This window comes from Symsagittifera roscoffensis, chromosome 1 (assembly GCF_963678635.1).
Source record: "Symsagittifera roscoffensis chromosome 1, txSymRosc1.1, whole genome shotgun sequence".
In the NCBI taxonomy this organism is placed as follows: domain Eukaryota; kingdom Metazoa; phylum Xenacoelomorpha; order Acoela; family Convolutidae; genus Symsagittifera; species Symsagittifera roscoffensis.
The window spans coordinates 29,472,793-29,616,971 of record NC_087062.1 but is presented as its reverse complement, the minus strand read 5'-3'; the positions used below and the strand labels follow the sequence as shown (position 1 = coordinate 29,616,971).

Genomic DNA, 144,179 nt, shown 5'->3' with positions numbered 1-144,179 from the left:
TTGAGAAATTTAAAAGCTAGTTTCTCACCTGTTAAGACTGTTATTCGCCTTGCAAGTTCTTTCAAGAAAACTGCAGTAGATCTACCAGCGCCACCCAGTGTTTCCATGGCAACGGTTTCGAAAATTACAGTGGAAGGCAGGTCTGAATAGTGGTTTCTTTTGCGGACTTCGGCCTCGGAAGCCGCATTGGCACCCGGAAGAACTCCCATTCGCAGAATAGAGTTTGTCAAACGACTTATACATGTGAAATCCCATGCCAAGGTCCGTCCTCGCTGCCATGGCATTAATGTAAGTCCATCTGGTCTGCGTCCATCTTTGCGTAGCAGCCCGATAGGTTCTAGTGTGGAACTGATGTAGGGTGATTTTATAGAATCTTTAATGATCATGTTGCCATTCGAGTGTCTGATGAACCTGTGCTTGATCTTCGGGCAGACAAGTGCGTGTCTTCCATCTGTTGCTGCGACATAGCCACATTTGCACGTGTGTTGTGCGGTTACTGGGGCTCCTAGACGCAGACCAGCTGAAATACGGAACTCATCATCGGACAAAGTCAGACCCAGCGGACGAGAAGGAAGGACGTCCAGCCAAACGCCTGAACCTACCGCGCGACAGCCGTGATAACGAGCAAGTGAGTTTTCGTCGGTACAATTGCTCAAAATGTTTACGGATTGTTGTTCGTAGATCGGTTTTGTCCAAAATTTTTGAGCGCACTGGGGGGTTAATTCTTCAAATCGGTGGTTGCTGAGAGACTCCCAATGGTCGACGGCTTCGTTAAAAAGACCAGGACTGCTTATCTCAGAAGCAAGGCAATGCCGTAAATTTTCAGTGGAAACAAAAGAAGCAAAAAATGCTGATGAGCTGAGAGTGCTGGTGTTTGAAAGACCAAACCTTCCTTGTTTCGTGGGCAAGCAAATTTGACTGAAAGAGACATCGGAAATGATACAGTTGAAGATTCTCTCAAGTTCAAGGCGTACAAGTGTGTCGATTTCGTCGAATAAATCTGTGTGTTTAAAGGCAGGACTAGCGCGGAGGACATCCATAAGTTTAGGGACAAAGAGACAATTTTTAATGAGAAAGAAAGCGGTTTGACATGGTAAAGAAGCTGTTCGCTGCAGGAGTGTCTTGAGTTTGGCAGGTTTGTCCACTAACTCTGCTCGAATCGACCGAGTGCCTAGACCAGCCCCAAGAAGTGTACTGTCTTCGGCATCAACGCATTGAACAGTGCGAAATGTCTCACGAAAAGCTCTTTCTATCTCCTTTTTACTGCTCCCAAAAGCTGTCACCTCGCATTTCTTCTCATTCAAAAGAAGACCAAGTTTCTCACATGCTTGTTTGATCAGAAGATCATGGAGAGTGGTGCGCCATTCATCAGCAAAAGCAACGTCATCCAGGTATCCAGTTTTCAGCTTGCTCAAGAGGTTCTGCAAAGCAGGATGTAGGACAAGACAAAAGCCAAACGTAGCCAAGGGATCGCCTTGCTGAAACCCTTCTGTTGATTTGATGGTGAAGGCGTCATATATCAAGAAACTGCTGTCATCGTAGCAGAGTTTCACAAAGCTAAGGATATCAGGGGCGTGTTCATTGATGGCTTTCAAAATGACATCACGTCTTACACTGTTGAAGGCGTTGGCAAAGTCAATTTTGACAAAGGCTTGATCACGTTCTGCGCATTCAATGAAATCGCGCGCTACATGGGCCGCCGCCTCATTTCCGTGTTTAACACCAGCTCCTAGCTGAAAAGGCCAAAAATAATCTTTGAGTTTTTCCAGCATGCGTCGTGAAATGCATTTGGAAATGGGTCTTCGCAAAGTGTCTTCAATCGCGATCGGGCGTATTCCTCCACATTTCTTGGCCAAAGAGATGAGTGTAGTACTGGAGACGACAGGCTTGAAGAACGCAGGGATATTGCCTGTCAACAATCACATTTACCATCAGCATCAGTTTTCTAATAGTCTGTCAGATGCGAGAGCTGGTTGTTGCCAGCTTCGTTAGCAGATGGTGAAAGTGCGTCTTTCACGTGTTGTGGGGTCTGAGGCCCGTCGGTCCACCAGCACTACCTGCGTTAAAAGACATGACCGCTCTCCTGACTTCAGACTGACTAACTTGAAGTTGAACACAGTCGTCAGATGGGGGTGTAGCTTTGTCTGCGGGTGCAGGAGGGTGTTTCGAGTCGAGCAGTGTTTTGTTCTCAAGAGTCGGTGGCAAGAAAGTAGATTTTAAAATGTGAAATTGTCGCAGCTTTTTGGAGTGATACGAAGTTACTACCAGCGGATGCGTTTGTGGCTTCTCGTCCTAATATTTTCACCCAATTTTTTTTGTTCAAGTCACAATTATATTTTTTTCACTGTCAACAATTTTCTCCTAATTAAGAAAAAATAGTCTGATTTTTTGAAAGTAATTACGCTGTTTTTTGAATCCCATTTATGAATTTGATGATTTTGGAATTGAAACGGTTTCATTTTTTTTAATATAGAAAGTTCAGTTGTATGCTGTCGGCCATTTAAGGTTTTTTTTAAAGTTTATCCGAAACCCAGTTATTTTGGAGATTTGGCCATTTTAGATCAAAAAACCTTCAAGTCAAAATTGTTTTCATGTTCAAATTTTGAAATCAAAAGATATGTTGGATTTCCCCCTCTTTTTACGGCTGTATTAAATTCTCTTTTTGTTGCATATTTTTTATATTGAAGCAACTTTTATGCTCTTTTATGTGATGATGCACGAGAGAGGGATTCGATTATCCAATCTTTCCTGGCGGTTTTTCCTCATATTACCATCACTGAACCCACAGATTTAGTCCTCTTAGGTGCTCCTATCGGCGAAAACGCACAAAAAGCCGTTGTTAATGAGAAACTTGATGAACTCAGTCGAACGTGCAGTCGATTGCGATCCCTACCTTCCCATGTTGCTTTCTTTCTTTTAAAAAACTGCTTTTATATCCCGAAACTGATGTACATACTGCGAACCTCAACTCTTTTCCTTAAAACTACCTCCTTACACCGATTTGACGAGTGCATTCGAAATACATTGCAGGCTATTTTCAATGTGATGATTGACGATCCCCGATGGGAGCTCATGACACTGCCTTGCAAGCTGGGCGGAATGGGAATTATGCAGGTACCCAAACTCGCCATTGCAGCATATGCGTCATCTGTATTCAGCACTCTCGACATTTGTAATACCATATATGCTAGCGAACCCACTACAGAATCACTAATTCAAGATGCTATCCAACGTTGGCGAAACAACGTGAGCACCGACGTGCCTTTGCCAGAACGCAAATATAAGCAAAAAAAGTGGTCACTACCAATGATGCTTCAACAGGCCGAACTGCCCAAGGATTCAGGAGACAGTGCCCGCTTGAATGGATTAATGTGTCCCGGAGCTGCTGACTGGCTCAACGCACTATCTTCACGATCACTCGCACTCCAACTTAGTGATGATGAATTTCGCATTGCCATTGGATTTCGACTTGGCGCACCAGTCTGTACACCACACAAGTGCTCTTGTGGCGATAAAGTCGATTCCTACGGCAAACATGCGTTAGTTTGCAAAAAGAGTAGATCAGTTCATGCCAGACACTCTATGGGCAATCACATCATTCATAGAGCGTTCATCCAAGCCAATATTCCATCGACACTCGAGCCGCAAGGACTATTCCGGTCTGACCGCAAGAGACCCGACGGACTGACACTGGTGCCATGGTCACATGGGCGAGCGTTGGCATGGGACTTTACATGTGTCCATAGGCTAGCCTCCTCTTACACGCAACTCGCTGGTAAAGAGGGACCAACTGTGGCAGATGCGGCCGAGACCCGTAAACGGTCAAAATACGAATCAATATCTGAGTCTCACATCTTCCAACCAGTTGCAATTGAAACCCTTGGAGGACTGGGAACCGATACGCTGCGTTTCGTCACTAGCCTGGGCAAGAGAATAACACAGGCTAACGGGGACGACAGAGCGACTCTTTTTCTGCGGCAGAGACTTGGGATTGCTGTTCAGCGAGACTCTGGTGGTGGAAGTCGATGACCCGATTGGCGCCGACTTCCGGCGATAAACAAGTTCAAACTGTTTTAATCTCCATTTAAAATGTTGCTTTTCATATGACTCTGGTGCTTATTTTTACCATTTCAAACTTTTTTTTTAATGTGTCTGAATTCACATTCTTTTCTCTTTTATCTGTTTGAAGCACCGAAGGTGCGTTACTCGCTATCGTTTTAAAGCACATCAAATTTAGATTTTTCTCCTGGCTATTTAGTTCGAACGTTCCTTCAAGAATGATTTCTTTGTTCCAGTCTACCTTAGTTTTATCCGCTGAATTAAGCTCTATCCAATTCAAAAAATGCTGTTTTCTCAGCCAATTCATAACTATTAAATAGTCATGTAAGTCTTTCCAGATGCGTGTGGCTTGTAACAGTAGAAGATTGGTTGTTTGTTTTTCGCTGCTGTTTTCCTTGCTTTCGAAAGCTCAGTGTTCGAAAGATATTGTGATTCTTGGAAGCACTGGTGATCTGGCGCGAAAATACCTTTGGCAAAGTGTTTTCGAGTCTGTTTCATATTTAAACAATGATTATGAAGGTATTGTTTATGCGTCATTTTATACAACAGACACAAGAGAGTCGGTGGTACAGATTGTTGATCAAAGTATAGAAGGGAACAAAAGCCAATTCCTTGAGAAAATTAGGGTTATACCTCTGACGAAAAATGCCGACTACTACAATTTTTGTTGGGAAAATAGACATTCGTCGCGTGTTTTTTATGCAGCCATTCCCACAAATGCATTTAAAGACGTTCTGCAATGGATAACTACAAGCTGTATTGGAGTTGGAACTGTTGACGTAGCCTTAGAAAAACCTATCGGAGAAGATTTAATGAAATTCAAGGACTTGAATTTATACATAAAGCGTTTATCTTTTTCTGGTTTCAGTGTTCATTTCATTGACCATTATGCCTCAAAGCCTTTATTAATTGGTGCTACTGATTGGGTTTTTCCTAGAATGCCTTTGAGACCGACTGAGTTTCAGTTATTTCTTCTGGATGATAAAGATGTATTTAGGAATCTCAATAATTACGTAGCCGTTAACGGCGTTGTCGCTGATGTTATTCAGAATCACGCGAGTGTGTTACTAGCAGGCATGCTTTATTCCTTATTGAATAGTACTGAATCCGCAGATGAAATTGCTGACATACTTCAAAGTATGACTGAGCCATTACCGCTGTGGATTGGGCAGTATAAGAAAATCGAAGAGGAAATGGTCTCAGTTTTTGGGTTTGAGCACCAAGAACATATTCCAGCGACTGCCGTTGTAGCTCATTTGCAATATTTAAGAAGTAGTAGTGCATCACCGATCGATGTTTTTGTAGCTGCAGGAAAAGCGAGCAAGCGAAAAATGTCATATGCGAAGGTCTCGTTCGGCAACTTGGAGGTAAGTTTTTAAATAACAGTCAAGGCTACTGTCAGAGTTTATGTAACTACTCATTCATTGCCATTCATTTTTTGTAATTTATAAACTCGATTCAGTTCTCTATATCTTGGACTTCCCTCCATGTTTCTCATGCGCCTTTTGGTGTTCTGAACTTAACGGGGGATATACTATTGTGGTTGTGTAAAACACCTTGACAGTTTTGTCTAAGGCACCAAAGCAGCGAATAAAACGAGGTGAAACTTCTGGAAAGCGTTTTCTTTTTTAAATTTGATCTTATATATATATATTCAGTAGAACTATGGGCCATTTTTACTAAAGTTTTTCATGTATTCAATAAAAAACAAATTGAAATTATGATCAGAAGCTTGTAGAAGCTGAGTTCAAATGTCGACACGTCTGATTTTGGAGTTGAAACTGAAAAGAAAATGTTTTAAATTAAAGAGTAATTAGTTAGACAAGGAACTTAATGTGACAGGAATTTGAATATTCTCACTGTTATGAACTCGAAATGGAAATGTTTGCGGTCCAAAGTCAACTGGAGGCGCCGAATAGCTCGGATCTTCCTCACATTTGCAATTGGCTTCTTGAAACTGAAATAAAAAGAGTTTTTCCTGAGAATCGCTTGGACATCGCTTTGGAAATTTTGTTATCTTTGCTGCTAAATTTTTTTTGATCGCAAGAGTTATAAGATTTTTTTTTACAGTGTTTTTACTTCGTAAACTCCCCAGCTTGAGAAAATATGTTTGGTTAGTCGTCGTCTGACTGAATTTTTTAACGTATCATTTCTGCGTATAAAAGATGATCTTACTGCGATGAAGCTGGGACAGCCTTGACTCATCGAGAATCCGGATATCCAAAGACCGGATCCATCTGGAGTTTTTTCCTTTAAACAAGTTCGGAATGCGTCCTCGCACTTTAAAAAATCACTACCGCACACGCTCTCGCATATTCCACGCTCATCACAACACTTGGTTTCCTCCGCTGAGAAAACAAACGGTGGCGCACTGGTCCCAAACATATCAGCTAAGTTGCACCCCTTAATTGGGGATATAGGCTTCCCATTTGAAGTCATTGTCTCCCCTATATCACATGGCAGGCAAATAATGTTTCCACTGAACGGTATGTCTGAAAAAAAAAACAAGTTGCGGCCTTCAACACAACAGTTAATGCAAATTAATGTACGATGGAGTAGTCTTTTTTGACCATGAGTAAAAACATTATAACTAGTCGATGAACGTAATTTAGACTCTTATATAGGTCGTTATGTTTTTTCGACGAGTCTTAAAATACGCTCAAACTTGATTTTTCGCGGTTTGACTTTAAACTTCATTTTCAGTTTAGTGCTTTTTCTTTGTTAAAAGGAAAACAGAATCTATTATCGAACAGCAAAAAGGTTGAGGTCTCACAAAACTTATCGACTTCGAAAGTGGAATTTGTTTTCAGATTTCATAGTTAAATAAAAACTAACTAATAATCCAGTTTTCTCAACTTGGTTTGATTTCGTCAAAAAGTGCTTACCATAAACTCTTCTTGAAATTGAAAAAGTTTCCTTTTTGTTCATTTTTTCCAACTGTGTGTTGGCTATGTTTTTTACTACCGAAACTAGTGTTATAGTGCGAGAGCTAGTAATTTGTTATCAAAGTATACTTATTTTCGGGCAAACAACTTCTCTTACAAATTTCTGCTTTTGCTTCATATCTACTGAATGCTCATTCTCTTGAAAATTCAAATAAAACTTCTTAGTTCATTAAGTTTTCGTTTTTAAAAAAGTTATATGTATTGAGAATGTTTTTTTTTCTTCGGATTTATGGGTTTCGTCCTAATTTCCGTTGCCTGAGTTTACATTTTTGTTCAAATGAAGTTTAAATTATCTAGTACGCTTTTGAGGCAGTTTCTTTCCATTTTTTTTTCATTTGATTTGGACTGTTCCTGGATGATAAAACAATGATTATGAAAATGTATGGGATTTGCTGTTTACATTTACTTGAAACGGTTTGGAAAATGTTTTCTTAAAATAATTTGTATCTCACAAAACTACTTTAACGAATTTAAAAAAAGTGTATCATTAAAAAGACCGCCTACTCCCCTGTCGGCCTACATAAATCCTTAGTTTTTTTCCACCATATCCCTCTTTCTACAACATTCGAAAAACTTTGTCAGAGGATTTTTCGACGCAAATTTTTGGAATTTTTTATTTTGTTGATAACTACTCGCCCAAATCTGAGGTTTTGGATTCAATCGAAAGTATGGTTTGTGGAAGATCCCCTAATAAGCGGCTACGCCCAAAATTGTTTCTAAAAGTTATCGCGCTCAGAAAAGTCACTTTTTAATTTTTTTAACCGTTTTGTACACTTGCGACCTTGCGAGCGTTTGTGTAATAGTACAAACCTATTTTTCTAGTCTAACATGCAATTAAAAGTTTTTTTGATTAAAATTGTTCACTCATTTGAAAGTTTCACTGTAGCATTGGAAATTGTAAAGCATATGTTTTGCTTTATATTTACCTAGACACTAATTCGAGGCCAATTTCTTGCTTTCTTATTGCACTTTTTGAGCTGCTTTTGGCAGTGTTCTCGATAGTGTTTGCGAAGCACAGCTTCGCTTTTGTTGAAACTTTGACTGGTCTTGAAAACTACTTTTCGAAGTCAGAGGTTTTGTGTTCATTTTCTTATTTCATAAAAATGTAAAGTGGGAAGCTCAACTGCACAAATGGATACCCCAAAGTGTCAGATTAATGGTTTGTTCGAAAAACAGATAGTAGGCTTCTTCGCTTCACAACTATAACTAACTATTTTTAACTGCATAATCTATAATACTCGGAACAGTCAAATTAGATTATTCGTTTTATTTTACTCTTCAAACAAATATGAGATTAAGCATTCGTTGTCTCTGTTTTAGAGTAAGAGATGTTGTGCTCTCATTCTGAATTTTTTGCCGTTTTCCAATTTTTCGCCAAGTTTTTAACTTCTCCAAAAATACCCTGACAAATCAAAGATTTAGAGTTCAATCGAAAAGACAGATTTTGGTAATCGTTTCGGTATAAGTGATTTGGCAGTCACGACGTCGATAACATGAATAGTTTTCGGTAAAAGTCCTCTACCCTACCTTTTCTCAATGTTTTTCAAATATCAGTTTACTAAATTGTAATGCAATGTTTTTATTGTGTCGCAAAAGTTGCGAAGCTCCGCTTCGCCTCTGTATTAAAAGTTTTGCAATATAGTTTTAAAAATTGTGCTGTATAGCATGAGTTTAATAGTATGTGTTCGATATTGGCTTTGTTGAGTCTAGTGTTATTAATGGTCAAGAGCAGACCGCAAAGTTGGGAGGAACGGAGACTCCTAGTTTCTAGGTCGTTGGTTGATTCCTGTTAATAAATAGTTTTTTTCAAGACTTTTTGTACTTTTCTTGCCCTTTTTTTGATTGCTAAGTGCAGCTTCACCTCTGTTTATGCATGATTTTAGATTTTTGAAGGAAAGAGTGGGTCAATTTTTTCGTAACTAGCTTCTGAATGGTCGAGCTGCTATTTGGTTTAAAACTTTTCTTCAACCCTCGGTGCTCCGACCACTTCACAAAGTAGGAAGGAACGATGATTCTTTCGGTCGTCTGTTTGGTTCATTCTCTCGTGGTCATCATCGAAAATAGCTAGGATTGCTAAAAAATTCATGTCATTAAGAAATTCAAGTGTGTCCACAGTTTCTGACTTAAACTTTTTCGGAGATGGTGCTGCGATAAAACTTATTCGATAAAAGAGGAATAGAGAAAATTTGCGGTCGTAATCAAATTGTTCGCATAATCTTTCTCCAAGATAAAGCAGTCATGAGGTTTCAAAGTTATTGCAAGAAAGAATGTTCTCAAATTTGACTGTATTTGAAATTGTTATTCGGAAATTGCTGCGAAGTTTGAAATTTATAATGGTAGAATGACTTTTATGTATAAAATCAGTTTAGGAAAACTCATAAAGCAAAAAGAACATCATTCTAGCAAGATTAACCTTACCGCAGAAGAGTACTGGATTCCAGTTTTTTTCTTAATTTTAAAGCGTAGTAGTTTCAACTGTTTTACCAAAAATATTACATGATGGAAAATTTGCTGACACATGTACCATCTCTGTCGTCTTATGCTGAATTTTATATAGTTAATGCATTTTTTATCAGTCAGAAATAAATGCAGTTACTGAGGTCCAATTACAGATAGTGAACTGTTTTTTTTCTGCTTTTCAATAAGGAAAATGTTCCTGACAGGTAGTTTTCGGCATATAGTTGGATTTTTTCTTAGTCCGATACATGTTCAATTAATGAGTTCTAATTACTTTTCTGATAAGCAAGGGTATTGCAATAGGGTACTAAACTTATTTTTCCTGCAAACAACTTTATTCGCAGGACTCTTCTTATCTGGACTCATTATTTTCTTGAGTCCTTTTTTCAACCAATTTACCGCTACAGATAACCATTTGCCGCAACAAGTATATTTTGTGCTTGTTGGGATATGAAATATTTGCCTTATTAAAATTTTTCAAAACTCGATTTGTCGAAATTTCATTATTTTTGCTTATTGTTTCCTTTTTTCGGCTTAATAGGTTTCGGCCTTTTTTTATATTGGCTTAGTGGCCTCATTTTGTTTCATTTGGCGGGCGAACAAAGTGTGTGCTGAGGGGTAGGGGACTTGATAATTTTTCAGAAGTCTAAATGATTTTTTTTTTCAGCTTAAAAGGTTTCTGCTAAAATTTTTCGGCTTTTTTTACCAGTTGGTAAATTTTCTTTCGGTGCGAATTTTACATTCAGTTGTTTTGGCTTGTTTTCATTTCAAAATTAGCTCAATTCGTTTTGATAGATTTATTTTTTCGAACTTTTCTTGTTTCAAGCGGCCTTCTCGTTTTGTATCGCAAGTGGTGCGAAGCTCAGCTTGGCCAGTGTTGCAGATACAGATTTGGGTCTTCTTTTGCTCATTAAACAGAAACGTGTCTTTCCTGGCAGATAGTTTTCAATAAACATGAAAAACTTTACAAAAAAAAACAGTCCATTTTGAAAATTTGGACGAATCTGAGGCCTTTATTTTTTGCTGCAGTGCTGGGGCTTAGCATAAATTGTTTGTGGATTGAATCCTTAATCTCAGATTTGGCTGGGTGGATTTTTCTTATTAAAAACAGAATGACAAATCCATAAAATGGTTTAAAAATTGCACTCTTTGAAATGTTTGAATGCCATAGGACGCGCGGTAAGGTAAAATGAGACAAGAAGATTATGCAGGCGCATAATCAAAAAGCCGGTCTTTCCATTGCTATCATTCTTTGGAAATTGGTTAAGTAGTTTTGAGAAAAACGACAACTTTTGAATTAAAAATAATAAAACCAAACCCCATAAATGTCCGTGTCTGCTTTTATTCACAAGAAATGTATTGGAAAACCAGGAAGTCCATTTCATTTACAGTGCAGTATAGAAGTCCCATTTTGATGAAATTTCCCAAATAAAAAACCAAATACGGAGCTTCATTATGCTATAGAGGATCAAAATTTTTCAATTTTTAAGGCCACAACTGTTTGCTTCCAATTTATCAGATTTAAGCAGATTATCAAACTATGACCTCAATCTACAATCTTCGAGATTTATGTATTTTAAGTGATGGCTACATCGTTGATTTCATTTTTGCTGTTAAATAATTTTTTTTTCTGTTTTTGTTTCTGGTAACTTGTTGGAGGTCGATAAGGGCGTGATATTTCCAGCTTTTTAAACCCTAAAAATTTTCATTTTCAAATCGTTCTCACAATTTGAAGACCTTGTTTGGACTTGTTTACTGGTTACTGCAGCTTGAGCTCTGCTGGGTGTCAGAGAGGCTTTAAGGACGAGATACAGTTGGTAGATGCGACTACCGCTAAGTGAACAAGTTCAAGTTTTGTCATTGAACTGAATAAGGAGGGCTACGACATGCGAGTTTCAGAAGTTTTCTTCACTTCAATTTAAGTTTTCCGTTTATTTAAATAATTTTAGTTGTTTCAGTTTTAGCATTACTGAAATTTAGGCATTATACCAACCTACGCTTAGGAAGTCAATCGCCTCTAATTTGCAGTTCTGCATTAGAGGTGGGATGTTTTTGTATCTTTTTTCGCTCTGTTTGTTTCTCGTTTTTTATCAATATGTTTATTATTCTTTATGTGATTATTTATGATTTTCTCTGGTGTATTTTGCAACATTAAGAATGAATTTTGATTGTCATCTTAGTCTTTAAATTCGAGGCAGTTCTTAGCAACCAACGTGGGTTCGTCAGCTGTCTGTTGGCTATTGGCTATATTTGGTTGTGTTATGCTCAATGCTTTATAATTGCTACCAAGAGATTTTATTTCTTCTACTTTTTCAAGAAATTTTTGCTGAGGTTTGCAAATGGTGGCTTGGCTCTTTTTCCTTTTCCCCCACCTCACACAAGCATCAATTTTATGGTCTAAGGAGTGGTTTTTCAAGGTTTATTATGAAGATCAAATATGTTTGTCATGGCTTTTTCATGACAATCGGACAATGTGAACAGAGTTATACAAATTTGCAGGTGGGAGTGGGGGGAAAGGAAAAAGAGCCGGTGGTTTTTCTCAGACTAATTAAACGAATTAAAAATCTGACCTGTTGTTTGATTGGTGTCAGTCGTATTAGAATTGTTTGATCGATCTTCAATGTCGAAGCCTAAAACAGGAGTAAGTTGAGCTGTATGGAGAAAGAGTTACCACTTATCGAAATTTAGTTTTTCTAGAGAACGTTTGTGCCATGATAATGTGCTCGATACCCTGTGTCCAATTTGGAAACAATTTTAAAGGCTCATGTAAAACCCAGTTTTAATTCTGGGCAAGCGAGTTTCTCAAGTTGTTATGCATGCGCATAAGCAGCGCTGCTCACTGATCACAATAATTTGAAGTCTGCAAACCAGTGTTGATACTTTGGCTCTTCCTAGGTAGAAGACTGGAAAAGAGCCAAATTAATTTACTATTCTGGATACATAGTCTTCCATTCAATAACGAAAAATCAAATCAGGAGGGGGAGTAGAGAACAACAAACAAGATTTAGGTTTTTTCAATTTTATCCCCCCCCCCCCCACAAGTAAATAAATCAGATAATGCCAAGTCTCGACCTTTCTATTAACTTGTCGAGCTTTCTTTTAAGTTGACCTTATAGGTTTTCTGAGCTTTCCTAAATCACTATGAAGATACTATTTATATTAAATGTTTGAAAAAAGGCGTTTTTATGCACTTTTTTGTAAGTTTTGACCAAGTTTTTTTTGAAGCGTGTTCCTCTCAAAGTTAGGGCTCTTTTCCAGTCCCCCCATCGTAAATTTGCAAAAAAAGCTGCTCGAAAATTGTTCACTTGTCATTTTGCATGTAAGAATTGTTGTAAAAATTTGTTCACCTGTTCACGCTGACGTTTCTATGCAATTTCTAACAGGAAAAGTCATTTTAAATAGACTTTCATATATTGATTTTTAGAAACAATCAAAGGGGGGACTGATAAAGAGCCAAAATTAATATATATTGGCGCCAAAGGCGCTTTTAAAAAGATTTTGGCCGGTCAGCCTAAAATGGATATCATAAAATCGTACCAAAGTGGGCACCTTTGGATCGTGAGTGGGTTAAATCACTTAAAGGACGTCCCTCTCCCCTCCCCCACACCCTAATCCGCTACTGAGTGTGAGCAAGTGAACATATTAGAACCATTTATCCGATCCGCAATTGTAAGTTTATAGAATTTCTATTCAGTATCTCTCACATTGTATTTTTACGAGGGGGCGAAAACCTGGAAAAGAAGGAAGCCAAATATAAAGTTCGTTGAAAAAAACTCAGGTGCGATGTTGGACTTAACTTTGTTCTGAATTGGCAATGGGACTACTTTCATAGGTTCATGTTTTTTTTACTCACCCTTTAAAAATTGTGAAGCATCGCTTGAAAACAGTGTGACATAAAAAAGGTTGAGCACGGGAACAGGAGACAGAGAAGTGAAATTCTGAATTGAGAAAAGGCTTAGTTGCACCAATAAGCATAAGAACAGAGTTTTCTCGGAACCCATCTATTAAATAAACAATGAAAAACGTGCAAGTTTTTGATTTCACTTCAAATCAGTTTTCTGCTCCATGTGGATTCCTAAAGCTCACGTGCCAAAAAATTCTGCTCAACTGATTCACAGACTTCTAGCAACGCCGCACACAAAAAAAGTGAGCCAAAAATGATATTTTTGGGTATTTTGTGGACGGTAATGAATCCCAGCTCTACTGCTTCTCTCCACATTCGTCATTTTTTCCTGTGGTCCATTTGTTCAGAAAATTGGCATGTGAATGAATTGCCCAACTACAAAAACTTTTTTGTTTTGATATACAACATCGTAAAATACAAGGAAGAAAAAAATTTAAAAATTGTATGTTCATAAATTAAGTACTAAATCGGAAGGGACAGATATACGACTGTAAATTTTTGGATACAACTAGTGGGGGAATACAGAGACCTACTCGAAAAATCAATGATAATAACAATCTGATTGACGCTTATATCTTGGAAGGAGGGACTAGCAGAACCCGGCTTTTTTCCACCCCTCCTTCCACCCATAATTGAAACTAAAAAAATAAATTCATCAATTAATTACTCATCGGGAGGGACAGCTAACGAGAAAATGCGGCCCTTGAATAGCTCATCAATGGTAGACAACGTCATGAAACAAAAGGAAGAAAGAAATTTTCCAAGTGGCTCTTTTTTCCCCAACCTGCGAAATGTAATAAACAACTTTTCTGTTCACATTAATAAGAGTCGATGAACTTAGTTCAGACTCTTATATAGGTCGTGATGATTGTTTCCAGGAAGTTTTAAATTTTTTTCCGGCTAATTTTTACTTTTTCGCGGTTTGACTTAGTTTCTATTTAAATTTAGTTCATTTTCTTTGTTTACACTAGTATTCAGCTTCGTGTAGCATTACGAATCTTCTTTTTCTCTTATCTAACTCGCAAAAAAGTGTTCATTTATCTGGAAGTTTTCTTATTATTGGAAACTGCATAGCATCTGTTCCCTGCTTTTTTGTGGCTAGTTTCTGGTGCCTATTAGGCTTCCGTTTCTGTGGCTGAGTGGTTAGTGTGTGAGACTCTTAACATCTATGGTCGCAGGTTCGAATCTCAGACGTAGCCGATTTTTTTAAAACTAATTCGAGGCTTATTCATAATTATTCTTTGTCTCCTCTTTTCTTTGTCTCTAATTATTTACAACTGGTGGGGGAAAAACAGAGACCCCGTAAAATCAATGATAACAATGTGATTGGCGCTTATATCTTGGAAGGAGGGCGTAGAAGAAACCGGCTTTTTCCACCCCTCCTTCGACCCATAGTTGAATTTAAGTTTCAAAAAATTGTTCAACTGAATCATAAAGCAGTGAAGCTTTGCATGTTGAACAAATCAACTGATGTGAACATATTTATTTTTCATACTTTTGTCATTATATCACGTAAAAGAGCCACATTTTTCAGTAATTTAATCGTGATTTCTAAATGTTTGGTTGATTATAAGTGTTGGCATTTGTTTCAGCCGGAAATGTATCTGAACTTTGACACACCCTCAGCAAACTTCCCTGAATTGGTCATTGGAAGACCAAAAATAGACTCCTCTTCTCCTCATGAAGGCAGTGTTCTCAATGACCATACATTCATGCCTCACTGCCAAATGAAGCCACTGGGCCAGAATTTCATCTCTTATAACCACTATGTAAGATTCTTTTTGAATATAAACTTGCGCCTGTCCAAATTTTTAGCATAAATTGAAAATCGCTTTGGGTTGTTCGGATTTCCATTGCAAAAATACAAGATTCACGATCCACATTTTTTTTTCAGTCTGCAAATATGATAAGACTGTTTATTCTATTGTTATTGTCTGCTATTTCCAAAAAAAAATGTTTAATTATCCCAGTATTTTCGGTCCAATCAAATTTTCTGTAATCTGCTAGTGTGAATTGTTTTCTCGGGCGCATCATGTTATATTCTCTTTTTAAAAATTTCTGCAAGTATGAATTGCAATTCTGATATAAATCTACCGACTTTATTTATTAGCTCCACACTTTGGAGCGAATCAAACGGAAAAGGTTTTTTAAAGGGTTTTTACCTTGTATACAGACTTGTCACAATTAAAAAAAAACACTAGAAAAGGAACTCAAAAGGAAGATTAATTAAGTATAGATATTTCCTTTCACCCAGCTGCAATTTATTACCGGGTAAAATTTGGCTCATAATGTTCGATTTCCCTATAAGTTGGGAAACGGAACAATTGGGTTTTTCAAACATATTTGATTACCGTACTGATCCCTGCAAAACCACTCGTTACATCATAAAATTGGTGCTTATGTGTGGTTGGAGATGGGGAGGGGGGCTGCAAGAGGAAACATACATTTAGAAGAGATGAATAAATGCCGGTTTGAAAAGCTAACTGATGCAAAGACGGTTTTTCTCTCTTTGTTTTTATACCCTTGCGATAAACAAGGGTGTTGCAACTGTGTACTAGACTTTTTCTCTGTAAATAACTTTGTTCATAGGGTGAATGAAATTGGTGGTTATCTCCAAATGGTTGCTTTGGTCACATAACAGATTCACATGAGACTGTCGCGTTTTAAATTTCTGTTCTACTCGAAATGTATTTTTATATTGGTTGTTAATTTACCGATTTCTGAATATCAATTTTTTTCTCGTCGTTCGGCTCTCCATTCTTTCAATATTTTTTAAAAAATATCAATTGCAGATTTTTTCAGCATGTCTAATTTGGTGTGATTTCATTCAAGGAATCAGTCTCTGGGTGCAATTTCACAACCTCACTCTACGGTCACGATCTACCCAAACCATACACGCATATCATCACTAGGCTGCTGACTGGCGAGACATCTGCTCTCCTCAATTTTAAAGACGAACTTGGGAACAAACACAAATCCAAGTCTCATCTGTTGAAACCAACGCCAAAAATGGTTGAAAATCAGTGGAAATTGTGGAATAATTTAACGGAAACAATCAAATTTATGGATCCAAATGCTAGAACTTCTTATCACAAATTTTCCAACCAACTCTACAATTTTATTGTCATGAGTATGGAGAAATATAAAGGAAAGGAAGTTTCTCGAGACGAATTGAAAAAGCTACATAAAGAAGCTAAAGGCAGTACTAGTCCTAAAAACATGGATCGGAATGAGCTGTAACTGTGCAGTAAAATAAGCAGGCAATGAAAATTCTTATCTGTTGACATTTGTAGATAACATTGATTGGATCAACCGTACAATTACATCGCCACCTTCAATCTTTTTAGGGAGAGAAAATACACATTTTTCACACGATAACTTAGTAGAAAATGTTGGAGTGAGTATTTAGACAGCCGCGTATTCATACTCGTCAGTATTTAGACAAATACTGTATGAACCAATCAGAATCGAGAAAAGACATAAATAATCCAAAATAAATAATAATTATTTATTAATTTCTTCTTTGTCTCGATTCTGATTGGTTGAAACACTATGTCTAAATACTGACCAGTCTGAATATGCGGTTGTCTAAATACTGATATGTAACCAAAATGTTATATCATAACTACGTTATCGAAACATAATTAAAACGTCGATTTAAGTGTTTTGTATCACATCAAAAGCGATTTAGTTAAATATTGTAAAACACAACTGCTTTTTGAGCGATTGATTGTTTGAAATGCATATTTTGTTCAGGTAATTTTCAGAATTACTACGTGCTTCTACGGTAGTTCATTTAGGGGAAGATTGTACGGTTGATTCCATTAATTGTTCAAGATTTTTAATTCAATAGAACTATTAGGTGTACTATTTCAAATTCGTTAGCTAATAAATATTTTGTCAAAATGTGTTTTAATTCCAGTTTTCGAACAGTTAGTTCTTCTAAGTTTTCTGGAGATAGCTCAAAATTATCAAAAACAGTGTCAATGAGAAAAGTTTTTTGAGATCCGAAGAGCTTTTAACTAATTTTGGATCTCTTTTTTGTCTCCCCCTTCTGCATTTCTCAGAATTGCAATACAAGAAAAATAATCTCTTAAATTGAAAACTCGCATTTCTGAGAACTGCGAAATTGAGCAATCAACCAGCAAATGAAGTTCCTAAATATTGAAAAAGTGTTCACATCCCGACCTGTATTAGCTTGAATTGAACTCTGATTTCCGCGCAAAGTGCAATTTGTCGCGCAATTTGTTATTACCCTTGCTATACGCAAGGGTATTGCAATCGGGTACTAGACTTTTTTTCCGTAAACAACTTTGTCCACAGGATCTTCACTTTAAGAGGATCTTTCATCTGACTTGCTCAATTTCTTGAAAATTCCAATAAAAGAAAATATTATCACATAGCTAGTAATTAGTTCAAGCCCGTTTCAGGTTGTACATTTTTTTCGTGTTCCTGGTTTTCGTCCTAGTTTCTGTTGGTTCAATTTCCGTTTTTCCCCCCATTTTTTTTATCTGGTAGGGTTTTTATTGGCTTACTCTTTGAATCATGGGTTTTGTTCCAATTTAAACAGTTTTTACTATAACTGAAACTTCTCAATTTGTAAATTTGCCATGTCTGATTTTGAGGTTTCAAACAGTTTCAGTTTATGTTATATTGACTCAGTCAACTTAATTTCCGTAATTTTGAAAGCAAAATGTATGCTTTTGGGATTATGTTTTTCAGTTCGGATTGGTCGTAGAACGTTATAAATTTAATGACGTTTTTTTACCACTGTTTTGTTTTCGGCTCAACAGGTTTCGACCCAAAGTTTTTCGCCTTTGTTGACGCTCGGCAGATGATTTCCGTTTTTTGTAGCTGTCCATGAACTTCATTGGAAACAAATATGAAGTTTTGTAACTGTAATTTTCTGTTTTTTTGTCAAATTATTTTGTCAAGTAATTTTTTCCAACATAGTTTTTCAGAAATTTTTTTCGGCTTTTTTTTTACATCGCAAGCGTTGCGAAGCTCCTTTTCTCCTCTGTATGTACAAATTTGTAATTTATATATATTTTTTTTAGGTATGATAGTTTTGTTTTTGACGTGAAGCTTTTTTATATAGTACCAGCTATATGAAACTTTCAGAATTGATTGCGTAGAGATCAGTTAGTTGCTTCAAATCTTAGAATTTTTTGCTCCGTATAAAATTTACATCAGTTTAATTTGTCTCAAATAATGAATCAGCGATTTTTTCAACCCTGGAAAAGATTTCGGATCCTAATACTCGATCTTTATTCGAATACATTTCTTGGCAAAATTCAGAAAAAGTTGATATTATTACAAGACTTAGAGTTGTAGACCTAGAGAAGAGGGCGAGTGGTCAGGAGCGCTAAGACACCAAACATTAATAGAGCTTGTCGTTTTTGGGTTTGTGGCGGGACCTGAAAGACACCCTAGCTAAGAGCATCAAATTCATCTATTTCGATGAAAAAAATGGAGTATACTCGGAGTTGATTGGCCAGTTCAAAAATCCGATTGATCGATATCCGATTTTTCTCAATGAAAGACTTCCAACTAATGATCGAAATATAGAAAATTAGGCTGACCCTTGGGTTTGACAACAACAACACGGAATTATCAGGCGCAAAAAACCGATAAAGGTAATATCTCAAAGTGAGTGTCAAGTTGAGAAAATCTGTGGATGATAATTGCGAGAAAGCTGTCAAACGACAAACCAAAAAAACGGCTGTAATTTCGAGTTAAAATGATATACATAAACAAGATATTGGTCCCAAGGAGACAGAATGAAATAAAGACTTTGTTGAATCAGCGGAAGTTGAGCTTGTAACGGAATTTATCCAATTGCGGAAAGAGCCACTAAAAGATCATGTTTATGGAAATGTCGGTCGGAGCTGATACAGCTTCTCTTCAGTCTGACAAATCACAGAACGCGGTCTGTGCGGATGAAAGTGACGTCTGAATCAAAATCAGAAAATTAATTGTCTATTTTTGTTAAAGTTTTTTGAGAAAACCTAATACAGATCAAAAATTACAATCCTCAAGAAAACGTCATGAGCCTTTATGTGTACTTGTTGCTTCAATTTTATAGAAACCAACAGTAGTTCTTGTATGTGAGCCTTGGCTTAATGTTAAGGATGTGGCTGCCATGTACGATATTCAAGGTTATCACAAAGGAGTTTTAATTAATCGTAGAAGTAGAATTGGGAGCCAAGTGGCTTTTTTTGCTCGAAATGTTATTGAGTTTTCCACCGTTCTGAAAATTGAAATTGAACATGTAATAATGAATTTTTCAAATGTTATGGATGAAAACTTTTGCTTAACTATTTATAGACAACCATCGTTTAAATTGGGAGTTTCTCATCTATTTTGACCATTTATTGAATATCAAAAAGGTCTCTTCAGAAATGTATTCGGTGGGTGATTTGAATGTTGAGTTGCTCAAAACAAAATCTTTTGGAGTTATTGATGAGTATAAAATAGTTAAGTGTTTTGGTCTAACTTTCATTGAAAGAGAAGCAACACGTCATATCCGCTAACATTACAATGTTTGTGTTGTGAGGACTACTCTTAGTGATCATTACGCGGTATCTTTCTCCCTCCTTTTTGGTATATCGAGATCTCCACTTAAAAGCATCGGTCAGTTCTTAAAATTACTATTAGTTTTGGATCAAAATGTAAAACTGTCTTTCTGATACTAAAGTTAAACATTCTTTAGCTATATTTACGCAAACTTTTTTTCAAGCTTTTAATAGATTTGCAACAATAGAAAATTTTCGAAGAAGCCTAAAAAAGTTAAAGCGAGTTAAAGCTCACAAAATTAAGATTGCTTATACGGCAGAGGAGACCAGAGCAAATTTTGCCAATTAAAAATCATGGTGAAATCAGCTAACTGTAGTGTTCTATAATTTTTCTAATAAATCCAAAGAACATTAGAATACAGAGAAAGTCGACCAAATCAAAGATTTTTTTTGCCAGCATAGAAAAACAATTTTCTGATAATATTGCTGAAGCAGAATTTTTATACACGAAAATACACATTGATGATATAGAAATGAACAAACCAATTGTTAGCATCAAAAACGCATTCTGTTGGTCATGATGATTTGAGTTTTTTGGTTGAAAATTTTGCAATAGTCATTGCTCCTGCTTGGCTTCATTTTTAAACCAAGTTATGCAATTGAAAACCTTCCCCGATTCTTTCAAACTAGCAAAAATCATTGGCTTATATAAAGACGGTAAAGTGAATGATCCCAACAAATATCGACGGAAAAATGAATGATCCCAACAAATATCGACCCATCAGTTTATTAACAAGTTTCAGGAAAACTTTTGGTATGTTGGTCTATAAATTGATAGTTTTATTTCGACTAAAATCGAAATGATATCTCAAATCAATATGGTTTTCAGAAAAAAAACTCTTGTATCCATACTATCAAAGATAACAGATTTCATTCGAAAATCAATCGAGAAAAAACATAACCGCTATGTCGTTTTTATAGATCTTATGAAGGCATTCGATACGGTTATTGATGACATTCTTTCCGAGAACCTGCAAATTTTGGGCTTCGCTGAAAATATGGGAATTTGTTTAAGAACTACTTCTTTATTGAAAACATTAATTTTCAAAATGGCTCAATTTTTTCATCATTAAAAAATGGAACGTATACTGTTTCGTAAGGCTCAAATTTAGGGCCTGTATTGTTTCTGCTTGATATAAATGATCTACTGTATCATTTATATCGCAGTGAAGTGCCATTCGTAAAAGCTCACTTTCAAAGCGAACTATTGAAAGCAGATGACTGTTGTAGAGCTGACAAGCTGACTATTAGCTTAGGAAAATTTAAATAAATGGAACGTTTGTAGTAGTGAACAACATTTGAAATTAGGGGTTAATATACTTTCCCATTTGATCAATATCAAATATTTCGGTTTTTTTGATAGTTAAAAAATTGAATTTTCATGATCATATTCAAAATTTATGTCTCAGAATAGCTAAGTTTAGTGGAGTCTCATGTCGCGTTCGGAATTTTTTGTTCTTATTTTTCCCTAATCCACTTATCTAAAAGATATTTAGCGCCAGTGATTTCACATGGTCTCTAGTCTCTGGATGCATGTCGAAGGTAAGTCTAAAATTAATTATAGCTCCAAAAATTGTACGTTGGTTTTCATGATACTTTTTGAAGCAAGTTGCATCCGAATTTTTATATTGGGTGTTGGATACATCACCTACCAATTTTCTGAAAAAAATCTTACCGGAATTAAAAATTTACTAGGTTTTCGAGTAAGAGACTGAATTCTTTTTTTTTTGCAAAATCAAAAATCACAGAAATGCTTGTTTAAAGTAAAATAATCAAATGCTATGACTTTTTCATAAAAATGATCTTGTTTCGATTGACTTCAATTATTTTTCAAATTATCAGGTTCTCAAATTTAAGAAACAGCTTAACTCGTAAGTTGAAGAGACCAAAATGTTGTTAGACATTTTTTTGCTAAATAGTATGCTTCTTTTAACTTATTTGTTTTTCGCTCATTTTTAAGGTTGCTTGGGTTCCTGCCTGTTGGGCTGCACAGCCCGTATAATTATTCCTAATACATGTTACGTTCTGATTGTAATATTTCCGTTGTAATATTTCAATATCAAGCTTGTAAGATTGTACTATTTCAAATTCAGGATTATCGTCAGAATAATATGTGCTTCTTGCATTGCATCTGTTTGTTTTTTTTATATTAGTTTCATTGGTTGTATTTCATGCATCTTGAAGGTTGTTAATATGGTTACGTTAGCGGTTGACGAGCGTTATCAAATCGGAATATAATCTTGTTTAAAGTTCTTTAACAGAATCACTTGTATCTTGTTTCATAATGAATTCAAATTTTAGCTTGGAGGTGAAGAATACGCCTGGCACGCCAAGTTAGTGGGTTTGAATCTGGCCAGGATTTTTTTCAAACTGGAAAAATTGTCGGCCTATTGTTTGTCTGCTTGTTTTGTCGGCCTAGTTGCCACAGTAAAATTTATTTTATTTCATAAGCAATTTTCAACGTAGATGCTTTAAGTGCTTCGAACTATTCCCGCAATTTATAATTTAACTATTCTTGACCTCGTAGATTTTGCTGTTTTAGTTTTTTTGCTTAAAAATTTCATTCGAGTTAAATGATTTCAGCTCATGTTTTATCGGCTTAGGGAGCTCATTCGGAGATTTTTCAGAGTTTATGCTTCGTTCCGGATCGAACTAATTGCTAAATTTTTAGAATAGAATTTATAGTTCAAAGTTTTTGATGACAACAATTATATTTTCGGTTCTACGTGAAGTTATTCAAGCTTGGCGGTTCGATTGACGCTTATTTTTTATATTTCCAACAATCGCCGTCAATTGTGTTTCTGGACGTGTTTTTCACAAATAGAGCATGGTTCCAGGCAACATTTTGACTTTTTTAAAGTTTTTTGACTTAGTGGCTTTCTTTGCCTCTCTGCCAGTTATAAATTCAAATTCAATCAACCATCCGGTGCATCTGGCGGAGGGGTAATAGATCTGCTGGAGACATTAAAGGCTTGTGGTTTAAATCCTGCCGGGGCCTGGTTTTTTGCAAGTTTGTGTTTTTGTAGTTTTTTGGATTATCTTCCGTCTGTTTGTTTTGTCGGCTTCTCCTAACACGAGTTTTTGAATGTTCAGATTGCTTCTGATTTGCTGTAACACCCTTGCTTGACGTCAAAGCCCGGAAGTTTGATTCCAGTCGGGACTTGTTTGTTTTTGCAAACAACTAACATAATTTGCAGATGAGGTATTGTATTTCATATTTATTTCGAATTCAATGACGGTTTTTCCACATTTGGCAAGGAGGTAACGCCCAATTTTAGGATAAGCGCTATAAAATATGTTTCAATACTATTCCAACTCTTGCATTTTTGTTTCTCAACATCTAAAATGCCAAATAAACTAAATTTGCTTTTCTTTGTCTAAAAAGAAATTGAATTGTTATAGATAAAGACAAAGTTTTTCAAAATTCTTGGATTGAGATAGAAAGAAAAAGTTTTCAAGAAAGGATTTTCCCATTCTAGTTTAAATTTAGAAAGTTTTTGCATTTTTCATCTGTAAGTTTCCCTCTGTATCATCGTGGTGGGCAACTTGAGTTTCACGATGAGTTGAGAGTTGTAATTGCTCCGAGCTTTCCAATTATAAAAATTTTCTATTTAGTTGCGTTCATGTCTGCAATAATTAGTTGCGTTCATGTCAACTATTATGACATCTGGTTGAGTTTGCTACATCCAATCATTACTTATGATAGCCTAAGTCAAAAGTCTTTCTTTTCCTAGTAGCTGAATAAGAGCATTGAACGTAGTGAAATTTTTTAAAACAGCACTCTCCTAAAACGAATGTGGAAATGGCGCAAAAACCATGGACGATTTTAGTTTCGAAAGTGGAATATAATTTTTAGATTTCCAGCGATAAAAAACTTTACCTTAATGTTATCAAAAAAGCGCCCATCATAAATTGTTCCAGAAATTCAAAGAGCTTAAAGGGTAACGATTTTTTTCTTTGAAATTCGAAGGTTGAGATTTTTTCAATAATGTGTTTTTTTTTCTGTTTGCTTGCGTTCTTTACTCTTTTCAACTGTCAGTTGGCTATGTTTTCTGGGTATATTATGATATCGATTTTTCTGAAAATTGAAATGAAGAAAGTTATATGGTTTATTTTCAGTTCTTTTTTCGGTGTTCTTTTTTCGGTGTCGCTAAGTTGAAGCTCTGTTTTGCCTCTGTGAACAGTCTCGTATTAGTCTAGGTTGCATTGTGTGCATATAATACAGTGCTGATTTAAATTAACCGGACAAAACTTGAAATTTAAAACAGTTTTTCTCAAATTGGGTTGAGTTTAGGTGAAAACTTATGAGGACAAAACTTGCTTAAAATTTTAGCAGAATTAATATGGTGTAATTTGTTTTAAGAAATTTTGGCCCAAAATTTTACCCCAAAAAAAGGGTCATTTTGGCTTTTCTTAGTTAATCAAAAATTACGCCAAAATAACCAATCGATCGCAGACATAATTATATCAAAGTGAGCTTCTTATGTAGCCCATCAATTTTTGAGAAGGGTATATGCTCCAAAAAAAATTGCAAACCGTTTAAAGAATGTTTTTAAATAAAAAGTTGGTTTTTTATTTAGTAAAAACGACCTTTTTTGTCTACCAAACAAAAATAAATTAACTTATACAATGTTTTGGAGATTATAACCTTCTTAAAGTTTGCTGGGCTACGTAAGGGGCTCACTTTGATATAATTATGTCTGTGATCGACTGGGTGTTTTTGGTGTAATTTTTGATTAACTAAGAAAGGCCAAAATGACCCATTTTTGGGGTAAAATTTTGGGCCCGAATTTCGCAAAACAAATTACACCATAGTAATTTTGCTAAAATCTTAAGCAAGTTTTGTCTCCATAAGTTTTCACCTAAACTCAACCCAATTTGAGAAAAACTGGGTTTGAATTTCAAGTTTAGCTCGTTTTGTCCGGTTAATTTAAATCAGCACTGTATGAGCATAGTTATGAATTCTTCTTTCATCCCTTAGCGGTTTCTTTGGATACCAATAGAAATCGGGTTCTGGGCCTTTAAAATATAAAAGATCCTTTATAATGCCATGTCTGATTTTATGCATGATTTCGTTCCTGGTTTTTTTGAAAGCGGCCTCATGCGTTTGTAACGATGACCTCGGTCTTTGTTTTTTTTTGGCCTCTTTTAACTATGGAGGTAATATAACTGCCTTTTTGAATAACGGATAGCACAGAGTGATCCGACTACACTAATTATTTAAAAAATAATAAGAAAAACCAAATAATTTTCTTTAGGTACAAACATACATAATATATACCTTACAGTTTCAAAATTTGTTTTCTCCTTGAGGTTCATCCGTTTTCTGAGATTCAGGCGTTTACACAAGCAATGCTTGTTACAGTATGAACTATCTTTTTTTCCAACCTAAGTCGCAAATGTTGTTGCAACGCAAATATTGTTGCGGTTAAATGTGCTCATTTTGAAAGTGTTCATTTTTTGATCAATAACCAGCTATTAAGTATTGTTTCGACTTTTGTAACGAAAGTAACGGAATATTTGTACTGGGGTGTTTTTTTTTCTTCAGACAAGTTTCGACTTTTTAACTAGCCATTTTTGACAGAATTTTTTATCATTCAAAAGGCTTTGTTGTCTTGAGCTTAAATTTGAAAATATATTTCACCGGTGATCATTTTTCGTGAAGTTATGGGGGTTTAAAATTGCCATTTTGGCCAATTTGGGACAATTAATGCGCGATATATTTCGCGCTATTAACGCGTAAGCGGAGACTTCATCCATCTTAGAAATAGTTCAAAATTGATTTGTTACTAGGAGCGAAATATATCACTTTGTTCTTTATATGGCGTGTGGGGGGTTGATTTTCACAAAAAATCTCAAATTAAAAAAAATTCTTTTATTACACTGAATGTTTACATGTTACTACTGCTCCATAGACCCTATAAGGCAGTCGGAACATTCAGGGTTTAGCCCTGATACGAGCAGTCTTGTATTACAAATAGCTCTTTGGCTTCAAGATATCATGGATCTGTAGCGTAGAGGGAGGGAAGGAGACCCACAACAAAATTGGAGGGTTCGAACCTGGGCAGGGTCGAATGTTTTTAATGAACTTTTTCGTATACTAGCTAAAATGCGTCCGCTCTATAAATTGAGGCATTTGCAATTGGTTAATTTATTTCTTTTTCAAATTGACTGGTACTGCTAATGCGTCATAATTGGCGTGCGTTACTTACGAAATTTTGTAGACTCAAAGTTTTACTCATTCAGTTTTTCCCAGTAGCGTTATCGGTCATATTTTTGCTTTTGTATGCGAAGTACAATTTTGTCTCTGTGTTGAAACTAGCCTTCACGAAAACGATAATTTCAAGTTAAAAGCAATAATTGATTCATATTAGAGTCATGCCTTCTCTCTCGATTTGTGAAATAAGATTCTCGACGGGTTGGAATATGATACCACTCTCAATCACTCATGAGTTGGCTTCGAGAAACCAAGTAAAAAATCAAAAGCGATTGAGTCTCGAGTTTCTTCGAATTTTTGTGAGAGGTCTAATAATAAAACTCAACATGCTTTTTAATTTCAGTTCATTTTCGTTAAACTCCAATGTTGAAAAGCTAAAGTTTAAAGGTCATAACAAATAGATTGATTTCTAGTTTTGCAAAATTTTGAAAATTGCATCTTAGCTTTCAGATTTCCCAGCGGAAACTTTTTTTCAACTATGCAGTTTTTTCAAATTGAGAGTCTGTTATGTATCTTACCATTTTTAAGCTCCATCAGCAATGTTTTGATAAATAATTAAGCGAAGATCTATCTCGCCATATTTAAATAATCTTCTTAATTTTTTCTATTGGTAAACAAGTTATGCATGATTGATTCAGTCCTATCAAGTGAACTTGTAAAAAAAGCAAGTTTATTAGAGCAGCAGTAGAATTTCCAACCATTTCTTTTTAAATGCTGCCGGTCAAAATCTTTTAGATAAATTAATGTAATTTGTTTAAGAAGTTTTAAGATAATATTTAGTATCTTTTTGATCTATCTATCTGCTATATATTTATAATTAAATTAACTCGTCGTATTAGTCAGCTTTTTCGAAACAATTTGATGGATAATAAATCTTCTTGTAGGGTGGGGGTATCTTAGTAAGTTCTTGATACCAAAGTTTGAACAAATTTTTGTCGTTTTTTTCTACCTGATGTTAATTTTTCAAAGCTTATTATCACTGAAATTATTCTGAACAGTTTATGCTACACAATCTCGGCTCTTTTCCCTTTCCTCTCACCTATCAATTACACTTTTAAAAACTATTTTAACGTTGTCGTATTGCAATCAAACTTGGCATGGTGAACAAATTGCCAATTGTGAACAGATTTGCTCTTCATACTTTAAATAATATTTACATCACGCATTTAGCCATAATAAAAGGTAAAATAACTATGACTAAAGTTTTGAACGTTGGGGTGGAGTGAAAAAGAACTTTAATTTCTTCAAACCTTTTTTTTTTCAGATAAGTTCTCTAACTAAATAATTGGGAAGCTGATGAGAAAATAATCTAACAGCATTTGTGTCGTGTCTATCAATGGGTCTGCTGGCGAATAAGGATGAAGTGAAGCGTCTCCTTCAAAATGATTTGTTCTCAGCAACTAACGAGAGACTGAATGCGGTTATCAGTTTGCCAGAAGAGAGCAAAAAGAAGCGAAATGTGTTTCTGTGTGTCACAGGTAAATAGGTGATTTTAGGGGAGCTTTGATCAGTTCGAGTAGATTTTCACTCACTGAATCATTTTTTTCTAAACTAAAATTTAAGTGAAAAAAGCCCATAAACGTCTTTTGCATTTTTGTTATCTTAACTGTGACAGAATTTGGTTCCTAAACTAGAAAGTTGATTCCCCCCTAAAAAAGGCGTTTTTTTTCTGCAAGTCGGGTTGTGTTAAATTTTTTCACCCCTGAATTGCTCTGCAACTCATCCTTTGGCAGTTTCATTACCCTTGTTCTAGAGGTACTTAGAGGATACTGAGTCTACTACTTTTTTTGTCGGATTTGATGATTTCGACCCAATATTTGTCGACTTACTTGACGGGTGTTTAGTTCAACTTTTTTGGTAGATTTCTTAAAATTGTTTCCTTCAAAAGATTATATGTAGCTCATGGTTTCCTGCTTTTTGTACCTGCCAAAATTTTATGATAGAGAAGAATTTTTTGAAATTTTGCTAGAATTATTTTGCATTTAATTTGTTTTTTTTTGGATGCAACGTCTCTGATTCTTTTTCTGTTCTACAAGTGCGTGGAATTAGATATAGTTTTTATTGGCTTGATGTGTTTTAGTTTAGAGTAGTTTCACTTGAAATTGATTTCAGTTAATGGCATAGTGTATTGTTTTCATATCGAAATTTTTTTTGAATAATTTCGTAAATTTGCAGATATATTTTTTAGCAAATTTTGATTGGACTGTTATGTCTACAAAAAAAATGTGGCGAGTGCTGAATGATTTTATGGGATTTGGATTTTTTGTTTGAATTTTTTGAAAAAAAATGTTCACAATTTTTTCTTGCGGCACTTGTTTGAAACTTGTGCATTCATTTTTTTGATTTTTTTTCACTCATTTCTTTAATTTTCATCTTACTTTACAGCAAATTTAAAGATATGGCCTTTTCTTGTCCCCAAATATTCCTGTAGGATATGCAGGTTGTCTGGCTGCAAGATTTTAAGCAAAGTTTTTGTGTAAATTTAGGAATTTTTTGATCTCGAAAAGATTCGTCAAAGTTTTTTGTTGTTTCCATCTGTTGGTTATGAGAAAGAAATGAACGAAGTTCATGTAGTCCGAATCTTTCTTGTGTGTTAGTTAACTGTTTTCTATAACTTTGCAAAACGGTTTTTTTGGTTTTTTTTTGCTACGATTTCTTCAACAGAATTCATTCCAGGTTTTCACTTTTCGTTTGAGACATTATCTTTTGATTGTGTGGTGCGAAGAAGCTCAGCTTCGCCTCTGTGTATCAGATTGTTTTGTCCTTTAGCTAAATAATGGTTAGTTTGAATGCATTATTTTTAGCTTCAGCCAACAACTCCGGTCAGACTACCGGAGTGAAATTGGTCAAGGCAGTGGTGGATGATAGCAAAACATCTTCATCCTCTACTTCTGCTACCCCGTTTGAGATCAAACGAAAAGAAGACATCCTTCTCTCATCGGTACTGAATGTCAACGGAAGACCCACGGTTAGATTCTAAAAGTAACCAAGATAATATCATAGATTTGCACGCAACGAATATAAACACTCAAATTGGAACGCAACGAGAAAGTTTGACACTGAACTGTGATATGGCTTGAAATTTGTGGGTTTGAGTACGATCTGGGATACATAAGAACCTAACCTAATAAATTTTCAACGAAAAAACCACTTTTATAGCTCGTTGAATTTTCCGTGATTTTTTTCGCGATAAAGTTATTCACGCGTGCGATTAGTTATTATAATTTTTAAACTTTCGAAAATTTTCTGTTTTATCTCAAGAACTACTTTACTGATTTTCAACAAATTGGAACCAGCGGAGAGATGCGCTGTGTACCTAATTATTGCGCTAGTCCTTTTTACTTCGTTAGACGTTCTACGATCTTCGAAAATTTAAGTAGAGGGAATTTTTGACCCATGTATCGAGAATTTTCATTGTATCGAAAACTAAATAGGCAAATCTGAGGTTGAAGCTTTTGAGAAATTTCACTGCACAACTGGTTTTGCCCTAGTTTGTCGATGAAAAAAAGTTATTGTCTAAAAAATGCGTGCTTGTTTTTTGGCACTGTCAAAAATTAGTTTGGCCTTAGAAAAAGTCTGGTTCTTGAAATTTAGAAGCATTTGTTTTTTTTCGGAAACATTGTTGAAAAATTACCCCGCCAAATTTGAGGTAAAGGGTCCAAATGAAAGAACAGGTGCTAGGATTTTTATCTGGATAGCGGCTACATCCTAGTTTTTGTAGAAAAGCAATGTTGAATTTAGGAAAAGTATATTTGGAAATGTTAACCGTTTTTTGGTAGTTTTGCATTTTAAAACCGCACCGCCAAATTTAAATTCGAGGATTTAAGAACATAACTTGCGCTAGGAAATTTTTCTTCATTGTGGCTACGCGCTAAATTTTGTTGAAAAGCAATTTTGGACTTCCAAAATTTTGTTTGCTTGGATAATTTTTATTTTTCCTGTACCAAAGCTGAAATTAAGGGTTCAATCGAATGAACTAGTGGTAAAAGTATCGATTGCGGAAACAAAATTTTCCAATTTTGCAACGAATCCTCATGGACTTAAGAGTTAATTTACTGTTTGACCTATTTTGGATTTTAATTAGTTTCCCAAAAACTACCGCGACATTTCTGAAAAAGAAATTATTTCCTTTTTCTCGAAAAAGTTATGTTTTGGGCTAGTATTATATCGGCGTAGTCACCTAATGTTGCATTTTCGAAAGAGTTATTCATGTTACCCTGTTGTGTTTGAATGCCCGGGTTGACAAAAAATGACTGTCATAAAATTTCATACTATTAAAAACGCCATTTCATGGACTGGATATATTGTACGAAAAGAGCAAAATAAGCATTTTTCCATGCTATGAATTTTGATAATAGTATTTTTTGCCACATTCTGGAATTAGTAACAAGCTTTTTGCCATACTTTTTATCGAAAAAGTTTATGAAACTAGCAAAAGCAATTTTTTGTACCCTAAAATTGTATGATATGCTTTTTTCTATGCTATTCAATTGTCTGATAAGCATTTTTTCCATAGATAAAAATACGAAACATTTTTGTTTTGATGTTTCGTGTTTCATTCGAAGCACACTTACCAAGGTTTTTCTGTAATAAGGAAACCCATAGTGTAGCTGGGAGTTACCAGGCAGATAAACTGTATTAGGTGATATTAGCCATGTAAGATAATGTTAACCTTTTCACACAGAAATATATACCAAAAAGGTAGTTTTTTTGTATATGGCTAGAAATTTTACCTTCGGTGGTTGGGAAGAGGCCTGGTTTTTTTACACATTAATGTCTATCTTAGTATACGAAAACAAAAAAATGTTGTTTATAAAAAAAATACTTGCATATCCGTTTTTTGGATTGTTTGGGTGAAAACTTTGCCTGGAGTAAGTTATAGACACAAAATGTCAAATTTTGCATGAAATTTTTTTTTTTCGTAAAATGTATATTTGAGCACAGAAGCAAAATCGCAATCAAAAATGGATAAAATTTTTTCCCTCAATTTTGTATTTTTCTATAGAAATAATACGTATCAAGCAATATGATACATCAAGTTGTATGATATGCTTTTTTTTCAATTTTTTATGGTGCAAAATTTGCTCTCATGTAACCGAAACTGCCGCCATAATGTTGTTTGAGTTTGAACCAATTTATGATAATTTTTGAATGAAAAAAATGCTTGTTGACATTTTTCTTCAATGAAAGTTGTTGTTCCGTGGATTACGTATAGGAAATTGTATGACAAGAATTTTTCTTGTGTGGACGTCAACCCGGGTATTGCTTCAAATATTTCAAAAATCTTGCCTCCAATTTTTATGGCAATAGTTTTATTTTCGGCTTAACCCTGGCTTCTATCGAAGAATTGTCGACTTAGTTGCCGCTCGGTTAATTTTTCTGGATGGTTTTTTAACGCGGCAGGTTGTATTCTCCATGTGTTTTCCCCAAATTTTTTTCATTCAAGATTATGTTCTTTTTATGATTTAGGAGACCTAGTGGCTTCATCTTATTCGCTGATGTTTTTTGCGTCAAAAATTGTCTATCATAAAAGCTGTTGAAATTCAAAGAACTTTAAGGTGAAAAAGACATCCTTCTCTCATCAGTACTGAATGTCAACGGAAGACCCACGGTTAGATTCTAAAAGTAACCAAGATAATATCATAGATTTGCACGCAACGAATATAAACCCTCAAATTGGAACGCAACGAGAAAGTTTGACACTGAACTGTGATATGGCTTCAAATTTGTGGGTTTGAGTACGATCTGGGATACATAAGAACCTAACCGAATAAATTTTCAACGAAAAAACCACTTTTTTAGCTCGTTCAATTTTCCGTGATTTTTCGCGATAAAGTTATTCACGCGTGCGATTTGTTATTACAATTTTTAAACTTTCGAAAATTTTCTGTTTTATCTCAAGAACTACTTTACTGATTTTCAACAAAGTGGAACCAGCGGAGAGATGCGCTGTGTACCTAAATATTGCGCTGGTCCTTTTTACTTCGTTAGACGTTCTACGATCTTCGAAATTTTAAGTAGAGGGAAATTTGACCCATGTATCGAGAATTTTCATTGTATCGAAAACTAAATAGGCAAATCTGAGGTTGAAGCTTTTGAGAAATTTCACTGCACAACTGGTTTTGCCCTAGTTTGTCGATGAAAAAAAGTTATTGTCTAAAAAATGCGTGCTTGTTTTTTGGCACTGTCAAAAATTAGTTTGGCCTTAGAAAAAGTCTGATTCTTGAAATTTAAGCATTTGTTTTTTTTTCGGAAACATTGTTGAAAAATTACCCCGCCAAATTTGAGGTAAAGGGTCCAACTGAAAGAACAGGTGCCAGGAATTTTATCTGCTCTCATGTAACCCAAACTGCCGCCATAATGTTGTTTGAGTTTGAACCAATTTATGATAATTTTTGAATGAAAAAAATGCTTGTTCACATTTTTCTTCAATGGAAATTGTTTTTCCGTGGATTACGTATAGGAAATTGTATGACAAGTATTTTTCTTGTGTGGACGTCAACCCGGGTATTGCTTCAAATATTTCAAAAATCTTGCCTCCAATTTTTATGGCAATAGTTTTATTTTCGGCTTAACCCTGGCTTCTATCGAAGAATTGTCGACTTAGTTGCCGCTCGGTAAATTTTTCTGGATGGTTCTTTAACGCGGTAGGTTGTATTCTCCATGTGTTTTCCCCAAATTTTTTTCATTCAAGATTATGTTCTTTTTATGATTTAGGAGACCTAGTGGCTTCATCTTATTCGCTGATGTTTTTTTGCGTCAAAAATTGTCTATCATAAAAGCTGTTGAAATTCAAAGAACTTTAAGGTGAAAAAGACATCCTTCTCTCATCAGTACTGAATGTCAACGGAAGACCCACGGTTAGATTCTAAAAGTAACCAAGATAATATCATAGATTTGCACGCAACGAATATAAACACTCAAATTGGAACGCAACGAGAAAGTTTGACACTGAACTGTGATATGGCTTGAAATTTGTGGGTTTGAGTACGATCTGGGATACATAAGAACCTAACCTAATAAATTTTCAACGAAAAAACCACTTTTATAGCTCGTTGAATTTTCCGTGATTTTTTTCGCGATAAAGTTATTCACGCGTGCGATTAGTTATTATAATTTTTAAACTTTCGAAAATTTTCTGTTTTATCTCAAGAACTACTTTACTGATTTTCAACAAATTGGAACCAGCGGAGAGATGCGCTGTGTACCTAATTATTGCGCTAGTCCTTTTTACTTCGTTAGACGTTCTACGATCTTCGAAAATTTAAGTAGAGGGAATTTTTGACCCATGTATCGAGAATTTTCATTGTATCGAAAACTAAATAGGCAAATCTGAGGTTGAAGCTTTTGAGAAATTTCACTGCACAACTGGTTTTGCCCTAGTTTGTCGATGAAAAAAAGTTATTGTCTAAAAAATGCGTGCTTGTTTTTTGGCACTGTCAAAAATTAGTTTGGCCTTAGAAAAAGTCTGGTTCTTGAAATTTAGAAGCATTTGTTTTTTTTCGGAAACATTGTTGAAAAATTACCCCGCCAAATTTGAGGTAAAGGGTCCAACTGAAAGAACAGGTGCTAGGAATTTCATCTGCTCTCATGTAACCGAAACTGCCGCCATAATGTTGTTTGAGTTTGAACCAATTTATGATAATTTTTGAATGAAAAAAATGCTTGTTGACATTTTTCTTCAATGAAAATTGTTTTTCCGTGGATTACGTATAGGAAATTGTATGACAAGTATTTTTCTTGTGTGGACGTCAACCCGGGTATTGCTTCAAATATTTCAAAAATCTTGCCTCCAATTTTTTATGGCAATAGTTTTTTTTTCGGCTTAACCCTGGCTTCTATCGAAGAATTGTCGACTTAGTTGCCGCTCGGTAAATTTTTCTGGATGGTTCTTTAACGCGGCAGGTTGTATTCTCCATGTGTTTTCCCCAAATTTTTTTCATTCAAGATTATGTTCTTTTTATGATTTAGGAGACCTAGTGGCTTCCTCTTATTCGCTGATGTTTTTTGCGTCAAAAATTGTCTATCATAAAAGCTCTTGAAATTCAAAGAACTTTAAGGTGAAACTTGAAAGTTGAGTTTATTCGGTCTCATTGAGTTCATTGAATTTTCTTAAATGTCTGTGGGCTGTTTCAATGTTACGGGGATCCTTGTATTTGGGACAAGAGATGCTTAGTTGTAATGCCTTCATGAATCAGTTAGCATTAATACATTAATGCACTAGCATTTAATTGGATTTAACCATGAGAGTACTGTGGATTGCGCAGCTAAATACTTCCAGGGTTCTGACTCGAATGCAGTTGGCTTCACCCTCTCAATCAAGCCCAGAGGGGGAGGGGGAGTGGGTAACATGGTGCAGAACACAGGGGACTGGATCAGCGGGACTGCCACTAACTACACCAAAATGATACTCACTCTCGACGCATCTGCTGTCACTTCCGGTCAGTCACTGTCAAGTTTCTTTAATCACAGTTCAATTAGTGTTTTCACTTGCATGGCTCAGTCAGGCTCTGTTTTTGCTCGGTAGGGCTAATTGAGTGGTTTATCAGTTTCCAATTTATCTGTTTTTTTTTGAAATAATATTAAAGATGTAAAAAGGCCAACCAAAGTTTTCTAAGACTCGATCGATAATTGGTCATCTATGCTTCAGGTGGAGGAGTAGGGAAGCCGACCCAATTGAGTGTAACCTGTGCCAGCAAAGAAGATCGAGATTACTTCCTTACTGTCATGCACAAGGTAGCCAAGTACAGATTTCTGAAGAGTGAGCTCATGACAGCATAGTAGGCTATTTAGTTTTTTAGTCAAATCATGACCAAGCATAAAAATAAGAACTCTTGTTGCGGTGTATAAGTTTTCTCATGCACGCAATGTAAAGTTTTGAAATAAAATCATACTCAGTAATGGTATCAGATTTCAAAACACGGTTACGTGTTTGTGGTCAAAAATTTCAAAGACCAAATTGAAAGAAGCGGATGGTTATGGAGTCCTTATTTCTGCTACAATCTTTTGACTGCTTTTTGTCTGAAAGAAGTTAGTGCCTGTTTTCCAGATGTCACTGAGATATCTTCCAGACAACATGAAGGTTCAGTTCATCAATGTCGAACCTGGATTGCTCTCTGGTATGTTGATTTGAATTAACCAATCTGACCATCCATCTTGAAGGTTTCTTTTGGGCTCTTTTTTGGTTTATACATTGCAAATTGAGGTCGAATGGACAATAAACATGATGTTGAATATCGTCCGAAATTGTTTATCCACAGAACGGAAAGAGTTTTTGTGATTATGAGTCTGTTTTGCACGCAGGTGGCAATTTGAACGACTCTTTTGATAACAACTTGACAGATCCCCAGACTCTAGTTGGGGATGAGCATAGCATGGATCTTCTCATGGGTGGAGGAGGAGCGGGCGCCAATGGGAACAGTGGAGATGATAACTTCAACAAAGAACTAGATGATCTACAGCAGGTGGAGAAATTCTATTAGAGAAAAATAATTCGACAATGTTTTAGCAACGAAAAAAGAAATTCGTCAGACTTACCATACATCCATGACAAACTTGTACTTATTGCACAGCTATTTGAATCTGAATAATAAAATGACAGCTAGTTAGACTTACCAATTGACTGTTGTTGAAGGTGTTAATGGACAGCAGTGTGTCGTGTATAGATGCGGAGATGCTGGTTTCCCAACTCACCCAGAACCTAAACCTACTCGACGGGGTAAGAGATCAACGAATACAATTAATTTAATTAACATCTAAAAAAAATCACGGAAAATCTCATTGCAAAAAGATAACTTGAGATTTTTTTTTAAAATTACCTTGTCTATAGATAGAAAATTTAAGTTTCCATAAGGTTGCTTAAACGGATTTAGTCACGGATTTTTTTACGGCAAAAGTTTGACCCACGTTATGCTTTAACAAGAGTTTTTATTTTTTAATATGTTCATATTACCCTTGCGAAAGGGTTTTGCAATCCGGTGCTAGAATTTTCCCCCACAAATAACTGTGTTCGCAGAATGGTCAGTGTAGTAGGAAATTTTCACCTTTGGCTGACATGCTCAATATCTTGGAAATTCAAATAGAACTACTATCATTTAGGCAGTAGATAGGTTGAGGTTTTTTTCACAAACATGTAAGTTCAAAATAACCGCTTGGTTAAACAAACATGCTGCTACAAAATGGATTTATCATAATAAGTCAAAAATCAACAACTACACCGGTATGTAAATATACTAATACAACTTGTATAAATATAAATGAATAAAACAATACTAATATTAGATATAAAACTAATCTCGAAAAGAACTAATGGATCTGTCAAAAGGATTTTTTCGTGTATTTCTATTTAAAAAGTTGAAATTTAAACTTTTGTTCAATTTTAACTTTTTTCGGGTTTACGTTTAATCTTTTCTATTTATTACAACTATTGTTCACCACAGATTTCTTTCCCCAATTTGTTTTTAGGAATCTCTTATGTTGTGTTTGTTTTGTGCGTTAGTTTAGTTATAAAACTCTGTTATAAAAAAAATGTCTACCATAATTTGGTTCAAAAGCAAGCGGTCAAAAATTTTTGAAAGCGTATTTATCACAGAAATAGGCCTATATTTTGATGAAACTTGTGTTTGACCTTTTTTGAAGACAGGGGTGATATATGATTTTTGAGGTATGATGGAAACTGGTTTTGTATAATAACTTCATTTAATGCGAGTTGGAGATGTGTTCCAATAACAAGTTTACCTTGTTGAAGGCAAAACGCTTGGCCCTGGAAATTTACTTAACGGTAATTTATCAATTTCTTTGTAAATTTCTTTTCTTGTAACGCAACGAAAATCAAAAACTGCGTCTGTAAATTGTTCTTTTTTGTTTTTGGCGAATATGTTCACCATGAAAAATACCTAATTTTGAAAAAACTTGATTCAACTGATGTGCTATTTCAGTAACATATTTTGTTTTTTTTTTTGCCATTTTCCAGATCTATTTCGCTAATAGTTACTGACTTTGATTTTTCTTTTTCCATATTTTTTGCTTATGAAATCCCATTGTTTTTTTTGATGGAAAACTGCTGAAAGTTATCCATGTGATGTTTTTGTGAAGCAATTGCCAAGTTTATCAGAGTCATCAGTGATTCATCAATCCATGGTTTTTTTTGGTTACCACTTTTTGATTTATGGTTTTTGTACGATATGGAGCATGCGCACTTGTAACTTTTTCAACAATAAGCCCAAAAGTCGCAAACATTTCCGATTCCGAGAATTTTTCATACATTTCTGACCAAACATAACTTGCAAGGTCTATGTTAAACTTTCCCCGATTAAAATTATGGAAATCTCGTCTTAATTTCAATGATGTCATTTTTTGGCTTGCAAGAAATTAATATTCATATGTAAGCATATAGTGGTCTGTGTTGAAAGGATATTTATTTGGTTGCTGGACACTAAGCAATAGTCGATGAGTGAGATGTTATTATCGGTTACACATAATGGTTTGGTGACGTTAAGCTTAGTTAAACCACTATTTGCAGCAAAGTCAAAGTTTTGATGACTCGTCTTGTTTTAAAAGATCTTCATTGTTGTCCACAAATTTAACAACATCCATTTTTGAAGCAATTGCTTGAGAAGTTTCACAAGCTAATTCGTCATCAAAGCTGGAGAGACGTTTTTCCTGAGCAAAACGAATCTTAAATTATTTTTTTTTCATGCATGATGACTCAATTTCAACCCATAATGACTCAAAAAAACTTTTTGTTAGCAGTCTTGAGATCTTTTCGAATATGCATTGTGAATGATAAAGAAGTCCAATATCCAACACCTCCTCTCCTTTTTAGACCTTTCATTCTGAACGTGGAAGATGAAAAAAATAATGACCAGGATCTCAATATCTCCTGAGAGGACTAATTTGAGTCTTTTTACGATACGCAAAAAGCTTAAGGTAATATAATACAATAGTACATCCAGATAAATGAGACCGGTATTTGATTGTGTTATTTTCCATTAGTGGAAGAAAGTTTGAGTAATTAACGTTTTGCAAAAAAGGGTTGTTTTTGTTGTTCAATTCCTGAAATAAAAACACAAAAAACTGAAAAAGCGAAAATGCATATTCATCAACAGACAGTCAAAATTTTAACTCAAACTTCCTTTGGTTTGCGAGTTAGTTTCCGCGGTTTAATTTCAGCATTGGAGATAATTATACCGTTTTCAGAAAAACAACCCCTGAATTTTTCCACCAGTTGTTGAATGCCACTGGCATTTGAGTGAACTCCGTTGTCAAATAATAGTAGCTGCTAGATTAGTATTCACACATTCAATTTTTGACCAGCGAAATGTACCATCCATATCCAAACAAATTATCCAGAGCATCATCGAAAATGTTTATTTTAGTGTAGTTTTGATCTCTGCAAAAAAAACGTTTTTCACAGGAGTTGTTTTGCAAACTGCAACTCTCTGAGGCTTGAGGTTTTTAATGGATTTCTCAATAGTTTCACTTAGTTGTTCACAAGGTTTTTTTCCGTTTTGTCCCCTGTCAATACAATTATGTCCCACATGCATAACAAGCTTTTCAACCAGAAGTATATTTGTCAACAATACTTTTTTATTTTTTTTAAAAGTAGCCGATGAATATGAATGTATTGCGGTTAGTGGCCCAATATCCTGTTGATTGATTTTTCGGTATGAGCTGTCGGACATTTTGAGGTTTTTTGCAAATCGAGGGACAAATTTGGGCTCAAATTTGTCATTGAATTGTTGAAATTTCGGATACTCCACTTGTTGTTTAGTATGTTCTCAGTTTTTTTTCGGAAGTCTTTTTTTTCCAGTTTTGTGATAGTTTCCTGTTGTTTTTGTAGCTTTTGTTTTAGACGAGATTCGGCTGTTTTTCCTTTCCTCCACCCACCTCCCACGACCATCAATTTATGGTGTAACGAGTGTTTTACAAGGTTAAATAAGAAGACCAAAGTGTTTGGCACATCCTAATTAGTCCGCATGTCAATTTTCATAATGATCGGACAATGTGAACAGTAACCTTACTAGTAATAAATTGCAGGTGGTCCGTCGGTTCATTTTACGTTTTTTAAAAGGCCAGTTATATAATCTGGTAATTTTTTAAAATATTTCTAAAGCATGGGTTTGCAGCTCGGTTGATTAAAATTTCTTTTATTTATTTTCCTTCATTTTCAGCCTGATAGATTTCGGCCTATATTATGTCGGCCTAGTGCAAGGTGACCACTTGGTCACTATTTTAGTGACCAGTCTCTATTGGTCACTAATTGTTCACTTTTTTTCAGTAGTCACTAAAAGTCACTTTTTGCAACGGTTTAGGTGACGGACCCTAAAATTTTTCTAAAGGCGCCGTGGGCGCCAATATATACTAATAGAGGGGTAAGCGTGCGCCGAAAAAACTCAACTTTTTTTCAAATTTTTTTCAAAAAGTGCCCTTTTTAGTGCTTTAGCAGAGCTTGAAAAATTAATTTGGCCGACCTAAAAAAAAAGGTCGACAAAAAATTCGAAAATTGTCATAGTCACTATTTTTCTCTCAAAAAAGTGGTCACGCTGGCCTAGTGGCCTCATATCGCCTATGACGAGCGATAAAAAGTGTGCGTGTTTTGAGGTTGAGTGATGCTTAATAACTTTTCATTATTCTTGAACTTTTTTTTATTTTTTTTTGGCTCAATAAATTTTGGCTTTATATGATTTTGGGCTATTTTGGTCTTGGCATGTTTTTATTTTAAAATTAACATTAATCAATTTCACGGATTTAATTTTTCCGGTTTCGATTTTTTTACAAAGCGTTTTCCTTGTTTTTTTATCGCAAGTGGTTCGAAGATCAGTTTCACCTCTGTGTATATTGCTCGTTTCGCAAGGCGATTATGTATAGTTTACAGTGGTCGGCGCTACCAAATGTAGAAAGTTGTGTTTAGGAGAATGTGAGCATGATTATTGGGTCTGAGGAGAAGATGCTGTCCCTCCTATCTCTGTTCGATGCCTCCATTGAGGAAATAGAGAGACTGGAAGAGAGTCTAGAAGTGTATGACAGGAAACTATCGGTAGGTGAAAACTAGAATAAACAATATAGGAAGGAAATCTATTCAAGATCATTATTGCAAGAAGATAATGTTGCGTATGAAATACGCGTTTCGATATTTTTCCTATTGAAAACGAGGACTTGTTTATAATGAGGGCTTGCAAATGATGCGGCGCTTTGTTTATCAAGTCTTTTTATCAGGCTTAAATTGAAGAGAAAAGACACAGTACAAATACAATGCATCGTATATCATATGCCATCGTTGAGGGTAGGTCAATTATCACACGTTATTTTCAGAATTTTCGCCTCCCCCACAAAATTCGACCCTAATTATTTTCATGTTACATACTAATGTGTCGCTCATTATACTAAATTTAAATGAAATTTTTTCAATTGGACTCACGGCAGGCGTCGTCTTTTTTATTACATGACTCTTTTCCCCGCAATAAACAGAATGGTCAAAATTAGAAAGGCGAAAGGCCAAATTTAGGTTTAGTTCAAAACGAATTCAATTTTTTTTGCGTCTCCGGCACGCTTGATCTGGAGGTACGGCAAAGGACTTGGGTTCGAATCTGACAGGACCTGTTTTTTTTTCAAACGGGAAAAAATGTCGGCTCAATTGCCACATCGTAGAATTGTTTTTTTTTGCTGTACACAATTTACATTTTAGTTGCTCTTAATGTTTTGACTTGCTCTGTTGTTAGTAATTTTACAAACTGGTCTTTAGTTTTTTTTGTTTTGTTTTTTTGCTTAAACTTTTTTTATTTTGCCTTAATTTTATCACGTAGTGGCCTTAAATTGCGTCGTTTGATGATCGAACAAGTTTTTCGCGTGTATTTGTATGCGTGTTTTTAGTGGGAGGGGCTTTCTAACATTTTTTATTCGTATTTGTCTTTTTAGCTTTGATAAGCAAGGGTATTGCAATCGGGTACTAGACTTTTCCCCATAATTAACTTCACTGAACTCATTTCATCTGGTATTGTGGACTCTTCTCTAGCGGTTCTTTGTTTCACGATTAGTTCAAGTTTTTTTAGCAATCCCGGTGCTTTAGCCTAGAGATAACGAATACGCATGGGACGCAAAGGTCCTTGCTTTGACTCTGACAGGATCTGTTTTTTTTTTCAAACGGAAAATATTATGTTTCAAATAAAACTGTCGCTCAATTAATTTTCAACTTTCAATCATTTGTTTTATATCGGCTCAGCTTCGCCTTTGTATTGAGTTTTTGTTCGGTTGAAACGGTCTCTGCTCAGGTATTTTTTGCCGCTTTGATTCTTCGATGGTGATTTTACATTCTATAGTCTGGGCATGTTTTTTTTTCAAAAGAACCTTAAGTTCTGTTGATACATGTAGTTTTTTCGGCAGTTTCGACTTTTTTCCCCGATTGTATTTGTCTTTGTGTTAATCTTTCGTGTCCTTAAACTAGAAAGCAAGTATAAAGTATTTTGCTCGATTGCGTTTAATCTTTGGCGAAATGTGCGATAGCGCAGTGACAAAAGTTTTAGTGGATCCAAATGTGCGAATACGCAGTGAGAGTAACAACTATTCTTCACGTGTTTCAGAGCATTCGGGACTACATGAATACAATGAGTTCCAACGAGAAGCTACAGAAATTGGAATCGACTAATCAGCGAAAGCTGGCAAAATATTTGGACGAAATTCTGGTTAGACGCCCAAGTTAAATTTTTGTGTAATTCCAACAAAAGTCGAACAAAATTGTTTCATTTAATGATCTAATTAGTTTTAAATTACCTTTAATTAGTTTTAAATTAAAGTATTTATCTTAAATATACACTAAATAATCTTCAGACCATTTAAAAAAATTTCAGTGATTCGCTGTTTTTTTAATCATGTGTTTGCGAAGTGCCTTGTGTCTATAAGAAACCCATGTTTAATTGTTAAACTAATGAACTAATCCTTGTACGACTGTAGGAGAGAAAGGTGCGAGGAGGGGACAAATCATGAGTTTATCATATTTTTTTTATGATGGATTACGTTTAGGTGTTACTTTTTTTAAAGAATATTTGCAAATATTCAAGAACAAGGTCTTGAATATTTGGTGTTTGCTCAATTTTGATTTTAGTGTATTGCCGTGTTTCAGAATAGGACGTTCTTCCCTCGTGAGCAGGAAGACATTCTGGTTAGGGCCTTCACCTCAGATGGACAGGACGTCGAAACGGTGGAGACGGCTGCACACAAACTCATATCATGTCTTCACGTCATTGAGTCTCTCGATCCCAGTCCGTATAAATGATAATAGTTTTAGATTTAATTTTGTTCAAATTTTATTGTTTTTTTTTAAAAATTTTTTGTTCAAATAATCATTAGTGTTTTAATTACAGGCGTGCGTGAGAAGGTAGAGGCGGTCAAGTCTTATTATGCTCATCTGATCATCCGACAGAATCAGTTCCTCGACAATTTCAGGAAAGCACTCAACGCCAAATTTTCCGAGAACAAGGTCAGACTTTACAAGAAAAACTATTTTCTTCTGCTTTCGTTGATCTGAACAGAAAATTTTGAACTAAAGAAAGTTAACCTTAGTTGGTAACAATCTTTTGAATTTACAGGAGCCGCGGGTATGTGCAGTAGTTATGACTCTTTGATGTGTTATCTGGAAATTCAAATGAGCGCTGTCGTTTCTCGTAAACTTTTTAGGATGTAGTGAAAATACTGAAGCGGACCTCGACCATACGTGATTCATTCAAGGTTCCAATTTGCAGGATGCCTTCTTTTTAGATTTAAAATCAAACTGAAGATTCAGTTGATCACACCTGATCTTACTTGATTTTAAAACGTCATCATAATATTTTTAAAATCATGGAATCCGTTTTGAAACATCGTTGTGTTTTTAACATTGGAGGCTTTAATCGATTTCCAATATTTTTTACACATGCGGAGCGTAGTGTCTTAATACGAAGTCCACTGTTTTTTCTATCCAAAGTCGCAAATATTGGGGCTACTTTTGGTGGCACCATTGTTTTCACAAAATTGGGTAAAAGACTGATGGGAAAACCGTCTACTGCCCTGTTTGCCGCAGATTTTGCTATTCTCTTTTTACCGAATCACACAGCATTCGAAACTTTCAGTGGGGGAATTTTTTGACGCATTTTTTTCGTTTCCTCAAAAAGTAACCCTTTAATCTGTAATCATCAACAAAAGAAAATGTCATTGAAATCTTACCTGTGTAAGCTGCCACGCCTTGTGATTGTAGAAAATAATTATGGCATTAGAAAATGCCTAAATTGGGATTAGTTTATAGTTTCTTCGAATATATATTTTTTTCTCGAAATCCACCGTGCCGAAAACGAATTCTAAGATCAAAGTTTCAATTGGAAGAAACGGTGTTAGGAATCCTTCCTGCATAAATCAAAACGGCTACGCTTTTTTTTTGGGAAAAAAAGTTAGAGAAATTTAAATTGTCTAATTTTGAAGTTTTGACCATTTTTGGGAACTTTTGTTTTTTCTCTAAAGCCATTTTGCCAAATCTCAGATTAAGGGTTCAATGGAGAAAAGGGAGTAGCATTTCTGTCTGCATAAGCACTTATGCACCTACTTATTGTAGAAAAAGAGAACTAACAATCAATGTCAATTTAACTAAGCGCTTCCGTACTAACTATGCATCTTCAGAGAAACTATTTGTAGAAAGTTAGTTTTGACTGAGGAAAAGTCTACTTGAAATTTTGTTTATTTTTCATAAATTTGTGTTGGAATTTATCCTGCCAAATCTGCGAGTAAGGGTTGGATTGAAAGATTAAGGTGCGTGAAAGTTTACTGCTCTTATTTTTGCTACGCCTGTTTTTCATTGTAGAAAATCAGTGGTTTTAGAAAGATCCAATTTTTAAATTGTTAACCGTTTGTGGATTTTTTTCCTGGAGAACTACGGTGTTAAATCGGACAGTAAGGGTGACACTGAAGAAAAAAAAATAGGGCTACCCAGCATCAAACGATTCTACTTATTTTGGCAAGAAATCACCTATGGAGTTAAGACGAAGTGTTTGACAATTCGAATTTATGGACATAGAAAATGATTTTTTTTTGAGATTCTGCTCGATTTTTGGAGAGTTTTTTGGCTTCTCAAAAATTACCTTGTCAAATCTGTTATTAAGGGTACAATAGTGCAGAATTTTAGATCTAGCTGCGTTGCCTTAATTTTTCAAGATTTTTTTGCGCAATAAATTGTAAGTAATTTTTTTGAAGATCTAGTTTTTTTGGAAACTTGACTTTTCTCGGAAACCACACCTACAAATCTGATATTCAAGGCTCAATAAAAATAGATTGGTGGAGGTTTCTCTGCACAGGAAGTTGTGCCCTTGTTTTTGAAGGAATAATGTGTATGGCTTTAAAAACGCTTAAGTTTTGAAATTTTGCTGTTGTGAAATTTTGTTGTTCTGAAAAATTAACCTGCCGATCTTAGATTTGGAGTGCAATCAAAAGAATATGTGCTATGAAGTTTTGCTGTTTAAGCGACTTGGTCCCATTATTTAAGAAAAGACTGGATCTAAATTTTTGTTTTTACGAACTTGTGAAAGTTCTGATTTTCGCGAAAACGACCGTGCCAATTGTACAATTAAGGGTTCAATGCAAAGAACAAGTTGTCGGTGTATCCCATGCATATGCTGATTCTACCAACTCAGACCAGGAATCTGTTATTGACCTGGTAAATATCCAATAAGGGACATGTTGACCCATTTTTTGAATTCGCTCAATTTTTTCAAAATACCAGTTTTGAGGCTAAGAAATCAATCAATTGGAGATTCTTTACCAATTTCCCTCGCTAAAACTTTTTTCCAGTACCTTTGATAAATAATCAGCCAAAACGTTTATAATTTTTGACATTTTAAAAATAACGCAAAACGTTTTGCATCAGTGCATTTGAAATTATCAATCAGCTGCCTCCAGCTGTGTCTGGACCCCTAATCTGTTTTCTTTTGCTGCATTAACATCATATATTGATTGTTTTTCGTGGTGGCTATCGTTTGAAAACTGGGAAGTCACCATGGCGAAGACGGTAGGACGGGTGGTTCCCAATCTTGAGGTCAAGGGTTCAATACCGGAACCTAGCAGAGTTTTTCGTCTCCTAGCTTTTTCTTTTTCAGTTTTTATAGTTTGACCTTTTAACAGCTACTTTTTGTCGCTTTTTCGCTTGTGTTTTAATAAAAAAAAAACAAGATTGACCATGATTTCAAGATACTCAGAGTTCATGATTTTAGAGAGTGAAAGATCCCGGAGCTAGCGCATTGAATAATAGCTCTTCGTCCGGAAGCACACCAGGCGGAAGTGGCGCTGGCTTGTCTCTGGCTAGGCGAGAAAGGTTCCACCAGGAGCTGAACTGTTTCAGTGACCTTACAGACATCCTCAGAGATAGAGATCAACACAAGTTCGATTATGTCCTGGAAGTGAGTAGAGTACTCTTATTTATACAATCGGAACTGTTTTTCCAACCAAGTCGCGCATAAAAGTTCTGGTCTTGGCGGCCCTTTCAAAAGTGCAGCCTATAAGTGCTACTTCAGTTGGGACGCTTGAATCAGGAGGCTGCATTGGCAGTATAATACCATGTGCTATGATATTCACTTCAATAAGTAACAATAACAATTTTTTAAACTTTTTTTCAGAATCTTTTCAACTCATATAATTCGCGAAACTTTTGAAGTGCATAATTTGCTCAATTTTTACCTACAAATATATAGTGATTGCTTTAGTATATCTTATTTCAAATTATTCCAAGTTTATGGGCACTTTAAAGCTCCCGAATTCTTTGCCGCTTTCTTGCTGGTGTTTACGAAGCCGCAGCTTCGCCTCTCTGCTTACTTAATCTTGAATAATCTTCTTGGTTGACAGCTACATATATAATGCGTAAATGTGACAGGTTTTTTTAAATTTAATTTTATTATGCTAATATCACATATGAATAAACTGCTTATTCGGGAGCTGATGCGTTGCAGTATAAAACGCCAGTTTAAGTGTGACTTAGTACCTAAACTGCAAATAAAGCGTAAATGTGCCTGGTTATTGTTATTGTGGACGTCGTTTTTGATGATCCTTACCTGAGCTTGTCAGATTTGAATGAGCTGCTTAAAGAGAGCGTTTTGTAAGTTTAAATGCCATTTTCTGTACATCTCAGTGCCTAAACTGCAAATATTTAATGCGTAGTTGACCATTCTTTCTTGTATCCTGCAAGTTATTCGACGCCAGTGTTCCTCCCCTAACTGAGTTTAACAGATATGATTAAGCTGCTTAATGGGGAGATAATGTTTTGCAGTATAAAACGCCAGCCTAGGTGTGAGTTGGTACCTAAACTGCAAACATATAATCCGTAGAGGTGTCAGGTTGTTTTAATTAGGGACCTTACTTATGATGATAAATATCCTCCCCTAACTGAGCTTAACAGATACGAATAAGCTGCTTATTGTGGAGATAATGTTTTGCAGTATAAAACGCCAGTTTATGTATAAATTGGTACCTAACTGTAAACATATAATCCGTAAATGTGACAATTTTTTGTTAATTGTGGACCTTTTCATGATAAATATCCCCTAACTGAGCTGCTCAGAAATGAATAAGCTGCTTATTGGGGAGAGAGCGTTTTGTAGTGCAAAACGCCCTTCTCTGTATATCTTGCTACCTAAACTGCAAATATTTATTTCGTATTCGATCGGTAATTTCAATTACTGTTACAGTTATTTGGCGCTAATGATCCTCCCTCAACTGAGTTTAACAGATATGATTAAGCTGCTTAATGGGGAGATATAGTTTTTCAGTATAAAACGCCAGCCTAAGTGTGAGTTGGTACCTAAACTGCAAACAAATAATCGTAGAGGTGACAGGTTGTTTTAACTAAGGACCTTACTTTTGATGATAAGTATCCTCCCCTAACTGAGCTTAACAGATACGAATCAGCTGCTTATTGCGGAGATAATGTTTTGCTGTAAAAAACGCCAAATTATGTGTAATTTTGTACCTAACTGCAAACATATAATCCGTAAATGTGACAACTTTTTGTTAATTGTGGACATTTTCATGATAAATATCCTCCCATAACTGACCTTAACAGATATGAAAAAGCTGCTTTTTGTGGAGATAATGTTTTGCTGTACAAAACGCCAGTTTATGTGTAACTTGGTACCTAACTGCAAACATATAATCCGTAAATGTGACACTTTTTTTTCAATTGTGGACCTTTTCATAATAAATATCCCCCTAACTGAGCTGCTCAGATTTGAATAAGCTGCTTATGGGGGAGAGAGCGTTTTGTAGTGCAAAACGCCCTTATCTGTATATCTTGCGAACTAAACTGCAAATATTTATTGCGTATTCGATCGGTAATTTCAATTACTGTGAAAGTTATTTGGCGCGAATGATCCTCCCTCAACTGAGCTTAACAGGTATGATTAAGCTGCTTATTGGGGAGATAATGTTTTGCTGTATAAAACGCCAGCCTAAGTGTGAGTTGGTACCTAAACTGCAAACAAATAATCGTAGAGGTGACAGGTTGTTTTAATTAAGGACCTTACTTTTGATGATAAGTATCCTCCCCTAACTGAGCTTAACAGATACGAATCAGCTGCTTATTGTGGAGATAATGTTTGCTGTACAAAACGCCAAATTATGTGTAACTTTGTACCTAACTGCAAACATATAATCCGTAAATGTGACAACTTTTTGTTAATTGTGGACATTTTCATGATAAATATCCTCCCATAACTGACCTTAGCAGATATGAAAAAGCTGCTTTTTGTGGAGATAATGTTTTGCTGTACAAAACGCCATTTTATGTGTAACTTGGTACCTAACTGCAAACATATAATCCGTAAATGTGACACTTTTTTTTCAATTGTGGACCTTTTCATGATAGATATCCCCTAACTGAGCTGCTCAGAAATGAATAAGCTGCTTATTGGGGAGAGAGCGTTTTGTAGTGCAAAACGCCCTTCTCTGTATATCTTGCTACCTAAACTGCAAATATTTATTTCGTATTCGATCGGTAATTTCAATTACTGTTACAGTTATTTGGCGCTAATGATCCTCCCTCAACTGAGTTTAACAGATATGATTAAGCTGCTTAATGGGGAGATATAGTTTTTCAGTATAAAACGCCAGCCTAAGTGTGAGTTGGTACCTAAACTGCAAACAAATAATCGTAGAGGTGACAGGTTGTTTTAATTAAGGACCTTACTTTTGATGATAAGTATCCTCCCCTAACTGAGCTTAACAGATACGAATCAGCTGCTTATTGCGGAGATAATGTTTTGCTGTAAAAAACGCCAAATTATGTGTAACTTTGTACCTAACTGCAAACATATAATCCGTAAATGTGACAACTTTTTGTTAATTGTGGACATTTTCATGATAAATATCCTCCCATAACTGACCTTAACAGATATGAAAAAGCTGCTTTTTGTGGAGATAATGTTTTGCTGTACAAAACGCCAGTTTATGTGTAACTTGGTACCTAACTGCAAACATATAATCCGTAAATGTGACACTTTTTTTTCAATTGTGGACCTTTTCATAATAAATATCCCCCTAACTGAGCTGCTCAGATTTGAATAAGCTGCTTATGGTGGAGAGAGCGTTTTGTAGTGCAAAACGCCCTTATCTGTATATCTTGCGAACTAAACTGCAAATATTTATTGCGTATTCGATCGGTAATTTCAATTACTGTGAAAGTTATTTGGCGCGAATGATCCTCCCTCAACTGAGCTTAACAGGTATGATTAAGCTGCTTATTGGGGAGATAATGTTTTGCTGTATAAAACGCCAGCCTAAGTGTGAGTTGGTACCTAAACTGCAAACAAATAATCGTAGAGGTGACAGGTTGTTTTAATTAAGGACCTTACTTTTGATGATAAGTATCCTCCCCTAACTGAGCTTAACAGATACGAATCAGCTGCTTATTGTGGAGATAATGTTTGCTGTACAAAACGCCAAATTATGTGTAACTTTGTACCTAACTGCAAACATATAATCCGTAAATGTGACAACTTTTTGTTAATTGTGGACATTTTCATGATAAATATCCTCCCATAACTGACCTTAGCAGATATGAAAAAGCTGCTTTTTGTGGAGATAATGTTTTGCTGTACAAAACGCCAGTTTATGTGTAACTTGGTACCTAACTGCAAACATATAATCCGTAAATGTGACACTTTTTTTTCAATTGTGGACCTTTTCATGATAGATATCCCCTAACTGAGCTGCTCAGAAATGAATAAGCTGCTTATTGGGGAGAGAGCGTTTTGTAGTGCAAAACGCCCTTCTCTGTATATCTTGCTTCCTAAACTGCAAATATTTATTTCGTATTCGATCGGTAATTTCAATTACTGTTACAGTTATTTGGCGCTAATGATCCTCCCTCAACTGAGTTTAACAGATATGATTAAGCTGCTTAATGGGGAGATATAGTTTTTCAGTATAAAACGCCAGCCTTAGTGTGAGTTGGTACCTAAACTGCAAACAAATAATCGTAGAGGTGACAGGTTGTTTTAATTAAGGACCTTACTTTTGATGATAAGTATCCTCCCCTAACTGAGCTTAACAGATACGAATCAGCTGCTTATTGTGGAGATAATGTTTTGCTGTACAAAACGCCAGTTTATGTGTAACTTGGTACCTAACTGCAAACATATAATCCGTAAATGTGACACTTTTTTTTCAATTGTGGACCTTTTCATGATAGATATCCCCTAACTGAGCTGCTCAGAAATGAATAAGCTGCTTATTGGGGAGAGAGCGTTTTGTAGTGCAAAACGCCCTTCTCTGTATATCTTGCTACCTAAACTGCAAATATTTATTTCGTATTCGATCGGTAATTTCAATTACTGTTACAGTTATTTGGCGCTAATGATCCTCCCTCAACTGAGTTTAACAGATATGATTAAGCTGCTTAATGGGGAGATATAGTTTTTCAGTATAAAACGCCAGCCTAAGTGTGAGTTGGTACCTAAACTGCAAACAAATAATCGTAGAGGTGACAGGTTGTTTTAATTAAGGACCTTACTTTTGATGATAAGTATCCTCCCCTAACTGAGCTTAACAGATACGAATCAGCTGCTTATTGTGGAGATAATGTTTTGCTGTACAAAACGCCAAATTATGTGTAACTTTGTACCTAACTGCAAACATATAATCCGTAAATGTGACAACTTTTTGTTAATTGTGGACATTTTCATGATAAATATCCTCCCATAACTGACCTTAACAGATATGAAAAAGCTGCTTTTTGTGGAGATAATGTTTTGCTGTACAAAACGCCAGTTTATGTGTAGCTTGGTACCTAACTGCAAACATATAATCCGTAAATGTGACACTTTTTTTTCAATTGTGGACTTTTTCATGATAAATATCCCCCCTAACTGAGCTGCTCAGATTTGAATAAGCTGCTTATTGGGGAGAGAGCGTTTTGTAGTGCAAAACGCCCTTATCTGTATATCTTGCTAACTAAACTGCAAATATTTATTGCGTATTCGATGGGTAATTTCAATTACTGTGAAAGTTATTTGGCGCGAATGATCCTCCCTCAACTGAGCTTAACAGGTATGATTAAGCTGCTTATTGGGGAGATAATGTTTTGCTGTATAAAACGCCAGCCTAAGTGTGAGTTGGTACCTAAACTGCAAACAAATAATCGTAGAGGTGACAGGTTGTTTTAATTAAGGACCTTACTTTTGATGATAAGTATACTCCCCTAACTGAGCTTAACAGATACGAATCAGCTGCTTATTGTGGAGATAATGTTTGCTGTACAAAACGCCAAATTATGTGTAACTTTGTACCTAACTGCAAACATATAATCCGTAAATGTGACAACTTTTTGTTAATTGTGGACATTTTCATGATAAATATCCTCCCATAACTGACCTTAGCAGATATGAAAAAGCTGCTTTTTGTGGAGATAATGTTTTGCTGTACAAAACGCCAGTTTATGTGTAACTTGGTACCTAACTGCAAACATATAATCCGTAAATGTGACACTTTTTTTTCAATTGTGGACCTTTTCATGATAGATATCCCCTAACTGAGCTGCTCAGAAATGAATAAGCTGCTTATTGGGGAGAGAGCGTTTTGTAGTGCAAAACGCCCTTCTCTGTATATCTTGCTACCTAAACTGCAAATATTTATTTCGTATTCGATCGGTAATTTCAATTACTGTTACAGTTATTTGGCGCTAATGATCCTCCCTCAACTGAGTTTAACAGATATGATTAAGCTGCTTAATGGGGAGATATAGTTTTTCAGTATAAAACTCCAGCCTAAGTGTGAGTTGGTACCTAAACTGCAAACAAATAATCGTAGAGGTGACAGGTTGTTTTAATTAAGGACCTTACTTTTGATGATAAGTATCCTCCCCTAACTGAGCTTAACAGATACGAATCAGCTGCTTATTGTGGAGATAATAATTTGCTGTACAAAACGCCAAATTATGTGTAACTTTGTACCTAACTGCAAACATATAATCCGTAAATGTGACAACTTTTTGTTAATTGTGGACATTTTCATGATAAATATCCTCCCATAACTGACCTTAACAGATATGAAAAAGCTGCTTTTTGTGGAGATAATGTTTTGCTGTGCAAAACGCCAGTTTATGTGTAACTTAGTACCTAAGTGCAAACATATAATCCGTAAATGTGACAACTTTTTGTTAATTGTGGACATTTTCATGATAAATATCCCCCCTAACTGAGCTGCTCAGATTTGAATAAGCTGCTTATTGGGGAGAGAGCGTTTTGTAGTGCAAAACGCCCTTATCTGTATATCTTGCTAACTAAACTGCAAATATTTATTGCGTATTCGATCGGTAATTTCAATAACTGTGAAAGTTATTTGGCGCGAATGATCCTCCCTCAACTGAGCTGAACAGGTATGATTCAGCTGCTTATTGGGGAGATAATGTTTTTTAGTATAAAACGCCAGCCTAAGTGTGAGTTGGTACCTAAACTGCAAACTTATTATCGTAGAAGTGACAGGTTGTTTTAATTAAGGACCTTACTTATGATGATAAATATCCTCCCCTAACTGAGCTTAACAGATACGAATCAGCTGCTTATTGTGGAGATAATAATTTGCTGTACAAAACGCCAAATTATGTGTAACTTTGTACCTAACTGCAAACATATAATCCGTAAATGTGACAACTTTTTGTTAATTGTGGACATTTTCATGATAAATATCCTCCCATAACTGACCTTAACAGATATGAATAAGCTGCTTTTTGTGGAGACCATGTTTTGCTGTACAAAACGCCAGTTTATGTGGAACTTGGTACCTAACTGCAAACATATAAACCGTAAATGTGCAAATTTTTTTTAACTGTGGACCTTTTGATGATAAATATCACCCCTAACTGACCTGCTCAGATTTGAATAAGCTGATCATATGGGAGAGAGCGTTTTGTAGTGCAAAACGCCCTTCTCTGTATATCTTGCTACCTAAACTGCAAATTGTATTGCGTATTCGATCGGTTTTTTCAATTACTGTGAAAGTTATTTGGCGCTAATGATCCTCGATCAGCTGAGCTTAACAGATATGAATAAGCTGCTTATTGGGGAGAGAATGTTTTGCAGTATAAAACGACAGCTTAAGTGTTTTGCAGTGTAAAACGACAGCTTGCAGTATAAAACGACAGCTTAAGTGTGACAGCTTAAACTGCAGATATATAATCCGTAAAAGTGACACTTTTTTTTTTAATTTTGGACCTTTGCATGGTAAATATCTTCCCTAACTGAGCTTCTCAGATATGGTTAAGCTGATTATATGAGAGAGAGCGTTTTGTAGTGCACAACGCCCTTCTCTGTACATCTTGCTACCTAAACTGAAAATTTTTATTGCCTTTTCGATCGGTATTTTCAATTACTGTGAAAGTTATTTGGCGCTAATGCTCCTCCCTCAACTGAGCTTAACAGATATGAATAAGCTGCTTATTGGGGAGATAATGTTTTGCAGTATAAAACGACAGCTTAAGTGTGAGTTGGTACCGAAACTGCAGATATAAAATCCGTAGATGTGACTGGTTATTTTCATTGTGGATCTTCCTTTATGATAATTATCCTCCCCCAACTGAGCTTAACAGATATCAATAAGCTGCTTATTGTGGAGATATTGTTTTGCAGTATAAAACGCCAGTTTTTGTGTGACTTGGTACCTAACTGCAATTTTATAATCTGTAAATGTGACAGATTATTTTAATTGTGGACGTTTTCATGATAAATATCCCCCCTAACTGAGCTTCTCAGATAGGAATAAGCTGCTGATTGGGTAGAGAGCGTTTTCTAAAACAAAACGCCATTTTCTGTAGATCTTGGTGCCTCAACTGCAATTTTTTTTTGCGTATTGGACCGGTTATTTCGTTTACTGTGCTAGTCATTTAACACTATTGATCCTCCCTTAATTGAGCTTCTCAGATATGATTAATCTGTTTATTGGGAAGAAAGTGTTTTGTAGTACAAAACGCCATTTTCTGTATATCTTGGTACCTAAACTGCAAATATTTATTGCGTGTTTGACCGGTAGTTTCATTTAATGTGAACGTTTTTTGACGCTAATGGTCCTCCCCTAACTGAGCTTAACAGATATGATTAAGCTGCTGCTTATGTGGGAGAGAGCGTTTTTCATTATTAAGCGCCCTTTCTTGTTTATCTTGGTACCCAAATAGCAAATATTTATTGCGTATTTGATCGTTAGTTTCAATTACTGTTAAAGTTATTTAACTCTAATGATCCTCTCCCAACTGAGCTTAACAGATATGAACCAGCTGCTTATTGGGGGAGATAATGTTTTGTAATATAAAATGCCAGTATATATGTGACCTGGTATATGCAATTTTAAAATAGGTTGTTTCAATTTTGAACGTTTTTTGACGACAATGGGCTGTCAATAACCGAGATAATCAGGTTCAAAATAGCTGCCTATGGGCAAATAATATTGTTGAAATGTAAAACGACATCTTCTGAAGCTTATGGGATGCCTTTTTTAGACTCATTGATGGATACGGAGGTGTGATTATGACAATTCCTTAATGCATCTCATTAATAGGACCTTTTTGTGGGAATGTTTTAGACTGTTTTGTTTGTCTAGCAATCTATATCCATATCGATACTATATTTAAATGCGAGTGACAGCTTTCTCCCATGTCTAAGCATAATAATTTTATATGTTTAACGAAAGAGTTTTATCATGTTTAAGCTTCATATAATGCAATGCTTAAGAAATCTTTTCAATTACTTTTCCGCAAGTTATTTCATTTTTTCCGTTATTTTTTCGAGGCCAAATTAAGTCTGTCTGTACACCTGCTTTTTTAAATAATTTCATTATACCTGTCTATACTTCTCCTCATTTTTTAATTTGAATTTGGTTTCGACGAGTCAGTTCAAAATAGTACTACTCTCAAACGAATGTCTCCAATCGTTCTTTCTCTTTGTCTTTTTCTGGGTTTTATATCTTTTTCTGTCTTTTTTCGAGCCTTCTTATACGATCTGTTTTATCGTTTTTTTTCCTACCTTTTTTTGGTCTTTTTTATAATTTTTTGTGTATTTTTCTCGATCGTTTCTATCTTTTTTTTCCATCTTTTCCTGTCTTGTTTTTTGATCATTTTTTTCTATCTTTTCTGTCTTTTTTTCGATACGTCCATCTTTTTTTCTATCTACCTTTTTTTCTGTCTTTTTTTCTATCCTTCTTTTTCGATCCTTCTTTTTCATTTTTTTTTCTATTGTTTTTTTAAAACTTTTTTTTCGATCCTTCTATCTTTTTTTCTTTCTATCTTTTTTTTCTGTCTTTTTTCGATCCATCCTTTCTATCTTTTTTCGATATTTTCTCTCTTTTTTCGATCTTTTTTGTTCGATCTTCTATCTTTTTTGATCCTTTTTTTATCTTTTCTTCTATGTTTTTTTCTATCTTTTTTGTTTATTTTTCGATCCTTCTTGCTCCATCTTTTGAATTTTTTTTCTGTCTTTTTGATCGTTTTTTGTTTCTTTTTTTTTTTCGATCTCTTTTTCTCTCCTGTTTTCTTTCTTTTTTTATCCTTCTTTTCGATCTTTTATCTTTTTTTTGTCTTTTCTTCTATCTTTTTTTTTCGATCCTTTTTGTTCGATCTTTGTTTCTATCTTTTTTTTCTGTCTTTTTTTCGATCCTTGTTTTTATCTTTTTTTGTGTTTTTTTTTCGATCCTTCTTTTTCGATCTTTTACTTTTTTTAAAAATTTTTTGTCTTTTTTGCCCCTTCTATCTTTTTTTCTATCCATCTTTTTCTCTGTCTTTTCTTATTTTTCGATACTTGTTTTTCCACTTTTTTCTATCTTTTTGTCGTCTTTTTCGATGCTTCCTCTATCTTTTTTCTCTATCTATCTTTTTTTCTGTCTTTTATTCGTTCCTTCTTTTTCTATCTTTTTTCCTGTCTTTTTCGATCCTTCTGTTTGATCTTTTTAAAAGTATTTTTTTCAATCTTTTTTTCCTCTTTTTTTCTGTCTTTTTTTCGATCATTCTTTTGCGATCTTTTATCTTTCTTTTATTCTTTTTAATAGTTTTTTTTCTGTCTTTTTTTCGATTTTTCTTTTTCATCTGTTTTCTTTTTTTTCTGTCTTTTTTCTCCTCTTTTTGATCTTCATTTTTTCTATTCTTTTTTTCTGTCTTTTTTTTATCCTTCTTTTGCGATCTTTTATCTTTCTTTTATTCTTTTTTAAATTTTTTTCTGTCTTTTTTTCGATCCTTCTTTTTGATCTTTTTTCTATTTTTTTTCTGTCTTTTTTTCTATCCTTTTCTATCTTCGTTTTTTTCGATCCTTCTTTTCGACCTTTTTTCGATCTTTTTTTTCTATTTTTTTCGAGCTTTCGTTTTCGATCTTTTATATCTTTTTTTTCTTTATTTCTTCCTGTCTTTCTTATCTTTCTTTTTCGAGGTTTTCTATTTTTTTATCAACTGCCTCCAATAATGACTGCTCAAATCCTTGTAGTTTTCGAGATGTGACGTTTTTTGTGCTTTCAGGGTTTGCAAATCTTGCTTCCAAATATGACTGCTCAAATCCTAGTTTTCGAGATATGACGTTTTTTGAGATTTTTGCAAAAACTTTTAAAAAATTTAAGTTATTTTTTCCCCAAAATTTGAAATTCCTTGCCCTGTAGTTAGGTGTTTTCAGGGTACTCTCAGTGGATTGCAAACTTTGCCTCCAGCTATGGTTGCACAAATTCCTGTAGTTTTCGAGATATGACGTTTTTTGTGATTTTTCAAAAGGTTATCAGAAAACCCAAACAAAATTTTTTCCTTCTAAACTTGAAATTTTCAACCCTGTAGTTGGGGCTATCAGAGTACTCTCAGGGGTTGCTGCGAACCTTGCCTCCAATATTGACTGCTCAAATCCTTGCAGTTTTCGAGAGAGGACGTTTTCGTGAAATTTTCAAGAAATTTTAATGCATTTTTTTTAAATAAATTTGAAATTTCTCACCCTGTAGTTGGGTGCTGTCAGGGTACTTCCAGGATCGCGAATCTTGCTTTTAAATATGACTGTTCAACTCCTTGTAATTGTCGAGATATGAGGTTTTTTTGCGATTTTTTCAAAGTTTATCAGAAACTCAACTTTTGATTTTTTTTAAATTTTGAAATTCCTAATCATGTACTTAAACTGCAAATATATAATCCGTATATGTGACCTGTTGTTTTAATTAAGGACGTTTTTTATGATGATGTCTCTCCCCTAACTGTGCTTCTTAGATTTGAATAAGCTGCTTATTGGTGAGTGAGCGTTTTGTAGAAAAAAAAAGGCCATCTTCTATACCATGGTACCTAAACTGCAATTGTTTAATGCGTGTTCGACCGGAAGTTTTATCTCCTGTGAAATTTATTTGGCGCTTATGATCCTCCACTAGCTGAGCTTAACATATATGAATAAGCTGCTGATTGAAGAGAAGTTTTGCGGTATAAATTATCATTTCATATGTGACTTCTTACCTAAACTGCAATTGTATAATTCTTATTTGTGACAGATTATTTCAATTGTGGATCTTTTTTATGATAAAAATCCTCCCCTAACTGTGCTTCTTAGATATGAATAAGCTGCGTATTGGTGAGTGAGTGTTTTGTAGTAAGAAAGGTCATCTTCTGTATACCTTTGTACCTAAACTACAGTTTTTAACGCTTTTTTGACAGGTAGTTTCCTTTACTGTGAAAGTTATTTGCCGCTAATGATCCTCCCTAACTGACTTTAACTGATATGACTAAGCTGCATATTGGGGAAATAATGTTTTGCAGTATTAAACACCAGTTTATGTGTGACTTGGTACCTAAACTGTAAATATGTAATCCATGTTTGTGACAGGTTAATTCAATTGCGGATCTGTTTTATGATAAAGATCTTCCCCTAACTGAGCTTAACATTTAAGAATAAGCTGCTGATTGAAGAGAATGTTTTGCAGTATAAAATATCATTTCGTATGTGACTTGTTACCTAAACTGCAAATGTTTAATTCTTTTTTGTGACAGGTTATTTCAATTGTGGATTTTTTTTTGTGATAAAGATCCTCCCCTAACTGCGCTTCTCAAATATGAAAAAGCTGTTGATTCGGGAGTGAGCGTTTTGTAGTTAAAAACGCCATCTTCTGTATCTGTTTGTTCCTAAACTGCTTTTTTAAACGCTTTTTTGACAGGTAGTTTCCTTTACTGTGAAAGTTATTTGCCGCTAATGATCCTCCCTAACTGAGTTTAACAGATATAAATAAACTGCATATTGGGGAAATAATTCTTTGCAGTATTAAACACCAGTTTATGTGTGACTTGGTACCTAAACAGGAAATATGTAATCAATGTTTGTGACAAGTTATTTCAATTGTGGATCTTTTTTTATGACAAAGATCCTCCCCTAACTGAGCTTCTCAGATATGAATAAGCTGCTTATTGTGGAGAAAGTATTTTGTAGTACAAAACGCCATTTTCTGTATATCTTGGTACCTAAACTGCAAATATTTATTGCGTATTTGACCGGTTATTTCATTAAATGCGAACGTTCTTTGACGCTTATGATCCTGCCCTAGCTGAGCTTAACAGATATGAATAAGCTGCATATTAGGGAGATAATATTTTGCAGTATAAAACGCCAGTTTATATGTGACTTGGTACCGAAACTGCAATTATGTAATCCGTATTTGTGACAGGTTATTTCAATTGTGGATCTTTTTTTGTGATAAAGATCCTCCCCTAACTGCGCTTCTCAAATATGAAAAAGCTGTTGATTCGGGAGTGAGCGTTTTGTAGTTAAAAACGCCATCTTCTGTATCTGTTTGTTCCTAAACTGCTTTTTTAAACGCTTTTTTGACAAGTAGTTTCCTTTACTGTGAAAGTTATTTGCCGCTAATGATCCTCCCTAACTGAGTTTAACAGATATAAATAAACTGCATATTGGGGAAATAATTCTTTGCAGTATTAAACACCAGTTTATGTGTGACTTGGTACCTAAACAGGAAATATGTAATCAATGTTTGTGACAAGTTATTTCAATTGTGGATCTTTTTTTATGACAAAGATCCTCCCCTAACTGAGCTTCTCAGATATGAATAAGCTGCTTATTGTGGAGAAAGTATTTTGTAGTACAAAACGCCATTTTCTGTATATCTTGGTACCTAAACTGCAAATATTTATTGCGTATTTGACCGGTTATTTCATTAAATGCGAACGTTCTTTGACGCTTATGATCCTGCCCTAGCTGAGCTTAACAGATATGAATAAGCTGCATATTAGGGAGATAATATTTTGCAGTATAAAACGCCAGTTTATATGTGACTTGGTACCGAAACTGCAATTATGTAATCCGTATTTGTGACAGGTTATTTCAATTCTGGATCTTTTTTATGATAAAGATCCTCGCCTAACTGAGCTTAACATATATGAATAAGCTGCTGATTGAAGAGAATGTTTTGCAGTATAAAACATCATTTCATATGTGACTTCCTACCTGAACTGCAATTGTCTAATTCTGATTTGTGACAGGTTATTTCAATTGTGGATCTTTTTTTATGACAAAGATCCTCCCCTAACTGAGCTTCTCAGATATGAATAAGCTGCTTATTGTGGAGAAAGTATTTTGTAGTACAAAACGCCATTTTCTGTATATCTTGGTACCTAAACTGCAAATTTTCATTGCGTATTTGACAGGTAGTTTCATTTACTGTGAAAGTTATTTGCCGCTAATGATCCTCCCTAACTGACTTTAACTGATATGAATAAGCTGCATATTGGGGAAATAATGTTTTGCAGTATTAAACACCAGTTTATGTGTGACTTGGTACCTAAACCGAAATATGTAATCCATGTTTGTGACAGGTTATTTCAATTGCTGATCTGTTTTATGATAAAGATCTTCCCCTAACTGAGCTTAACATATATGAATAAGCTGCTGATTGAAGAGAATGTTTTGCTGTATAAAATATCATTTCTTATGTGACTTCTTACCTAAACTGCAAATGTTTAATTCTTTTTTGTGACAGGTTATTTCAATTGTGGATCTTTTTTTGTGATAAAGATCCTCCCCTAACTGCGCCTCTCAAATATGAAAAAGCTGTTGATTCGGGAGTGAGCGTTTTGTAGTTAAAAACGCCATCTTCTGTATCTGTTTGTTCCTAAACTGCTTTTTAAACGCTTTTTTGACAGGTAGTTTCCTTTACTGTGAAGGTTATTTGCCGCTAATGATCCTCCCTAACTGAGTTTAACAGATATAAATAAACTGCATATTGGGGAAATAATTCTTTGCAGTATTAAACACCAGTTTATGTGTGACTTGGTACCTAAACAGGAAATATGTAATCAATGTTTGTGACAAGTTATTTCAATTGTGGATCTTTTTTTATGACAAAGATCCTCCCCTAACTGAGCTTCTCAGATATGAATAAGCTGCTTATTGTGGAGAAAGTATTTTGTAGTACAAAACGCCATTTTCTGTATATCTTGGTACCTAAACTGCAAATATTTATTGCGTATTTGACCGGTTATTTCATTAAATGCGAACGTTCTTTGACGCCTATGATCCTGCCCTAGCTGAGCTTAACAGATATGAATAAGCTGCATATTAGGGAGATAATATTTTGCAGTATAAAACGCCAGTTTATATGTGACTTGGTACCGAAACTGCAATTATGTAATCCGTATTTGTGACAGGTTATTTGAATTCTGGATCTTTTTTATGATAAAGATCCTCGCCTAACTGAGCTTAACATATATGAATAACCTGCTGGTTGAAGAGAATGTTTTGCAGTATAAAACATCATTTCATATGTGACTTCTTACCTGAACTGCAATTGTATAATTCTGATTTGTGACAGGTTATTTCAATTGTGGATCTTTTTTATGACAAAGATCCTCCCCTAACTGAGCTTCTCAGATATGAATAAGCTGCTTATTGGGGAGAAAGTGTTTTGTAGTACAAAACGCCATTTTCTGTATATCTTGGTACCTAAACTGCAATTATTTATTGCGTATTTGACCGGTTATTTCATTAATTGCGAACGTTCTTTGACGCTTATGATCCTGCCCTAGCTGAGCTTAACAGATATGAATAAGCTGCATATTAGCGAGATAATATTTTGCAGTATAAAACGCCAGTTTATATGTGACTTGGTACCGAAACTGCAATTATGTAATCCGTATTTGTGACAGGTTATTTCAATTCTGGATCTTTTTTATGATAAAGATCCTCGCCTAACTGAGCTTAACATATATGAATAAGCTGCTGATTGAAGAGAATATTTTGCAGTATAAAACATCATTTCATATGTGACTTCTTCCCTGAACTGCAATTGTATAATTCTGATTTGTGACAGGTTATTTCAATTGTGGATCTTTTTTTATGACAAAGATCCTCCCCTAACTGAGCTTCTCAGATATGAATAAGCTGCTTATTGGGGAGAAAGTGTCCTAAACTGCAAATATTTATTGCGTATTTGACAGGTTAGTTTCATTTACTGTGAAAGTTATTTGCCGCTAATGATCTTCCCTAACTGACTTTAACTGATATGAATCAGCTGCATATTGGGGAAATAATGTTTCGCAGTATTAAACACCAGTTTATGTGTGACTTGGTACCTAAACTGCAAATATGTAATCCATGTTTGTGACAGGTTATTTCAATTGTGGATCTTTTTTATGATAAAGATCTTCCCCTAACTGAGCTTAACATATATGAATAAGCTGCTGATTGAAGAGAATGTTTTGCTGTATAAAACATCATTTCATATGTGACTTCTTACCTAAACTGCAAATGTTTAATTCTGATTTGTGACAGGTTATTTCAATTGTGGATCTTTTTTTATGACAAAGATCCTCCCCTAACTGAGCTTCTCAGATATGAATAAACTGCTTATTGGGGAGAAAGTGTTTTGTAGTACAAAACGCCATTTTCTGTATATCTTGGTACCTAAACTGCAAATATTTATTGCGTATTTGACAGGTAGTTTCATTTACTGTGAAAGTTATTTGCCGCTAATGATCCTCCCTAATTGAGTTTAACAGATATGAATAAGCTGCATATTGGGGAAATAATGTTTTGCAGTGTTCAACACCAGTTTATGTGTGACTTGTCACCTAAACTGCAAATATGTAATCAATGTTTATGACAGGTTAATTCAATTGTGGATCTTTTTTATGATAAAGATCTTCCCCTAACTGAGCTTAACATATATGAATAAGCTGCTGATTGTAGAGAATGTTTTGCTGTATAAACATCATTTCATATGTGACTTCTTACCTAAACTGCAAATGTTTAATTCTGATTTGTCTAGGTTATTTCAATTGTGGATCTTTTTTTATGACAAAGATCCTCCCCTAACTGAGCTTCTCAGATATGAATAAGCTGCATATTGGGGAGAAAGTGTTTTGTAGTACAAAACGCCATTTTCTGAATATCTTGGTACCTAAACTGCAAATATTTATTGCGTATTTGACCGGTTATTTCATTAAATGCGAACTTTCTTTGACGCTAATGATCTTCCCTAACTGACTTTAACTGATATGAATCAGCTGCATATTGGGGAAATAATGTTTCGCAGTATTAAACACCAGTTTATGTGTGACTTGGTACCTAAACTGCAAATATGTAATCCATGTTTGTGACAGGTTATTTCAATTGTGGATCTTTTTTATGATAAAGATCTTCCCCTAACTGAGCTTAACATATTTGAATAAGCTGCTGATTGAAGAGAATGTTTTGCTGTATAAAACATCATTTCATATGTGACTTCTTACCTAAACTGCAAATGTTTAATTCTGATTTGTGACAGGTTATTTCAATTGTGGATCTTTTTTTATGACAAAGATCCTCCCCTAACTGAGCTTCTCAGATATGAATAAGCTGCTTATTGAGGAGAAAGTGTTTTGTAGTACAAAACGCCATTTTCTGTGTATCTTGGTACCTAAACTGCAAATATTTATTGCGTATTTGACAGGTAGTTTCATTTACTGTGTAAGTTATTTGCCGCTAATGATCCTCCCTAACTGAGTTTAACAGATATGAATAAGCTGCATATTGGGGAAATAATGTTTTGCAGTGTTAAACACCAGTTTATGTGTGACTTGGTACCTAAACTGCAAATATGTAATCAATGTTTATGACAGGTTAATTCAATTGTGGATCTTTTTTTATGACAAAGATCCTCCCCTAACTGAGCTTAACATATATGAATAAGCTGCTGATTGAAGAGAATGTTTTGCTGTATAAAACATCATTTCATATGTGACTTCTTACCTAAACTGCAAATGTTTAATTCTGATTTGTGACTGGTTATTTCAATTGTGGATCTTTTTTTATGACAAAGATCCTCCCCTAACTGAGCTTCTCAGATATGAATAAGCTGCTTATTGGGGAGAAAGTGTTTTGTAGTACAAAACGCCATTTTCTGTATATCTTGGTACCTAAACTGCAAATATTTATTGCGTATTTGACAGGTAGTTTCATTTACTGTGAAAGTTATTTGCCGCTAATGATCCTCCCTAACTGAGTTTATCAGATATGAATAAGCTGCATATTGGGGAAATAATGTTTTGCAGTGTTAAACACCAGTTTATGTGTGACTTGGTACCTAAACTGCAAATATGTAATCAATGTTTATGACAGGTTAATTCAATTGTGGATCTTTTTTTATGACAAAGATCCTCCCCTAACTGATCTTCTCAGATATGAATAAGCTGCTTATTGGGGAGAAAGTGTTTTGTTGTACAAAACGCCATTTTTTTTATATCTTGGTACCTAAACTGCAAATATTTATTGCGTATTTGACCGGTAATTTCATTAAATGTGGAGTTTTTTTGACGCTGAAAGTCCTCCCCTAACTGAGCTTAACAGATATGAATAAGCTGCTTATTGGGGAGAAAGTGTTTTGTAGTACAAAACGCCATTTTCTGTATATCTTGGTACCTAAACTGCAAATATTTATTGCGTATTTGACAGGTAGTTTCATTTACTGTGAAAGTTATTTGCCGCTAATGATCCTCCCTAACTGAGTTTATCAGATATGAATAAGCTGCATATTGGGGAAATAATGTTTTGCAGTGTTAAACACCAGTTTATGTGTGACTTGGTACCTAAACTGCAAATATGTAATCAATGTTTATGACAGGTTAATTCAATTGTGGATCTTTTTTTATGACAAAGATCCTCCCCTAACTGAGCTTCTCAGATATGAATAAGCTGCTTATTGGGGAGAAAGTGTTTTGTAGTACAAAACGCCATTTTCTGTATATCTTGGTACCTAAACTGCAAATATTTATTGCGTATTTGACAGGTAGTTTCATTTACTGTGAAAGTTATTTGCCGCTAATGATCCTCCCTAACTGAGTTTATCAGATATGAATAAGCTGCATATTGGGGAAATAATGTTTTGCAGTGTTAAACACCAGTTTATGCGTGACTTGGTACCTAAACTGCAAATATGTAATCAATGTTTATGACAGGTTAATTCAATTGTGGATCTTTTTTTATGACAAAGATCCTCCCCTAACTGAGCTTCTCAGATATGAATAAGCTGCTTATTGGGGAGAAAGTGTTTTGTTGTACAAAACGCCATTTTTTTTATATCTTGGTACCTAAACTGCAAATATTTATTGCGTATTTGACCGGTAATTTCATTAAATGTGGAGTTTTTTTGACGCTAAAAGTCCTCCCCTAACTGAGCTTAACAGATATGAATAAGCTGCTTATTGGGGAGATAATGTTTTGTAGTTTAAAATACCAATATATATGTGACTTGGTACCTAAACTGCAAATATATAATGCGTATTTGTGACAGATTATTTCATTTCTGAACGTTTTTTTGACGCTAATGAGCTGCCCCTAACTGGGCTAATCAGATATAAGTTAGCTGCCTATGGGGCAAATAATATTGTTGAAATGTAAAAGGACATCTTCTGAAGCTTATGGGATGCCTTTTTTAGACTCATTGATGGATACGGAGTTGCGGTTATCACAATTCTTTAATGCATCTCATCAATACGACCTTTTTTGTTGGAATGTTTTAGACTGTGTTTTGTTTGTCTAGCAATATGCTTCGAAGTGCGCTGACCAGTACAGACTAGATTGCGAGGAGTTTTGTGACAAAGTGCGCTTCGTCCTGCCCTCCAGAGTACAGGGATTCCCAATCAGTCAGGACAAGGAAGGTATACACAACGCTTAGCATACCTTTTAAAGCAGTAGGGCGATATTAACACTAGGGTCGATCACTTAGTCCCGTGTAATTAACCACCCAACTATATGCCTAGTTAAATGTTCATTTTGGGGCCTAGGAAATTAGACGAAAAGCAAATTAGACGTGACCAACAAAAATGAATTTAGACGGCGATGCAAAATTACAAATATGGGAAATGAGACGTAATTGTATTGTCCGTGTCTGAAATTTGTTTACCGACTACAATTAACTTTCGTTCAGCTTTCTTAAATGCAAATAAACTTTTCACATGCCGCAATTTTCACATTCCGCATTTTTCACATGCCGCAATTGTATAACTTATGCATTTCAAAAATGTTTTATAATCTTGAAATTAACATTTTATAAATCAATTGAGATAAATATTTTGATATGCAATGGGATCATACATTATTTTTGCTATATGAAAAATTGTTTTAAGGAATAAGTTTTGTTAGCCCTTTGCTTTCCGTCTAAAATGCTAGTTTCGCAAAAAAAATATATCGTCTAAATTCGTTTTGTTGGTCACGTCTAATTTGCTTCTCGTCTAATTTCCCAACCCCCGCTCGTTTTAGTATGATTAGTTATCATGATGACTTGAAAATTTATGATTCAAGTTTTGAGTGAAATGTAATGCACGTGCGATAAAGAACAAACAATTAAAACGGTAGTGAAAGATTAAGCAGTTTATGACTACTTTGTCGTTACTAAATTTAGCTAAACGATGCCCAATATAGTATTGATTGAGTGTTTTCGATGTAAGAAGTAGCATTCATTTGTTCACGCGTGTTTGTGTACCTTGCCAGGTGGCATCTATCGAATGCCTGGTGTGGCATTTGACCTTGAACTGTGGACTAAAGTGTCCCACAAAGTTGACAAGTCTTGCTGTGGTAAAAAAAAGCGGTGTTTCTTCTGTGTAGAATTTGTGTTTTCTGTAGATTTTATTTTCATTCCTTTTATTTCTGTAGTGCGATCATGAAACGAACCATGTTTTCCCCTCTACGTATGTTCCGATTTCCAAAGAAAGTTTTTCGGTACAAATTTAGTTGTTTGGTCCGGTGAGAAAACTAGTTTAGATGATTGGTCCCGCCTTTTTCTTAAAAACAAAAGCCATATCGGGATTCGAAGTACGCCTTGGGGTTGCTTACCGATTTGGTTCCCGCTAAACTAATCGTACCCGTGTTATCAACATAGAAAAATTAAGATGCTTACTGCGAAGATTAACCCAAACAGTGCATCTCTTATTTTATTAGGGACCACAGCATTTTTGAGGGACCAAAAAAGTAAACTAGTACCAGTTTCTTTTGGATAATCGATTTATGCTGATGGAAAAATGTCTTTCGGTAAACCATTTCTTTCGGTATTAAGAGTAATGAACGTAGTGAAGACTCTTATATAGGTCTTGGTTTTTTTTATTTCAGGAAAAAGTCTTAAAATGCTCTAATAACTACACATGTGCGTTCATACAGTTTGATGCATTTATGAATGCACTAAGTTATATATGACGTTTTTGAGTTTAATTGAATTTCATCTGCTGAAAGTGACTACGTAAATAGCAATCTCTAAATAGGAACGTGGAAATGGCGCAAAAATAGTTAATCATTTCTAGCTTCGTAAGTGGTATTTAGTTTTTAGGTTTCCAGCTGAATAGAAACTTTACCTATTGATCCAGTTTTCTCAAGTTGGGTTCATGTTATCAAAAAAGTGCCAATCATAATTCGTTGTAGATATTGAAAGTGCTTAAAGGGCATCTTTTTTATTTGAAATTCGAATGTTGAGGTTTTTTCAACAAAGTCAATGTTTTTTTTATGTTTACTTGGGTTCATTACTCTTTTTCAATCTTTGATTGGCTTTGTTTTTTTTTTGTTTTTGGATCAGTAGGCGTCTGACTATGTGTTTTGGGCTCAGTGTACTCCGAAATTTGTTGGAAGCTTGCTTAATGCCGCTTGTTGTGCTTCTAGTCTGTTTTGCGAGATTGAACTTTTCGTTTTTCCAAAAGTTTTTTTTTATGACAACCCTTTGTTATGGATTTTTTTTGGATCATTTGACGTCTAGCCACATGTTGTTGGCTCAATGAGCGCTCGGAAAAAGATGAAACCTTGCTGTATGCTCTTGGTTGTGCTTTCGTCTGTTTTTCTGAGATTGAATTTTCGTATTTCTATAAATTTATTGAATTTTTTTTTGAAAAACATTTATTTCGGCAATTTGATTTTCGGATCGATTGGCATCTAACCACAGGTTGTTGGCTAGAGGAACCTCGAAAATTAGTGAAAGCTCGCTTAATGCTAATTGTTGTGTTTCTCGTCTGTCTATCTGAGATTAAATTTTTCGTATTTTCAAAAATAAGTTGACTTTTTTGACAACCATGTTCAATGGTATTTTTTGGATTAATTGGAGTATTTTGGATCACTTGGAGTCTAACCACCTTTTGTTAACTTAGTGGAACCTCAGAAAATACTAAAAGCTTGCTTAATGCTAGTGGTTGTGTTTTTCGTCTGAGTTTGCTTTTTCAGATTTGCAAAAGTATGTGGCTTTTTTATGACAACGTTTTCTTTCGGTATCAAAAGTAATGAACGTAGTGAAGACTCTTGTATAGGACTTGGTATTTTTTTTTGTTTCAGGAGAAAGTCTTTAAATGCTGTAATAACTACAGGTGTGCGTCCATACATATGATGCATTTATGAATGCACTTTGTTATAAATGCACTTTTTGAGTTCATTTGCAATTCATCTGCTGAAAGTGGCGTAAACAGCGGTCTCCAATTACGAACGTGAAATGGCACAGAAGTTAGTGAACGTTTACTAGTTTATAAAGTGGCACTTAGTTAATAGGGTTCCACGGAATAAGAACGTTTTCTGTTGATCCAGTTTCCTCAAATTGGGTTTATGTTATCAGAAAAGCGCTATTTATAAAATCGTTCTAGACATTGAAAGTGTTTAAAGGGAATCTTTTTTTTCTCTGAAATTTGAATGATGAGATTTTTTTAACAAAGTCAATGTTTTTTATGTTTACTTGCGTTCATTACTCTTTTCCAATCTTCGATTGGCTATGTTTTGTTTTCGGATCAGTTGGCGTCCGACTATGTGTTGTTGGCTTAGTGGACACCCGAAAGTTACTAAAAGCTTGCTTAGTGCAAGTTGTTGTGCTTCTCGTCTGTTTTGCGAGATTGAATTTTTCGTATTTCCAAAAGTTTGTTGAATTTTTTTATGACAACCATTGGTTTTGGTTTTTTTTCGGATCAGTAGGCGTCTGACTATGTGTTTTGGGCTCGGTGTACTCCGAAATTTGCTGAAAGCTTGCTTAATGCTGCTCGTTGTGCTTCTAGTCTGTTTTGCGAGATTGAATTTTTCGTTTTTCCAGAAATGTGTTGACTTTTTTGACAAACCATTTCCAATGGTATTTTTTTCGATCAATTGGAGTCTAACCACGTTTTGTTGGCTTAGTGGACACTCGAAATTTACTGAAAGCTTGCTTAACGCTAGTTGTTGAGTTTCTCGTCTGTTTTGCGAGATTGAATATTTCGTATTCCCATGAATATTTCGTATTCCCGAAAATCTGTTGAATTTTTATGGCAACCATTTGTTCGATTTTTGTTGGATCATTTGACGTCTAGCCACATGTTGTTGGCTCAATGGGCGCTCGGAAAAAGATGAAACCTTGCTTTATGCTCTTAGTTGTGCTTTCGTCTGTTTTTCTGAGATTGAATTTTCGTATTTCTATAATTTTTTTGAATTTGTTTTTGAAAAACATTTATTTCGGCAATTTGGTTTTCGGATCGATTGGCATCTAACCACAGGTTGTTGGCTAGAGGACAATCGAAAATTAGTGAAAGCTCGCTTAATGCTAACTGTTGTGTTTCTCCTCTGTCTATCTGAGATTAAGTTTTTCGTATTTTCAAAAATAAGTTGACTTTTTTGACAAACCATTTCCAATGGTCTTTTTTTTCGATTAATCTGAGTCTAACCACGTTTTGTTGGCCTACTCGAAAGTTACTGAGAATGCTAATTGTTATGTATCTGTTTTGCGAGATTGAATATTTCGTATTCCCATGAATATTTCGTATTCCCAAAAATCTGTTGAATTTTTTATGACAATTCTTTTGGTATTTTGTTTTCGGATCAGTTGGCTCAATTTGGATCAATTGGAGTCTTTTGGATCACTTGGAGTCTAACCACCTTTTGTTAACTTAGTGGAACCTCAGAAAATACTAAAAGCTTGCTTAATGCTAGTGGTTGTGTTTTTCGTCTGAGATTGCTTTTTCAGATTTGCAAAAATATGTGGCTTTTTTATGACAACCTTTTCTTTCGGTATCAAAAGTAATGAACGTAGTGAAGACTCTTATATAGGTCTTGGTATTTTTTTTTGTTTCAGGAGAAAGTCTTTAAATGCTGTAATAACTACAGGTGTGCGTCCATACATATTGATGTATTTATGAATGCACTCTGTTATATATGCACTTTTTGAGATCATTTGCAATTCATCTGCTGAAAGTGGCGTAAACAGCAGTCTCCAATTACGAACGTGAAATGGCACAAAAGTTAGTGAACATTTACTAGTTTTGAAAGTGGCACTTAGGGTTCCACGAAATAAAAACGTTTTCTGTTGATCCAGTTTCCTCAAATTTCCAATGGTATTTTTTTTGATCAATTGGAGTATAAGGCTTAGTGGACACTCGAAAGTTACTGAAAGCTTGCTTAACGCTAGTTGTTGAGTTTCTCGTCTGTTTTGCGAGATTGAATATTTCGTATTCCCATGAATATTTCGTATTCCCAAAAATCTGTTGAATTTTTTATGGCAATTCTTTTGGTGTTTTGTTTTCGGACCAGTGGGCGTCTAACCATGTGTTGTTGGTTTTGTGGTGCCTCGAAAATTGTTAAAACCTTGCTTAATGCTATTTGCTGTGTTGCTCAACTGTTTTGCGCGATTCAATTTTTTGTATTTCTTAAAGTGTGTTTAACTTTTTCATGACAACCATTTCTGTTTGTATTTTTGTTTTTGGATCATTTGTCGTCTAGCCACGTGTTGTTAGCTCAATGAACGCTCTGAAAATAAAAAAATTTTGCGTAATTTTTTTGGTTGTGCTTTAGGTTACGCTTTCGGTTTTTTCTGAAATTGAATTTTCGTTTTTCTCAAGTTTTTTTGAGTTTTTTTAAACATCTTTTTTAGCAAATTTGTTTCCTTATCGATTGGCATCTAATCACACCTTTTAAGTTTAATGGACAATCGAAATATACTAAAATCTTGCATTAATGCTAGTTGTTGTGCTTCGTCTGTTTTGCAAGATTGATTTTTTCATATTTCCAAAATTTTGTTATGACAACCATTGGTTTCGGTATTTTTGTTTTTGGATCATTTGGCGTCCAGCCACGTGTTGTTGGCTCAATATACGATCGAAAAATACTTGCTTTATGCAATTGGTTGTGCTTTCGTCTGTTTTTCTGAGATTGATTTTTCGTATTTCAATAGATTTATTGAATTGTTTGTGACAAAAATCTATTTTGGCAATTTTCTTTTCGGATCGATTGGCATCTAACCCTTGGTTTTTGGCTAGAGGAAACTCGAAAATTAATAAAAGCTTGGTTAATGCTAGTTGTTGAATTTCTCGTCTGTCTTTCTGAGATTGAGTTTTTCGTATTTCCAAAAATTTGTTGACTTTTTTTTGACAACGATCAATTGGAGTCTAACCACGTTTTGTTGGCATACTCGAAATTTACTGAGCTTGCTTAATGCTAGTTGTTGTGTATCGCGTCTATTTTGCGAGATTGAGTTTTTCAAAAAATTAGTTTGATTTTTTTTACGAAAACCATTTCTTTTGGTATTTTTGTTTTCGGATCATTTGGCGTCTAATCATGTGTTATTGGCTTTGTGGAGCCTCGAAAATTGTATAAACTATGGTTGATGCTTTTTGCTGTGCTTTTTAACTGTTTTGCGAGATTGAATTTTTCGTATTTCCAAAAATGTGTTGATTTTTATGACAACCATTTCTTTTGGTGTTTTTGTTTTCGGATCATTTGGCGTGTACCCAGGTATTTTTAGCTCGATGGGCGCTAGGAAATGACTGAAAATTTGCTTAATGCTATTGGTTGTGCTTTCGTCTGTTTTTCTGAGATTGAGTTTTTCGTATTTCCAAAATTTTGTTGATTTTTTTTATGACAAAAATTTCTTCTGTTTTTTTTTTGTTTTCGGGTCAGTTGGCCTCTAATCATGTGTTATTGGCTTTGTGGATCCTCGAAAACTGTATTAACCTTGCTTAATGCTTTTTGCTGCGCTGCTTAACTGTTCTGCGTGATTGAATTTTTCGTATTTCTTAAAGTGTGTTTAATTTTTTCATGACAACCATTTCTGTTTGTATTTTTGTTTTTTGATCATTTGTCGTCTAGCCACGTGTTGTTAGCTCAATGAACGCTCTGAAAATAAAAAAATTTTGCGTAATTTTTTTGGTTGTGCTTTAGGTTACGCTTTCGGTTTTTTCTGAAATTGAATTTTCGTTTTTCTCAAGTTTTTTTGAGTTTTTTTAAACATCTTTTTTAGCAAATTTGTTTCCTTATCGATTGGCATCTAATCACACCTTTTAAGTTTAATGGACAATCGAAATATACTAAAATCTTGCATTAATGCTAGTTGTTGTGCTTCGTCTGTTTTGCAAGATTGATTTTTTCATATTTCCAAAATTTTGTTATGACAACCATTGGTTTCGGTATTTTTGTTTTTGGATCATTTGGCGTCCAGCCACGTGTTGTTGGCTCAATATACGATCGAAAAATACTTGCTTTATGCAATTGGTTGTGCTTTCGTCTGTTTTTCTGAGATTGATTTTTCGTATTTCAATAGATTTATTGAATTGTTTGTGACAAAAATCTATTTTGGCAATTTTCTTTTCGGATCGATTGGCATCTAACCCTTGGTTTTTGGCTAGAGGAAACTCGAAAATTAATAAAAGCTTGGTTAATGCTAGTTGTTGAATTTCTCGTCTGTCTTTCTGAGATTGAGTTTTTCGTATTTCCAAAAATTTGTTGACTTTTTTTTGACAACGATCAATTGGAGTCTAACCACGTTTTGTTGGCATACTCGAAATTTACTGAGCTTGCTTAATGCTAGTTGTTGTGTATCGCGTCTATTTTGCGAGATTGAGTTTTTCAAAAAATTAGTTTGATTTTTTTTACGAAAACCATTTCTTTTGGTATTTTTGTTTTCGGATCATTTGGCGTCTAATCATGTGTTATTGGCTTTGTGGAGCCTCGAAAATTGTATAAACTATGGTTGATGCTTTTTGCTGTGCTTTTTAACTGTTTTGCGAGATTGAATTTTTCGTATTTCCAAAAATGTGTTGATTTTTATGACAACCATTTCTTTTGGTGTTTTTGTTTTCGGATCATTTGGCGTGTACCCAGGTATTTTTAGCTCGATGGGCGCTAGGAAATGACTGAAAATTTGCTTAATGCTATTGGTTGTGCTTTCGTCTGTTTTTCTGAGATTGAGTTTTTCGTATTTCCAAAATTTTGTTGATTTTTTTTATGACAAAAATTTCTTCTGTTTTTTTTTTGTTTTCGGGTCAGTTGGCCTCTAATCATGTGTTATTGGCTTTGTGGATCCTCGAAAACTGTATTAACCTTGCTTAATGCTTTTTGCTGCGCTGCTTAACTGTTCTGCGTGATTGAATTTTTCGTATTTCTTAAAGTGTGTTTAATTTTTTCATGACAACCATTTCTGTTTGTATTTTTGTTTTTTGATCATTTTTCGTCTAGCCACGTGTTGTTGGCTCAATGAACGCTCTGAAAATAAAAAAACTTTGCGTAATTTTTTTGGTTGTGCTTTAGGTTACGCTTTCGTTTTTTTTTCTGAAATTGAATTTTCGTTTTTCTCAAGTTTTTTTGAGTATTTTTAAACATCTTTTTTAGCAAATTTGTTTCCTTATCGATTGGCATCTAATCACACCTTTTTAGTTTAATGGACAATCGAAATATACTAAAATCTTGCATTAATGCTAGTTGTTGTGCTTCGTCTGTTTTGCAAGGTTGATTTTTTCATATTTCCAAAAATTTGTTATGACAACCATTGGTTTTGGTATTTTTGTTTTTGGATCATTTGGCGTCCAGCCACGTGTTGTTGGCTCAATATACGATCGAAAAATTTTTGCTTTATGCAATTGGTTGTGCTTTCGTCTGTTTTTCTGAGATTGATTTTTCGTATTTCAATAGATTTATTGAATTGTTTTTGACAAAATCTATTTTGGAAATTTTCTTTTCAGATTGATTGGCATCTAACCACTGGTTGTTGGCTAGAGGAAACTCGAAAATTAATAAAAGCTTGGTTAATGCTAGTTGTTGAATTTCTCGTCTGTCTATCTGAGATCGAGTTTTTCGTATTTCAAAAATTTGTTGACATTTTTTTGACAACGATCAATTGAAGTCTAACCACGTTTTGTTGGCCTTCTCGAAATTTACTGAGCTTGCTTAATGCTAGTTGTTGTGTATCGCGTCTATTTTGCGAGATTGAGTTTTTCAAAAAATTAGTATGATTTTTTTTTACGAAAACCGTTTCTTTTGGTATTTTTGTTTTCGGATCATTTGGCGTCTAATCATGTGTTATTGGTTTTGTGGAGCCTCGAAAACTGTATAAACTATGGTTGATGCTTTTTGCTGTGCTTTTCAACTGTTTTGCGAGATTGAATTTTTCGTATTTCCAAAAATGTGTTGATTTTTTTATGACAACCATTTCTTTTGGTGTTTTTGTTTTCGGATCATTTGGCGTGTACCCAGGTGTTGTTAGCTCGATGGGCGCTAGGAAAAGACTTAAAATTTGCTTAATGCTATTGGTTGTGCTTTCGTCTGTTTTTCTGAGATTGAGTTTTTCGTATTTCCAAAATTTTGTTGATTTTTTTTATGACAAAAATTTCTTTTGTTTTTTGTTTGTTTTCGGATCAGTTGGCCTCTAATCATGTGTTATTGGCTTTGTGAATCCTCGAAAACTGTTTTAACCTTGCTTAATGCTTTTTGCTGTGCTGCTTAACTGTTCTGCGTGATTGAATTTTTCGTATTTCCAAAAAGTTGACAAGTCTTGCTGTGGTAAAAAAAAGCGGTGTTTCTTCTGTGTAGAATTTGTGTTTTCTGTAGATTTTATTTTCATTCCTTTTATTTCTGTAGTGCGATCATGAAACGAACCATGTTTTCCCCTCTACGTATGTTCCGATTTCCAAAGAAAGTTTTTCGGTACAAATTTAGTTGTTTGGTCCGGTGAGAAAACTAGTTTAGATGATTGGTCCCGCCTTTTTCTTAAAAACAAAAGCCATATCGGGATTCGAAGTACGCCTTGGGGTTGCTTACCGATTTGGTTCCCGCTAAACTAATCGTACCCGTGTTATCAACATAGAAAAATTAAGATGCTTACTGCGAAGATTAACCCAAACAGTGCATCTCTTATTTTATTAGGGACCACAGCATTTTTGAGGGACCAAAAAAGTAAACTAGTACCAGTTTCTTTTGGATAATCGATTTATGCTGATGGAAAAATGTCTTTCGGTAAACCATTTCTTTCGGTATTAAGAGTAATGAACGTAGTGAAGACTCTTATATAGGTCTTGGTTTTTTTTATTTCAGGAAAAAGTCTTAAAATGCTCTAATAACTACACATGTGCGTTCATACAGTTTGATGCATTTATGAATGCACTAAGTTATATATGACGTTTTTGAGTTTAATTGAATTTCATCTGCTGAAAGTGACTACGTAAATAGCAATCTCTAAATAGGAACGTGGAAATGGCGCAAAAATAGTTAATCATTTCTAGCTTCGTAAGTGGTATTTAGTTTTTAGGTTTCCAGCTGAATAGAAACTTTACCTATTGATCCAGTTTTCTCAAGTTGGGTTCATGTTATCAAAAAAGTGCCAATCATAATTCGTTGTAGATATTGAATGTGCTTAAAGGGCATCTTTTTTATTTGAAATTCGAATGTTGAGGTTTTTTCAACAAAGTCAATGTTTTTTTTATGTTTACTTGGGTTCATTACTCTTTTTCAATCTTTGATTGGCTTTGTTTTTTTTTGTTTTTGGATCAGTAGGCGTCTGACTATGTGTTTTGGGCTCAGTGTACTCCGAAATTTGTTGGAAGCTTGCTTAATGCTGCTTGTTGTGCTTCTAGTCTGTTTTGCGAGATTGAACTTTTCGTTTTTCCAAAAGTTTTTTTTTATGACAACCCTTTGTTATGGATTTTTTTTGGATCATTTGACGTCTAGCCACATGTTGTTGGCTCAATGAGCGCTCGGAAAAAGATGAAACCTTGCTGTATGCTCTTGGTTGTGCTTTCGTCTGTTTTTCTGAGATTGAATTTTCGTATTTCTATAAATTTATTGAATTTTTTTTTGAAAAACATTTATTTCGGCAACTTGATTTTCGGATCGATTGGCATCTAACCACAGGTTGTTGGCTAGAGGAACCTCGAAAATTAGTGAAAGCTCGCTTAATGCTAATTGTTGTGTTTCTCGTCTGTCTATCTGAGATTAAATTTTTCGTATTTTCAAAAATAAGTTGACTTTTTTGACAACCATGTTCAATGGTATTTTTTGGATTAATTGGAGTATTTTGGATCACTTGGAGTCTAACCACCTTTTGTTAACTTAGTGGAACCTCAGAAAATACTAAAAGCTTGCTTAATGCTAGTGGTTGTGTTTTTCGTCTGAGTTTGCTTTTTCAGATTTGCAAAAGTATGTGGCTTTTTTATGACAACGTTTTCTTTCGGTATCAAAAGTAATGAACGTAGTGAAGACTCTTATATAGGTCTTGGTATTTTTTTTTGTTTCAGGAGAAAGTCTTTAAATGCTGTAATAACTACAGGTGTGCGTCCATACATATGATGCATTTATGAATGCACTTTGTTATAAATGCACTTTTTGAGTTCATTTGCAATTCATCTGCTGAAAGTGGCGTAAACAGCGGTCTCCAATTACGAACGTGAAATGGCACAGAAGTTAGTGAACGTTTACTAGTTTATAAAGTGGCACTTAGTTAATAGGGTTCCACGGAATAAGAACGTTTTCTGTTGATCCAGTTTCCTCAAATTGGGTTTATGTTATCAGAAAAGCGCTATTTATAAAATCGTTCTAGACATTGAAAGTGTTTAAAGGGAATCTTTTTTTTCTCTGAAATTTGAATGATGAGATTTTTTTAACAAAGTCAATGTTTTTTATGTTTACTTGCGTTCATTACTCTTTTCCAATCTTCGATTGGCTATGTTTTGTTTTCGGATCAGTTGGCGTCTGACTATGTGTTGTTGGCTTAGTGGACACCCGAAAGTTACTAAAAGCTTGCTTAGTGCAAGTTGTTGTGCTTCTCGTCTGTTTTGCGAGATTGAATTTTTCGTATTTCCAAAAGTTTGTTGAATTTTTTTATGACAACCATTGGTTTTGGTTTTTTTTCGGATCAGTAGGCGTCTGACTATGTGTTTTGGGCTCAGTGTACTCCGAAATTTGCTGAAAGCTTGCTTAATGCTGCTCGTTGTGCTTCTAGTCTGTTTTGCGAGATTGAATTTTTCGTTTTTCCAGAAATGTGTTGACTTTTTTGACAAACCATTTCCAATGGTATTTTTTTTCGATCAATTGGAGTCTAACCACGTTTTGTTGGCTTAGTGGACACTCGAAATTTACTGAAAGCTTGCTTAACGCTAGTTGTTGAGTTTCTCGTCTGTTTTGCGAGATTGAATATTTCGTATTCCCATGAATATTTCGTATTCCCGAAAATCTGTTGAATTTTTATGGCAACCATTTGTTCGATTTTTGTTGGATCATTTGACGTCTAGCCACATGTTGTTGGCTCAATGGGCGCTCGGAAAAAGATGAAACCTTGCTTTATGCTCTTAGTTGTGCTTTCGTCTGTTTTTCTGAGATTGAATTTTCGTATTTCTATAATTTTTTTGAATTTGTTTTTGAAAAACATTTTTTTCGGCAATTTGGTTTTCGGATCGATTGGCATCTAACCACAGGTTGTTGGCTAGAGGACACTCGAAAATTAGTGAAAGCTCGCTTAATGCTAATTGTTGTGTTTCTCCTCTGTCTATCTGAGATTAAGTTTTTCGTATTTTCAAAAATAAGTTGACTTTTTTGACAAACCATTTCCAATGGTCTTTTTTTTCGATTAATCTGAGTCTAACCACGTTTTGTTGGCCTACTCGAAAGTTACTGAGAATGCTAATTGTTATGTATCTGTTTTGCGAGATTGAATATTTCGTATTCCCATGAATATTTCGTATTCCCAAAAATCTGTTGAATTTTTTATGACAATTCTTTTGGTATTTTGTTTTCGGATCAGTTGGCTCAATTTGGATCAATTGGAGTCTTTTGGATCACTTGGAGTCTAACCACCTTTTGTTAACTTAGTGGAACCTCAGAAAATACTAAAAGCTTGCTTAATGCTAGTGGTTGTGTTTTTCGTCTGAGATTGCTTTTTCAGATTTGCAAAAATATGTGGCTTTTTTATGACAACCTTTTCTTTCGGTATCAAAAGTAATGAACGTAGTGAAGACTCTTATATAGGTCTTGGTATTTTTTTTTGTTTCAGGAGAAAGTCTTTAAATGCTGTATTAACTACAGGTGTGCGTCCATACATATTGATGCATTTATGAATGCACTCTGTTATATATGCACTTTTTGAGATCATTTGCAATTCATCTGCTGAAAGTGGCGTAAACAGCAGTCTCCAATTACGAACGTGAAATGGCACAAAAGTTAGTGAACATTTACTAGTTTTGAAAGTGGCACTTAGGGTTCCACGAAATAAAAACGTTTTCTGTTGATCCAGTTTCCTCAAATTTCCAATGGTATTTTTTTTTGATCAATTGGAGTATAAGGCTTAGTGGACACTCGAAAGTTACTGAAAGCTTGCTTAACGCTAGTTGTTGAGTTTCTCGTCTGTTTTGCGAGATTGAATATTTCGTATTCCCATGAATATTTCGTATTCCCAAAAATCTGTTGAATTTTTTATGGCAATTCTTTTGGTGTTTTGTTTTCGGACCAGTGGGCGTCTAACCATGTGTTGTTGGTTTTGTGGTGCCTCGAAAATTGTTAAAACCTTGCTTAATGCTATTTGCTGTGTTGCTCAACTGTTTTGCGCGATTCAATTTTTCGTATTTCTTAAAGTGTGTTTAACTTTTTCATGACAACCATTTCTGTTTGTATTTTTGTTTTTGGATCATTTGGCGTCCAGCCACGTGTTGTTGGCTCAATATACGATCGAAAAATACTTGCTTTATGCAATTGGTTGTGCTTTCGTCTGTTTTTCTGAGATTGATTTTTCGTATTTCAATAGATTTATTGAATTGTTTGTGACAAAAATCTATTTTGGCAATTTTCTTTTCGGATCGATTGGCATCTAACCCTTGGTTTTTGGCTAGAGGAAACTCGAAAATTAATAAAAGCTTGGTTAATGCTAGTTGTTGAATTTCTCGTCTGTCTTTCTGAGATTGAGTTTTTCGTATTTCCAAAAATTTGTTGACTTTTTTTTGACAACGATCAATTGGAGTCTAACCACGTTTTGTTGGCATACTCGAAATTTACTGAGCTTGCTTAATGCTAGTTGTTGTGTATCGCGTCTATTTTGCGAGATTGAGTTTTTCAAAAAATTAGTTTGATTTTTTTTACGAAAACCATTTCTTTTGGTATTTTTGTTTTCGGATCATTTGGCGTCTAATCATGTGTTATTGGCTTTGTGGAGCCTCGAAAATTGTATAAACTATGGTCGATGCTTTTTGCTGTGCTTTTTAACTGTTTTGCGAGATTGAATTTTTCGTATTTCCAAAAATGTGTTGATTTTTATGACAACCATTTCTTTTGGTGTTTTTGTTTTCGGATCATTTGGCGTGTACCCAGGTATTTTTAGCTCGATGGGCGCTAGGAAATGACTGAAAATTTGCTTAATGCTATTGGTTGTGCTTTCGTCTGTTTTTCTGAGATTGAGTTTTTCGTATTTCCAAAATTTTGTTGATTTTTTTTATGACAAAAATTTCTTCTGTTTTTTTTTTGTTTTCGGGTCAGTTGGCCTCTAATCATGTGTTATTGGCTTTGTGGATCCTCGAAAACTGTATTAACCTTGCTTAATGCTTTTTGCTGCGCTGCTTAACTGTTCTGCGTGATTGAATTTTTCGTATTTCTTAAAGTGTGTTTAATTTTTTCATGACAGCCATTTCTGTTTGTATTTTTGTTTTTTGATCATTTGTCGTCTAGCCACGTGTTGTTGGCTCAATGAACGCTCTGAAAATAAAACTTGGCCAATTTTTTTTGGTTGTGCTTTAGGTTACGCTTTCGTTTTTTTTTTCTGAAATTGAATTTTCGTTTTTCTCAAGTTTTCTCAACCTTTTCTTTCGGTATCAAAAGTAATGAACGTAGTGAAGACTCTTATATAGGTCTTGGTATTTTTTTTTGTTTCAGGAGAAAGTCTTTAAATGCTGTATTAACTACAGGTGTGCGTCCATACATATTGATGCATTTATGAATGCACTCTGTTATATATGCACTTTTTGAGATCATTTGCAATTCATCTGCTGAAAGTGGCGTAAACAGCAGTCTCCAATTACGAACGTGAAATGGCACAAAAGTTAGTGAACATTTACTAGTTTTGAAAGTGGCACTTAGGGTTCCACGAAATAAAAACGTTTTCTGTTGATCCAGTTTCCTCAAATTTCCAATGGTATTTTTTTTTGATCAATTGGAGTATAAGGCTTAGTGGACACTCGAAAGTTACTGAAAGCTTGCTTAACGCTAGTTGTTGAGTTTCTCGTCTGTTTTGCGAGATTGAATATTTCGTATTCCCATGAATATTTCGTATTCCCAAAAATCTGTTGAATTTTTTATGGCAATTCTTTTGGTGTTTTGTTTTCGGACCAGTGGGCGTCTAACCATGTGTTGTTGGTTTTGTGGTGCCTCGAAAATTGTTAAAACCTTGCTTAATGCTATTTGCTGTGTTGCTCAACTGTTTTGCGCGATTCAATTTTTCGTATTTCTTAAAGTGTGTTTAACTTTTTCATGACAACCATTTCTGTTTGTATTTTTGTTTTTGGATCATTTGTCGTCTAGCCACGTGTTGTTAGCTCAATGAACGCTCTGAAAATAAAAAAATTTTGCGTAATTTTTTTGGTTGTGCTTTAGGTTACGCTTTCGGTTTTTCTGAAATTGAATTTTCGTTTTTCTCAAGTTTTTTTGAGTTTTTTTAAACATCTTTTTTAGCAAATTTGTTTCCTTATCGATTGGCATCTAATCACACCTTTTAAGTTTAATGGACAATCGAAATATACTAAAATCTTGCATTAATGCTAGTTGTTGTGCTTCGTCTGTTTTGCAAGATTGATTTTTTCATATTTCCAAAATTTTGTTATGACAACCATTGGTTTCGGTATTTTTGTTTTTGGATCATTTGGCGTCCAGCCACGTGTTGTTGGCTCAATATACGATCGAAAAATACTTGCTTTATGCAATTGGTTGTGCTTTCGTCTGTTTTTCTGAGATTGATTTTTCGTATTTCAATAGATTTATTGAATTGTTTGTGACAAAAATCTATTTTGGCAATTTTCTTTTCGGATCGATTGGCATCTAACCCTTGGTTTTTGGCTAGAGGAAACTCGAAAATTAATAAAAGCTTGGTTAATGCTAGTTGTTGAATTTCTCGTCTGTCTTTCTGAGATTGAGTTTTTCGTATTTCCAAAAATTTGTTGACTTTTTTTTGACAACGATCAATTGGAGTCTAACCACGTTTTGTTGGCATACTCGAAATTTACTGAGCTTGCTTAATGCTAGTTGTTGTGTATCGCGTCTATTTTGCGAGATTGAGTTTTTCAAAAAATTAGTTTGATTTTTTTTACGAAAACCATTTCTTTTGGTATTTTTGTTTTCGGATCATTTGGCGTCTAATCATGTGTTATTGGCTTTGTGGAGCCTCGAAAATTGTATAAACTATGGTTGATGCTTTTTGCTGTGCTTTTTAACTGTTTTGCGAGATTGAATTTTTCGTATTTCCAAAAATGTGTTGATTTTTATGACAACCATTTCTTTTGGTGTTTTTGTTTTCGGATCATTTGGCGTGTACCCAGGTATTTTTAGCTCAATGGGCGCTAGGAAATGACTGAAAATTTGCTTAATGCTATTGGTTGTGCTTTCGTCTGTTTTTCTGAGATTGAGTTTTTCGTATTTCCAAAATTTTGTTGATTTTTTTTATGACAAAAATTTCTTCTGTTTTTTTTTTGTTTTCGGGTCAGTTGGCCTCTAATCATGTGTTATTGGCTTTGTGGATCCTCGAAAACTGTATTAACCTTGCTTAATGCTTTTTGCTGCGCTGCTTAACTGTTCTGCGTGATTGAATTTTTCGTATTTCTTAAAGTGTGTTTAATTTTTTCATGACAGCCATTTCTGTTTGTATTTTTGTTTTTTGATCATTTGTCGTCTAGCCACGTGTTGTTGGCTCAATGAACGCTCTGAAAATAAAACTTGGCCAATTTTTTTTGGTTGTGCTTTAGGTTACGCTTTCGTTTTTTTTTTCTGAAATTGAATTTTCGTTTTTCTCAAGTTTTTTTGAGTTTTTTTAAACATCTTTTTTAGCAAATTTGTTTCCTTATCGATTGGCATCTAATCACACCTTTTTAGTTTAATGGACAATCGAAATATACTAAAATCTTGCATTAATGCTAGTTGTTGTGCTTCGTCTGTTTTGCAAGGTTGATTTTTTCATATTTCCAAAAATTTGTTATGACAACCATTGGTTTTGGTATTTTTGTTTTTGGATCATTTGGCGTCCAGCCACGTGTTGTTGGCTCAATATACGATCGAAAAATTTTTGCTTTATGCAATTGGTTGTGCTTTCGTCTGTTTTTCTGAGATTGATTTTTCGTATTTCAATAGATTTATTGAATTGTTTTTGACAAAATCTATTTTGGAAATTTTCTTTTCAGATTGATTGGCATCTAACCACTGGTTGTTGGCTAGAGGAAACTCGAAAATTAATAAAAGCTTGGTTAATGCTAGTTGTTGAATTTCTCGTCTGTCTATCTGAGATTGAGTTTTTCGTATTTCAAAAATTTGTTGACATTTTTTTGACAACGATCAATTGAAGTCTAACCACGTTTTGTTGGCCTTCTCGAAATTTACTGAGCTTGCTTAATGCTAGTTGTTGTGTATCGCGTCTATTTTGCGAGGTTGAGTTTTTCAAAAAATTAGTATGATTTTTTTTTACGAAAACCGTTTCTTTTGGTATTTTTGTTTTCGGATCATTTGGCGTCTAATCATGTGTTATTGGTTTTGTGGAGCCTCGAAAACTGTATAAACTATGGTTGATGCTTTTTGCTGTGCTTTTCAACTGTTTTGCGAGATTGAATTTTTCGTATTTCCAAAAATGTGTTGATTTTTTTATGACAACCATTTCTTTTGGTGTTTTTGTTTTCGGATCATTTGGCGTGTACCCAGGTGTTGTTAGCTCGATGGGCGCTAGGAAAAGACTTAAAATTTGCTTAATGCTATTGGTTGTGCTTTCGTCTGTTTTTCTGAGATTGAGTTTTTCGTATTTCCAAAATTTTGTTGATTTTTTTTATGACAAAAATTTCTTTTGTTTTTTGTTTGTTTTCGGATCAGTTGGCCTCTAATCATGTGTTATTGGCTTTGTGAATCCTCGAAAACTGTTTTAACCTTGCTTAATGCTTTTTGCTGTGCTGCTTAACTGTTCTGCGTGATTGAATTTTTCGTATTTCCAAAAATGTGTTGATTTTTTTATGACAACCATTGGTTTTGGTTTTTTTTCGGATCATTTGGCGTCTAGCCACGTGTTATTGGCTCAAAAGACGAACGGAAAATACTGATAACTTGCTGTATGCTATTCATTGTGCTGTCGACTGTTTTTCTGAGATTGAATTTTCGTAATTCTATAAATTTTATGAATTTTTTTGACAAACATTTGTTTTGGCGATTTTCTTTTTTGGTTCGATTGGCATCTAACCACAGGTTGTTGGCTAGAGGAACTTCGAAAATACTAGAAGCTCGCTTAATGCTAGTTGTTGTGTTGCTCGTCTCTCTTTCTGAGATTGAGTTTTTCGTATTTCCAAAAAGATGTTGACTTTTTTAACAACCATTTCCAATGTTTTTTTTTTCGATCATTTGGAGTCTAACCACGTTTTGTTGGCTTAGTGGACACTCAAAAATTACTGGAAGCTTGCTTAATGCTAGTTTTTTTGTGTTTATCGTCTGTTTTGCGAGATTGAGTGTTTCGTTTTTCAAAAAACTTGTTAACCTTTATGAAAACCTTTTCTTTTGGTTTTTGTTTTCGGATCATTTGGCGTTAGCCACGTGTTGTTGGCTCAATGGACGATCCGAAACTACTGAAATCTTGCTTTATGCGATTGGTTGTCTTTTCGTCTGTTTTTTTTGAGATTGAATTTTTCGTATTTCCAAAAATTAGTCGATTTTTTTTAAGACAACAATTTCTTTTGTTTTTTTTTGTTTTCGGATCAGTTGGCGTCTAATCATATGGTATTGGCCTAGTGAAGCCTCGAAAATTGTGTAAACTTTACTCAATGCTTTTTGCTGTGCTGCTCAACTGTTTTGCGAGATTGAATTTTTCGTATTTCCAAAAGTGTGTTGAATTTTTTCATGACAACCATTTTTTTTGGTATTTTTGTTTTTGGATACGTGTTGTTAGCTCAATGGACGCTCTGAAAATAAAACTTGGCCAATTTTTTTTGGTTGTGCTTTAGTTTACGCTTTCGTTTGTTTTTTTTTTAAATTGAATTTTTGTTTTTCTCAAAGTTTTTTTTTTTTTCATTTTATTTTCGCAATTTTGTTTCCTTATCGATTGGCATCTAATCACATCTTTTTAGCTTAATGGACAATCAAAATATCTAAAATCTTGCTTAATGCTAGTTATTGTGCTTCGTCTGTTTTGCAAGAGTGAGTTTTTCGTATTTCCAAAAATTTGTTATGACAACCATTGGTTTTGGTATTTTTGTTTTCGGATCATTTGGCGTCTAGCCACTTGTTGTTGGCTCAAAATACGATCGAAAAATACTTGCTTTATGCAATTGGTTGTGCTTTCGTCTGATTTTCTGAGATTGACTTTTCGTATTTCTATAGATTTATTGAATTGTTTTTGACAAACATCTATTTTGGCAATTTTCTTTTTGGATCGATTGGCATCTAACCACTGGTTGTTGGCTAGAGGAAACTCGAAAATTAATAAAAACTTGGTTAATGCTAGTTGTTGAATTTCTCGTCTGTCTTTCTGAGATTGAGTTGTTCGTATTTCCAAAAAGATGTTGACTTTTTTGACAACCATTTCCAATGGTATTTTTTTTCGATCAATTGGAGTCTAACCACGTTTTGTTGGTCTACTCGAAAGTTACTGAGAATGCTAATTGTTATGTATCGCGTCTATTTTGCGAGATTGAGTGTTTCGTTTTTCAAAAAACTTGTTAACCTTTTTGAAAACCTTTTCTTTTGGTTTTTGTTTTCGGATCATTTGGCGTTAGCCACGTGTTGTTGGCTCAATGGACGATCCGAAACTACTGAAATCTTGCTTTATGCTATTGGTTGTCTTTTCGTCTGTTTTTTTGAGATTGAATTTTTCGTATTTCCAAAAATTAGTCGATTTTTTTTAAGACAACAATTTCTTTTGTTTTTTTTTTTGTTTTCGGATCAGTTGGCGTCTAATCATATGTTATTGGCCTAGTGAAGCCTCGAAAACTGTTTTAACCTTGCTTAATGCTTTTTGCTGTGCTGCTTAACTGTTCTGCGTGATTGAATTTTTCGTATTTCCAAAAATGTGTTGATTTTTTTATGACAACCATTGGTTTTGGTTTTTTTTCGGATCATTTGGCGTCTAGCCACGTGTTATTGGCTCAAAAGACGAACGGAAAATACTGATAACTTGCTGTATGCTATTCATTGTGCTGTCGACTGTTTTTCTGAGATTGAATTTTCGTAATTCTATAAATTTTATGAATTTTTTTGACAAACATTTGTTTTGGCGATTTTCTTTTTTGGTTCGATTGGCATCTAACCACAGGTTGTTGGCTAGAGGAACTTCGAAAATACTAGAAGCTCGCTTAATGCTAGTTGTTGTGTTGCTCGTCTCTCTTTCTGAGATTGAGTTTTTCGTATTTCCAAAAAGATGTTGACTTTTTTAACAACCATTTCCAATGTTTTTTTTTCGATCATTTGGAGTCTAACCACGTTTTGTTGGCTTAGTGGACACTCAAAAATTACTGGAAGCTTGCTTAATGCTAGTTTTTTTGTGTTTGTCGTCTGTTTTGCGAGATTGAGTGTTTCGTTTTTCAAAAAACTTGTTAACCTTTATGAAAACCTTTTCTTTTGGTTTTTGTTTTCGGATCATTTGGCGTTAGCCACGTGTTGTTGGCTCAATGGACGATCCGAAACTACTGAAATCTTGCTTTATGCGATTGGTTGTCTTTTCGTCTGTTTTTTTTGAGATTGAATTTTTCGTATTTCCAAAAATTAGTCGATTTTTTTTAAGACAACAATTTCTTTTGTTTTTTTTTTGTTTTCGGATCAGTTGGCGTCTAATCATATGGTATTGGCCTAGTGAAGCCTCGAAAATTGTGTAAACTTTACTCAATGCTTTTTGCTGTGCTGCTCAACTGTTTTGCGAGATTGAATTTTTCGTATTTCCAAAAGTGTGTTGAATTTTTTCATGACAACCATTTTTTTTGGTATTTTTGTTTTTGGATCATTTGGCGTCTAGCCACGTGTTGTTAGCTCAATGGACGCTCTGAAAATAAAACTTGGCCAATTTTTTTTGGTTGTGCTTTAGTTTACGCTTTCGTTTGTTTTTTTTTTAAATTGAATTTTTGTTTTTCTCAAAGTTTTTTTTTTTTTCATTTTATTTTCGCAATTTTGTTTCCTTATCGATTGGCATCTAATCACATCTTTTTAGCTTAATGGACAATCAAAATATCTAAAATCTTGCTTAATGCTAGTTATTGTGCTTCGTCTGTTTTGCAAGAGTGAGTTTTTCGTATTTCCAAAAATTTGTTATGACAACCATTGGTTTTGGTATTTTTGTTTTCGGATCATTTGGCGTCTAGCCACTTGTTGTTGGCTCAAAATACGATCGAAAAATACTTGCTTTATGCAATTGGTTGTGCTTTCGTCTGATTTTCTGAGATTGACTTTTCGTATTTCTATAGATTTATTGAATTGTTTTTGACAAACATCTATTTTGGCAATTTTCTTTTTGGATCGATTGGCATCTAACCACTGGTTGTTGGCTAGAGGAAACTCGAAAATTAATAAAAACTTGGTTAATGCTAGTTGTTGAATTTCTCGTCTGTCTTTCTGAGATTGAGTTGTTCGTATTTCCAAAAAGATGTTGACTTTTTTGACAACCATTTCCAATGGTATTTTTTTTCGATCAATTGGAGTCTAACCACGTTTTGTTGGTCTACTCGAAAGTTACTGAGAATGCTAATTGTTATGTATCGCGTCTATTTTGCGAGATTGAGTGTTTCGTTTTTCAAAAAACTTGTTAACTTTTTTGAAAACCTTTTCTTTTGGTTTTTGTTTTCGGATCATTTGGCGTTAGCCACGTGTTGTTGGCTCAATGGACGATCCGAAAATACTGAAATCTTGCTTTATGCTATTGGTTGTCTTTTCGTCTGTTTTTTTGAGATTGAATTTTTCGTATTTCCAAAAATTAGTCGATTTTTTTAAGACAACAATTTCTTTTGTTTTTTTTTTGTTTTCGGATCAGTTGGCGTCTAATCATAATCACTAGGCCAATAACAGTTGTTCGTATTTCCAAAAAGATGTTGACTTTTTTGACAACCATTTCCAATGGTATTTTTTTTTCGATCAATTGGAGTCAACCACGTTTTGTTGGCCTACTCGAAAATTACTGAGAATGCTAATTGTTATGTATCGCGTCTATTTTGCGAGAGTGAATTTTTCGTTTTTCAAAAAATTTGCTGAATTTTTTTAATGAAAACCGTTTCTTTTGGTATTTTTGTTTTCGGATCATCTGGCGTCTAATCATATGTTATTGGCCTAGTGAAGCCTCGAAAATTGTGTAAACTTTGCTCAATGCTTTTTGCTCTGCTGCTCAACTGTTTTGCGAGATTGAATTTTTCGTATTTCCAAAATAGTGCTGAATTTTTTCATGACAACCATTTCTTTTGGTATTTTTGTTTTTGGATCATCTGGCGTCTAATCATATGTTATTGGCCTAGTGAAGCCTCGAAAATTGTGTAAACCTTGCTTAATGCTTTTTGCTGCGCTGCTTAACTGTTCTGCGTGATTGAATTTTTCGTATTTCTTAAAGTGTGTTTAATTTTTTCATGACAACCATTTCTGTTTGTATTTTTGTTTTTTGATCATTTGTCGTCTAGCCACGTGTTGTTGGCTCAATGAACGCTCTGAAAATAAAAAAACTTTGCGTAATTTTTTTGGTTGTGCTTTAGGTTACGCTTTCGTTTTTTTTTCTGAAATTGAATTTTCGTTTTTCTCAAGTTTTTTTGAGTTTTTTTAAACATCTTTTTTAGCAAATTTGTTTCCTTATCGATTGGCATCTAATCACACCTTTTTAGTTTAATGGACAATCGAAATATACTAAAATCTTGCATTAATGCTAGTTATTGTGCTTCGTCTGTTTTGCAAGATTGAGTTTTTCGTATTTCCAAAAATTTGTTATGACAACCATTGGTTTTGGTATTTTTGTTTTCGGATCATTTGGCGTCTAGCCACGTGTTGTTGGCTCAAAATACGATCGAAAAATACTTGCTTTATGCAATTGGTTGTGCTTTCGTCTGATTTTCTGAGATTGACATTTCGTATTTCTATAGATTTATTGAATTGTTTTTGACAAACATCTATTTTGGCAATTTTCTTTTTGGATCGATTGGCATCTAACCACTGGTTGTTGGCTAGAGGAAACTCGAAATTTAATAAAAACTTTGTTAATGCTAGTTGTTGAATTTCTCGTCTGTCTTTCTGAGATTGAGTTGTTCGTATTTCCAAAAAGATGTTGACTTTTTTGACAACCATTTCCAATGGTATTTTTTTTCGATCCATTGGAGTCTAACCACGTTTTGTTGGCCTACTCGAAAGTTACTGAGAATGCTAATTGTTATGTATCGCGTCTATTTTGCGAGAGTGAATTTTTCATTTTTCAAAAAATTTGTTGAATTTTTTTTATGAAAACCGTTTCTTTTGGTATTTTTGTTTTTGGATCATCTGGCGTCTAATCATATGTTATTGGCCTAGTGAAGCCTCGAAAATTGTGTAAACTTTGCTCAATGCTTTTTGCTCTGCTGCTCAACTGTTTTGCGAGATTGAATTTTTCGTATTTCCAAAAGTGTGTTGAATTTTTTCATGACAACCATTTCTTTTGGTAATTTTGTTTTTGGATCATTTGGCGTCTAGCCACGTGTTGTTAGCTCAATGGACGCTCTGAAAATAAAACTTTGCGTAATTTTTTTGGTTGTGCTTTAGCTTACGCTTTCGTTTGTTTTTTTGAAATTGAATTTTTGTTTTCTCAAAGTTTTTTTTTTTTTTTCATTTTATTTTAGCAATTTTGTTTCCTTATCGATTGGCATCTAATCACATCTTTTTAGCTTAATGGACAATCGAAATATCTAAAATCTTGCTTAATGCTAGTTATTGTGCTTCGTCTGTTTTGCAAGAGTGAGTTTTTCGTATTTCAAAAAATTTGTTATGACAACCATTGGTTTTGGTATTTTTGTTTTCGGATCATTTGGCGTCTAGCCACGTGTTGTTGGCTCAAAATACGATCGAAAAATACTTGCTTTATGCAATTGGTTGTGCTTTCGTCTGATTTTCTGAGATTGACTTTTTTTTATTTCTATAGATTTATTGAATTGTTTTTGACAAACATCTATTTTGGCAATTTTCTTTTTGGATCGATTGGCATCTAACCACTGGTTGTTGGCCAGAGGAAACTCGAAAGTTAATAAAAACTTGGTTAATGCTACTAGTTGTTGAATTTCTCGTCTGTCTTTCTGAGATTGAGTGGTTCGTGTTTCCAAAAAGATGTTGACTTTTTTGACAACCATTTCCAATGGTATTTTTTTTCGGTCAATTGGAGTCTAACCACGTTTTGTTGGTCTACTCGAAAGTTACTGAGAATGCTAATTGTTGTGTATCGCGTCTATTTTGCGAGAGTGAATTTTTCTTTTTTTTTCAAAAAATTTGTTGAATTTTTTTAATGAAAACCGTTTCTTTTGGTATTTTTGTTTTCGGATCATCTGGCGTCTAATCATATGTTATTGGCCTAGTGAAGCCTCGAAAATTGTGTAAACTTTGCTCAATGCTTTTTGCTGTGCTGCTCAACTGTTTTGCGAGATTGAATTTTTCATATTTCCAAAAGTGTGTTGAATTTTTTCCTGACAACCATTTCTTTTGGTATTTTTGTTTTTGGATCATTTGGCGTCTAGCCACGTGTTGTTATCTCAATGGATGCTGTGAAAAAAAAAACTTTGCGTAATTTTTTTGGTTGTGCTTTAGTTTACGCTTTCGTTTGTTTTTTTGAAATTGAATTTTCGTTTTTCTCAAATTTTTTAAATTTTTTTTTCATTTTATTTTAGCAATTTTGTTTCCTTATTGATTGGCATCTAATCACATCTTTTTAGCTTAATGGACAATCGAAATATCTAAAATCTTGCTTAATGCTAGTTGTTGTGCTTCGTCTGTTTTGCAAGATTGATTTTTTCATATTTCCAAAATTTTGTTATGACAACCATTGGTTTCGGTATTTTTGTTTTTGGATCATTTGGCGTCCAGCCACGTGTTGTTGGCTCAAAATACGATCGAAAAGTACTTGCTTTATGCAATTGGTTGTGCTTTCGTCTGTCTTTCTGAGATTGAGTTGTTCGTATTTCCAAAAAGATGTTGACTTTTTTGACAACCATTTCCAATGGTATTTTTTTTTCGATCAATTGGAGTCTAACCACGTTTTGTTGGCCTACTCGAAAGTTACTGAGAATGCTAATTGTTATGTATCGCGTCTATTTTGCGAGAGTGAATTTTTCATTTTCCAAAAAATTTGTTGAATTTTTTTATGAAAACCGTTTCTTTTGTTATTTTTGTTTTCGGATCAGCTGGCGTCTAATCATGTGTTATTGGCTTTGTGGAGCCTCGAAAATTGTATAAACCTTGCTTAATGCTTTTTGCTGTACTGCTCAACTGTTTTGCGAGATTGAATTTTTCGTGTTTCCAAAAATGTGTTCATTTTTTTTTGACAACCATTTCTTTTGGTGTTTTTGTTTTCGGATCATTTGGCATGTGCGCTAGGAAAAGACTGAAAATTTGCTTTATGCTATTGGTTGTGCTTTCGTCTGTTTTTCTGAGATTGAATTTATCGTATTTCCAAAAATTTGCAGATTTTTTTATGACAATAATTTCTTTTGGTTTTTTTCGTTTTCGGATCAGTCGGCGTCTAATCATGTGTTATTGGCTTTGTGGAGCCTCGAAAACTGTATAAATTTTGCTTAAGGTTTTTTGCTGCGCTGCTTAACTGTTCTGCGAGATTGAATTTTTCGTATTTCCAAAAATGTGTTGATTTTTTTATGACAAACATTGGTTTTGGTTTTTTTTCGGATCATTTGGCGTCTAGCCACGTGTTGTTGGCTCAAAAGACGATCGAAAAATACAGAACACTTGCTGCATGCTATTCATTGTACTGTCGACTGTTTTTCTGAGATTGAATTTTCGTAATTCTATAAGTTTTTTTTTTTTGTGACAAACATTTATTTTGGCAATTTGCTTTTCGGTTCGATTGGCATCTAACCACTGGTTGTTGGCTAGAGGAAACTCAAAAATTAATAAAAGCTTGGTAAATGCTAGTTGTTGAATTTCTCGTCTGTTTTGCGATATTGAGTGTTTCGTTTTTCAAAATTTTTTTTAATGAAAACCTTTTCTTTTGGTTTTTCTTTTCGGATCATTTGAGGTTAGCCACGTGTTGTTGGCTCAATGGACGATCCGAAACCACTGAAATCTTGATTTATGCTATTGGTTTTCTTTTCGTTTGTTTTTCTGAGATTGAATTTTTCGTATTTCCAAAAATTAGTCGAATTTTTTATGACAACAGTTTTTTTTGGTATTTTTGTTTTCGGATCATTTGGCGTCTAGACAGGTGTTGTTAGCTCTGGAAATAATAAAACTTTGCTTAATATTTTTGGTTGTGCGTTTGTTTGCGCTTTCGTTTGTTTTTCTGAGATTGAGTTTTCGTTTTTCTCAAAAGTTTTTGAATTTTTAATGACATTTTATTTTGGCAATTTTGTTTTCGGATCGATTGGCATCTAATCACATATTGTTAGATTAATAGACAATCGAAGTTTGCTAAAATCTTGCTTTGCTAGTTGTTGTGTTCCCGTTTGTTTTTCCGATTTTCAATTTTTCGTATTTCCAAAAGTTTGTGATTTTTTTATGACAACCATTTCTTTTGATGATTTTATTTTTAGATCAATTAGCATCCAACCATGTGTTTTTGGCTTAGTGGAAACTCGAAAATTCCGAGATTGAGTTTTTTGTACTACCAAAAGTTTGTTGAATTTTTTATGACAACCCTTTCTTTTGGTATTTTTGTTTTCGGATCATTTTTTTCTGTTTTTTTTTTTTAAATTTTTTTGAACCTAGTTATTTCAATCTTGCAATGGTACGCTTTCGTTATATCGGAAGTGATGCGAAGCTCCGCTTCGCCTCTGTGTCCAAAAAATTCAGCTGCTCCTAATTGGAACACAAGTAGTCTGATGGCTACTCACTATAAATCGACCCCTTAAAGGCGTTTCAGTTGTTCTAAATGTTTAGCTCCACCTTGGTGATATAAAGCAACTAATACATCATAAACAGCATTATTGCTGGAGTCTATCTGCAATAATTTGCCTCAGCGTCTTGTGTGATGATGTGATCTGAAGTGAAGTACTGTTCCTAGGTGTTGGCAAGGCAGTTCCTTGGTAAAATTACTCATTGCAGAAGCCAAACCAAAAATTGTTATTCAGTTTGATACGTTATTTTGGGAACAATAACCGCATCTGAAGATGAAAAAAGATTAAATGAAGTTTTTTTATTTTAGGCAGTTTTTTTTATTCTAGAAAATGTATCTCATGCTCGAAAGCAGTGTTTAACCAGGTGGCTCTGTCTGATAAAATACGGTAACCTTTTTCAGGTGTTAGTAATCAGCCAAAATGATTTGAAGTTTTTTCAATGTCGGCAGTAGAAATCAGGCTCCATCGTTGGTTAAAATGAGTTATTGTGTATTTATGACTGTTTTTAGCCTTCTACATAGTAGCGCCCTACGTCACTCAGTCTTTTTTGGGAATGGACTTCGGGTTACAAGTTAACCAGATGTTTGGTCCGTAAAATCACAATCAATTCAAGCAATCAGAATGTGACAAATTTGTGAACAAACATTTGACATCAGTGGCAAAATTAATACCAGACTTAGATATATTGAGACTCAGTTCTCGATAATCGTCAAGATTTTGGATCATTCAGTTGTTTTTAATTTGAATGTCATTCGCGTGTTTTCAACGCGTGTAGACCTTTTCGAGTATGTAACTTTTATAGTCATCGATTGAAAATACTTTTCTCTCTTGGATGTTTCCATGTGTTCATTTTCCATCTTATCTTTCCTTTCTGCTGCTGCTGTATTGAAAGTTTCCAAACTCAGGTAGACATTGTTGGCTCTTGGCAAATCTAAATTAGTTAAATGACTGCGAAAAGTTTTCTTTACTGTGTATCTGCCAAAAGAAGTTATGAGTTTTCGCCGGAATCGTTTTTTTTTCATTCACATTATTAGCGAACCATTGTCATAATACTGGGAACGGTTTGCAAACTATGCGATTGCTTAAGGTGATTCCGACCAACAACTGGCACACTTGAGCAGCTAAGTGGTCGTACTTCAGTAATAGATAAACAAGCGCTGGCAATCATCCAGCCAAGAGCCTTCTAGACAATGTCTGCTTCAGTTAGTCTATGACAGCCTTCGATGAAGTCTAATGATGATCGGTAGTGTGTTGTTGGTAGGTTCCATGACAAACCTGGCCCAGTCGGTGTCTGATGCGACCATGGCGGGTGCAGCCACTCTCAATCCAGTGAGGAGTAGCAACAAGAAGGGACCAGTGGATCTGTCTCAAGTCGGATCGCACGTCATCGATGTCAGTTCATTTAAATTTGTAATAATGATGGATTTAGGGGGGACGCTACCCATTCACCAACGAAAGGGTTCTCCCATTGTTATTAATTGATGGCATTCATTTTCGTCGACCAACCTCGGTGTCATTCTCTACTTATTTTGAAAGGGAACGCTCCCACGAAACACGAATTACCAAAAACTTTCAAAAATTTGCCTACGGCGCACAATTTTTGGTCAAAATAGGGTCTTCTGGGAGCGCTCGGAAAATTTGATTGACGTGAATAAGGTCGAATGAATTTCCAAAATTGTTTAAAACCCCTCCTCCCCTCTCCCTCGAGAAAATCCTAGATTCGCGCATGAGTTTTAATATCATTGGACAATTTAGCTCGCGATTTAGCTTGTTGATAATTATACTTGGCCGTTTGAATGTCAGTGTTTTTAAAAAGTTATGGTAGTGCCGGTACTTTGCAACCAAAACATCCTTTCAAAAAAAAGCAGGACTGTTTATCATATATTTGCGTCTGTTTTTTTTTCAGGTGTTCCGACTATCTCTGGACCAGCTGTACGCTGTGTACAGTGCAGAGGACACCTTCTTGGGTTCTTTCTTCGGATTGCACGAGGCTCAAACAGCCACATCAGCCGAACAGAGGAACAACAAAGACTCCGTTAGAAACAATTTCACTCAAACAGGGATAGATATTGGACCCATGATTTTTGCGAGGGAGAAAGAGGATATAAAATTCCCCGGTGTTTTTAAGGTCTGGTTTGATAAGTGGATTTTTGAGCCCGATTTTGCGAGCCACTTGAAAGCACCAAAACTGCGAACCACCTTCCGTGAATTCGAATGGTTATAAGGATTTTTCGACGCGCGCTGATAAAGTACAAAATCTATGTCACTAACTTACGTGAAGTGTGTTTAGGTGTCAAATGCAGGAGATGACGAGGACAACAGTTCTGTAAGTGCAAAATATATCAGTTTTTGCTTTGTGATAGCCTGCGATTCTGTTCTTTATTAGACTTGCGAGAGCATGTGTCTTGTAATCGGGAACTAGACTGTTTCACATAAACAACTTTTCCCAAAGATAAGATAGTAAGCAACAGTAAGAAATTGTGAAGTTGATTTATTAGTGAACCTTAGCAACTTCGAGACTTTCCACTTGGCCTAAAGGAAAATGCGATTGCCTTTGTACCCTGATGTCTGGGGGTTTGAGTCAAGGCTGGCCTTTTTTTTCAGTATTTATGTAATTGATTTTTTTCCCGGACTTTCGTTTGTCTCGTTGTCTTTTGTCGGGCTTGTTGCCAAATCAAATGATCTTGTGCTGTCAGCACTTTTCATCGTAGATGCAAGTGGTTTTTATTTACTCCTGTAATTTGTAAAGTTTTATTCTACCTCAATGGTTCGGCTTGTTTTTTTTGGTCTCAATTACTTTGTTTTGTGTCGCTTCAAAAGCAAAAAATGATTGATTGTTTTTGAAAATTTCAGGTAGTGTAGGTTGCAACATTTCAAAACTTAAAAATTTAATTTCGAAATTTTTTATGACAATTGTCTCATGATTTTTTTTGTTTTCGTCTCAATGGGCGTCCTTTCTCTTTCTGACGGCTTAGTGGTCTTTCGGTAAATAGTAAAAGTTTATTTTTTAACTGGTGGCTGTATTTTTCTACTGTTTCTATGAAATTATTTTCAGTTTTTCCACCAAAAAAAAAGATTTTTTTTTTCGATTCTGTTATTTCCGTCTTATTTTCTGTTCGCTAGCTTGCAATGCTGCGCTTGCGTTGTATCGTAAAATTACGAAAGAGCGGAGCTTGTTTGATAGCTGAAAATGCATGGATTTTTTGCTTAGTTAAGCCTGCGTATATAAGAGCTTAATTTGAGTTAAATTAGCTGATGTTGTTTTGTTTATAGAATGGAGGGCATGATGCTTCTTTCGACGGGACTTCCTCTGTCAACTCTAGTTTCATGCTTGTTACCACTTCCGCTTCAAATAAACAAAACCTCAGAAGGTCAGTCAATTTGCTTTGGCATTATGTGACATGCGCCTTTAAAAACATCCACTGAATAACGGCAGGTACTTTATTTTTGATTTGTGATTTTTCACCTGATGTACCCTGGTCCGATGTATAATAAATCAAAATTTTTTTGATACTTTTCATTATCAATGCATTTTGTGGTTTTATTCATTTGTTCGTGATGGCACCGTGATTTGATCTGATGCACTGTAAAAGCATTCATTAACAGTTATTTTGATACGTCTCAAATTAAAATAATGATCCTTGAATTGCTGCTTGGCTTTCAGAAACATGTTGAAGAAGCTGTTCCGATCCTTTGTGGACTCCCTGCAGGTGGTCATCAGAGAGTGCTACATGAAGAACCCAGTGTGAGTAATGAAATTGAATCTTTTCCAAGCTTTTAAACCCTATTTTACCCGCATCACTGAAAATTTTGGAAATATCGATTCATGTCGGCTATCACTTGTTGTCTGGGGCTGTGCGATAAGATTCCACATTCGATACCGTGTGAGTTTGCGATGCTTCAAGTTTTCGGGGGAAGAATAGCTGCTGATAGATAAATATGCATCAAAATTGGGAGATCAATGTGCAGCAGTGTATCAGGAACATACCTTTATAATGGGCTCCCGTAGCACTCAAAAACAAGTGTCTGGGTTGATGGTGAAATCCCGCTACACGTTTACGTCAATTTTTTTGCTGCAGAAATATCCTCTACATCCACACAGAGTTGCTAAACAGGAGACACCTGTACTCCAGTGCACATGAGATGAATGACCCCCTGTACTCTGAGATTATGATAGAATCACTTTTGGCATCTAGCGAGTCATTCTTCAACTCATACTTTGTGAGTAGTTTTTCTCACTTTTACACACGATGGTGAACTTCTGATTGCGGCACAAGAGAAAGTGCCAAATTCATAATTAACCTGGCGATAAGCACGGTTAATGCCACTGGTATTAGATTTTTAACCGTAAATAGTTTTGTTCGAAGGATGACTGAAATGGTTCATGGTGGTCTTTTATCATATAAATGCGTTTCATAATATGTTTCGTAAGAACTGCACTAGATTTCTCCTGAATTGTATAAAAAATCTGAAATAAATGAATTTTTTTGCTTGCCGTTTGGATTTGGTCCTCATTTTTGTCGGCCTAACTGATGTATGTTTTATTTACACTAGCCAGCAGCTAGTGCTTTAGTACGAACCTTCTTTTTTTCTAACCTAACTCACAAATAAAAGTTTTTTTTTGAAAGTTTCAACTTATGGGCTCCACTTATTTTTGAAAGTTTCCACTTATTTCCAGCGCTGCATGGAAATTTTCTTATAGCACTGGAAAGTGCATAGCATCTGTTCTCTGCTTTATATGTGGCTAGTGTTTGATATTAATTAAGCTTCCATGGCTGAGTGGTTAGTTCGTGAGACTCATAATTTCTAGGTCTCTGTAGGTAGTAGGTACGAGTCCGAGATGTAGCCGAGTTTTTTCTAATTCGAGGTTTCTGTCTTTTTATTGCACTTTATAGAGCTGCTTTTTGTTTCCAGCTAGTGTTTGCAAAGCGAAGCTTCGGCTCTGTGTCCCATAATTGTTTTTATAACTGTTTAATTGTTTCTTTTTAAATTTTTTCAATTAAATTTTGAGCACCGTTAATAACACAAACGGAGAGTGATTTCTTATTACGATATCCATTTTGTTCCAACCTTAGGGCAAACAAGAATGCTCATTTATTGGTGACACTTTAGGAGAAACTTTTGCCCATTTTACCAGTTTCTCAAAACTCCTCTGGCAAATATGACGTTAAGGGCTTAATCAAAACGTGTTCTGAGGCTCTCCTCTGCATGAGCTGCTACGCCAGAATTTTTGTAAAAAAGAGTTGTGGCCTTAGAAAAGTCCAACTTCGAAGTTAGGACCATTTTTTGATTTTTTTTCGAAAACTACCGTGCGATTTGAGTTGTGCCCATTTTCAAGCTCTTGAATTTTTTGCCACTTTCTCGCTCGTGTTTGCAAAGTGCAGTTTACTTATTTTGAAGAGTTTTTGCAATATTTGTTTTTTGGAATTTATTATTTTGATTTTTCATTTTCGTTGTTCAAAAAGGCGATTATCTGATAATATTAAATTTCCAAATCAATCCAACAAATTCCTTATATCCTAATTAATTCGCTGATAGGAATAAGTTAAGAGAATGTTGTTTTTTATCAGCTTAATGTCAATTTTTTTCTCAACTTTGGTATATTGTTTTGTATTGTTAGTGGTGCGAAGCTCAGCTCCGCCCCTGTATTTAATTTATTTTTTTTTCTTGCGGTGATTAATTTCATTTAAGTTTCAAAAAACTCTTTGGTTTTAGGAACGGTTATATGGTTGTTTGCAGGAAGCGTGGACTATAGACTACTAATTCAGTTTATTCACAAAAAAAATTGTTTGAAATTGAGCAATTGGCTCTGAAAATTGTATAACTGAGAAATTTTTGGATTTTTATAGAAAAGTATGGAGCAGATGATCAATGACTCGAAGCTGGTCAGGCCCAAAAAGACGGGCACTCTTCTGTTCGTATCACAGTTAGTGGTTAGTTGATCTTGATTTCAATCTCCCTACGTAGCCGCTATAATTTCCCCGTATAAAATTTTGTATTTCTAAGCTACAAACATCTAAAATGACTAACGTAGGTTTTTTCAGGCGTCACTCGCTTGAAATAGGGCTGAACATCAGGCTGCCGATCGAATTGCGGTTGATAGGGTAGAAAACGAGTTAGGTAATCTTCGTAAGATCTGAAATTGCTACTGAAAGAAACTCAAAAAAAAATTGAATGAAAATTGACAATGCTATTCATACAGTGCAGGGAATTCAGGCTCAAGCCGTATATTTTCTGCGTAATGTTGCCGTATATTGTGTAGGAATTCAGCAGAGCTACTAGGGACATGTTTGAGAATTGTGCAGACAGTGGGGCCATGTTTAACAAACTACACAGGTTGCTCCACGTTCTAATTGGTAGACTCAATCAGGTGCAGCCGGACGACAGGTCACCCGCCGAAGTCATCAAACTAGGTCAGTTAGTTGTTCGGTTCAGCATAGAAGGAAGTGTTTTCTGATGTTGAACTGTCCTCGTGAAAATTTGTGACGGAACTGTATGGCTGCTTCCGAGTGTGAACATTTTATTTTTGTTCTCTTGACTGGTAATGAATTTAAAAAATTTGAATTCGAAATCAATTATCAGAGGTTAAAATAGCGGGAGGGGGTGTGGAGTGGTTTGCAGATGCTGGTAACTTACAGATGACCGAAAGCTACTGCTTGACAGGAAAAATTTTCAAACAAATGCAATCGTTGGAAAATTTGAGTTTATTTTTTTACTTTTTTTTGGATAAAAGTGCATTTAACTTGACTTTGGAGTAAAATACAAGTTTTTCCGCTGTCCGTTGCAATTTCTCCGAAATCCAAAATGAGGAGATTCTTTTTCTCGGGGGATCCCATGTTCTTGTGCAAGGGTCCCGATAATTAGGCAGCTCATATAATTAACCAAAGCAGTGTCTGGGAATTTAATTGGTGGTGCGATTTCAAAAACTAAATATTTTGTAATGGACTCAGGCTTAATTTCTATAGAATTTATAGAGGAAGAAGTATCCTGAAATATAATCTGTTTTGTATTCAGAGAACTTCAACGTGCTGCAGGACTTCCTTCGTTGGATCCGGGTCGCAGAGTTTGCGGATTTGACAGCGGAGACGAAGAAGTGCTACCAGGAGAACCTCAGTCTGTATGTGGACTCGTATGTAGGGGCACCCATACAAAACCTCAAGGTCAGGGATTGTGTTAACGAAAATCGGGCTTTAGAAAACGGTCAAAACTAAGATTTCTGACGTCTTATATCAAGCATCAGAAGTGAGATAAGTTGTCACAGTCATTATATTGAAACCAGGATTTATTGTAAACAATAAACCCACATCGAAATAGATATTAATGATTCGAGGAACTCTCCTTTAAGAGCCGAAACACTCATATGGTCACGAGGGAAAGGACCAAGATCAGTAAACGTAAATTGATATAATATGAACCAAGCAACCACATTCGTTTGATAATATTAGTATACAAAGCGCATATAGATTGCTAAAAAGGTATTTTCGTCGTAATACCATCCCTAAATTGCAAAATCTTGCCTTTCAATGTTTATCCTATTCAATGCTTATGTTGCTATGTATTTTTGAACTAATTTTCTTCCAATTCATCCTAAAATTTTCAGGCTCTGTTTGATGAAATTGAGGACAGACTAGAAGACGGGCTAGACTTGGAAAACGTTCGGTTCATGCAATCCCTATCAGTGCAAGAGATGAAGCGACAACTCAGTCTAGCGACTCCTAAAGAGGTCGAGAAAGGAATCAGAGCTCTCTATCTCAGAGTGGCTAAGAACTTATCTAGTGACGGACCAGAGTCAATGACGTCAGTTGTCTGGGGTGCCATCCAGCGACAGTTCCTCCAGAATCATGCCAGACATAATGAACTTCTTCATTTATGTTACTCGCCCAAGTTGAAGACACTTTATACAGTAGAAATGATAAATGAGTTCTTTCAAAGAGATTCTTGACCTTATTTTTCAAGTAATGTTATAAAATTTAGAATATGCTCTGTGCACTAAGTAGTGAGCTAATTTATTCGATGCCATATCAAAATTTAATTTATTCGAGTCATTGAGTGGTTTTGCTGTTAGCGTTATTCCACATCGAGAGAAGTTTTATATTGCTCATTAGTTGGCACTTTTGCTGCATAGCATTAGCAATTATATCGCATGAAACTGAAATTTTCCAAAGTAAACTGGGCAGTCGGACTTTCGTTTGTCTGCTCATTTTTTGTCGGTTTAGTTGTCACATCGCAGATTTTTTTGCTGTAAGCATTTTTCATCATAGTTACAAGTGTTGTTCATTGTATTTTAGGGGATGGGGGGTTGAAAGATTAAAAAAAACTAAAAAATTTTTTTTGGTTCAACTGGTGTCTGCTCAACAAAGAGTGTCGATTTTGTTTCCGCTTTGTAAATTTTGCTCAGTTGCTAATTTAATATTCAAATGTTTTGCTTGCCATGTTTGCCTAGAATAAACTGTTATCGAGACATAAGAAATTTTGATGAACTTTTGATAGACCGTGTTTTTTCTTTTCGGCTTAAGTTTTTTTTCAAATGTTTGTGTTGTATGGCAAGTGATGCGAAGCTCCGCTCTGCCTCTGTGAAAAAGTTTTTTAAAGAATTGATGAACGTAGTGAAGACACTCATATAACTCTTGGTGGTTTTTTGTTTATTTTTTTTTTGGAAAAAGTCTTGAAATGCTTTCATATTTACAGAAGTGCATTTAAATGATAATGCTTTTATGGTTGCACCTAGTTATATATGCACTTTTTGAGTTCAATTCAATTCAAAATTCTAACTTCGAAAGTGTATTTTAGTTTTCAGGTGTAACAGCTGACAAAGTTTTTTTTACCTACTGATCTAGTTTTCTCAAACTGAGTTAAATTTATCAAGAAAGTGTCATTCACAAACTGTTTTTGATACTCAGAGCCTTAAGGCCGTGTTTCTTTCACTTTGAAATTCGAAAATTGAAGTTCTCATCTTTCAAAAAAAACTAGACAATTGACTCTTTTCAACTTGTCTGTAGACTGTTTTCTTTTAATGTCCAGTTAATTTCTTTTGTTAAAAGGAGGGAAAACTCCCGTATCGAACAGCAAAAATTCAAAAGTCACGAAAAACGAGATCGTATTCTAGTTTTAAATGTATTTTTTCAGGTTTATCACCGGAAAAAAATCTTTACCTATTGCGCCAGTTTTCTGAAATTGGGTTAACTTACTCAAAGAAGTGTCAACCCTAATTTGTTCTTGAAATTCGAAGAGCTTTAAGGCCATCTTTTTGTCTTTGAAATTCGAAAGTTGAGATTTATCGGAGATAAATCCATATTTTTTTCTTCTTGCGTTCATTGACTCTTTTTCAACTGTCTGTTGGTAGTATCTTTTGTAAATAACCATTTATCGTGCATCAGTATTACATATTCCAAAAAGATCAAAATGCTGCCTGCTGGGCCTCTAGTTATTTTTTATCGAGACATCGGAAAATAGTGTTTCATCTTGTTTTTCCAACATTTTCATTTTTTCAAATATCCATAAAAATTATCCGGGCATTTTCTTTTATTACTGTAATTTTAAAGTTAACAATTCCTGATTTTGGATAATTTCCTTTTTTTTTATTTCGGTTTTTTGTGTAGAAATCTGCTCGGCGTGAATTGCTGCGACTACTGTTATGTGTCTCAATCACATTTAGTGGCGTTGTTTGAAAGAAAAGTAGATTTTAATCGCCTCGTATGGCCGGAGAAGGAGGTTTTCTGTTTTATATTTTAAAGATCAAAGTACAAATTTTTCTATTGAAACCATTCAATAGATAAAGTTAAATCATAGATCGAATAGTTTGTCCAAAAGTGAAAGTTTTTCCTTTGCAAGCTTTCCACGCAAGGATACTTTGAAGGATATGCAAGGATACTTTGAAGTGTTTCAAGTTGTTCTATGAAGCAAATCGGTTCACGAAAAGTTTTTAAGTTTTCTTAAACAAACTATGAAGTTTTTCAATTAATTTCGTAGATCGAATTGGTTTACTAAAAGCTTAATTTGTTCTGAGCAAGCTACAGTGCAGATGTTTGTGATAATTCTCAGCAAGTAGCTGATGAGGTGGGTGCTGTATCTGCAGCGCAGTTGAGTAGGCATCTTGTGCGACAAGGAAGGCGACCCTCTTCTTGCGCTACCTCGGGATTAATTTAACCTGTAATATTTGCAGGTGGCTGGTTATATATTTCTGTTTGTTGATTATTTTTCAAAGCAAGCATGTGATTAAGCGTTGAGACAGTTATTTTTTCGTCGAGGAGGTGTTTTATGCCTGGGAGACGTTTTTCAGCTAAAGAGGGTTTTCTGTTGTGTCAGCTTGAATGGGAAAGCTAAGTTTTCTGGGTTATTAGCTCATAAATGATCAGCTCAATGAGTCGTGACGAGATCAGCACTGTGTTTTTGATAAGCTTCGACTACGAATTGTTTGAGCAGCATTGCATTGTGTTTTGATTCGCAAGATTTCTGTTTAGCAATAAAGGTGCTCAATTGAACGTATTCGAGTGCCGCCATTTGCAATCCATATTGCAAACTTTTGTTGAAATTTGAGATCATTCTACCTGGTGTTTTGAAATGATGGAGATCAAACTGGGGTTGCATAATTTAGAATTCTGTCCCAAATGGCTTTGTTTATATAACAAAGCGTCTCTTTGCTGCATCTCCAGTTGGTACCAGAAAGTATTGAATCCCTGGACCACTCAGAGGTTTTCGCAAAGCGGCGCACGATAGCTGAACAATCGGATGATATGACAATCGTATTCCTGTTGTCATATTTTTGGTTACTGTCGGAAATCAGCAAAACGAATCATTCATTTCTGGAGGCAATTGCTTTGTCTCAGATTTGCTCTGAGATGTTAAATTTGTCAAAATTACTTTTAAAAGTAAGTAACAAATCCGGCTAACAATCAGCCAGAAAATTACGCTTGTAGGTCAAACATTATCAATCCTTCAATTTCGTTGTCGTGTACGGATGACATAAAGCTGAACCTTTTCCTTTTTTGATTGTTAATTTTTTGCAGATTAGAATGGAAAGTAGAGATGCCGATAATTTTGTTGAACTATCAAATGGGACAAACACTTCCGCGCTTCAACAGGATCTTGAAGATCACCAATCCATTGAATCAATCAAGGAAAAAGATTCGAATAGTTCTAATTCAAACACTTGCGAACTCGTTGATATAGCTGAGCTGAATGTTCTAAATGAACTGAAAGCTAGTGACAGTAGCAAACTTCAGAATACGGACTCTGTTAATGTCGTAACTTCTCCTGGTAAGGTATTATTGATACTACTTAAACTGGTCATGAAAGGTAATGTTAATATAAAGGTTGATGTAAAAAAAGGTTAGTTTGTCAGCAAAAAATAGAAGATCAAGTCCCGTGAAGTTTTTCTTAGGTTATGAAACTTCAAAATTTCCCTAGATAGGGTTTGCCTCTAAATGTCAATCACTTACCTGAAATTAACTGGGCATCAATGACACGTTTGGGGGATACAGTGTTTAGTTTTTGGCCTGTTCATTTTCTTTGATGGGTTTGGCGTGTGAATTCAGTTTTACCGAAAATAAGTATTTGTAGGGCTAAAAATTTATTGGATGTTTGAAGCTATTCCAGCAAAACTATCTGAACTATTGCAGTTTTTCATTGGATAAATTGGCTCCTGTTTTTTTTTCAGAAAGGAGTTATTATCAAATAACTGTTTGCCAAATTGTTATTTTCAATAATTTTTCACGCTCAAATTGATGTTCTGGCGGTTTGTTTTTAATTTAAAATTCGCCTGGTTCATGGGAGGCATATTATTCTGTAATCAATGAACAGTTTTTCTCTATGTCAAAAGCAACCCAAGACAGTGAGTATGTGGAGGGTTTCCGTGACGATGGTGTTCAATGAGGGTTTTGTGTTCAATGATTTACTAAAGATGAAATTTAATTCTAGAAATCAATAGCTTTTTGCCTTGATTCAATTACCATCTGCCTGATGGCACTATTTTACTTTGTATAACTAAGCGTGGTGGAGTATCAGTTTTTGTCGGAAATATCTGAACAGTTAACTTCTTGGGAGTGTTCAGTGGCGGGAGCAGCAGGGATGTATTTAACCGAACTTTTGATAAAATGTTTGTTTCCTCATTCAATTTCGAGCAAAGTTTCGTTTTTAGTATTCTGTAAAGGGTTACTTCGGCTGTGTTAGTGTAAAAAAAATTCGATGATTTTAGGAAGATTATATTGCTTTTTTTATCTAGTATCGACGAAATCAAATGAATTTAAAGACAATGTCGAAAATGATGTGGTACCCGATCTACTGATGGAATGCGAAGTGGAGGAATTAAATGCACCTGACGAGACTACTCCTGAAGCCGTCACTTGCAATAGTAGCATCAACAGTGTGAATATAATAGAAGCGACCACGGAAATAATAGAAACAGCGAGTAGTGGATGTGCACACAAGACGCCAATGACAGACCACGAGTATGGCAAGAGTAGCACATCCACGTCCAGCCACTCCAATTCAAAAGATGGCCCAGAATCTTCATCAAAGAGTGACAAAAAACAATAAATATTAAGGATAGCCTGTGGCTGTTCAAGTAACACAATATACTGGACAAAAAAAGTAACGCAACTAGCTAACTACAAAAAGGTGAACTGAATCCAGAAACACTATTTTCATTTCTGAAAATCTACCTTTTTGACAATTTGATTTGGAGCTGTAAGTTTCACTTTTTCATTTTTTTTATAATAGGGTGCACAAAAACTTACTTTGATTACCAAATAATCCAAATCCAAATGAAAATTTTACCTACTGACTGGTAGAATCTGGTTCGAATTTTCCAAATTTCTCCTATCTGAATCGGGTTCTCAATGGCTTAAAATTAATTTTTTTTTGCTAACGATATTTGATCAAACAGTTTCAGTTATGGTCAAACTTGTTGTTTTCACACACATTTTGAAAAGATTTCACGTTTGAAGGCCTTCTTCAGGGAAATTCAAAAAATCCTACTAATTGTTTGGTTGCGTTACTTTTTTTCTCCAGTATATTCCAGCTACATTCATCTTAGCAAAAAATTGAAAAAAAAACTAATAAATTTTTTCCAGAAAATAATTAATAGCAGTTTAACTAATGATAGAAGCAAGTTTGTTTTTCTACAAAAGTTCAGGCCAACATTGTTCTAATTGGTCGGAGTAGATTTATTCAGATCAGTTTTTCTCGATTCCGGAACCATTTTCTTGTTGTTTTTTTTTCGTAATCCAAGCCACGACAAATATGGTTTTAATATGATATCATTTTTAATCCCACGAGTTTTTCTGAAGTATCTAATTTCGGCCGGAAAAAATCCATTTCTAAGACAGTACTTTCCAGTCACTTCGTCGGAACTTGAACAATAATTTTATTCTTTTTTGTTGGCTCGATTTCTTGCGAGCAATTGATCATATTCTGAGGTTGAAAATACCCGTACTTAAGTGATAGATTGTTAACCTCCTTATAGGTTTTTTATTTTAAGGTTGAGATAAAGCCGATAATTATTTGTTGTCTTTTGGTCACCCTTGAACGTTGATATTTGTCAGCAGTTGGACCTTTAGTCGCAGCGGATAACACTCAATCACCAGACAGGGAAAATAACAGAAGAAAGATGATTGTGTTTGTTCACATTGCACCTGGTAAGTCGTTTCCCATTTATATTGAGAATCTCGTTTTTTTTCGAAATTTTTGTATGCAAATAAGTCAATTACACAATCGGAGCGTAGTGTTATAATGCGAAGCAACTTCACTTGCAAGTATTAGTGCTATATTTGTTGGCACATTTGAAGCAGGGAGCATCAGCAATTTAACATGGCAATTAAATAGCATGTGAAATTTGAATTTGATTCCCAATAACTTGACCTATTTGACGCTTTTTGATTAATAAATGCACTAACAGAAGCTATGTGCTTCAAACAACAAAATAGTAATAAAAATTCCATTTCAGAAATTTTCAAATCATTGTATTTCACGAGATTTTGAAATGCATATTTAAACTCAATTTGGTTTTATGCATTTCATTTAGTTACGCGCAATTTTTGGCGTGGATGGCTTCATTTTATTACGCACCAAATTTTACATACAAAATTTATGTACGCGTCAAAACGTGCGTTCAGCGCTTAGCGGAAAATTTGTTTTTGTGCATTTTAAAGCTCTCGTTGCCGTTTTCTCGCTTGTTAGCGATTGCAGCTTCTCAGTGTATAAACATGAAATAGCAAGCGTGCTGAACTAATATACTTTCCCTAAAGAATTCTGGGATCTTGTTAACTATTTCCCCTGCCCCTTTTGGACCTTGTTAACTATTTCCCTACCTATGCATGTATTATTTTTGACAACCATTTCTGTATGAAATATGCATTTCAAAAATGTGAAAAAGTAATTGGGTTTTCGTTTTCGCGCGTTCGTTTTTGCATTACTCACTATTTATATAATACCTGCATAAAAAATTTAAATTAAATATATTTTCTGAAAACTGTTTTAAGCCATTTAAAGTTGAATTTCTGAAAATTGAAATGGGGGATAGTTAACAAGATCCGAATTCTGGATGTTGGTACGCCAACCGCTTAAGTGCTAAGCTCCAATGAACAAATTGAAGTTACTTTTTTGTTGTGGTTTTTTGTTTCGAGGAAAGTTGTTCACGGTCAAATTTGTTTCATTTTACCCCTTTGACTTTTCGTTTTTTCAAAATCTATTTTATTTTAATTTGACAAATGGAAGACCTATCACGCTCTTTGATAAAAACTTAACTGAAATGGCTCGAAACAATATGAATTAGTTTTGGTTTCAGAAGTGGATTTTAATTTTAGGAATTCCTGTAGATAAAAAGGATCAATCGTCTGTTTACACTAGCGTCGGCTTAGTGTGTATTTAGGAACCTTCTTTTTTTCTAGCCTAACTCGCAAATAAAAGAGTTCATTAAAAGTGTTCACTTATTTGGAAATTTCAATGTAGCATTGGAAATTGCATAGCATCTGCTCTCTGCTTTATTTGTGAATAGTGACTAATCTTCTATCTTCTATAAACTAATAAGCTTCCGTGGCTGAGTGGTTAGTTTGTGTGACTCTTAATCTCTAGGTCGCAGATTTGAATCTCAGCCGTAACTGATTTTTTTTTGCTAATTCAAGGCTTATTTATATTTTTCTTATCTTACTTTTAAAAGCTGCTTTTTGTCGCGTTCTCGCTTGTGTTTGCGAAGCTAAGCTTCGCTTCTGTGTCAATATCACCTTCCCTCGGGTGGCTAACCGTAAAATGTCCCCCTAGCCATTTAACAATTTCGAAAATTAATTCTGTAAAAAGTATGCATTTCGAATAAATGCTCAAACAGAAATGGTTTTCAAAATTTTAATGATGGATTGCATTTGAATGCTGTTTATTACCTGAATCATTATATTTTCAATCCTTTTTCTCTCATAAGTCTTTATTTTGTCACCCCCTAAATTGATTTGGCTAGGGAGATTTTGTACAATTGATCCGATAAAAATTTTTACCGATTGAACCAGTTTTCTTAAAGGTTATTTTTAGCGAAGTGTCAATCATAAAAATAATCTCGAACTTCCAAGGACCTTGAGGCTTTTTTGTTTCATTCAAAATTAATCAGGTTTTTTTTGGTAAAATTCAATCATCGTTTTTTTTTTTTGAGTTCTTTGACGTTTTTTATTTGTATGTTGGGTAGGCTATGTTTAATGATACGCAGTCCAGAACCTCGTCTATATGTGCAAATCCCAAAGTTCTTTGGTATTATGGTTCTTTGGTAAAATTCAATCATTGTTTTCTGTTTTTTGAGTTCATTGACGTTTTCTATTTGTATATTGGGTAGGCAATGTCCAGAACCTCGTCTATATTTGCAAATAAACCATTTTTTTGCTTATTGGTTGTCTGCTGAGTTTTTATGTGTCAATGAACGTAGTATGTGTCAATGATATAGGTCGTGATAAAATTCAATCATTGTTTTCTGTTTTTTGAGTTCATTGACGTTTTCTATTTGTATGTTGGGTTGGCAATGTCCAGAACCTCGTCTATATTTGCAAATAAATCATTTTTTTTGGCTTAGTGGTTGTCTGCTGAGTTTTTATGTGTCAATGAACGTAGTATGTGTCAATGATATAGGTCGTGATGATTTTCTTTCAGGAAAATTGCGCTCAAATTTGAGTTCTACCGATTTTTTTTGTTAAAGAACTAATAGGTGCGTATAATTTCTTCTATGTAAATAACAAATAAAAAATTGCATATACAAACGATGCGTGTCATCGGCTTGCCTATTTCGAGATCCATCATTTACTTGCCAGCCAGCTAGCGATTTTCAATACACGATATTATCGATTGGTTTTAATTATCTACGTTTATTAAGAATAATGAACGTAGTTATATGGGTCTTGCTGATTTTATTGTTTTTTTTTTCGGGAAACAATCAAAATGTTGATGCACTTAGGTTTAATGCACTTTTTGAGTTCAAATGAAGTTCATTTGTTTCTGTTGAAAAGGACGTAAATAGCAGTCTCCAAATACAATCGTGCAAATGGCGCGAAAGTTGGTGAACGATTTCTAGTTTCGAAAGTGGAATTTATTTATTAAGATTTCCCAGCAGAATAAAACTGTACCTATTGATCCAGTTTTCTCAAAATGGGTTCATGTTATCAAAAAAGCGCCAATCATAAATTGTTCTAGAATTTCAAAGAGCATCTATTTTTTTCTTTGAAATTCGAAAGTTGAGATTTTTTCAACAAAGTCAGTGTTTTTTTTCATGTTCACTTGCATTCATTACTCTTTACCCATCTTCGATTGGCTATGTTTTTTATGTTTACTTGTCTTCATTACTCTTTTCCAATCTTCGATTGGCTATGTTTGGATTGTCATTGCTTGATAATTCGTACTTTTTGCGGTGGGAACAATAATTACCCCTAGATCAGTTCCGTTTCCTTGTCATTCACCGAATTGAGAACAGATCAAACTTAAAAATTAATGGTAATATATAAGTTGTTTCCTAAGTTTGCTTTCTGTTCTCGGTTCTGAATTGTTGATATAGTATTTGTGTAGTTTTTTGACGTGTCTTCTTTTTGCTACGTAACCCTTTCTCTGCCATTATTTACTGCTAAAATCTGAACGTTAATGTTGATAGTCTGATTTTTAAGATGATTGCATAAGATCCCTTCTGGCAGAGACTTCGACCTGTTGCTGCAGTTTGTAATTTAATTTTTTAAGGGTAATTAACGTAGTGAAGACTCTTATATAGGTCTTGGGGACTTCAGAAAAAAATCCTTAAAAGCTCTAAAAACTACAGATGTGCATTCATACATATTGATGCATTTATGAATGCACTTAAGTATATATGCACTTTTTGAGTTTAATTGAAATTCATCTGCTGAATGTGACGTAAATAGCATTCTCCAAATACGACCGTGGAATCGGCGCAAAAAACGTGATTTGTTTCTAGTTTTGAAAGGACTTTAATTTTTAGACTTCCAGCGGAATAAAAACTTAACCTATTAATCAAATTTTCTCTAGTTGGGTTATTGTTATCAAAAAAGCGCCCATATTAAATTGTTCTACAATTTAAAAGAGCTTAAAGAGCATCTTCTGTTTCTATGAAGTTCGAAAAATGCGATTTTTTGAACAAAGTGTTTTTTATGTTTACTTGCGTTCACTGCTTTTTCAATCTTCGATTGGCTATGTTCTTTTTTGGCTACTGTTATTGTTGTTGGTTTGTGCTGGAAATTTAAAAAAGGTGGCTTAAGATCCGCGTTAATCTTCTTTACTAATATGATAGAGTGTCCCTTGAAAATAGCCAGGTCTCTTGAGAACAAGAAACTTAGAGCTCTCAAATCGTTTAATAGTTACAATTTCGCTATTGAGAAAGAGATCGCAGTATATTTTCAAGCAATATTTTCGCAAAATTGAAATTGATGACAAATAAGTTAACCCAATTATTTTTTTGAATCTCAAAATAAATTGAAGCGAGCTTATTTTTAAGTCGACCAAATAGAATTTTCGGGCGATCTCAGAACACTATAAAGACCGTATTCTGACAAAAAATTTGAGCCGCGGGCAAGTTTTTGAAAAAGTTTCAAGTAAAAAAGCGGTTTCTATGATTTATGAAAACTTTCACCAAAAAGTTGAGTTTTTTTTGGAGGGCGCTCCACTTCGAAATTAGTACATATTGGCGCCTTTAAAAAATTTGAGGTTGTTCAGCCAAAATTGGATAGTTGGTGAAGGGGTCGAATCCCTCAGGTGAGAGGTGGCGTCCTGATAAGAATTACATTGTTTATCTGAAAAGTTTACTGACTCAGCATTTCTCAAGATTTTTCAAATGAACGCTAACGTTATCAAACTGGAATAAAGACTTTTTTTCGGGTTAACAACTAGCTTAACAGAATCAGTTGAATCACTTCTTTTCACGACTCTTCTTATTTTCACTTCTCTTCTTACCTTCTCTTAGCATGTTCCCGGTTGCTTCCCCCATGGCCTGAGGTAAAGCAGTTGCCTTTGTACCCTAAGTTCTGAGGTTCGGGTCCTGGACGGATTTTTTTTTTCAGTATAAAGGAAATTGAAAAAAAAATTCCGAGAAAATTGGAAAATTGAATGGTTGCTTTTTCGTTTGTTCGGTCAGGTTTTGTCGGCTATATTACCACAACGGAATTTGCCTCATCACTGTTTTTTTTGCTTCAAGCAACTTCCATTGTAGTTGCAAGTGCTGTTCATTCTAGTTTCAAGAGGGACTTGAAAGATTTTAAAAAAAATCGAGAAATTTTTTTTAGGTTCAAGTGGTTTCAGCTCAAAGATTGTTGGCTTAGTTGCCACATCACCAATTTTTTCTTGTGTGTACACAACTTTCATTGTAGTTGCACTGGCAATTGTTGTCCATTGTTGTTTAAGGTGGGACTCGAAACATTTTTTTTTATGAAATCATGTTTTTTTTCGCCTCAACTTTTGTCTGCTCAAAGGTTGCCGGCTTGGTTTCTTTTCGTCAATTTTGTTTCGTTGTTGCTGATTTAAAATTCAAGTATCTGGCATTTTTGCCTGGAATGAACTTCTATCGAGACCTATGAAAGTTAATATGACCCAATTTTTTTCAAAAACTTCAATTTTCGGCTTTTTATTTTTTTTTATGTTGGTGTTGTATCGCAATTGGTGCGAAGCTCAGCTTCGCCTCTGTGTTTAAAAATTTGTTTTCAAATTATTACATGCGAAATGCATGCGAGACCTGTCTATCATGGTTTTTTTCGAGGGACCACTCTATTTTAGTAGCACATAGTCTTCATTATCTTTAAATCGGTGCTAGTATCTATTTTTTGCGTATCCATTTCTTGTACAGCTTACCCGGACTTACGAAATTTTTTGAATATCTATGTTTGTTCCAGACCGTTTTTTTGCCTGCTATAAGGTTTCAGTAGCTGCCACAGGTTGCAAATGGTTTCATTATCTGCCACAGGTTGCAAATGGTTTCATTAGCTGCCACAAGATGGAGGAAGAATTTCCAGGTTTTTTAATCAGAATTGTCTCCGACTTATTTCAAGAATCTTGTTTCCGTTTTTTTTCGTCTTTGTATACTTGCATATGACACTGAAATGAATGTAGTTTATCGAAGCTGTTGATTTTATTTCTTGGTCAAGTTTGGTGTGATGTTTAGATGGCGAATCTTCAGTTACCAAAAACAAAAAGTGTAAGTAATGGCAGCTTTCTAGCAATTTTTGATCGATAAAACTGTGTTTTTTTTAACCTGATACATTTGTTTAGATGTCTGTGGACTATGCTCAGTAAGTTTTTCATCATTACTATCTTGATTTTATATTTTTGAAAAATCAGTTGATTTATTTTTTTCTATCTCAGATGAATGAGCAATTTTTTTTGTAATCTACGTAATATAAAAAAAAATTGGTGAACTTGTTAGTTGGTAGAAGTTACAGCAGTGGCGTGCGCAGAAATTTTTCTAGGGTGGTGGTTTTAGGTCAACTAATTTGATTTTTCGGGCTCTCCGAAAATAATATAAGGACTCATTGTCAAAATCCTATTTTGACGTTTTGAGAATTTTTCAAAAAAAAAAAATAGAACCAAAAAGTTGCGTTTTGTCGGCGTGCGCTTCCCTGTCAAATTTAGTTCTATTGGCGCCAAGGGCGCCTATAAAATATTTTTGATGTTGGCCAGCCAAAAATTGATCTCGTAAAAATATACCAAAGGGATGAACCTTTGGAAACATTTGGCAACCAGAATCGAGGTGGGGGGGGGGGGGGGTCGCGTTTGCCTACCCCCGCCCCTCCTTCGGCACGCTGCTGGTTGGTAGTTGTACAATATAGTCTGCATTTTTCAAAGTTTGAGCCGCTACTGCAGGCCTGAAGGATTGAACGCTCGAAATTTTTCTATAATCAACGCTTTTTAAACAAATCGAGCCTGGCTGATTTTTTCGCTTATTTTCTTCGAATTTTTTTATTTAATTCGTGATTGGCTATTATAATTTTTGGCTATATCTCTGCGATTCTTTTGTAGTTCTGCAAGCGGGAGCGATGCAGCAGTTGCTTCAGCTGCAAACAGTCTAGCCTTGGGAGGGACTCGGAAGTGTGGAATCTCATCAGAATGAAGGTGGACGACTTCAACAAGTGTGAAATCACATGCGAACAAATACAGTGAGTCCAATTTTTCGACTTCATTCATCTTTTATCATATCTTTTTTATCTTTCTTTTATCATATAGAAACAATATATTATGCTGTTGCTTTTTATCCTATCATATTTGGTTAATCTATACTGTTATGATTACACAAGAGAGCGTGGTGTTATACTGCGAATCAGTTTTTTTTTATAACCCAACTCGCTTAGAATAGTGATCATAGCATTGGCAATTCAATAGCCTTGGCTTTGTATCGAATTTATTGGTAGCTAGTGTTTGAATTTTTTAAGTGACCATGGAGTAGATGCGAGGATGTTAAGGACTCCTTATCTCATTTTTTGCTTTTTAGAGCTACGTTTTGCCAGTTTCTCTCTTATGTTCGCAAAGTGCAGCTTCGGTTGTGTGAAACTTTTTCCAAGAATTTTGTTTTGCCCAAATTTGAGCATTCTGGGCAAGTATACTATCTGAAAAGATTCAATTTTTCTGTAATTTCAGGAACTGTCAGGCATACAAGTCTCTCATAGCACCATATCTCTATATCAAATACGACGTAGGGGAACAGCCATCGCCCATGGGAGAGGAGGTAAATTAAAGCCAAATAGGTCCTGTTTAGAAAATAGTTCGAAGTTAAAAGTAATCGTCATTTTATTATTTCGATGTATGCCATAAATAAACAAGTAGCCGGTTGCTGTGCAAGTAGCACAGAAAATGCCGATTTTAACTTTTCTTTCTTTTTCAAATGTGTTGGTTTTTTTTGTTGTGCGATAGGATGAGGAGAAAGAACAAAGCTCGAGTTTCAGCAAACTAATCATAATCTTCTAAAGTTGTGCTCAAAGTATGAATGAAAAAAAAACTTATTTTTCTAATTAGTTGAAGATTTTTTAAAGAAATTTCGAATCTATGTCTTCAAATGTATAATTCTGATTTTACATGCGAAGTTTATTGTGATACTACTAGGCTACTTTTTTTCCTAAGTCGAAAATTTCAGTGGTTTTTTTGGTGGCATTTTTCAGCAGAAGGCTGGATTGGCTGTGTAATGGCATGTGCGTTGACGTTTGATTATTAATATGTTAGCACAGTTGATGCATTTGTAATTCATCAAATGAACCGAAGAAAGATAAAATTGTTCTTGAAAATGAAAGAGCTTTAAAGCAACATATTTTTTACTTTGAAATTGGAAAATTGAAATACTTTGAAGTTGGAAAAGAGTCAATGAACGCAGGGAAACCGACTTTATCAATTTTCCAATTTTTGCCTTCGGCGCAGAAATTTTGGTCAAAACAGGGTCTGTTTACTGCTTTGGGAGAGCTGGGAAATTCAATTTGGTCGACCGAAATTTTTTCGAAAATCCGCCTCCCCCTGGAGAAAATCCTAGATCCGCCCCTGCATGTGATCAATAGTTTATTTTTGTAAACTACATATTCTGCAAGCTTCGCATTGAATGGGCCTTTTATATGTCACCGGAAAATCTCCGAGCTAAATAAAGTAAAATAAAATAATGAAAGGCAGCTAAATGGTCTGCAAGTAGCAGATAATGTTCAGATTACTGTAATCATTGCCGAATTTTTTTTTAGAAGTAACAACAAAATTCGTTTTCTAAAATGCATTGATTGATGCGCAGGTTGTAGTATGCTTTTAACGTATGTTTGTGAACCATTTAAACGATGTAAAAATATAAATAAAATATTTGTATGCTAAAAATGGTTAAAAGCATCCAGACCAATTTTTCTCGTCTGAGAAGCAACTGTGTGAAATATTTTTCGAACCCAAATCAAGACGGAAAGGGCTTTGACGTTATTACACAATCGATTCATCCAAAATTGACTTGAGGTACCTGAAGTAAGTGAAAAAAAACATGGTTCCTCCCATTCAATGAGTAGTCTGAACAAAATTGTTGTCAGATAGCTCTATGCTACTGACAGCGAATTAGTTACTGATCGTTTGGCTGCCTGTGTTTAACTAGTGGCTATGATCTTCTAATTTTGGACTCAATCATTAGAAAAGAATGTGATTAGGTGAAACCGAACAGGATAAGTGAAGTGGAAGCTCTGTGTTATCCACTGCCTATACACAGCTGTGTTAGTGACAGAGTGTGTGCTATTCTCAGAATCGATGACGTGATGAAGGCTCTAAAAGAAGAACAGAACAGCAAGATGAATAACAAGATCAAAAGACTCTCAGCTGTGAGTTTCCTTTTGCTGGTCGAGATCAGATCAGAGCAAGGTTTTTCCTTTGATCCACTTGACCCAGGAGAAATCGCATTCGGATAATTGGGCATAAGAGAAACTTCCGAAACATAAAACGAAAACTATTTAAGTTGGCTGATATTAACGATCGGTTTCTTTTAAATACCTGAATATACAGTTGATGTTTTTTTCCTTATAGTTTTTTCCTAATTAGGGCACAGAAAGTTATGATTTAATACTGTCTTCATAGTGTTTGTGAGGAGCTCGGAAAATCAATTAAGTAGACCTAAAACCTAAAAAAGTTCACCTTCAGACTACGAGAAAATCCTTAATGTGTCACAGGTTCATTCAATTTACAAAACGACATTTGATACAGAGTTTAAGAAATTTTGTGACTTGGCGAAATCTGAAAATAAGTCTTTTGGCTTAATTAAAACTTAATGGTCTTTTGCCTCATTCTGGAAAATTATGGTTTTTGGCCTGAGCTTTTCTATTCAGTGCTTCATTCTATTCTGATTGCAGGTTGCGAAGCCACAAGTGAAAACGGACGACAAGGTAGTAGTGACTCCTTTAGCGCAACCATCCAACAGGTAAAACACACTGTACTGACCGCGATTTGTTTTTCCCTGCTAAGACAGTGTTTTTTTTTGTAAAATTGAACATGGCAATCATTGTCAGAAGTAACCTCTTTACACAAGCGATTAGCCTAATGTATTATTACGACCCTTCTTTTTGTAACCTTACTCGCAAATAAAAGTGTTCATTAGAAGTGTTCACTTATTTGGAAATTTCACTTTAGCATTGGAAATTGCATAACATCTGTTCTCTGCTTTCTTCGTGGCTTGTGTTTGGTGCCGATTAAGCGTCCGTGGTTATGGTGTGAGACTCTTTATCTCTAGGTCGCAGGTTCGAATCGCAGGTGTAGCCGATTTTTTCTTTACTAATTTGAGGCTTAGATCTATGTTCTATTGCACTTCATAGAGCTGCTTTGTGTCGTGTTCTCGCTAGTATTTGCGAAGCGAAGCTTCGCCTCTGTGTCAAAAATCAAGACTCTTTTCTACTGCTGAACAAATATTTTCGTTGCATACTCTAATGCTTTGTCCATCATGAATATCACATATAAGAATCAGTTTTTTTCATCCTGCTCAAATTGACTCTGAAAGAGATGCTTCGAAAAAATAAGCTTCGCAAAAATGCTTGAAAATGTCTCTCAAACTTATGAAAGCAATTTTATTCGGAGTATATTTTAAGAGAAGCTGTGACGGAATCGAAAGAAAGACAGAGGAGGAGGGTGAGGGCGGTTTCTAGCAGCACCAGTAGCAGTTCAGACACAGAGTTCAGCCCCAATCACTATGCACAGCGAACAATCAATGCCAAAGTGAGTATCTGTCATGTACTAAGTATATGAAAGCATCTTGAGCTACAGCGAGAAATACACGTCCAGACGACCTCTTTCCCAAAAAGCAGAAAAGACATAACTTTGGAAATCTGATTGAATTGCTGTTAAGAGTAATGAACGTAGTGAAGACTCTTATATAAGTCTTGATGATTTTTTTCCAGGAAGTCTTGAAATATTGATGCACTTAGGTATAATGCACTTTCTGAGTGCAAATGAAATTCATCTACTGAAAGTGGCGTAAATAGCAGTCTCCAAATACTAACGTGCAAATGGCGCGAAAATTGGTGAACGATTTCGAAAGTGGAATTTATTTTAAAGATTTCCCAGCGGAATAAAAACTTTACATATTGATCCAGTTTTCTCAAGTTGGGTTCATGTTATCAAAAAAGCGCCACTCATAAATTGTTCTAGAATTTCAAAGAGCATCTATTTTTTTCTTCGAAATCCGAAAGTTGCGATTTTTTCAAGATAGTCAGCGTTTTTTTTATGTTTACTTGCGCTCATTACTCTTTTCCTATCTTCAATTGGCTATGTTTAATGATACGCAGTCCAGAATCTCGTCTATATTTGCAAATCCCAAAATAAACCATATTTTGGCTTAGTAGTTGTCTGCTGAGTTGTTATGTGTCAATGAACGTAGTATATGTCAAGATTTCTTTTTAGGTTCAATTCATTTTCTTTGTTAAAAGGAAGGCAAAGCCCACTATCGAACAGCAAATTTGTAAAGATCACGAAAAACGTGACCGACTTCTAGTTCGAAAATGGTATTTAATTTTCAAATTTCCCAGCGAACTAAAAAGTTTACCTTTTGATCATGTTTTCTCAAATTGGGTTAATTTTATCAGAAAAAGTGTTAATCATTTTTTTTTCTAGAAACTCAAAGAACTCTAAGGCCATCTTTTGTTTATTCGAAAGACAGTCTGTTGGCTATGTTTCGAGAAGTTAGGATGCTATATTGTTGAGCGCCAAAAACTCAGTTAAGAAAAACAGGTAAGCTTGCAAGTCAAATAGCTTATCAAAAGCAGCATTTGTAGTATTGCGTGGCTTACAGGGACGAAAAAGCGAACTTTCTTATGCTTTGCCAAAATCCCAAGCTAAGATGGCGAATTATAGGAATGGGCGGATTTATTTATGATAGATCAACTTATTGTTCAGGAAAGGACTCGTTGGTCACAGCGAAAAAGAGAAACTAAACGCTCGTCGTCTTATAAAGCAGCTCTTCAGAAAACATATTCATCAGAGGAAGAGTCCTCGGACATAGGGGAGAAAGAACAGGAGAAAGAGAAAGAGAAGGAAGAGGATGACGATGGGAAAGGAGACGAGGGAGATGACGAGACTTCTTCTGATGGATACGAGAACATTCTAGAAGCTTCCATGGAAGACCTCAAATTGGTTAATTTTCTTTTCATTAAAGAGATCATTAAGCAGTTTATCAATGTTTTTCAAACTGCAAAAGCTTCCTGGCCAAGTGTTTGTCAATTTAGTTTGTCTGAAGCATATCTTTTCAGGTAAAAAAAATGGAGCAATCTAATTTCTAGAGAACAAATGAGTTTTCTCGACTTAACCTCAGTTCAATTCAATTATGCACAATCAGTTTGATGCATTGGTATTTTCAATGCACCGCACATCTCTAGCTGATATCGTCAACCGTCAACTATCTTTTCCAAATAAGAGTATTAATAGTTGTAAGTGAAGTTATAACTTGGATGAATTTATTGAAAGTTTTATGGATTTTATGGTTGAATCCCAGTGGTTACTCTGCTCATCAGAAGGGACATTGTTACAAACTCGATTTTTTAAAATCAAAAACGTGTCGCTGCCTTACATCTAATTTACTTCCAAAAACGAATCAGTTGGTATATTTCATTTATTTCTGTTGCCCGACATACTGATTGAGCGATAAATTCTATAATTGAGCTCACATTAAAATAGTATGTCAAATGACGCGTTTCACAAATAAATGAGAGTATTCTGAGCGCATTTTTGTATAAAATTTTGCTGAGTGTATTATGCCATTTGGTTTGCCCCATCAGAAAAAAAGCGAAATTTGATGTTCGGGAAGATCAAGTTGTAGTTACTGAAGATAAATTAATACCATTGAGTGAATTACAACAGACCCACAGGAACTATGGCATAGTGTCTTTTTTTAATAATCATAATAACAAATTTGTTTCAAGTAGTGCAATAATCCCACAATATAGAGTACTTATCATTGAAAGAGCACCAAACTGAGCAAGCGCAGAAGGTAATTCAACCTGTTAAAGCGCCGCTGAGAACGTTCTGTTAAGTACTATCTTATTTGAACCTGATTGTTTAATCTTAGTGACATTTATCCAGAAAAAACCATAATAGATTTTAAGAAAAAAAAACAAAGAAAATCTATCTTTTCAAGAAAAATTTACGAGCAAGGAAAAGTAGCAAAAAAAACAGTTTCTAGACTTGAAAACAGTTTTCACTTTTATATTTTTTTTATTTGCTTTATTTCAATCAATACGATGTTTGTTTTTCAGGTGTACGCTTTATGGTTCAAAAGTTTTAAAAATTAATTTTAAATACTTTTTTATCAAAACAATTTGTTGAACTAGCCGCAATCAATTAAATAAGTATCTCTGATTTTATGCATAAGGTTGTCTACAGACTGTTTAGGATCAATTAAAAAATTTTTAATGATATTATTAGTGATAAATAAAATCACTAACAACAAAAAAACGAACACGAAAAAACAAAAAATTAATATCTGTGCAAATATGGACACTATCAAATTCTCGAGTTAATTGAAATTAACTCGAGAATTTGATAGTGTCCATATTTGCACAGATATTAATTTTTTGTTTTTTCGTGTTCGTTTTTTTTGTTAGTGATTTTATTTTTCTAGTGGTATCGAGTGATTTGTCTAATTCTTGTTTTGAAATAAAGTTGTTCACTTTGTCATGTTTTCGTCTTTTTACTTTATAGAATGTTTTCAGCAGTTCGTATACGTGTAATTCATTGATTGAACAAATTCCCTGCGTTTTTCTTATTGTCCTTAGTTCTTGTGTTTTTTTAGGCGAAACACAATTCGGATTTAAAAAAATTGCTGTACTTGCAAGGTTTTTTTTTTCAAAACGGTTCATTGCCAACTCCGTATACCAATATATCATTTTGATATATTGGTTGTATCCACCGCTTGTAAGTTCTAATAGGAATAGGTGAGCTGAGAAACTGTCTTGTTTGATAAAAATGGCCATGAATTGATAGCTTTTTTCTTACTGATTCAATATGTTGGTTGAAGGTAACATTTTGATCCAAAATTATTCCCAGGTTTTTAACAACAATTTTTAGTTCTATTGTATTTCGGTTCCAGGTAAATTATTCAGAAATTTTTTATTCCATCGGTAATCATTAATTGTGTTTTTTGTTGTTGCAAGTTTATTATTTTTCATTCACTTCATCCATTCTGACATTAATTGTATTTCTGTTCAAGTTCTATAGTTTCGTTGAGTGTTCCAAAAAATATTGGTGTCAACCGCATAAACAATACATTCACAGTTCTGTGGTATGTTGGGAAGATCATTGATATAAATAAGAAAAAGCAGGGGACCCAAAACAGAACCTTGAGGTACCCCACAATGAAGTTTCTTTGTTGTTGAACAATTGTTTAAACGAAAGACATACTGGTTTCTATTGCTGAGGTAGGATTTCAGTTAATTAAGAGAACGCTTCTTAGCCTGACAAAGTGACTCTTGTGAATAAGAGTGTTTTGATCAACAGTATCGAAAGCTTTAGATATATCTAAGAGTGTGCAGTGCGCCAATTTATCAGTATTTCTGCTTTCAATAAGAATCTCTAAAGTTTGCACAATAGTATCAATTGTAGAGTGTTTATTGCGAAATCGAAACTGTTTATTGCTTAAGATGTCAAAATTATTGAAAAAAAAATAATTATTATTTTTTCGATAATAGTTTTTCAAAAACTTTTCATATAACAGGAACTAAATAAATAGGTATATAATTGCATGGAAGTGACTTGTGTCCTTCTTCGAAAATAGAGTTTACTTTTGCTGTTTTAAGAAAACTGAGATATTCTGATTTGCTAATTATCTGGTTAAAAATACTAGTCAAATGAGCATTATTGTGTCATAAACTTCTTGTTCATCAATTTGTGACAGGAAGATTTTTATATTTGCAATATTTTTGGAAACATCACTCTTTGTTTTGAAATCCAGATGACAACTCTGGACCAATTGTGACGAAATTATCATTCAACCCTAGTGCAGTTATAGGTTTTTCTTCGGTATTTGAATTTTTTTCAATTGTCGCCTTCAACTTCTTTCACAATCAAAAAAGTTGTTATTGGGTTGTCTAGTGTTTTCAAAGAATAGGCCATTGTGAAAACCTTTTTTTTTCTGATCATTTATTTTGATTTAGTCAAAAGAAGCTCGTATGTGGTGAAGTGAGGTATCATACTATAGCTCTTTAAGTTGTGATACGGATTCCATGAAAAAAATTGGGATTAAAAAATAAGTCATACTAGGAATTTTGTTTCCGTGTTTCTACAACATGAATATTTATTTCATTCTTGCTCCGAAGGCGTTGAAGAACTTTGAATCAATCTGCTTCTGAAATCTATCTGCTTCTGAATTTCTGAAATTGCATCCTCACTTCTCAAAAAACTCCTGCGTAACAATTCTATCTGATTTTAAAATTTTTTCTTTTCTGCTTCTTGGTATTTTTTTTGTCGATTGATATATCATATTGAAGCCCTTTCAGTAATTCGAATGGAAATCAAAATATCTGGGTCGTGAAAAACGCATGCATTTTTTTTGCCTTTTTAACTTTTCATATTATCGTCTTCATGATCCGCGTTTGTTGACCTGATGTTTCTTGTAATTAAATTCATCGACCGGATTTACGAAGTGGCTTAGTGGAGACGGTGAAAATTACCTAGGATCTAATTGTGACGGTAACCAATCGTCATAAGATAAGGGTTTACTTTCCGTCCTTATGTGCCTTCCGAGGGAATGTTTCCAGTGGCAGCCTATTGAAAGATAACGTGGAATAAATTCTATTTTATCTAGCGAATATTGTTTTATTCTGTTTAACATTAGGTTATTAGATGATTACGCTTGCGATTACCAAGCTTGGGTTCATTTTGTTAAGATTCAATTAACGTATTCATTGTTTTTATAGGTCGTGGTGATTTTATAAGATTCAGTGAACGTAGTTAAGACTCCATATAGGTTGTGATGGTTTTAGTTTTTTTTCCAGAAAAGTCTTCGGTCATTTTTTCAGGCTCAAATTTATTTTATCGTGGTTTGATTTTTGACTTTTTTTTCTAAGTTGGGTTCTAATTTTTAAAACGAGTTATCAGATTTCCCATTGAAATAAAAAAATTTTGGTTTCAATCCAGTTTTCTAAAGTTGAGGTTATTTTATAAGAAAAGAGTCAATCATAAATTTGATATGCCAATCGTAACTTTAAAGTATCAGTCATTTAAAATTCATCAAATGAACCGGGAAAAAAATTGTTCTGGAAACTCGGAAAAAGTTTTGAAACCATTTTTTTCTCTTCGAAGTTCGAAATTTGAGTTTTTTTCCAAAATCAAACAAGTCAGTTTTTTTTCTGTTTGTTTGCCTTCATTGACTGTTTTCCAACAGTCTGCTGGCTATGTTTCCTATCATTGGGCACTGTTCTACAATCTTATCAAAGTTAACATAAAAATTTATTCGTGTTACTCTGTATAAATGAAGAAATTGGTTGAATTGTTGACAGATGCAAGAGACCGAAATTGGCGAGGCCATACGACTAGGAACACTCAAGTCCAGGACAAGGCTTCGACCAGAAATGTTCTCCCAAACATTCCAGATGAAGGTTCGTGAGTTGTATTCTTTCTTTTTTCCGCCCACGGAGTGGTGAGTAACTTTCGAGTCAGTTTTGTTTCGCAAAATCAGATAACATAATGAAACAGTGGTATATAAAGCAGCTATCATTTTAAGCAGACACTGTGAGTAGTTTTTGCAAACAATCTGGGTACAAAAGTTTAAAATCTTGACTGGGCGCTTGGTTACATTATGCATTCGTTATATTGCCGAGCAGATGCGAAATATAATTACCAGCTGAGTTTTTTTGAGATGGCTTGAAATTTAGAAAATTTCAAAATGTGAAACTGAGCAGATTGTGACAGGAATTCACAACATTTGCGTGATTGTTTGCGAAGGTTGGCAGATTCCTGGCAGAAGGGGGGAGTCTGAAGCCCCTCTCGGACAGACTGGATCTGAGTCTGGACACTCTTCGACTCTGGAGGAGACAGCACGAACACAATCGCATTGCAGAAAGAGAACGCAAAATCAAGGTCAGCTCAACAATTCGTGAGATAGTACTGCGACGCTTTTTCCGAGGTTCCATCTTTCCACCAATTCAAATGATCCACAGAAAGAACGAAGGATCCCTGTTTTTCCTTAAAAAAAGATAGTAACAAAGCTTCGTCGGAACATAATGTGATAGTTGCAGTGCAGCTAGGTGTTTTGTTTATTATGGGCCAGTTTCGAATATGTTTAGAAGCGGAAGCTGAAGACTCAAAGACGAAAAAAATCGCAAAGAGAGAAGGAGTTTCGGGAAAAGGGAGGAAACAGTTCTGAAGTCAGTTCCGTGACGAGAGAAATTTTGGAACAAGTGAAGCAGATATCAGCAGATGCGGAACACGTGGCATCTCCCAGAGTTGCACTAACCGAAATTCCGAGGCTACCTAATCCTAGGGAACCATTTGTTGCCAAGAAGAAACTTGTTCACACTGTTACTTCAACTGGACAGCACAAGATTGTTTCCTCCGATACTCTCAGACCAATCGCCCCGTCGAAGTGTGACCAAGACTCTAAACCCAAATCGGAAGCGGTAAAGGATGTTTCCGTTACGTCACTCAAATTACTAGAGATTATTTATGTTCCAGAGATTAGGCTGCCATGATTTGTTTAGTATAAAAACTAAATGATTTTCACTTATATAGTCTTGATGATTTTTTTGTTTTTTTTTTCGTTGGAAAAAATGAGGTAATAACTACAGATGTGCATCTTTTGCATCATACATAATAATAATGCATTCATTAATACACCTCGGTCTATCTGCAGTTTGTGAATTCGATTCAAGTTCATATGTTAATAGTCATGCACTTTCGCTCTCCAATGTTCATAATTTTTGCCATCCTTCGACATTATAGGGACAATTCAGTTCGATGTTTATCCGATTGAAATATTACTGGTGATCTTGGCGTTTCTGTAATCTTGAATTCATTACAAAATGTATCTATTATGTGTTTAAATGCGGGCTTCACTATCTCGCCATGTTAAAGCTTTTTCAACGTATAATTTTTTGATGTTTAACGAAAAAATTTTTGCACGTTGAGCTATATCGTATATTACAATGTAAGTTTTTTTTCGATTTTCCTGTTTAAATTCAGTGTTGTTTTCATCAAGTTTGAAATTAGCTAACCAATAGTTGGATGTCAGGGTTTTCCCAGGTTTTGCGATTCTGGCCTCCATATATGAATAACTAACTCCTTTTAGTTTACGAGATACGGCAATTTTCGTGATTTGATTTTAGAATGTTTCTCAATTTTTGAAATTCACCCGGTAGTTGGATGCTATCAAGATACTCTCAGGGGTTGCGAATCTTGCTTCCAAATCTCACTTCTCAAATCCTTGTAGTTTTCGAGATATGACGTTTTTTATGATTTTTATTCAAAAAAAACTTTGTTTTATTAATTCCAAAATTTTGTGAAGATCTCAATCCTGTTGTTGGAAACTGTGAGGTTCCTCTCAGGGGTTGCGATCTTGTCTCAGAATATGACTGCTCAAATCTTTGTAGTTTTCGAGATATGACGTTTTTAGGATTTTTTCGAGAAATTAGTTATAGAAAATATTTTCTGAGAACTTAGATATAAAAAATTTCCCAGAATTTGAAGTTCCCATCTCATAGTGAGGCGCTCTCAGGGTACTCTCAGACTTTGCGAATTTCGCCTCCAAATATGACAGCTAAAAACCTTTTAGTTTTCCAGATATGACGTTTTTTGTGATTTTTTCAAAAAAATTTCAGAAAAATTAAATTTAATTTTTTATTAAAAATTTGAGGTTCCCAATTCTGTAGTAGGGTCTATCAGAGTAATTTCAGGATTTGCGTTTTTTGCCTTTCAAAATGACAGCTCTAAAACCTGTAGTTTTCCAGATATGACGTTTTTTGCCATTTTTTAAATTAAATTTCCGAAAACTTAAATTAAACCTCTTTATTCAAAATCTTAAATTCCTAACCTGTAGTTGAGGGCTGTCAGACGCAACTACAGGCGAATTTGGCTTCCAATTATGAATACCCAAATGTTTTCAGCCTACGAGATACGACGACTTTTGTGATTTTTTCAGAAATTATCAGAAAACTCAAATTGAAAAATAACCTCAAATAATATGAAATTTGCAACCTGTAGTTGTGTGCTAGAGTACTGTCAAGGGTTGCGTATTTTGCCTTCAAATAAAACTGTTCAAATCTTGTTGAATAATCATTTTTTAGAAATTTTAAGTTTGAAGTTTCTCTAAATTTGAATTTCCCAACGTTGTGATTGGGTACTGTAAGAGTACTCTCCGGAGTTGCAAATCTTGGGTCCAAATGCGACTGCTCAATTGCTTTTTATTTCTATGATGTGACGTTTTTTAGTTCATTTTGATAAAAATTTATATATATAAAATTTATATAAAATTTCACAAAAATTTATGGTTTTTCAAAATTTGTATTAAAAAACTTTGCAAAATTTGTAATTACGAACCCTGTAATTTGGTGCTGTCAGAGTACACTCAAAAGATGCAGATCTTATTTCCAATATATGCGGCTTTAATGAGTTGTTAAAAATTCGAAGCACAGGAGGTGCAGTACACGCTAGTTTATTTTTATTAAGAGTCGATCATTGTAGTGAAGACTCATATATGTCTTGGTGATTTTCTTGTTATTTTTTTTCAGAAAAAGTCTTAAAATACTCTAATAACTACATAAGTGCAATGATACATATATATAAAATATAACAACCGTTATGACTTTTGCCATTCCGGCCGGAGGACACTTCGCCTGGAAGTGAAAAATAAACTTGAGTAAACGTAATCGCGAATTATATACAAATCTGAACTACGTTGATCGACTCTTAAAAAACATATATACCTTAAGGCATTTATTAATGCATTAATATGTATTATTGCACTTATGTAGTTATTAGAGTATTTTAAGAGTTTTTCAGAAAAAAAATAACTGGTCGATAGAGAAATTTGCCTTCTTTTGAACAAAGAAAATGAGCTAAACTTTAAAAAAAATTGACAGTCAAACCGCGAAAAAGTAAATTTGAGCCTGAACTAATTTATAGACTCTTCCGGAAAAAATATATATATTTTTTTTTTCTGGAAAAAACTATAAATTAGTTCAGGCTCAAATTTACTTTTTCGCGGTTTGACTGCCGATTTTTTTAAAGTTAAGCTCATTTTCTTTGTTCAAAAGAAGGCAAATTTCTCTATCGAACAGTGAAAGCGCAAAGGCCACAAAAAACGTAATCGACTTCTAGTTTCGAAAATGGAAAGTACTTATCGAATTTCCCAGCGAAATAGAAATTTTACCTATTGATCCTATTTTCTCATATTGGGTTAATTTAATTGATCCTATTTTCTCATATTGGGTTAATTTAATCAAAAAAGTGTCAATCATAAATTGTTCTAGAAATTCAAAGAGTTATAAAGGCATCTTTAAAAAAAATTCATATTTTAGATTTTTCAAAAAATGTGTCCTTAATTTTTTTTTTGCGTTCATTGACTTTTTCCAACCGTCTTTCGAATGTTTTTGAGTTCAGCTCAAATTCATCGGCTATAATTTAGATAAATTTCGCTCTTCTATTACGAATGGCGCTAAAAACGGGATCGACTTTTGATCTCGAAAGTAGATTTTAATTTTTAGTTTTCTCAGCGGAATGAAAACTTTATCAAAATGAGTTCTTTTATCATAAAAGTATCATAAGCTTTTCTTGAAATTTAAAGAGCTTGAAGGCCATATACTTTTTACTTCGTAAGTTCGTAAGTTGAAGCCTTTTTTTTAAGAAAAACAAGACAGTATCTTTTTTTTCATTGCGTTCTTTGACTCGTTTCAATTTTGTTGGACATGTTTCATTGTTCCGACCTTGAAAATGGAGAGGAACTTAGTTTTCAGGCGTGTTTTACTTTTTTTCCAACGCAAAATGAATTACCACTTCGGAATTGGTCGTGTGATTTCAGTCGTGATTCGAATATTTAAAAAAAATTAAAAAAAAGCTTTATCAGTAACGCGAAAAGCAGGTTCAAATATTTGCGGTTGGGTTTGATTTTGAGCGAGTGAACATTTTCCTAATGGGACTATTTTTCTTAAAGATCGTGAAAAATCGTTAAAGCAAACTTCCCCTATAAAAACAATCTTTGTTTTAGATCCTGGCTTTGAGTGATTCGAACATCTAGGAACTTGCTGTTTTTTCGGAAATGAAACTGAAAAAATCGGATAACAATTCCTTTGAGGACCTGTGAAGTTAACTAGATTTATCCTTTAATTGATTACACTGACTTTGAAAACGGTTTAGTTGCGAACCCAATAGTGAAACAATCCATTATTTATTTCAGGGAGTTAAATTATACAAGATATCGGAACGGTCAGTTTTTATTTATCAGTTATCAGTTATTCAGTTAAAACATATTGGGCAAAAAAATAAGAATATGTTTTAGAAATATTTAAAGAAAACATTGTTTATCATTCAATTTTTGATAAAAAATTTTTAGTCGATTATGTCTAATTCACGAAATTTGTACGCCTTTGCATAGTTCTCTCGGCAGACCACGCACTAAAAATTACTTTAATTTGAAGAAAAAACTTTTTTATGAATGTGGTCGAAACATTATGTGCTACTTGCTCAGCAATCGGCTATCCTTGTTTTGAATACTAACTATTTTTTTGTTATTTGACAGAGTTTGATAGAGAATATCCACATCTACGATAAAGGGGCCTCCGATGTCTCCGAAGAAGAAAGCGACTTCGACGATGACGTAGTTAGTGAATTTAGATTACGAGTTCAATATATAAGCACATGTAATGAGTCACTATCAAGAGCAGTGGCCGGGCACCCCTCAGAAGTTCTACAATTTCATCAAATAATTGTTTGTTTGAAAAGAAGTTGCAAAAGCTACTTCATCACTGCGCTAAATTTCAGAATCTTATGTTTCAGATCCCGAAGCCTGTGATGCAGGACTCGCTGCCCTTCCTGTGCAATGACTGCCGAGAGATATTCAGGGATTCAATCCTCCTTCAGAGTCATCTCTACAAGTGTCCCAAGAGACTCAAACCCATCATGGGCTTCTCATGAACGACAAACTTATCTAAACTTATCCATGTCTATTTTTTCTTTCCTCGTCTGACTAATTTCACGAAAAAATACTGCTAAGTGGCCATAGTGGCCGTTGAAATTTTAGTGGCCAATAATCAATAACACATTTTACTCGTCCTTTGCAATTAGCCATGATTGCTCGTAGAAGGAATGGGAAAGAAAAATAACCTCATTTTTGTTTGTACGTCCTGTGGTGCAAAAATTTCTGTTTTTGTTGAGATGTTGCGTAAAATTGGCGTAAAAGTTATTTAATTGAGTTGATTTGTATAAAATGTTCCGTATTTTGTTCTACAACATTTTCAGTGGACCAGGAATTTCAATTCACAGTTGCCCTTTTGACTTTCCTTGATTGTAAATGAAGCTCTATGATCGCAATCAGTTACAAATTCAAATACAAAGTTTAAGTATTTTGTCCCAACCACTGAAGGGTTTAGTTTTTCCAACCGCTGAAGGCTTAAGTTTTTTTTCCACGCAAAATAAAGTACCACGCAAAATCATGAGAATGCATCCACACAAAATCATGAGAATGATTAGAGTGATATATCATATTAAAGAACTTTCAATCATGATTCGAACAAATAAAAACGTTTTCTCATTGTCGAGAAAAACCGGTTTGAAAATTTCGGTTTTTTTTTCTTGTAGTCGAAACAATCAACTTAATTCCAAGCCATTAAAGCGAGATAGCAGGCTTGTGATAGGGCGATAAGTTTTTACCCACTTTTATGAAAATATCAAAAATTCATCAAATGAACCGAAAAAAAACTAATTGTTTTCAAACAACATGACAAAAAAACACCCGAATTCTGAACTTTTTCTATTTCAATAAATCTTTTTGCAATGCATATTTAATACAAAATGTGGCTGTATGCTTTCCGATTTCTTACTTTCAGTTAGTTTGGATGCCTTCAGTGTGTTGTATTCCAAAATTCCTTCAGTTTTTGGTATTCCTTCAGTGTGTTGAAATTTTGAAAGCCCTCCTTGCCTCCCACTGAACAAACACCGGAACTTAAATCGCACGAACTCTATTTCTATCCTTACGTTTGACCAAAATGTCTTAATTTCCCGAGGCAAAGAAAATTTTCATGGGCTCAGCCAAAGAGATCACAAAAGAAATATGTTCTAGTGGCTCTAGTTTTTTTTGAACCCTTTGACTGCGTGAAACGTCACACATGAAAAAACTAAGGAACTCGTTGCTGCCAGATCTTTTGAGCTGCTAGCTCAGCAGTTAGCTCTGATATAAACATGTCAGAAACTTATTTAAGTATAAACTTTCTTGAGCTAAACTACTCCGCAGCAGAGTCCCTCGAGTTCAATCAATATTCTGCTGAAAATTTCAATTTCGATTTTTAAAGAACTAATATCAAAACTTTATCTTTCTCATTCTCCATTTACCTAGGCTCTATATTTCTAGAGGAATATTTGCTAGGCTCTATATTTCCATATCTCCTTCTCAGTTTCAATTCGCTGTTGGCTGACCTTGATTTCCCTGATTGTAATGAGGTTTTTTGATAGCAAATAATTACAACTTCAAATACAAATTTTAAGTATATTGTTCCAACCGCTGAAGTCTAGTTCTTCCAACCACTGAAAGCTTCAGTTTTTTTTTCCACAAAGAATCAAGTACCTTTTAAAATTATGAGAATGACTCGAGTTACATATCATAATAAAGAACTTTCAATCATGATTCGAACGAAGTGAAAACAATTCAAAAATTTTCTCATTGTCAAGAAAAACCGGTTTGAAAATTTCGGTTTTTTGTCTTGGGGTCTAAACCATAAACTTAACATTTCCTTTCGAAACTGTAACTGTTTGTGATTGCATAATTCCGAGCGATTAAAGCTTGAGAGCAGGCTTGTGACAGGGCGATAGGTTTTCACCTATTTTAGTTCCAGTAAAATCATTTTTTCAACTTTTTTCTGGGAATAAAAAGACATGGCGATAAATTTGAAAGACTTTCAAAGTTTTTTTAAAAAATATTTGTCCTCTTTTTTTTGAGAAAAAAAACTTGTCAACTAACCCTAGTTTGCTTTTCCTTTGAAATTTTCCAAATTCTTGATTTCAATTTAGGTCCTGTGACACCACGACCAAAAAACGGTGCAATTGAAAAATCTATTTTTTTTTGTGTTTTTAGTGCTACTTGAACAGCAGACTCCTACCTTCGCTATTTATGGAAAAAAGTTTTAAAGGGACAATTTTAGGAAAAAATGCGGTTCAGAGACGAGGAAGCCCAAAAATCACCATTTGGTATTTCACGTTATCCAATTTTAAATAACATAAACTAGATTTTTTGTGTCATCTTAAGACTAATAATATGGCTAATGATGAAAGGAAGCGCGCACTTAATGTTTTTTGGCAAAGAAATTTTGAAAATGTTCTTTTTTTCAGAAATTTTTGCCGACTGCTCAGTATAACTTTCAAGATATGGTATTTTCGGGCTTTGTAAGAGCTTGAAAAACAAGTTAATCAATCGAAGAAGCAGCGAAGAAACCATTAAGCATGTTCGAGTTCTTGGCAGCAGTTCTATCTAGTAGCCAAGAATGGAGGCAAAAAAGAACTGGCGGTTATCATATATATTGAACCGATCGCGGCTAAAAATCTTAAATTCTATTGGCATGGTCTTCTCTTGCAAACGCGTTCAATGCACAACTGATCCGAATCAGATTTTGAACAGAATTATTCAGAGAAATGATTAATGTATCTTCTTAACGATAGTCTCCCAGATTTTTTGTTTTGCAAAAATTTAAGAAACTTCTATTTCATTGGCTATTTAAAGTTGTATGCTTACACTAGCGTCGGCTCAGTGTTTTATTAAGAACCTTCTTTTTTTCTAACCTAAGTCGGAAATAGTTTTGCCCCTTTGGGGTATCTTGACAGTTTTTTAATTGCATGTGCTTTGAAGTTCAAATAGTGATAATTTATCATAGATGATTCATTTTTAATTCAATAAATGAAGCAAAAAAAAACATTTTCTCAAACAACTTAAAAATGATAAAAACTCGATTTTAAGCTTTTTCTAACTCAATTTGTCCTGAAACTTTTTGAAATGCATGATTTATATATAATGTGGCTTCATGCTTTCCGATTTGTTACATGCAAAGCTAGTGTAGATGGCTTCAGTTTGTCATATTCCAACTTCTTATGACTTGCAAAATTGTGTCTACTTGTTTTTAGTGTCATTTTTTCTGAATCGCATTGGCAATTAAAGCGCATAGGTAGCTGCTCTAACTGAATTTGAAAATAGATTACCTTAAAAACTCATACGTTTTTTTCTACGCGCTTCGCTTATCCCATTCATTTGGAAAAAAAATCAGCGTAAATCTTTTGTTTTAAATCCTGAAAACATCCTTATTTTTCCAAATTCTATCGCTCAAGCTCCTTGCTTAGTCCCCTTCTAGAAATTTTTGTAGCCCTCCTTTCCTCCCTCTGAGCAAACACCCGAACTCAAAATTGCACAAGCACTGTTTCTATCCCTCTCCTCGACCAAAGTGTCTTTATTTCCCGAAGCATTTAGTTTTCTTCATGGTTTCAGCCGAAAAGATCCCAAAAAATCTGTTGTTCTGGATATAGATTTTTTGAACCCTTTGACGGCAGTCACTCATAAAAAAACTAAAGAACACTTTTCTGCCAGATCTTCTGAGCTGCTAGCTCAGCAGCTAGCTCTGAAGTAAACATGTCAGAACCTTATTTAGATATAGTGTTTCTGAAACTAAATTTGTCGCAGCTAAGTCTCAACAGTCCAATCATACTTGTCAACGGGCCGGGCCGGGCCGGGCCGGGCCGGGCCGGGCCGGGCCGAGGTTTTCACTTTTGTCAACGGGCCCCAACGGCCCTTACTTTTATTGACTAACCAATGTTATGTTTCAGTGCGCACTGTTCAGCTTGCAGTGTGCTAAACGACATGACTACTACGTTCACTGCCGATTCACTGCAGAAACAAATTCGACGTGACACGAAGCACGAAATCTTTGCATTTGTGGAAGAAGACTCCGTGGGCACCACAAAGCACTTCAAATCCGAAGTCTGGAAGACATTTAAACTTGTGAAAGTTGTCGCCTCTGGATTCATTATTCCGTCTTACAATGCAAAAAGTGGCACATGTTACATAGTCTGCTAAAGCGTATTCCTGGTGACGAACAACCAATACTTGTTCTGAAACAATGCATTATGGATGGCCAGTTCCGGGCAGTCCAGTTCCGGGCAGTCGGAGAGGCTTTACTCTGATTGCGGTCTGACGGTATCCGAAAGACGGGCAAAACTTCCGCCTACAACCATTGAGGCAATTGAAATGGTTTCCATGGCTTTTAAAAAAGGTCTTTATAAATAAGTAAAACAATTAATTAAAATTGTTTTGAAACAAATTTGTTTTTTACCAAAAAAGCAGCAACGGGCCCCAAGGGGCCGATATTTAATAAATTCCCTGTTTATCGGGCCGCCAACGGGCTTGACTTGAATTATATCGGGCCGGGCCGGGCCGCGCCGCGCCGCGCCGCGCCTCAATTATGGCGGCCCGTTAACAAGTCTGAGTCCAATCAGTGTTCTACTGACCATTTCAATTTCTATTTCCAAAGAACTAATATCAAAACTTTATATTTCTCGTTCTCCATCTACCGAGACTCCATATGGGCATTTTGTAACCACATTAACTTAAAATTATCTACCTTCAATTGATACCTCACGCTAATATGAAATTTATTAACCCCCGCACACAGCACTCAAATCTTTTGACTCAGCTCAGACTCATTCTCAGTGTATTGCCTTCCCTATAACTTCGAAGCAATTAAAAAAGAAGCGAAACACTCTGTTTTAAAGCTTTGCCTGCTCTAACCCGGGCAGCTTATGAAACCACTTCAAATTGCGTACCAAACGATAATAAGACCTGTGTTCTAATCCCCCCTGTAGTCACATACAACTGGAGCCTCCTGAATCTGAAACAACAAGTTCCACTGAGAAACTTAAGCTCTCAGCTGTAAATGGATGTAGTAAAATGATCAAAGTCGACCATTCACCGTTACAATTAAACTCTAACTCCATCGAAAGGCGTAATTCAGCCTTGCACAATAACGCGCCGGCTAGTTCCAGATACTCACTTCTTATTTCAACTGACGTGGTTAAGATGTCTGCAATAAAAAAAAACTAAAGGTTTCAATACTCCACGCGATGCCAACTAAGCTAACTTACATTTCCACTCATTGTTTCAGTTTTGCTTTTTGCAGTCCAAATCACCGGACGCCTCAGTTATTGGAATTGAAGACTCTTCTAGCCAGAGGCCTAGCGGTGAAGGTCGAAGTGTAAGAATTGGGCAAAACGACGCTAGCAACTTTTTCCTTGAAGTGCTCAAAATTAACCAAATATTTAAGTAATGCAATAATGCGTCAACGATATTGGATGAAACTCTTGGCCATTCTAAAAAAAATCAAAAAGAAAGCAATGCCCTTTGACGATGTAATTACAGCGACACCCTTGTATTTTGATGCTAAATGGTTTTTTTTTTGTTTTTACATATCGGAATCTTTCTACCAGCTAAGGGTTCTCTCTTGGCGAATTTTAATACTCGAAATAACAGTGGTTGAAGAATTTTTCTTGCCAGAAAAAAGGTTCAATAACCTGAGTTCAAATGCGCCTTTTGTAACTAATTTTTGCGTGAGGATTTGTTCATTGAGAAGTTCGTCAATTTAGAAGCGCGCCTAGAGTCTAATGAGTGGGAAATGAGTGTTAATTATTCCGTTAATTCGTACCAATTCCAGCAGCTATCTTAGCTGGTTGATTGAAACGAAAAAAAATTGCAGAGAAGTTTTTTTTTGTTAAATCAGAGTTCGAATTCGAAAAAATAATCTTTTGTGACACAGTTCTACATCATTATAAGAGATATCTTTGCGATCAAAAACATCCCTACGAAATTATTTTCTAATATTTAAAACTTTGGAAGTTTTTGTGGAAATTGACCAAGAACTGCATGCAGACTAAAAGTTTGACCGGTAACATGCATGATAGTTTTAGCAGATTTGGAACTAAAAAAAGACAAATGAATTGGATCCAGTGAAAGATCGTTGGTTGATATCATTACACGTACGGAGCGTAGTTTCATTACGGTATCACTTTTTTCTAATCTTAGACTCAAATAAAAAAGCTCAATTATTTGGTTGTACTTTTAAAGCAAAGCCTTAAACTTTTGTAAATTGTTTATTGATGACTTGTATTGTTGTATTTTGAAAAGAGTATGGGTGTTTTGAAATTTTATGGGATTTTTTTACACTTGCGATAAGCATGGGTATTGCAATCGGGTACTATACTTTTTTTCCGTAAACAATTTTGTTCACAAGATCTGCACTTCTAGAAGATCTTTACTTCTAGAGAAAGATACCTAAGTAGTATCTTTCTTCAGAAATTATTATAAACCCGTTTCAAGTAGTAATTATCTTCCAAAAATATTTTTTTCACTATTTTTATTTTTATTTAGATATTTTTGAGATACAGCCTTCGAAAAAGTGTGTGGGCGATTTTTTTGAACAATATTTTTGGATTTTTCTCAAAAACTACCCTGTCAACTATGAGATTTTGGTTTCATTGGATAGAACAGGTTGTGGAAAACTCCCTTGCTTTAGTGGCGATGCCCATTTTTTTACACGAAAATGTACGGCACTTAAAACAGCCAATTGAAAAAGTATGGCCCTTAAAAAACAACAAATGTATGGCCCTTCAAAAAGAGAAAACTACCTGCCCAAATTTGAGATTTTAGTTTCAAAAGAAAATACGACTTGTGGGTAGTTCACCTGCACGGTTACGCCTAAACTGTTTTACACAAGAAATTATGGCCCTCGGAAAAGACAAATTTCCCTTGTACAAAATTTCAAAAGTTATCAGACAGGTATTTCCAGCTTTAGCTGGCCTCTAGTTTTCAAACAGTTTCAATTTATGTTGTAACGACTTAGTCAACTAATTTTGCGTAATTTCGAGAGCAAATTATATCCCTTTGGTTTCTTGTGTTTCAGTTCGGATGGGTCGTAAAAACTCTTAAACTTTATGAAGTTTTTTTAAGAAAACAGTTTTGTACGGCTCAACAGGTCTCGTCCCATATTTTGTCTCCTTTGTTGCCGCTCAGTTAATGATTTGCTTTTATTGGGGCCTGTTTATGAATTTCAACTGATACAAAAATGAAGTTCTTTTTAACTAGTTGTAATTTTGTCAAGTTATTTTTTCAAGCAATTTTCTCAAAAACTACGGTTTCAAACTTGATTTCAAGATGAAAAAGCCGAAGAACGGAAGAATAAGTTGTCGAAATTTCCCCTGTATAAGTCATTTTCTCCAGTTTTGATACTATATGCGCTATGCAATCAAAAACTAAATGACCTTTTGACCCATTTTCAATTTCTTTGCAATTTTTCAAAAACGACCGTAGAAATTCTGTAATTGAAAGTTTTATCAAAAAGAGAGCTTTTAATCTGCCCAGCAATAGCGTGTTCTCTGCATCTTTGATATGAATCAACTATGGGCTTAGTAATCATCCAGTTACTATTATTTTGACACATTTGAAAAAATTAATATACCTTTCGTATCGTGATTTTTGCTTAAATTTTATCAAACAGGTACCTGTAGCTTTAGCTGGGAACCTGTTGTTTAACTTTTATTGAGTGGCGATGGTGCAGATGCTAAAACATCTCGAGTTCAAGGTTTGATTCCGGATTGGTGATTGTTATAATTGGTGGCAGATTCAAGTTAATTAGCTGGATCGCTCTTTGTTATACTTCGAACAATATTTGGAATTAATTTTTAGCAAAAGAAGAGTAAAATTTGATTTTTTGAACAACATTTTTTTTGCAGAGTAATGTATAGACAAAAACTATTTAGTAGCATGTACAAGTGATTGAAAATGAAACGACTAAATGCATAAGAGTTCTCAGATTTATTTCATGCACTACTCAATTATTTCTCAAAATTACCACCTATTGTAACTTATCACCTCCGGAACTAGTTTTTCAGTTTTCGTGCTTGATGTTGCGAAGCTGCAGCTTCGCTTCTGTGTCAAGGAAAATTTTTGTTGCATTTGAGTTTATTTGCTTTTGTTGCTTTTGCAATCATCGAGCTCCCCGTTTTTAGAGCACAATTCAAGTCATTTGCAAAGTGATCAATCTTAATTGTGCATGACGCCAGTTTGATTTGGCTGAATTAACTTCACTGAAGTTTGGAGTTTACTTGGCGCTTGTTTTGTCTGAAACCTTTTAGTTGACTTTTTAGTTGATTGTCACAACAAGAGTTTTGACAGATAATATTCAATTAAAAAAACGACAGAAGTTTCAGTTAATTGGGTTTTAATTTAAGTTTTTTGTGCAAACAAAAAATTGGAGAATAAGTAGCAGCCATTGATAACGTCTTTTGTTGAATTGACTTAGGAAAGGAAAAAGTAATTGGTTTCGCTGATCGCTAGTACTTTTAATTTAGTCCAAATAGCTTGAAAATTGTCAATCTATGTCAAGTAAGGGTATGAAATGGGTAGAGGAGAAGGGGTGGTGGCTAGGGGCGAGAGGACAGTTCCCGCACAGGAGTTTCATGTATAATAATTGATTATAATGGATTTTTAGTTTTTTCGATTTTTCTCTCAACATAATTTCATATAAAATTGATTTTTTTTTGCACAAGAACCCATAATAATCGATTGTTTTCTGCAGAAAAATTGTTACTCAGTTTGTTGAATTTTTTTTTCAAATTTTACCTCTGCCTCCTCCTCTCCCCCCCCCCCATCGAGTTTTTTTACAATTAAACGGGTGTGGCTTCTGAACGTAAGCTCCACCTCTTTACCCCCACCCCTCACCCCCATTTTAACCCCCATGTAGTGTTTTTTAACTCGCCCACCACCCACGTTCAGTTAACTGGTGGCAGGGGAGGTGGGAACTGGGGGGCTACATTGAACGAGGGGTACTCATTGTAAACTGAGGAGGAAGGCTTAGAAAAGGTGGTGGACCTTCCTTCAACTCCAGTTCAACCATTGAACCCCCTTCCCCCCTCACCCCCACGGTCGAACGTGAGGAGGGCTCGGGATAGGGGAGTGGGGGTAACGGGCGAATGGCGATAGTAAAAGTGGGCGATAGTAAAAACAATGCAAAAATGTTAAATTGTCAAACTAAAAAGTAGAGAAAATTAAAAATGTAAAATTTTATGTGAAAGTAAAAGTTTATGAAACATAAGGCGTAGCAACTGCACAAAAAAGGAAATTAAATAACTTTGAAAAAAATTTGCAGAATCTACCAATAACTTCCGAAAAAAAATCCATTCTAATCTATTGTAATTGGTTATGATGGATTATAATGATAAAAAATATATTGGGATTATAATCCATTTTAAAATTCTATCATAATTGCTTATATTTGAAATTTATTGAGATTGAAATTGAAAATTCATTACAATCAATTTTTATCCATGAAAATCCAATGCAATAATTTTTAAATGAAATTGTTTGATAAAATTTAAAGTTTGGACCATCAATATCAAATATCAAGATAAATCACGCAAATTAGAGACACCATAACTGATATTTTTATTCAGAAACAACGCGGCAAAACAGACAAGTCAGCTCGTTTTTCATGAACTGTCCTGTCTGTTTTACCGCGTTGATTCTGAATTAAAAAAAATCAGTTGTGGTGTCACTAATTTGCGTGATTTATCTTGATATTCGATATTGATGGTCCAAATTTTAAATTTTATCAAACTATTTCATTTAAAAATTATTGGAGACCAATGAAGGGCAGCCAGAACTTTCAACGCTTTGTCCTGGAGGATAAAGCCGTGAATGTTCTGGCCGCCCTTCCCTGGTCTCCAATAATTTCTAAATGAAATAGTTTGATACAGCTTAAAATTCGGACCATCATAATTAAATATCAAGATTTGAAGTTGAGCTTTTTAGAGAATTTTATGACTAATGCGTTTCAGCTCTATGAGCGAATTCATTATACTATTATACGAGCAGTTTTTAATGGTTGAAGCGAATGTAGTTAGTGCGTAGCACACCCGGCTAGAAATTCGTAGATTCTTTCAGAGATTGGGTAAAAGCGTATTTATTGCTCACAATCTTCGAAAGCGGAAACAAAACAAAATTCGTTCGACAAAGAAGTATGTGATACCTTTAACAACAAAAAATGCTCTATACAAGTGATGTTTATTTGCATTTTTTGCTTGTAACCTTTTCCTGAATTAAAATTCCAACATAACTAATAGCAACAGTCTATCTTATGAAACGATTAGTATAAAACGATAAAATTAATTTATCCTTATCAGGTGGTTGTGAAGAACCTTTTTAAAAAACCTATAAAAAGTTCAAGGTTCAAAATTGGTTATTCGTTCGAATAGATTTCTCACCTCACCTGATTTTCATTGCTTGGTATCATCAAAAATTTTGTTGAAATTCTGCAGGATGCGGAACATAACAGAGCCAAAATCAACTTTTTCTTTCGCGTAAAGTGTTTTAAAATTTTTTTTCTGGGGTAAATTATTGTTTCTGCAACGTTTTGTCTGGTTTTTGTATTTTTATATAAATTTTTGCCACCCTCACTTCAACTGTTTAAGTAGGGAAAAAACGAGACTGAAAACAGTGTTTCTCACTAAGAGTTTAACTTATTGGATTTCATTTTTTTTCATCCAAAGTTTTCCATTAAAATTTTATCGGCTGAGCTGGCTGTTGCTACACAATTTTAAAAAAGTTAATATAGCGACTATCCAAATAGTGATAACTTATCAAAGAAACTTTCAAACTCAATAATGTATACTTGTTTAATACATCGTTATGGGTGCTTTACGTTATACTGGACGGGTTTTAATTTTGAAAATTATCGCAATTTTTGTGCGAACAGGAAGTAATTTGTTTTATTCTTAAACTTCATAAAAGTCTGTTGTATTCAACAACGGCTTTTTAACTTCCTTTTTACCGAGCATTGATCAAAAAGCATGCCTTTAATTTGTTATTCAGAAACTGGAAATATACATCCAATCAATCACCAGAAAATTGATTCTTCATATCGAAAGAGAGTCAAGAAAACTGATTAAAATTTCGGATGTTAGTTTCTATTCACTGTTAGTCATTTCCTTGAGTGATGCTTATCTGCGATACAGTCAACGTCAGCTTGATTAGTGATCCGCTTATCGTGACAAGAATGTTTTGTTCCGACTTTCGTGCTCCTCTTGGGTTTTTTTTTCAGACAAATTTCGACTTTTTAAGTAGCCATTTTTGACGGAAACTTTTTTATCATTTAAAAAGTATGGTTATCAAGGGTTTAAAGATTGCCATTTTGGCCAATTTGGGATAATCAACGCGCGATAGATTTCGCGCTATTAAGGCGTAAGCGGAGATTTAATCCGTCTCAAAAATTGTTACAAATTGGTTGAAGGAAGCTTATTTGCCATAATTGATTTGTTACTAGGAGCAAAATTTATCTTTTTGTGTTTTCAATGGCGTGTGAGGGGATGATTTAAAAAAAAATCTTCAACTTTTTTATTTTTTTAAATTTTTTTATGGCATTTAATTTTTTCATGATATTTTTGATCCACTAGACCTTAAAAGGCAGTCGGAACAGTCAGGACTTCGCCTTGATACGAGCAGTCTTGTTAACAGTTTTCTACCGCTACTGTAGCGCAGAGTCGCAATAGCTACTTCGAACTCAATTGAGATTGGCAATTTTTCACTCCTCCAGATTTTAATTTCATTTTAGGAAAACTAACTTCCATTGAGATTTTTTTTTTGCATGGCTAAAGAAAACATCAGCCAACCTGGATGTTCATGAACAATAATTGATAATTTTGGACTCCAGTCTCAATAAATGTCTTAGAAAAAACAAAGATAGCAGGTCACTGTGCAAGTAGCACAGATTGTTCCGAATAATCCAACCTTGTATTTGTAAACAGTTTTTGTAAAAAAATGGCTAGAAAAACGGAAAAAATTGTAAAAACATTTTAAAAATTTTTTTGAACATCTATATATTTTTTATCAGTTGAGCTGGCTGTTGCTACACTTGTTTGACTTGTTTAATACATTCGTAATGGTATGGGTGCTTTACATTATACTGGACAAACTTTTGTTCCCCATTGGTGTCGTTTTTTTTGTGTGCTGTAATAAAAAAATCTAAACAAAAAAATGTAAATACGACAATAATATTTAAACAGTTTTTATTAAAAAACAACTTTTGGAAAAAATGGCTAGAAAATCGAAAAAAAAAATTGTAAAACGATTTAAATTTTTTTTCTAATTTCTTTTGCAGGCTTCTTAAAAATCTTTTGAAGGTTTTGATTCCCCAATTGGCACTGAAAAACTTCAAAAACTAACTTTCTTCGAATGAAACTAAGTTTTCACGGTTTAATTTAGATTTAAATAAACTGTTATAAGCCTGCATGCTAACCTCATAGGCTCGAAGTTAAACGAAAAATCTCTCGCATTTTTTCTTTGACTTAAAACAGCCAAATTGTTTTTTTTTGGTCAATTTTTTACCGGTCATTTTTTTCGGTCGAAAAACTTCCTCAGTCGATTGTTTCACCAGCATCATTCGAAACGTTTTTTTTTTCAGTCGTTTTTCTGCGATTGCCGTTAACTTTTTTTCAGTCGCGCCGGCCGCGGCTAGTTTTCCTTCGTTCGCGCTGGTCGCGGACACATTGCCTCGGTGTGCAAAATTGGAAATATCAAATTTTGCTTGCTGTGAACTGAAAATATCCAATACCCGGGCAAAGACGTTTCCTTAGCTAAGGATTTCAAAGCAAAACGTTTGCAATGTTTTACCAGTACTGGGAAAATTGACCACTCGCTTGCACATTTTAGTGCACTCGTAGATATGCTAAAGCTACACAAGTTTGAAGATAGCTCAGTGCAAAATGTCTACGCGATTTGATTTTTGTAAAAGATTGTCTGAATCACTAGAAGGAAAAGTAAGTTTCGTGATTGGTAGTTTATAAGTGATACTTGGTGATCATCCTGCAGACAGGGGCGAATCTAGGATTTTCTCCAGGATGAAGGCGGATTTTCCAGGATGGAGTTGATTCGACATTTTTTTTGGTCCATGAAATTGAATTTTTCCAGGCACTCCCAGAAAACTATGAAGAGACTATTTTGGCAAAAATTTTTGCGCTGTAGGCAAATGTTGACCAAAAAATCGGGTTTTTTTGGCGCGTGCTCCCCTTCAAAGTTAGAATATTCTAGAGCCAACGGCGCCTTCAGAAAAATTTTAGAGTTGGTTGGCCAAAAATGGATGTCAGAAATTATTACCAAAGGGGATACTTTTTTATTTGGTGAGGGGGTTGAATCCCTGAGGGGGAAGGTTGTAAAAACGCTTTGTAAAAATTACTATTCTGAGAAGCCTAACATTCAAAAATTTTCTGACTAGCCATTTAAATTGTGTATGGATTTTGTTTACTGAAAATTTCAAGGGCTTAATCATTGTGCAATCAAAATTTCTTATCTCATTAGCAAATGAAATATCACTATTGATCAAACTGCCACGAATCAAACAAGGTTTGTTTCCATTCCCAAGTTTCTACACATAGTCATGATAGCTTTCACAGGTTCAATTTCAATCAAATTCCGAAAAACTCGTCCATCATTTCAGAAAATAACGGTACCAGCTCGTGGGCCTAAAGAATGAACTAGTAGATTGCAACGAGTCGACGACGAAAATCAGCAAGCGATCAAGCCGGATAGTTAAGAATGTCACAATGTGGAAGTGTAAGCTATCCGTTGCATCTTATCATGGTGGTTCTTCCGAACGACTCTCAAGTTCTACAAATGTGCGTTTTACTCAGCTCTAGGGCTTCCTATATTGAAATACTGTTCTGTTGGATCGGACAAATCTGTAATGCTCGGAAACTGAACACCAATTAGCAGGGATACGAAAAAATCTAGTGATGCCACCTAAATATTTACTGTTTACTTGACTAAGTGCGGCTTTTCTGCGTTTTTGAGTTTTCAGGATGAAAAAGAAATGCTATGCGCGAGGCAAACCCGCACCGGAGCTCCATGGATAATAATCGATTATATTGGAAAAATGTTGTCTCAAATGCTGTCATTATAATCCATTATTGATGCAAATTTAGACCACGAAATCGATTATATTGTCATTATAATCGATTATTTTCGTAAACACACAATTCCGTTAAAATCCAATATAATGGATTATAATCCATTTAAAATCCGTTATATTATATTATAATCCATTTAAAATCCTTTATAATTGATTATGACGGATAATAATCTACACACTTTTTAGCGAAATCATTTGAAACATTTCTGCGTTACTCACGGCCTACTCTAAATCTAAACCTAATCGAATTAACTCCCTCCCCACTTTGCCCCTATACGCATTTGCTCAAACCCCCTCCCCCACTCCCCTACGTTTATCCCTGCGCCCACCCCCATGTTTGCTAAAGTTTATCCCCAACCTCCCCCCAATTTACAGTCCCCCCAGTTTGCTTACCATTTTCAACGGGTACGTTGGAGGGAGTATACTCAGTTGTTCAGGCTACCCTCCCGCCCACATTTCTTACACCCCCCATGTTCAGTAAACCGGGGGGGGGGGGGGGGGGGGGGGGTGGCGGTAAAACTAAGAGGGGGGGGGGGGTTAGTTTGAGGAGGGGTAAGCTGTGCGGGTAAAAGGGGGGTGTAAACAGGGAGGAAAACGGGGGGGGGGGGGGGGTGGAACGGGGGGTTGTAGACAGGGAGGAAAACGGGGGGGGGTATAAACAGGGAGGGGTAAACGGGGTATATAAAACAAAAATTATAAAAATTGAAAAGGAAAATAAAGCAACTGCCCTAAACGGGAAAAGCGATAACTTTGAAAAAACTTGTAAATTTCATGACTAATCTTTCGAAAAAATCCATTATATTTGATTAAAACCAATTATAAGCGATTATATTGGCATAAGAAAATATACGAACTATAATCCATTTTCAATGGATTATAATCGATTATTATCAATTATAATGGATTATATTGATATAAAAAATTAATGGGTTTTAATCTATTTTTAATCGATTATGATCGATTATTATCGAAATTTATTGAGACAGACCGCGAAAACTCAATATAATTGATTATTATCCATGGAACTCGGGTGCGGGAAGGCTATTTGAACGGGACTCAAGATCCACAAACTGAAACATTAGCGAATTGAGAAGCATCTCAGCGCTAAAATTCAACAGATGCGGAGTAGTATCCTCGTCTGTTCTGACAAAGTCTTTTTTATAGAAGTTTTTTGGAGAAATTTTTTTCTAAGTTTTTGTACAGAATTTAACAAATTGATTTTTCGCAATTTGACTTTAACCGATTTTTGTTTCAGCGCATGATTTTATTCGCAAGAAAAACAATCAAGGAGTAAAATCTGACAATATGTAGTTGAAGTAAAAAACATCGCGTCTGTAATATCAAAAAAATGAAAACCAAAAAAGCAGCACATGCAGATTACCCACAAAAATAGCACGCATAGATGTTTTGAACAATTTCGAAATAATAGGGTTTTTTTGAACAAATTTTTTGCTGACTTTTACAGAACTTATTTCAACGAAATGAGTTCTTTTTGCCAATCTGAAAATTTTCGCGATAGCATAAACAGCGAGAAAAAATTTTTGCGCGAGACACTCCTTGTTTAGAAAGCGTTTGTGCAATAGGTGGTCACTACAATAAGCTTTTCAGTTATCTCTTGCTACAATTGGCCTGATATCTGTAACTATTTTACACGCGGGTGGACAAAAAACGTTTGTATTACAATTTAACACACATTTTTCTGACAAATCTGCATGTAGCGTTTTTGGGTATTTTCACCAAATCTGCCCACCTTATGTGATTTTGTGTCAACAATGCAGAAATCAGAACAACACACACACACTGAGTAAACCTGATTAATTAATATAACTGCGGTCACTTTTTTCGAGGCGATTCCGACTTGACCAATTTTTGAGCAGATGTCAGGATGGTCAATGTTGTTTTCTTGGACACATTTCTGATCGTTTCAGAATTTGGAAGCTCCGAGGATAACTCCGATTGACACGTATCGTAGCGCTGAGCTTCCGCGAATGCGGAGTAGTAGCATCGGCTGCTAATTCGTCCGTCCTGTAGAAAAAATTTAATCTGTCTTCAATTACAATACAAGGCTTTCTATATTTTTATTTATGGAAAACTTTTTCGAAACATCGTAGCAAACATAAATTATCAACGTTCCAATTCATTTAATCAACTAGAAGCCTAAATGTGGACAAAAATTTCAAATTTTTTTTGTTCTTTAGGAGAATTTAAAATTCAAAACCATTTTTCAAAAAGGCAATTTAAGAAACCAAATTTTTTTTTACCTCATCTGCTTAATGATTTCGCGGAAGCTCAACCATTGCGAGTTTTTGTTCCTCCTTTTTAAAAAAGCATTTTTTGTAACAGCGTATCCCCTGTTTTACACGTCAGCTATCCCTTGTTTTATTTGGCATGATATCTGTGCACTATTTGATAACCGGACATAAAAACAATTTTAGTACAATTTTACAGTTGCGAAGAAATCGTACCTAGAATTCTCTCCGATCTTTCTATGCCTAGAACTTTTTGATATCTTTATCTAACTCACTCAATTTGCCTGATTTTGTGAAGTAAATGCATAAAACAGAACAAAACAGAGAGCAAACTTAAAAAATTTTTACAATTGAGGTCACTTCATTTGAATCCGATTTCCTACTCGGCCATTTTTTCAGCAGAAGTGAAGGTGGTCGATTTTTTTTCCTGGACCTACTTCTGATTTTTTCAGACCAAGCAAAAACCTTCTGCTTATTTGAAATAAATTTGACAAATTCCTCATAAGCGTTATTTTTTTGCCAATCAGGTTCATCTTTGAATCTACTTAAAATCTCTAAATGTTAATTTGTGCTGAATCATCTTAAACTTGACTGAATCTAGCCAATTGGTTTCAATCGAAACGTTTTCAAGCTGCATGTTTTTGTGTTTAGTTTTAAAGCAGAAGAACTGAAAAATTTCTCGGGTGGGGAATCAAATAGGTTAACCACCATGAAACAAATAGTTAAACTACATTCGAAGATCCAAAG

The 144,179-nt window shown here is 34.8% G+C and overlaps 3 protein-coding genes across 10 annotated transcripts in view; all 3 read left to right on the top strand.

Moving 5' to 3' along the window:
* LOC134842445 (guanine nucleotide exchange factor VAV3-like) overlaps window positions 1-16,836 on the top strand; it is a 593,770-nt gene extending 576,934 nt beyond the window's left edge. The window contains exons 2-4 of one of the 4 annotated variants that reach the window (XM_063858799.1): window positions 4,398-5,426; window positions 14,958-15,134; window positions 16,198-16,836. In XM_063858799.1, coding sequence (XP_063714869.1) covers window positions 4,398-5,426; window positions 14,958-15,134; window positions 16,198-16,605 — 1,614 coding nt within the window. In that variant the 3' untranslated portion in view covers window positions 16,606-16,836. Of the gene's footprint in view, window positions 1-4,388; window positions 5,427-14,957; window positions 15,135-16,167 lie in introns of all 4 variants that reach the window. The other 3 variants (XM_063858815.1, XM_063858828.1, XM_063858807.1) reach the window with 3 other exon arrangements.
* Window positions 16,837-27,425: 10,589 nt separating this feature from the next.
* LOC134842409 (exocyst complex component 1-like) lies at window positions 27,426-99,600 on the top strand. Of its 3 annotated transcripts, none has more exons than XM_063858745.1 (24): window positions 27,426-27,635; window positions 28,962-29,125; window positions 34,439-34,598; window positions 34,808-34,893; window positions 35,207-35,276; window positions 35,461-35,621; window positions 35,792-35,875; window positions 40,070-40,195; window positions 41,736-41,837; window positions 42,275-42,413; window positions 42,516-42,631; window positions 45,384-45,569; window positions 64,672-64,789; window positions 92,074-92,151; window positions 92,826-92,956; window positions 93,471-93,599; window positions 93,855-93,890; window positions 94,838-94,935; window positions 95,229-95,309; window positions 95,644-95,785; window positions 97,414-97,497; window positions 97,827-97,977; window positions 98,579-98,724; window positions 99,165-99,600. In XM_063858745.1, the coding sequence occupies exons 1-24, from the start codon at window positions 27,494-27,496 to the stop codon at window positions 99,504-99,506; spliced, it is 3,072 nt and encodes a 1,023-aa protein (XP_063714815.1). In that variant the 5' UTR covers window positions 27,426-27,493; the 3' UTR covers window positions 99,507-99,600. The 3 variants fall into 3 exon arrangements, with proteins under 3 accessions (XP_063714815.1, XP_063714807.1, XP_063714823.1); XM_063858737.1 differs by lacking the exon at window positions 92,074-92,151 and adding an exon at window positions 65,622-65,705; XM_063858753.1 differs by lacking the exon at window positions 92,074-92,151.
* Window positions 99,601-102,319: 2,719 nt separating this feature from the next.
* LOC134842390 (uncharacterized) lies at window positions 102,320-127,477 on the top strand. Of its 3 annotated transcripts, none has more exons than XM_063858716.1 (16): window positions 102,320-102,820; window positions 103,785-104,081; window positions 105,109-105,198; window positions 111,183-111,215; window positions 111,290-111,309; window positions 112,037-112,173; window positions 112,652-112,739; window positions 114,172-114,339; window positions 114,865-114,932; window positions 115,594-115,720; window positions 116,897-117,133; window positions 121,492-121,590; window positions 121,937-122,071; window positions 122,278-122,610; window positions 126,723-126,803; window positions 126,980-127,477. In XM_063858716.1, exons 1-16 carry the CDS (start codon window positions 102,577-102,579, stop codon window positions 127,115-127,117), a joined length of 2,295 nt encoding a protein of 764 aa, XP_063714786.1. In that variant the 5' UTR covers window positions 102,320-102,576; the 3' UTR covers window positions 127,118-127,477. The 3 variants fall into 3 exon arrangements, with proteins under 3 accessions (XP_063714786.1, XP_063714779.1, XP_063714795.1); XM_063858709.1 differs by having other exon boundaries at window positions 105,106-105,198; XM_063858725.1 differs by lacking the exon at window positions 105,109-105,198.
* Window positions 127,478-144,179: the final 16,702 nt, after the last annotated feature.

Excerpts from the sequence above, each read along its gene's own strand:
- LOC134842409 (XM_063858737.1), top strand. The coding sequence starts at position 27,494 with ATGGGTCTGCTGGCGAATAAGGATGAAGTGAAGCGTCTCCTTCAAAAT. Across the intron at positions 35,876-40,069 it reads ACCTAAACCTACTCGACGGG|GAGAATGTGAGCATGATTAT; the intron begins GTAAGAGATCAA and ends AGTTGTGTTTAG. Across the intron at positions 41,838-42,274 it reads AATATTTGGACGAAATTCTG|AATAGGACGTTCTTCCCTCG; the intron begins GTTAGACGCCCA and ends GCCGTGTTTCAG.
- LOC134842390 (XM_063858709.1), top strand. The coding sequence starts at position 102,577 with ATGGAAAGTAGAGATGCCGATAATTTTGTTGAACTATCAAATGGGACA. Across the intron at positions 111,310-112,036 it reads ATGTCTGTGGACTATGCTCA|TTCTGCAAGCGGGAGCGATG; the intron begins GTAAGTTTTTCA and ends ATTCTTTTGTAG. Across the intron at positions 112,174-112,651 it reads ATCACATGCGAACAAATACA|GAACTGTCAGGCATACAAGT; the intron begins GTGAGTCCAATT and ends CTGTAATTTCAG.